The following is a 144,179-nucleotide window of genomic DNA, read 5'->3' on the forward strand; positions in this document are numbered from 1 at the left end:
CAACTTACACCATCATTTTGAAGAGTAACCACCATGCTTTTAACATGCTGCACTTTATACTTTAGCTTGACCTTAAAACATACATGTGGGTTTAGCCTCCCAATGGTTTGACTCAATGCAAGGGTGAGCAGAAATGTCTATGCTTTAATTTAAAAACCCAGCATCCCCTATACTGCCTTTACAAATTTTGATTTATTGATAATACTTTCATCTTGAAAATATAGAAATAAACAGATTATACCATACTGGAAAGTTGAACAAGAATATTGGGGAAAATGCTGATGACTGTAGATTAAACAAAACCATCTAAAAATAAAGCAGAAATTGCAATGTGCGCAGTTCCTTCTATTTGTTTTCATTTCTCTTTCCCCTGCCTTATCAATTTGCAGTTGGCCATTAATAAACACTTCAACATTGACAGGATTCTGCTAATTTTTGAGCAGTATTTCACTAATGTGCAAGTCTGCAGTCTACGTGTGAGAAAACAAAACTAAACAACAACAGATATCAGTCCAATCTTATGTATCACCACTTACCAGGAAATATTTTGGTCACCAAAAGATGGGCCCATCAGGAAAGCGTTAATTCCACCTCTTGTAGTCAGAAGACGGGGTTTAGCCTTCTGCAGTCCTTGGGAGGAACTTCTCTTCAGCCACATGCTTTGACTTCAGCCAGCAACGTTTGCAAGCTCTTGCTGTTTTAATCAGAATGGCAGGAGGAGTGTAATAGTGCAGGAGCACAATTTCTACCCCTTTTGGGTGGGCTTGCAACATTGCAATGCCCATAAAAAAAGGATGGAGCTTGTTTTGCAATGCCACAATGCTGCTGACATCACTCTGCCCCTGCCTTGCCCCCACCCCCACCCCCTGCTACTAATTTCAGCCAATAATGTTCATTTTTCAGGTAAATACACAAAGACTTGCCAGGGGCTAAGATGAAATTTGTCAACCTGCATCCTAGAATAAATCAGTCTTAACAGTAGTTAACAGTAGTACTGTTAAGGAAGCAATTGGCACATTATTCCTTACTCTTCTGTATGGTCTTGGCTTCTGTCCATTACTATTGGGGGGAAGCTATTGGAATCATCTTTTTAGTGACCAGAAGGGAACGTCATAGTAAGTCCAACTACCAATCTCAGTCACTGTAGATAGAACTGACAGCGAAGGGAAATCCTACATTAATATTCCCAGGGAGGCCTAGCCAAAGTTAAAGCACCTTTTTGTACCAAGTGCTTGAACGTTGCATCCGCTGAGGCAAACTAGGATTTCTCCTGACACAGTTCCTAAAATAGCCCACTCAGGGAGTGGGCTGTGATGCTGGAAGGAAAAAGTTTATTGTTGGCTGAGTAAGCCAGTGTGATGCATTCCCTGGCTCACTAGTGGATAGCAAATCAGGTTACTCTTCTCCCCAGGACGTCTCTTTATGGGAGTCAAATAGGCCATTGGATCCATACTCCTTTAGTCTGCCACTGAAGAAGATACTTAGTGCCTTGTGCATATCTAATTTGTGCCAAATTCATTCCTGGGTTTGTACATAAATTTGAAAGTATAACTTCTTGCACTTGATGGAATTTTGAACTAATCTTAGGCATAAAGCAGGAATTTGGCCTCACTGCCGCCTTGTCTTGGTGGAGTAGGTATATCTCCTCTTCCTGGCTTAGGTCAGGGCCATCAGGATGGCTGTTTTCCAGGGGAGGCTGTTGATGGTCTCCACTGCCAAGTTTGAAAAGCCACCAGTCAGGAGATGCTTCTGCCCAATTTCCAAATGCAAAGTTGTAGCCATTCTGAGACTTGGTGTGGGATTGTACCCTAGCTAAAGATGCCTGAGCATTATGGTACCTTTGTCATATCTGCTAGGGCACAAACAACATCCTGACAGAGTTCTTTCCACATGGATGGAAGAATCAGCTGTGCATATTAGAGTGCAGGAGTGAACATCCCGTCTTTTTTACATTCCAGAGTAATTAAGTCAAAATAATGAAAAATACCCTTGTTGCAGCAAGAGGAACGAATAATCTGAAATATGCTAGATGAAATAAATTAATTTAAATAAATTAAATTATTCCAATTATGAAAACAATATACTGCTGAGGAGGCAGCCCCCCTCCCAAAAAAACAACATATGTATTGATCCCCCTCATATTGATCCACTGCTTTTATGGATCCTGCAGACAGTTCTGTAGTTTATCTGCATCGATAGGTGCTTGGACTAGGAATTGATCATTCTTACCAGTTTTTACTTTCATTAGAGCGTAAAGGCAGAACTCACATAAATCTGTGCAGGTACTTCTTACTACAGTTTATGTACAGTCACAACAAACTTGCAAATAAGCACACATGCATACATATTGTATTTCACCTTATTTTTAATATACTTACCTTTATCCATGATTACATTATGTATGCATATAAGTGCACACAAGGTGCTGGACTGGAGTTATTGATTTAAACATCCTGATTATATTACCATTACCTCCCCATGGAGTTGTTTATCTTAGTATTTGTTCTGTTTGGTTGGAGGATCCCTTTGTTTTGCACTGTGCTTGCTCTGGTCTCACAGCCAAGCTACCAAGGATGACATGATGAGGGGGTTTTGTTTTACAGCCAGCTTGTCAAAGAGCCTGATACTTATCTGGGCTGAAAGGGAGAGACTGACCCAAGGTTAGCCAGGTGGCTTTCATGCTTAAGAGAGGACATGAGCTTTGATCTCCCCACTCCGTCCAGCAGCTTAACTGTGCTGGCTCTCCACCCAACACTGCCTGCATGCCACCGCCCACCCCCATGCAGAGTATTTTTATTAAATAAAGATTCCATTCAAGGAGGCAAGTTTAGTTAAACCATTTATTTGAAGCAAAATAAATCAGACAGTTGAGATTACATAGAAATACAAATTTCAACCAAAGCTCTAAACTGTTTTCATTAAAAATGTAATTTCTTGCTTTATTAATTTAGATGTTCTTGGACTGATTTTGATCAGTTAGATTACATTTAGCAATCTGCAAATCAATTTCCATAAAAATCAGTAAAACAAAGATTTCTTAAAAGGTGCAAATATTTTCTGAATGTTTTCCTACCATCCATTGTAAATGGCCCCTAAATATAAGCTTATTACATAAAGCTTTCTTTATGATAAAAATACAAATTCTATTTGTTTAAAAAAGCCATTAATATGGCTACTAAACATCCTCATTGTACAAACTGCAAAATACTATTTGATGAAATTATCGATGTCTCTCTATGATACAGAGCCTATTCTACTCATTAGTGATCTCATATATATCTATACTGACAGGCTCATAGGCCAAGATCCAAAGAGTCATTTGTGGTAGTTTGCAGTGGCAGCCTTCGATTTTCTGTCATTCCCAATGGCTCTCTTTCTCCTCACCCCACCCACCACCCCAAGATGCTCATGAAACAATGGAGCCTAATGGGATGGGATTTGATATGATGGGAGGATATGTAGCCAGAAGGGAAGTGGGAAATCATATTCTTTTCCATACATGTGCAGAAGCACTGTACAAATGTATACCATTCTCTCTGGATTCAGGGCACAGATATAGATATACATGCAAATACTAAAGAAGAACCAAATAATAAAGGAGGACTTAACACAACGCAGAATATAGTAAAGACTCGGTAAGGCTATACAGCTAAGCAGCTGCCTAATTCTAAGCATGTGAAGAATTCCAGGTTGCGTAGGCATCTGCTTAAGTATCTTGTGAGACTGGAACAAAACTTTAAAAGTTAATACCATTGCATACATGTTTTCTTTTTATGTTGTGTATATGTATGTAAACCTTGCAATATAACATCAAAAATTATTGTTTTGCAAACCAAGTACCAGAACATTAGAGTTTTTTTCCCTTAAAGATAAAGTGAGCAAAACAATTTCTCATGTTTCTTTCCCATTTCTCCTGAGCAAGCACTTCTCTTTCTCTTTCTTCATTTAAAAAAAGCATTTTCCCCATTCTTCTTTACAGTGAAAGGCTCCTTACAGGAAAGAAAAACTTTCCCAGAAAGGTAATTTTTTTGTACACATTGAGCAAACTTTTGGCAAAAATGAAAAAAAAAAATGAACAAGCAACTTAATTTACAAATACAAAGAAATGCACAATCAAAATTTCATGTATTGCTATGCAGAGACAGAGTAATAGATTTGCTCAGTAATTAGCTTCCTTGCCGAAGTTACAAACAATAATCCTCTAACCTGTCTTCACCAAGAACTTACCTTAAATTCTTTTATCTCTATTTCTTCTCATGTTATTCATTTGTAATTTTTTGCATTAGGAAGCAAAATGAGATTGGTTTATCCATTTTTCACCCTTATATTCCAAGCAGTTTGCACAGACTTATCGGGTGATCGCCCAAGGCAGCTGAAAGGGCCAAACCTCCTCAATCCAAATAATACAATTCCATGAATGGCCTCAGGCCAATTTCCAGGCAGTTAACATCCTAAAAAGAGACTTTCTAAATTCTTAGGAGGTGTGATTTCAAGATATGTATGGGTTTAGTTTCTGAAAGCCATCACTAATGTAACTGAATCCTTGCAATTAGAGTGAGATGTGCCATTTACACAGCAATTTAACATGCACCACAAGCAGTGCCCTAAGCATGCACACTTTTAATTAACTTTCACTGAACTCAAAAGGATTTTCAAATAAGCTTTGTTGAGAAATACCATGTTGGACCCCCAATTCTAAAAATACTGCAGAGCATTGGGCATGTTCCTATGTACACGGGGGTGGGGGGAGTTTTCAAAATAGTTAATTATTTGTTATATGATTGATACTGAAAAATGCAGTTCTTGCGTATAAATTTCCAAGTACCCTCTGGAATGTGAAAAATCTAATCAAAGGTTTATAAGTCTTTAGGGACTGCTTTTTAAATTACAAAATAATCGAAAATAACTGGTATATTAATATTTGGCATAGTTTCAGATTAAATATTGCAGTTGTAAAAATATTAATCTAGATAATAGTCATTCCATTTAGTAGACACATCTTAAACACAATGCGTCTGAAGAGCACAGAGGTTGCCTTTAACATATACTTCTAAGTCAGAAATGCTGCGTACTCACAAAATTAACCTGAATTGGGGGCCCTGCAGTTTATTAGAAATCTAGCTTGATTTGTGGCCCTTAATAATAATTTATTAGGATGCTATGCTATATAAGTGCAGAATACACTATGGTTTTCAGTCTCACTGTAATTTTTTACAGGAGTGTGTAAATATTGACACATTTGTCTGGAATTTAGAAACCAATTGAGGGGATTTTATTTTAAAAGTTGTTCTTTTCAATCATAATTCCAAAGGCTTGTTTGCTATCAGAAAGTGGTATGCAAGAAAGTTTAAAAAGACTTTTCACAGGTTATGATGGATTGCCATGCTGTGCAAGTCACTTGCCAAAAGATATAAAGAATGGCTTGCAAAATACGGAAGACAAAAAACAAACAGCAGTGTGATTTCATTTTGGCTTTCTACACACGAGTAAATTTTCATTTTACAGGAATAATACTGCAACTTATCTGGAGTTTTAAAGAAGCAAATCTCACAGAAGATAACATGTTGAAAACATTTTTGGCACATCAATAATATTTGTAATACATTTTAAATTTTTGTAAAAAGAAATAAAGAAAGATAATATATTTTTAAAATGTCTATTCCTGGCATCAGCACTTGCTGTCTAGAGGATCAAGGCAAAACACTGTGCCTTCCAAAGTCAGTCCCATTTTGAACCCCTCCTGGAACAGAGGAAGAACAAAGAATAAAATAAGATGCTGTATCTCAGTCTTAAAAATATATAATCTCATGTAATTTCAGACCTAAAAACATTTGCACCATTCTAACTTACATATACCTTTCTTCTGGATATTGGGTAGATGATTACTTATTGCCCACACTTTGCACAATGCCTCTGGAGAGAAAGGAGTGTCCCTCCAGATACACTCAGACTTGTATCACTTGTCACTTCTTAATCAAGCCAGGCTAGATTACTCCAAAGCTTTTAGGAAATTGAGATCCACCTGTATAACAGGCCATATTGCAGCAAAATAGGCAGATCTTCAACTACAAGGCAGAGACTTTATATTATCTGCCATAGTAGCTGGTAGCCTTCTTTATTTTGCTCTTTGTTGCTAATCATATCCTAATGCACCATTCTCCAGTCTGGGATGGGTTGGATGACAATTCTCGAAATGTTTACCCAACATGTTTAATGACTAATATAACAGGGAATGATGAATCATCTATCTCACTATGCATTTTCCATTCCTATTAATCCATACTAAGAGGCAAAGGTACATGGGTAATGCTCCTACATCACATGCTGTGTGTGTAATGGACACCACTTACAATAGAAGGGAAACTCCTTTTGGATTAACTAGTTTGGCCCTAAGCCATGTATTTATCCAAATTCTGAACACGGATATGTGGAAAAAAATAGTGTATTTCTTTACAGGCATCTATTGACATAAAAGACAAAAAAATGGCAGAAGTCCCAAATAATATATATGTGTGCATATGACACACACAAAACTTCAAAGGGGTGCTTTTGAATGAAGCAAGTTTTCAAAGCTGTATTGCTTCATTTTGGCCCTTCCACACTGATGAGTTGAAGTCCACCCATCTCTTAATCAGCAGAATACTATGATTGCATAAAATCTATCCCCACTGCCAGTTACTATCCTGCCTCTTTTCTAATTCACTGTATGCAACTGACATCATGGATACATCCCCACTTTCCAATTATAGGTTGAGCTATGCATTCTTTGAAAATACTTGGAAGAAATGCTTGCAGGAGTAAAACACCTCTCTAATTTTCAATTAACCTGTTCTTCTTTTTTCAGACTTCCATATGAATCTGAAGAAAAAGGCACATCTAACAATGTGCCTTTTTAACAATGGACTTTGGGCAGCATCAAAACTAAAAAAAAAACCAGCCAGAAAAACAGATAAAAACATGAAACCAAATGTACAGCCAAGACTAAAATAATCTTACAGACAACAAAGATCAAACAAGACTGGGGCCCTAGACAAACAATAATCCATCAACCCCAGGCCTGGGACCAATGCCAGGTTTTCAGAGCTTTCCAGAATCCTAGGAGAGGGGGCAGCATCCTTATCTCTGAGGGGATGCTGTTCTAGACGGTGGGGGCTATGACAGAGAAGGCCCACTTCCTTGGTCCCACAAGATGACAATGTTTAATAGAGGGGACCTGGAGTGCACGTACTCTGCTGGAACATACTGGGCAGGCAGAAATAATTGAAGAGAAGAGGTTCCTCAGATATCCAGGCCCAATGCCCTAATATGTCAAAGTATCCTGCAGTAGAATTAGCCAAGCAGTTTCTTGCAAGATAAATTTCAAGATGAGAAGTGATTCAGTGAAGATGCTTCAGGAACAATTCATTTATGTCAATTTTTTTTTAATATCCATGAAGGAAAAAGGCATCCTGGAGAGGCCATATTTTAAAATGCTGCCCTGTTCTTTTACAACTGAAATACTACCCAGAGCTGAAGAATGCAGGGGTATTCTTTTCATGAGGGAAGGGAGAGAGCAAAGAATATATCCTTTGACTTAATCCTACAAATATAGTTACATTTGGGTATCGGCATATATAGTATATTTCCCAGGAAAGAACTGGGAAAGATACTATATGCCTTCTGAAAAGTGATATTATATTGGGAAGTACAAAACTTACATTATAGATGAGATTTACTGTACATATACGCAGTGGCTCTTTACTCAGGTAAATTTCATATATATTTTAAAGTTACTGTAGGTCTCAAGAAGCTAATCATTTATTCAGTCAAGGAAAAAGTTAATACTGTAAAAAGGGAGCAAGACATTTCCCAATTTTGCTCTCAATGATTTAATGAGAGGACCCAAAATTTAACATATACATGAGAAACATTTAATCGGATTCAGGTAAGAACTTAGATACCAGTTCACATATTAGAGATGCCATAATTAAAACATAATGTATAACATGATGTAACTTATAGAAATGAATTGAAACGTATGGAGAAAATAATATACCAACCATCGCTGACGCTGCATACCCATGAAAGCACAAAGAAGGAATATTAGAATTATTGCTAGTAATATCAATAAAATGTACAGATGCATAATATACATTTAACAGATAATTAAATTTAGTACTAGAAAATATGTAAGGAATATTTTATTGTGTCTTTATTATATTCCTTCTATCATAAAACCACTATAAAATATATGTAGGTAATATCAATAAAAATGTACAGATGTATAATATATATTTAACAGATAATTATATTTAGTACTAGAAAATATGCAAGGAATATTTTATTGTGCGTTTTTATTATAGTCCTTCTTTTATAAAAGTACTATAAAATATCTGTAGGTAAAACATAGATAGGCTTTCTTTTTGTAAGAGTTTCTTTCTGCCTTAAATCTACCACGTTTTCCCTAGCATTCACATCTGACATTTACGTAATTGTTTAATCACGTATATCCAAATATTTTGTTTAATAATCTCTTCTGAATTCATACTGTGTCAAAAAATTGCTCAGAGAGGGTATTTTATTCTTTATACATGGAATAATATTAGGGGGATTAAAATTAACAGCAATGTTTCTGTTACGTTATTACCCACACATTTCACCCTAGCAGCTAGTGATTTTCTTCACTTCAGTTGTTTGTGAACATTAGTGAAGGACAGTAGCATAACAAAATGCATGAGTAACTAGAAAATAAAGCGATACCATTCTCATGAAAAGAGATGAGCAAGGGTGTCATGAGTAAGGATGGCGAGCAAGGGGCTCCCATCCAGACTGTCAAGCGCATGCGTAGCACTGAGGAATTGGTCAGCCATTCAAAGAGACACAGATCGGGACCGCCTTAACCTTTGGGGTTTATATGTCTGGGTTTTCCCATGCTTCTTCAGTTTGTTAGGATTCCTGTTAAGTACTAGCAATAAATATTAGAGACCAGTTCCTTGTCTCAGCATGTTTCCTGGCTGTTAGGACAAAGGGGTCTTGTCAGAACTGAAGTAACTCACAGGTACCCTCAATACTGTAATTATTTAGGACCAGAATAAATTGGAGTAAGGATCAAAGTAAAATGGGTGTGGTAAACTAAAAAATCCAGCTGATTACCATAGTTTCTCTTGTACTTGATTAGTGGGTTAAGAAAACCCATTTGGGGTTAAACCTGGCATAGAACCAAGCAAGAGGGGTAATGATGACCTGGCACATTGGGAGGAAGGAAAGACAGAAAAGGACAATTTATGCATTTTCTGCATGTTCACAATCAAATCTGGCTAGGGACTTGGGAACATTGTTTTGGATGTTATGAGTTTCAAAGGTCCCTCGCAGAAGAGGTGCAGTATATGGAAGAGGAAAATATATCTGTAGTTAGACACTGATGCATTTTATGGTGAGTGCATTATTCCCTGATGAACTTACAAGAATCGCAATCAGTTGTCTTCAAAAACACACAATTTGTGTCATCTCCATGACACAACTTGGTGCTTCTCCACAAGCACAAAGTGATTTTAGGCACATTTCCTTAGGAATGTCTTTTATAAGCTTCTTTAGTTTTTAAATAAGAAAGCGTAAAAACTGCAAGTGGGTGCAGAGAAAGTACCTTACAGATATTAAGCAGCTCTCTGGCAATTGAAGTAGCTTCTTTATCTTGTTTTGCCAAGCAACACTTACCACTGAGCATGAACGACCCACTATAGGATTATATGTCTCTCTTAAAAACCCAGTATTTCATGGAAACAACTTTTTTGTTTTTTGCAGTGGTAAACATTTGAAATCACCTGCATCTCATCCAGTTTGGACTGAATATCTGGAGGGAACTCTCCTGCTCCACAACTAAATGGGTCAAAAGGCTCTGCTCCAAAAAGGTCTCTCTCTAGAAAAAAATAAAACACGAAGAGTCAACAGAAGATGACGGGTGGAGCAGATATAAACTCACATCCTAAAAGAACTGGTAAAATGCACCAAAGAACCCAGCCTTGCACCTACTGCTATGTTGTATTCTAAAAGGGCGAACTACAGAGGGCTCTACAGAGCGTGTGATTTTAGAGCACTGCATTTTATCCTGGGACTGATTTAGTTTTCATTTGCTTGTTTTCACCTGAAATACATATCCAGGATGGAACACTAGTAAGCTGTTCTAGCAAGCAATTTCCCACTGGCTAGCTTGTTGGTTTGGGTAATGACTATACAGTAGGTATACATTTCTTTAGGTTATGTCAAGTCATCCCAGAACTTACTGATTTCTGCAGATCTGCTGGGCACTGGTGGGGGCTGTGTGCCATTGCGTGTAGGAGTTGATGGCTTAGGGGATATGGGAGAAAACGGAACCATATCGAAGATGTCGGTGGAAGGAGATTTTGGGGTCACACTGCCTGCCTACAATAAGGAAAATAAATTAGGATAACATGTCATAATATTAAACAAACAAACAGTACTGAATTTGCATGCAGGAAAGAAAAGGCTACATTATCCAATAAAGCCACTTGCCAAACAGAGAGCTGAGACTGAAGAAATAGCATTTGCAGCCCACGGTTTATGAAACACGCTGAACCCTTTGCACAAACAACTATTAAAACATTTCACCTTTTGAACTTGTCCTAGATATCCTGAATTAAATGAGATTTAAATATAAAAGAGCGGGAAGAAGAGTATAAACATTTAGTACAAAAGTATAAACTTTTGAATTAAGAGAGAGATGCTGTTTACTGGGACAACAGATTATAAATCAGGATGAATGGACAAGAGATTGAAATCCAGAGGTATCTTCTTTTATTTACTCCATATTCTATAATAATAGCATTAATATTTTGCCAACCTGAGGGAATGATTATTCTAAATGCTGGGAAAGGGTTTTGAAATAATAATAATAATAATAATAATAATAATAATAATAATAATAAATTAAATTTATATGCCACCCGACTCCCACTGACTCTGGACAGTCACTGTAATCTGGAGCCTTACGTATTAATGGCAGTGCAAATATGAATCCATTTATTTATGCTTAATGCTCCAAAGATTACATTACTAAATAAAACCTAAGGGCCTCTTTAGGTTCAGCTAAATAATGTTTTTCTGCAATATCCCTCTCTCTGATTAAGATTAATAATTAACATTTGGCATTTATTTTCACCCTTACTCTCAAAGAAAAAACAGCATACTCAGTAATGATGAACCCAAAGCAAGAGAGAAATGTCTAGCAGAGAATTGAAGCCCATGGAGAACTAAGAAACAAAATAGCCAAAAATCTTTTTTTTAAAAAAAATGCTTTGCAAAGCAGTCTCATATTCAGTCATGAATTTCATAATAGGAGAAGACTTACAGGATCTATATTGATTTCCTATATAATAATGGAACACATAGATGCATGCAACTTTCCAGTTATAATTTGGGGATGCTGATATACTATATTTTGATTAGTAGTTAAGTGTATTCAGGATTTTTCTTGTGGGTCCAACATATTAACATACAGATCTCTGGATTTCATCCAGGGGTGCTTCTCTGGTGTGTAAGGAGTCCTTTCATTTCTGGAAAATTTGTGATTATAGTGGAGGCTGCCTCTGGTGAAAGACACTGGATTGATGGATTTTCATTAATCCCCCTTCTGCCCTTCAACTCCTGTGTCTCCTTTTATGTTATTCAGATAATCAACTGCTATTTTGGGAGGGAGGAGCAGGGAGAAAATTACTCCCTTAGAGAGACACTTTTACTCATAGAAAGACATCTTTGCATATAGCATCCAGCTACTTTATGCCACTTAAAAAGGCTGGTTAAATCCACCATGGAGAATACTCTATAAATTCTACAGCCCTCAGTACCAATGTGTTTCTGGAATAATATTTTTGTGCTAGCATAAACATAACATTCCATCATTTCCTATCACCATCATGGATAACTGATGGTTAGTCACAGGCAGCAAAAGGAACTTGGCTTTTCTACAAGAGATGAAAGCATCTGCACACAGTAAGAAGAGGAAAAAACAATGCTTCTTAACATCCTTGTGATATATTGGAAGGAAACACATTTTTTTTCTAGTTTTTGTAGATTTGCATAACTATTTCCTTAAACATCACCATCTTATTCATTAGATCATTAGCTAGTTTTGGTTGCCATTTAGAAATGCAGTTTTGGATCATTAATATTTTGATTCTACAGAGGCATTCCCCCCCCCCAAAAAAAACCCCCATTATATTCCCATCACTCACTAATATACAGTGAAGTCATTTGATGTGGCATCTGTAATGTAGGTGTTCAAACATTGTGGACTTCTAGACAAAAGTGTCTCTGATATCACTGGTTAGATGTTAGAAGCATAACCCCATATTCCTCCAGCTTTGTTGTACCCTAAGACTGGCACTGAACTTGTAGGGCATAGGGACACCCTGTAGGGTCCAAATACTATTTGAAGGCATTAACTGGATTGGCTGTTGAGGTACAATTTTCAAGGACTTTCCTTGACTTGTCCTTAGTTGGTTTCAGCAATCATCAGTTTTTCTATTGCCTGAACCATCTGATATTATGAACAAAAATCTACATCCACCAATCTAACTCTCTTTTCACTGGATACAATTATTAAGCCACTGCCTTCCATACACACTTGAATCTTGTGAAAAGATTCAGATTCATTAGGGAGCATACTAGTTAACATTTACTATGTAAATTGTAAAAATTGTATATTTTACAAGATATGCTTCAATTTTTCAGTATCTTCTAAACTCATTAGAGAAACTGAGTAATTCTTGGTAGGCAATCTAGCAAAGCTAGCAAGGAAAACTGATTTGCTTTCTACATAATAGATAAGCATTGTCTGTTAGCGCCACCAAAACAAGCCTAGAGTAAACACACTATTGTGTGTGTGTGTCTGTGTGCACATGTACCTCAGTACATGTACACAAGCACAAACCATTCCAAATAAGAAATTTGCTCCTTTTTTCTCAAAACTAATATTAGGCCAATGAAAGCTATATGTATGGCCTAATCTATTACTTTTCAATATCTTTTTCTTTCCTCCAGAAAAGCAACTTTCTGAAAGATGGCCAAGTCTCATCCAAATTAATCTTCATATCCCTTTGGGCTGATAAAATTTTAAATAAGCTTTTCCTAATCCACTTATAATTTTTGGATACTGTACATATCCAATATATGAAATTTCAGCTGGATCTTTTAAGCCAAGGGTAAACCTTAGCATTATATCATCCAAAGCAGCAGTAGTAACTAGTATAAATTAATTTTACTTGCCGTTTTATTTATGTTTATTAAAAAGGACAATCTAAACTGTATTTTAAAAGGCAGAGTCCTTTTATCCTACTGTTAGATATAATAAATACACAGGAAATTATGCAGAACTGAAATCTTTCCTAATGAAAACCATCAGAACTTAAATATGCCTATTTCTGCCTGCATTCCTCTTAACAGCCAGGATCCAGAATGATTTAAGGCACATTTTAGATTGCATTTTCTCCAGCAGAATTACCCTTCCGTGTAACACAAAGGCTGGTTTCAGTTTCAGTTAAAGCTGTTAAACTGAAATCACAATGGGATTTAAATAAATCATGACAAAAATGTAATCTGAATCCCTTAGTCTTACAGTCAGAAGGAGCTAAGATTTAGTTGAGATGCCTTATATTGTCCTCTGCCCCTGAAGACAAACTCCACGTTAGTGGGCTTTTTTAGTAAACGTTCCAAGGGTGAGCTGGAATCAGCCTTGTAGCCACTGGCTCCAAAGCTACTCCAGTCCGCTGGTCTAGGGTTTTATCTATATTATCCTAGATGTGGTATTGGAAAATAAGAACAAAGATCTTGTTTGTTCAAAGAATTTTTTAAAAAATCTCTAGGCATTCACTTGGGAAACACCTTTGGTACTGGCTATTGTAATTTGTTTCAAAGAGATCCCTCTGATTTCTGAACTAATATCAAGATATGCTAAGAAAAATACAAAATTATGATTAAAAACCTGCACAAGAAATGAATAAAAATCACTTTAAGATTTTTACAAAGTACAAAAATTAGTAGTATCTGGCCCATATGCCATAATAAAGGTTTATTATTAACTAGTAGTATCAAAATCTCTTAACTTTTTTTTTCCCATAGCAAATAACTATGCTTCATTCTTTTGTTTCCCTTTAGGTGTTTGTATCCCTAGCTATCTTTAGTAAAAGGCGAAATATTTATACTATCTAAGCTATTCCCTTAACTATATTAATACTAAAATGTATTGGTCTTTCACCCAGGAAATATGCACTATCCAAATGATGACAAGCATTTTTATTAAATAAAATCAGGCATAAAAAGCCACAATGTTTGCCAAGGATAGCCAACTGCTAATTGCAAATGAAAGCTAAAGGTTCTCACAGCCCATTTTTACAAGTATTTAAGTTTGTTGCAGCTCATATGTGGAATAAATGACAGGCATTCATTTTACACAGAGATAAAATGAACTTCACTAATATAAAGGATTCGTATCTCTTACTGACTTTCCAGAAAAACATATGCTTATCATATTGGGTTCTTCAGGGGTTTAGATTGGATACCCACTTTTAGATTGAGTATCTATGGACAGGGCTCATATTGAGGTTTATATTGTGAAAAATACTTCTTGGGGGGGGCAGTATATAAACATATAATTCTCTTCCACATTATCAGAGACAAAGGCCTGAGATATTAAACACAAACATTTAGAAGTAACTTGCCTTAAATTCTGTGAGCTTTATTTCTACATCTGAGCATTTAGGGTTGAAGTGTAATAATTACATTTACTCCTACAATATAATAAACCAAGCCAAATAATATACAGTAGCACAGCCTTAATCAGTAAACATTTTAAGAACAGAACATTTTTACAGTATTATTTTAGGCCTAAGATGTAGGATGGCTTGAATTCTCAAAATGTTCATATTTTTCCTGAGTATATGTAAAGTATCTGGTATGCCCTTTAACCACTGTGCAAAAGGTAGCACTTTGATACAATTCAAATACAAAAAAATATTTTGCAAAAGACTGTACAGCAGGATTACATGAGGTCTTGGGATGCTGTGTTCATGGGCTGGCTTTGGAAGACCATTTTTGGAAGGTGGTAGTGTAAATAGTTGAGATGACTGTCTGGAGTCAGGAGAACTCACAGGAGTGAGCGTAATGGAAGAAATATCTAAGCAAGGAGAATCGTCACTGTTATACCAGAAAAGGGTAGAAGGTCTTTGAAACAAGTGGCGTTCATAATCAGACTGTATGTGCAGCAGCTGTAAAGGAATCACAGAAAGAGAAAAATATTCTAAGGAATGAAAGTAGAAAGAAAAGGGAAAGGGGGAAGGTTCATGTTTTTAAAAAACTCATCTTTAATCCTGTCAGAACAAAAAGTAATCATCATTTCCTGTGCAGGAGGGCAAATTTCCTTAGTCTATACAATAAGTAATGCAGTTTTGGTAAAAGCAAGTTTAATGTTTGCTTCTTAAAAAGTCGTAGCAATCAAATGATTTTTTTCCCCAGAGGTGCTTGTGTTGATAAAAACAATTCTATGTATGAAATATGCTTGCAAGTTCCCATATCAGCACTTTTAGTACATGTTATAGATAAAGATGGTTGGGTGGTTAAAGCACAGCTCAGTATTTTGAGTATTTAGCACAAGCATTTCTCTCTCAGACATACATACAAAATTAGCTTCTTACAAGAGTAAGGTGTATAAAATTGTCTTGATTCAGATGGATGGATGGATGGATGGATGGATGGATGGATGGATAGATATAAAAGCTACATATTAAAATGTATTTTAATGGTGGAATGGCATTTGTTCTGAATAGATGATTACATGTAATAATAGGAATCAATACAGGAAAATGTATCTGATAGGAGCAGAGAAGTTCACAACAATGGAAAATTAGCTTTTGCTTACATTAATGTAGTAAAAGCTGATCTAAGACAGTGCCACATTCTATCTGTCCCTTGAAGGGGAGGAGATGGGGCTGGTGGGGTGGCAAACAGTGGTTGACAGACTACAGAGGGACATTGTATAAACATACAATACTTGCTCAAAGACTTCAAAGAGGCTGTACCCATTTATTCAAAAGGGTAGCCTCAAATTTAAATATCTGAGAATATATATGGCTCTGCCATCTTTGTGCTGCAGTGGGCAATCAACTCTTGTGTATGGCTTCATTCTAATAAAGATTCTACTCTAGCCAAATCAACGTCTGCCATAGGGGAGAATATATGTAGCTCAGGGTTGGGTTCTTAGTGTTCTTTGAGTTTGCTTCTCTTCCTGCAGATATTTCATTACTAGGCTAAGTAACATAACAGCACATGGGAGCCAGCAAACTCCAATCCTCCATGCACTGTTGTCACCTAGCCTGATAATGAAATATCTGCAAGAAGAGAAGCAAGCTCAGAGAACACCAAGAACCCCCCAAGATATGCCTGTCTGACTGATGAAAGTCTAGCTGAATAGCTATGACAAGCCATGGAGTGTCAGGAGCTCTGTGATGTACCACTGAACCCAGGTCAGGAAGCCTATCACCTTGATTACCTGCTCCTACTGTCCTTGTTAAGGGAGGAGAGCCATGCTAATCACTAACCATCAATTAAGAGATCAATGCCTTTCTCCAGAAAAACAAAAATGGCCATTCAGTTGGCCCTACAGCTGGGACAGAATCAATCACAGCATTCAGACCAACTTTCAGTGCTTGTGTGTGTATGTGTGTGTCTCAGGCTGACTTTGCCAGTGCACTGAAGGTGCATTGCACCCATCACAGTCATCTGAGTATCCCCTTCTCTGCCAGATACAACAAAATCCAAGCAAATTTACTACTTTGTTCAGTCAGTGTGAACCAAACATCTTCAGTTGATTTCTTCACTAAGTGGGATTTATAATTAGCATAATGGACAACTCCATTTCCAATTCAGAACAGCTCAGATATGGACAAATACGCAAATATTTTCACGTGTCTGAGAGCTGAGTATTCAGGCAAGCAAGTGACTGCCAACTGGAGGATTCACAAGCTAGGCCAAGGTGTTTGGTGCAGGAATATATTGCTTTCAGCTCAGGATATGGGAAGCAATGAAAGAGGCTTCAACAATTAGTTCAAAGGGACTCTCAGATGAAATACAAGATGAGCTCATTGTCAATGCACCCCACAGACTTTGCCTGTATTAATTCATCTTGAGTTTGCTGGAAGGCCTGAGGTATTGCAGCAGAGTATGGGTTGGAAGGGAAGATGCCAATATTCTCTTCCTTTCCTTCTCACATATGAACTCACACATCAGTAGCTGAATTAGTGCAGCTGGGAACCAACAGGGCTTTGCAAAACACAATATGGCCCAGAGGCTGGATCAACCAGAGTGCAAATTCATCTTTCTTTCTTTCTTTCTTTCTTTCTTTCTTTCTTTCTTTCTTTCTTTCTTTCTTTCTTTCTTTCTTTCTTTCTTTCCTTTCTTCAAACTTCTATTACCACCCATCTCCCCCAAGAAAGGGGGCCTCTGGGCAGTTTACAGTAAACAGTCATTCCTGTTTAGGATAAGACTCAAAGTAACGCTGGGGCACAACTGTAGTCCTTGGTTGACTCTAATGTCACAGGACGTTTTGCTGAATTCTCTATTGAAGACAAAAGGTCCAACCTCATGGGACTAGTGATGGCCAGCTTTTATATAATTCTTTTTTTAAAATACATTTTATTAAAATTTTAAAAAATAAGGTAAAAACCAACGAACACTAACACAGAATGAAGAATACAAAGAGAGAAAAAGAGAGAGAGAAAGACAAAAGTGCAGAACAAAAGAGAGAGAGAAAAAGAAATAGAAAGAAGCAGCTTCCAATTTCCTTTGCAGCAAATACAATTACAAAGTTATCTCTTATTCTATGGTTACAAAAAAAGCTCATTTTTTCCTATTATCTATTTTTTTCTATTCATCGATATCACAAATCGTAATAGCACTCTTTTCTGTTTCATGCAAAAAAGACTATAAGGGGTTTCCAGTCAGCCATTAATGTAGATGTTGTATTTTCTCTAACCAAGGAAGTCAATTTAGCCATCTGTGCAAGTTTCATCATCTTCACCAACCATTCCCCTATTGTGGGCAGTGTTGAACCTTTCCATTTTTGAGCATATAATAACCTTGCTACAGTTTTTATATGTATAAGAACAATATAATTCAACAGTAGCAACCAACTGGAGTCTCTGAAATTAAATACTCTGTGGAGTCCTTGGTGCTCTCTGAGCTTGGTGCTCAGAGAACACCAAGGTCTCAACAGTTCAACCCTGAGCTACATATATTCTCTTCTATTGGAACTAAATAGTCTTCCCATTACATGTTGCAATAGTTCTGGGAATAGACTGGCTACAGAATTACAAGCCATATATTCAATGGGACCATAATAACATCACTATAAACTCTCCAGGAGGCTCATAGCTTAATAGTCTCAACCCTCTCCCCCCAATTCAATATCTCTCAGGAGGTACACCTTCAATTTATTGCATCCAGTTTAGATAAATTTTGTGTCATGAGCACTGATGGTGAGCAGGAGGGGGCCCTTATCCAGGGGGGAAAACGCATGCGTAGTAGCGAGAATTTGAGCTGTCATTCAAAGAGACACAGAACAGACCGGCCTTGACTTTTGGGGGTTATCTGTATGGGTTTTCTCACACTTCTTCCGTTTGTTAGGATTTTCTGTCTAATGTAGCAGTAATAAAACACTAGAGACCTATTCCTCGTCTCAGCGCGGTTCCTGCTTGTTAGGACATTTTGGGTGGCTTACATTAAATATGCAAACCATGCTGATGTGTTTGTAAAGGCACAGACCCTAGCCCTTCACTAGTTCTAAGATTTCACAATCTTATTTTCTGAACTCAGGTTCCAGAGCCACTACTGTTAAATACAGAATTAGTCTGCCTAAAGGGACTAATTAATGAGAATTAGTCTGCCTAAAGGAACTAATTCTAAGTCTGCTTAAAGGGACTAATGAATGAGAACTTTATTAGCACTTCCTCATCCACAATCAGTCCTCCCTATATTTTTTGGTAAAACAAAATATACAGTACAGCATTATTGCTTCCCATTTCCCCAATTATTAGGATCAATACCTTCTTCCATTTATTTCTAAGCTCTTTATGATTGCAGAAGACATGACTTATTTATCTATCTATCTTGCTTAAGGGCAGAAGTGTTGCATCTGTGCTGTGGCAGCTGGGCATTTTGGAGAAATATTGATCTCCTTTACTGTCACTTTTGTAGCCTTGCAATAAAACCTATATCAAGACTAATGTTTCTTCATGCAATACTTATTGTGGTGCCAAGCTTCATATCTGCAATTCTGTTTTGTTGCACTTTGTCCTTTTCCCATAGGCGATTTGGAAGTTTTGGATTTTATAACTGACACACTATGTCTCAAAGGTCTGGACACCACTCTAATGTTAATGGATCTCTTTTAAAGATTGCCCACATCATTCCCAGTCATGGACTCCCCCAGTTCCCTTGTCTATTCATTCAACATGTTCTGCAATCACAGTTTCTGCAATTATCTGATCTCTGACAGACTCCATAATTCAGGACACACTTTTGAAAAGCTCTTTTTCAGCTACTGGATGGTAAGCTCCACCTGTCCTCTAACCATCATCTACAGTTGGAGAAGATGACCAAGAGGATAAAGGCCATCTTTGAGGAATACCCACAGTGCCATGTAAACTACCATCAAGACAATTGGCCTGACCACTTAACTGTGCTGAGTTTGATTATGCCTCTGCTTACCACCTATGGCTATCAGAACACCTATTGCTGAACATCTTCTGATCCTCCCCATTCCATAAGCTCTTATTTTCTATAGGAATTTCAGACCACTCAGCATCTCCATAAGGATCAACTGGATAGTGCTGACATCTCTTATTAGCACTCTGCTGTGGTGGATTTCAGTAATGCTGCTGGTTCTCAGGAAGGAGGGAGCACATTCCAAGGAGGAGGACAAGATAAGAGGAGACACAGTCCAGGAAGCGAATGTGGGAAAGCTAAAGAGGTTCAGAATAGCCCTGCCCTAGAGCCTTCCCAGGTTATTTCCCCTTAGGGTAGCTAGAGTTGCTTTAGTCTGGCAAGTTTCTGTCTGTACGGCATTGGCAAATAAAGAACCAAAGTTTGGCTGAACTGATTCTCTGAAGTTCTTGGGCTGCACCTGACATTTGCTGACTGTCACAATCTGAATGGCACCCCTTCCACTGTTGGAGGTCAACCCCTCATTTGTTCTTCAACAAACACCTTCCCTTGTACCCTCCTTGTCAAATGAACACTATTGCATTAGTTGCAGTGTTCAGACCTCTTTGATCTTTGTTGGGCCATTTAGCTGCTAATACCTTTGTTCTCCTGTTTGTCTAGTTAGGACATACTTGCCCCTTGAGAAGCAAACAACTGGTGGGAGTGAAAGTCCTCATCGTATCAGAAATCAAATAATCTTTATCATAAATTGACAAATTTAACAACAATCTAACTTCTACCGCAACCACCTACCAAAATCCATATCATTGATGCATTGATGCTAAGACGGGAAGAAACGCTTCTGCTCTGGTCAGCTCTGAGATGTCTACTTGCTGACTGAGAGTTCTTGTTTTATAACTTAACTAAAATGCTTCATTATTTTCAATACCATGCAAGTCTTCAAGAGACTTTCTGCATAAACACATTATGCAAATTATATCAAACATGGTTCCTTGGTATATCAAGGTAGTGTTCTATGAAATAATAGAAGTGATGACTCTCTTGTGGTAATAAATCTTGTATAATTTCCAGAGCAGGAGAAGGCATCATTTTGGTGGATGTGTTAAATTACCTCAAGAAAGGTCAAGGGCTGGACCTGGAGAATGTCATTTTCAGCATAAACTCCCTGTCTCTGGAATAGTATGTCCCAAGTAAGTTCAGGTGTGCCACCACCCTTACTATCCTTTAGGAAATGGTAAAGATAGTCCTTTTGCAGTCCTCTTTATTATCAGCTTAATTTATTATGAATTGTTTTTATAGATGTTTTTATAGATATTCTTAGTTTTATATATTATAAGCTCTATTACAGTAGAGTCATATGAGTAGGCAACATACAAATGTTGGTAAATGAATAAATATAGACTTGTCCCTTTGCACCACAGAGCAGGAATTGTGTCTAAGCAAGTGCTGTATTTAAAGGGAGAGAGGATCTTGTTTCTCTAGTTCTGGAAGGTTTTAAACAGAGTTTTGAGTAGGCACAGCTCAGAACTCAACCACTTAAAGAAGCACAGTTTCTTGTAAGAGGTCATTTTTGTTCCACAATCTTGATTCACAATGCAACTTACTTCCTCAAATCTCATATTCTGAAGGTTTTGAAGTAAGATTATTGCAACGTTATAAAGGCAGTAAGTCAAACCTTCAGATAACACTATTATAAATTTCTATAAAAAAAGAAAACAATTGAACTCAAGTGCATATTTTTATCTTAGAGAAGAACATTATACTTGAAGGACACTGGGAATAAGTATATGATGCTTATCTCAAAGAATAATATTCTATTTGATTAGAATAAAATACTGCAAACAGTTCAGGTATGGGAGACTGAAGACAGCTGTTTGGAAATATTGCAGGTCACTCATTAAGTAAATACGAACAACTAAACTACAACTCTTGTAGTACATCTTTAATTTCTTGCTGAAGCAATTGTTTATATGAAGTATTAAAATATTGTCAAGGTGATAACATTTCTACAATTTTTGCCTTCTAATCTTGTAAAGCCGCAAAATATAATCACACAATGACTTTGTTAATCATTCCAGTCTTAAGTTATCTCACTTGATAATATAAAACCAAGGAAGCAATTGAAAATAAAGAAAGGGTAGACATCTGATTCATATGACAAAGCGCTAACTATAACAAATGCCACAAATTTTCAAGATGACGTATTTGAATTTCAATTTTCTGAACCACAGCTGTCTGAAGATTGTTCACAAGAATCTTTACTTCAGTGGAACTTATTCAAAAGTATAGCTACAGTCTTCCAATATCTGTGTTATCAAAACGGTGTCAGTGCTTAGTAATCAATAGATAGACTTTCTCCTTAACCTGGCCCTTTCAATGATGCATTCATTGCTGATATAATTAAGTCCATCAACCTTTCTCTCCCTTTCTCTCCTCTTTTTCCAGCATTATGAACTTCTCGAGGGAACTGGGTCTTTGCATAATGTGTCCAAAATATGGTATTTTGAGCCCAGTCTTTTGGGCCTTGGGTGAAAACTCTGAATTGATCCATTGGCTGTTTTCCTGGCTATTCATGGTATTCTCAAGAGTCTTCTCTAACACCAACGTTCAAAAGTGTTAATACTTTTTTTATCCTGCTTCTTCAAAGTCCAACCTTTTCATCCCTAGAATATCACAGAGAAGTTTACTGTGTGCACAGTTCTAATCTTGTAGATGTGTCATAGCATCTGAATATGTATTCCAGACCTTTCACTGCTATCCTATAAAGTGCTAGTTTGTCAGATACCTCACACCCAGCACATATGATGTATGGTAGAGCTGAAATAGTGTGAAAAAAGTTGAAAATACATTGTCCTACGCACAAAAGAAATCCAATCAATATTTTGTTTGCAGTTACATTTCTTTAGAGAGAAGCTGCCTCCTAACATATATTCTGATTCTCATACGTCAACACAGACATTCAGGCACTATTCGTTATGAGTTTCTGTGTAATTCTGATCATAGTACTACTGGATTTTAAAACTTTCATTCATGTTTATTGTAAGTAACAAAGATGCATTTGGCTATATGGCATCACTGAGAATTAATGCTCGTGAATAAAAATTGTCCTCACTCTGAATCAGGTTATTTGCCCTTTATTTCGAAAAAAACACTATTTCACCTCTCCTTTAAGTTTTCGTTTTGACTGGAAACATCATTTGCAACAGTTTTGCAGTTACAGCAAAGTGTCACTTATTGTGCCCAGTTCTCCGCTGAAATATAAAAGCACTTTCAGCTGCACTTCAGTATCCTTCTTGGACTTATTAATGCCCATTTTTTCTCTACTTAATTCATCTGAAATAAGACTCTCAATTATCAACAGGTTAATTTGAATTGCTGCATCATTAACAATTAATAATTACAAGCACCAAGAGCTAAATACCCCCTTTTTCATGACAGATATTTATTCATAATTCCTTCTGTTCCCTTTATAAGACATGTTTTATAAAACAACCCACTGTGGATACGTGTAATATCAGAACTTTTGTGCATCAGAAATGTCTTGTACCATAGCAATGTATCATTTGTAATGAGAATATTCAAACCTTCCTCTTATTGCTTATTGGGGAAAGCTTCACCTATCTTTTACTTTCTTAGGACATGTGCCAAGGATTAGGGAAAGCTGCAAGCATTAGGGCAGGGATGTATTTTAAAATTGTGGAACTGTGTGAAGTAGCTATAATTGGTGTGTGTCTATCCCTACAGCAACTTCTAAAACAACTTTTACAGTGAGGGATTTGCTATGAGAGCCCCTTTAAACAGTACACTGACAGCAAATAGCCTGGGCTGATCATTAGTTCAGATGCTGATCGAAAAGTAATTATAAAAAGGAAATAGATTTGGTAAAGCTTTGTAGTTATCTATGTGGAAAAAAAATTATGCTTACTGGGCTACAAGGCCACCATATGAGACAAAGAGGTGTGTGTATCTGTGCATAGGTGTGTGTTTGTGAGACAGAGTAAGAATACAGGCAATAGGAAGGAAATGGTTAATAGCATATTCACATTGATTGTGTGCCTCAAGGGAAGCACTGTATTACATAGACAATTTTCTTATAATTGCTTTGCTTTCCATATGTAGCAGCAAGATTAATGATGCTATTGAAAAAGTCACTGTAAGTATCCACACTTAAAAATGTCCAAGTATGATTAATACATAGTTTAAAAACCTTATTTTAAAAGTTAACCAAAGAAAAAGTTAAAAGTAGGTGTTTTATTTTTAATGTAGAATTTGAAGCACAGAGAGCTTTCTTGCACTGATATGTTTTGAATTGACTGATGCTTCCAGTTAAATATTTTTCACCAGCTTTGAGTGAGATACAAATATCCTAGCCAGTATTATTAAAGAGAAGTGGGAAATAAAATAACTTCCCTGTAGTTAGAATGATTCTGTCAATAGTACAACCGATGTTTTCTAGATTGGACAGTATGGCTAACACTATATAGTATAATATATTCTTGAATAGTTCATACTGTTCCTCAGGCTGAAATTTACCAGAAGCACTGCTGGCAGCCATGTAGGGATCTTTGCGATGGAGGTACAGATGGAAAAACTTGCAAGAGAGGATTGGAATGTCATCACTACTGATCAGGTATGGAAATGATTGAATCCTGGTTGCTTGTAACTATATATTACTCTTTTATAGTCTTCTTAACATCTGTTCTAAGTAGATGAATATCTGGCTTTAAGATTTAAATTTAATCAACTTTTAGAATTCCTATAAAGCATGACTTTACTCATCTTATTTAAGATTTTAGGCATCCTTTGTTAGTGCAGCACTGAACTCTTCCCAAAAGCATGTCACACATCATGATATTGCCAGGTCTCTGAATATATCTGTCACCTTAATTCTTTCCTTACATGAAAAAAAATCTGTACCGAAATAAAGCTTTCCCCCCCTCTAATGCTGAGTTCAATATTAGTATCCACAATTTTTATTGGAACCTCCTGCACTTTGAAAGTAGATTGTCTATCTCTGTGAGCTTTGAAGTTACCTGGTTATTGAGTATTTCTTTATTTTTACTGTTAAAAGAACTGCCTTAAGATGGTTCCTTTTCTGAAAATTATCTTAGTAATCATATAAAATATATCAATCTACAAACAGGAGATGGAATAAAAGTACCAAAAAGATTCAGGAGATCATGTAGGGAAATGCAGATTAAAAATTATGAAGCAAAAATGTATTAAATAATTCAATGATTATGCTACAGTAATAGAAACATGACTGTGACATCATTTCATTCAATAACCTTTTCCTTCCTTGTCACAAATAGTGACAACATTGTTACTGACTGGTTTATATCTAAAGTTGTTCTTCCACTGGTTAAATGAAAGTTCTGACAAATCTAATTCCACCTTCACATTTTTGTGCCCTTCCTCATTGTTCCGGAACATTAGGGGACTCTATGAAGAAGATGGGGGACAGGGAAGAGATAGAAGGGAAATCCCAACTGCACAAATGGGAGTTTAAGTCCCCTCACATAATATTGAAGCAAGTTCACTCCTTGCTAATTGGTAGGTGAAATGTTTCAAGGATGTTTCCTTTATTAACTAAAAAATACAATATGTCATGAGTAAGGATGGCGAGCAGGGGGCTCCCATCCAGACTGTCAAGCGCATGCGTAGCACTGATGAATTGTTCAGCCATTCAAAGAGACACAGATCGGGACCGCCTTAACCCTTGGGGGTTATATGTCTGGGTTTTCCCATGCTTCTTCAGTTTGTTAGGATTCCTGTTAAGTACTAGCAATAAATATTAGAGGCCAGTTCCTTGTCTCAGTGTGTTTCCTGGTTGTTAGGACACAATATATGGTTTACAGTTTTAGTTACCAGTTGATAATGACTGAGCTAAGGATAATCTGATTGACACTAATAGGCATGAAATATGTAAATGGCAAAGTACTAATTGTATGCATTTTTCAAATGGAGAACTGAAGTGTGTGTGTGTGTGTATTTCATGTTTTACATCCATGAAAGTATTATTGCATGAGGGATACAGTTCAACAAATTACGGAGGAAAACCACTGATGATTAAAATACAGCTTCAGTAAGAACAGAAACATAAAAGTAACATAACTATTGGATGAGAAATCTACTTTAAGTAGTGCTAAAATTAATGTATATAAATCATATTTTCTTTGTCCATAACAGGTATCTATTTTATTACTTATTAAAACAGCAAAGAGTCCAATGGAGTTAGGAAAGAAAACAATTTTATTAATAATAAATGTAATGCACTTAATATATATAAGTAACTAAGCAACTGTGTTTGTGAGTGAATTTCAGGAAAGTTACAGTAGGTAGACATTATCAAGAGCTAATTATCTAGCAGTTTTAATTTGGGGGAGGGCAAGAATATATTATAGAACTTTGGGGTTCAGAGATCGTATCACTTTCCTCTTAAATTCTGATGCTAATGTAGTCTCTGTACTTTACTTAAAATTAGGGAATAATTGTGAACAATTTTTTCCTCTTTTTATCTTTTACTTTGAGGAAATCTGCCACTGGAAACAGATGCTAAGGCTAAAGTCTGATGGATTATGAAATAGATCAAGGTTTGTTTGGGAGAACTAAATTAGCTTGGATTCTCAAAGAATAAAGAATAAAGCTAATGCTTAGGTGTGATGCTTAGGACTTTTAAGAGTATGATCTGCTTGTGTGCACTGAATAGTAAAAGCAAAGAAAAAATAACACTTATTTTGGAACTGTGTTACAATCTCAGAGTTATTTAAATATTATATTCATTGAATGTTAAGTCAATTAGAAAAATGCTTTACAGTTATTATGAAGCAATGCAGCAAAGTAAATGTTAACAGACTTGCTAATAACATAACAATTACTCTAAAATAGAAATAAAAATAAAAAAAATCATATTGATAGAATAAAATAAGGTAAATACAAAATTATTAGCATAAAATTACAGAGTACAGGAATTAAAATGCAAGAGAATCCTATAAAATTACAATTAATTTTATAATGAATAATCTAAATGCCATAAATAACTATAAAAGCACATAAGTAGTATCAGAATTTATAAAACACTATGAGAATGTAAAGCTATGCTAACTTATATTAAATCTAATACATTGCTGAGCCCTTCTAGGGGTTGTTGGGATTAAGACAATTATGGGCCAACTAATTATAACAAAGAAATAGTAAAATGAAACATAAAATGGTATGTGTATATGTAAAAGGAAAAGAGAAAAAATATTTCTATTTCAGAGTAATTGTTTTGTTATTAGTTCTATGCAGGTCTATGACTGAAATAAAACTGAAACTGAAAATTGAAACAGGCTTGCTAGGAGAAACATTTTTGATCAGTGTACTTACTGGCAATGTGTGGACTTGGGTTATTCTTAACTGGTTCTCCAAATCTTGTACCTTGTTTTTTAGCTCCTGATTTTCTGTTTCTAATTCATTAATCTGAAAAATATGCATGTATTAGAGAAGTCTAAGAAATACTGTCAACGTGGGGGAAATTCATACACTATCAGAACTACACTGAATAAGCCTAGAAAAATGAATCATCATGGAACAAAGCATTTATCATTATTAAATAGAGAAGTGTACAGAAGCAAGATGTGGTTCTAGTATTGCCATCATCATCATTGAAAGGATTCCAAAATTTGTATTGTATCTGTATGATGGAATAAAAAACCTGCAATATTAATTTGCATTGATTAAATGGAAATGTGTGTTTCTAAGTTAGCTACGAATGGGTAACAGAATTGTTTCCACAATAGAGCCTGTTATCACAAATGAAGCATTGCATCCAGTTATATTACACATTATACTATTCACCAATGGCTTCCCATATAACCAGTTTGTTCACAAAATAGGTAAATAAATATGTTGAGCAAAACCTAACAAACTCCCTCATTTTTTATCTTACTGGCATTCCTTTGCTGCTGGACCCCTCAGACAGAAATACATATTTCCCATATATATATATTTTTATTAAAGTTCCCTAGTCCTCTGGGACAGATTTAGAAAAACACAGAAGGCTTTCGGCAGGAAGGAGAAAGATTGAAGCACATCTTCCTCCATTGCTCCATTGACTTGAAAAAACTTCCATCAGCAGAGGGACATGAGTTAGATACAATCCATTCTGTGTACAAGTTTCGATTTAACCCATATTATTGTTATTTTATGCAAATACTGTAGATTATTCCCCCGTTGAATAGCCCTTCCCAACTGCCCTGATAACAATTAATTAGATTTCTCATTCTAATTTGCTAACATTTGTTTAGATTTTAATGAAACTATACTGCACACTGAAGCACCACAGTAGTTTTCTCATTTCCATTTTTGTTTTGATTTCTGCCAAGTTACTGTGTTCTCCATTTCTGGTTTGTGGTTTTTCTCAGAGACAGCTTTACTTCTACAGCCATAAAACTTTAAATTTCACTTCTGTAATTCTGTTGAATTCATTTAAATAACTCAAATATAACTTAGTTACTTTGAATGATATGTATTCCAGTAATAAATCTCCCATAAAATGGACCAAGATTTTTACTCCATATATGGAATAGCAGTTACAGTGTTTTTAAAAGCCAATATATGGCATTGGTTGAACTGAGACAGATTATGGAACTTACTCTTTTCTGTAATCCAGCAATCTGTTTTCGTGTTTCAACGTCCTTTCCTCCTGATTCTAGAAATTTTCTGTAAGCAAGGTCAAATGCTTGGCCAATAGTTAAAGTTATCTCTTCTGCCTTGAAATAAAACAAGTATTACCATTAGCATGTAACTTTATGTTGCAAAGAATAAAAGGTCATTCAATATTTATAATATCAAGAAAACTGTTAATGCAAAAAAAATCACAACAGGTTGAAAAATCTACATGCCATAGAAACCATGTAATCTGAAAATGAAAATAGAAGGAAGAACAAATAAATTATTACATAATTCCACTGAAGAGGCTTGATGTACTGAAATCAGGCCCAGCCATGAGTGGATTTCTCACTTTAAATTAGAAATGCACGAGGAATATATTTCTAAGAGAATAGAAACATGTTTTTGTATGATTTACTGAGAATCATAATTGCTGCATTTTGGTTATTTTGCACAATGTGGTTCGAAGTGGAGGAAAACAATACAATACAATACAAAATGGAATACAAAACACAAGTTATAATATATCAACTTGTTTAAAACGTAATTATGGAGAAGTCTCCTGTATTGAAAAGAATAGCAGAGCATGCCAGAGAGCACATGACCTTCATGCTGTTTCAAGTACAGATGAAAAAACGTCCAGATGGAGCAAAGATTTGGCCATAACTATTTTTAAGCCTGTACTAAATATAGTATAAGTAATCACCCTATCAGAACATTACAACTGGTTAGCTCTATGTTCATTCCAAATAGCTAAGAGTCTAGGAATTAACACAGAATCTAATTTGTGTGCGTGTTTGCACTGTGTTTCCTGACAAGTGAGCACAATCAACTTTAAGTTATGTATCACTTTCATTCAATGCAGAATTGGACCTCTTAGCAATAATACTGGGCTGATTCTATTATATTCAAACGTACCTATGTGAACTATATTGGCAGAGTACAACAAAAACGGAAAGTAAAGAGAAAAGAAGTTTTAACCAAAGAGAAAAATCAGCACTGTTACTTTAGTCACTATTTTGCAAAATAAGAACTCCCACAAAAAAGGCAGGGAAGTGAGGCAATGTTTCAGTATAAAAGAACATCAGACTTAACCACTTTTAGAATATATGTGTACTTACACATTTTTCACTATCAAAGACATAACACAAGTGTTTATTTGATTCAGAATCTTTGCATATGAACGTGAATATTCTTTTGTCAGTTTTGTCATCAGCACAAAATGATATCCTGTGAAGCTGGCAGTTGTGCTGGACTTCCTGCAAATAAAAAATGTGCAATTACCTTTCTGGAATTACATTCTGACTGCTGAACATTATTTATTCAAGACTCCCAGGGTGAAGCAAAGTCCTCTTAATAGAACAACAATACTTCATGAAAGAACACAATACGATTTATTCTTGTAGTCCTCAATACTGATTGTAATACTGCACTTATAGTACACAGTGGTGTCTGCACAGGGAGTCAAATGGTCAGCCTGATGAAAACAGGGTTGTGCTGTAACAACTCTGCTTTTGCCCTTTTACTGAAAACAGCAGAAGCTGTGGATGCCAATGTTACTACAGCTGCATTGTTAGATATAATTGCAAAGGTAATCTAGGTCTAATTTTCAGTTTCACAAGACAAGGAAACAAAAACGCAAGATATTCCATTACAGATACTTGGAAAGCTTCAGCTCCATTCACAGGATTCTCTTGCTGGATGGCACTAAAGTTCCTGTGTCAATAGGTTACTGCTGTACATCACATTTTCCTAATTGACATAATTATTTACTGTAAAATATTAATTATGTCATCCCAGTTTAACCATTTACAAAGTAATTAAAGTAAGTGTTTTGGTCATCCCTTGAGAAGAATATGGGACCGCTTGTTACTAAAGCCTTCTAAAGAGCATTGACAATAGCAGCATTTCAGGTAGTGGTTTCCATGTTCACTGTCTGCTTTCAGATGTTGGGCTCCACCTGCTATTAACCACTATTGTTTTCCCACAATAAATAGTTACTGACATTGTTATTAATTTCTTAAAGTTCAAGAATCTAGCTTTTTTGTGTGTGTGAACACAAGAAAGTGTTCTACTAGGTATCATATTTATCATTGTCATAACAAAGTAAACTTTGCTGCCTCCTTCCTTCTAGTGATCATATAAGATAATCCTTTTCTGACATTTTTAACTAAGTGCTTTTCAGTGCCATCTGAATAAACTATATGGAGTAGGGGTGCAATGCAATTACATAAAAAAAAGAAAAGAAAAAGTCCAGGCTGGCTAAACCCAATTCATTTTGCCGTATTTCTAGTGAATATCACAATTACTCATGCTGATTTCATAACTGATCCAGTTTTACAATCAGTCCAGAAAACTTGCTAGAACTTCAGCTAATTGTGCCATAGCACTATTCATCCATCTTAAGGGTCATGTTCACCATTCCAATGTTGCCGGTACATTGTAACGTTTAGCATGTCATTTGGCTGATGCATGTTTCGTCTGGGAGGGGAGGAGGATTCCATCTCGTGGGATTGTTATATGTTAGTAGCTGGATTGGAATGTGTTTGGGTTATCTCGTGTGTTCAAGGTTCCTTTCCCAGGACATCAGCAGAAATGGTTACCAGCACCTGGGGGGGGGGGGAGTTTGCAACGGCAGGCGAGGGGAGGGATTACGTTTGAGCCGAGGGTTTTTAGTTTGTATTTGGCACGCTTTTACTCATTCTCAGCTTTCTCTGTATTTGCATACTATTCTTTAATAAATCAGATATCATTAAGTCCCTGCTTGTGAGTCTGAGTCTATTAGAGTAGGCAATCATTACATTACGTTTGTCAACAAAATTGGATTTGTTGCAGCGCAAAGCTGGAGGACTGCATTGTTACAGAGGTACAGATGGAACCAGCACATTTATATTCAGAAACAAGTGCTCTTATTTTCAGTGTAAACCATTAATTACAGAGCTAATAAAGTATTGAGGAAAGTTCACTCCAGGAAAGAATAAAAAGAATACATAGTAATAAAGGTGTTAGTTATCACCTTTAAAGAAATAGGGTGGAATAGGGCCTGGCTATCTGAGGGACTCTTACATCCAGGTCTCATCCCATTTCTGCCTGTCCAGTAAGGTCAACCACAGTGGGTGTGGCCTGGGTCCTGTTGATTAACAGTGACATCTTACAGACCCAGGAAGTGCACCTTCCCTTTTGCAGTACCTGCTGTCTGGGACAACATCCCTCCAGAGGTTCACACAGCTCCCACCTAACGATATTTAGGAAATCATTAAAAGCTTGGTTGCTCTTCCAGACCTTTGGATAGGCTGGTTGTGGAGTCCTCATTAAGTTTGGTTTTGATTATATTGCTCTTCTGGTCAGCTATGACCTTTTCTAAATGTAATAAAATAAACTGGTTTTACTTTTCTGGGAGTGGCACATAGAAAAGGATGATGAATTCATGTGATTGCCCACAGGATAAGATATGTACATCAGCTGAGGCACTAAGATACTCTTTACTGAGAATAGGAACTGTGAGTTATCAGGTGCATTGCTGTTTCTGGGAGAACAGCAATTCACCTGATAATTCACAGTTCCTATTCTCAGTAAAGGAACTGTGAGGAAAGGAAGGGGTTATGAAATGGGTAACACTGATTTGATATGGCAGTAAAAACAAGGTTTCTAGGTTTGGATATTCTGCATGTTAGGAATTACTGGCCTGCTGAAAAAAAAACTAGAAAGAATATGAACAGCTACAACCACAATTACAACTAAGATTTAGGTTAGATAACAGGAAGACATGTTTCTGGTATAGAGCAGTGAAACACTAGAGATAGTCTACTGAGGAATTTTGGGATGTAGATTAGACTTTAAGCAGATTTGATCCTTGATTGTATATCGCGCATTAGGCTACCTACTGTGATGTCATTTTTAGAGTACCCAGTCCTTTGATAAGGATACATTTGGGTAAGGTAGGCAAGATTCCCCACTATTCACAATAAAGAATAGAAGAGTGTGGGAATTCATTGTTTTTTAAGTCTTCTCCTTTCATCAGCCAAGACCCCCAAGACAAAATAAAACATATCCACCCAGATGATGCTGAAATAGTATCTCCTTGTAACTACAGATATCAAAGAAGTTGCATAGATGAAAATTATTTTACACCCAGAACTTGAGATATAATCTATTCTCTATCTCAGAAGGATCCCAGTCTGGATATACACCATTTCTATTAACTCCACTCCTGAGTACATGGAGGAATGGGCAGAGACAATACATGTATATTCACCAGTGCGTACCTACTGCACTCTCCAAGGGTTCTGGTCACATCTTAAGACTTATTGAAACAGCACTGGTACTCTAGCTATTACAAACCTTTCAGTTTCATATTGGAAAATAAATCCTTCAAAGATTAAACAAAAAATAAGATCTCCTCCTCCTCCGCATTCCTGTTCTTTAACACATTAGGCTAAAAATATGACATGGGAGGGATCAGAAGCTGTGTTGTTTCTATTCATGGGCTTCATCATTATTTATATCACCAAGCTTTCTATTTCTTTAATAAATATAAAAGTTATTCTATGATCCATGGAAGACAACCGAAAGTATCAGAATCAATGGGTAAAAAATAGAAGGAAATAGGTTCAAGCTAGACATTGCAAAAAACTTCCTGACTGTACAAGCTATTGGCCAATGAAACAGGTTGCCAAATGAAGTGGTGACTTCTTTTTACTAGAGGTCTTCAAAGAAAGATTGGATGATTCTGCATTCTGGTACAGAATGCAGCGGCACAGGCAGCTATGTGTGCTCCAAGAACTGCACATGTCACACCTATACTCCGCAAGCTGCGCTGGCTGCCAGTTTGCTTCTGGGTCCAATTCAAGGTGCTGATGATGACCTTTAAAGCCCTACATGGCAAGGGACCAGTTTTTTTGAGGGACTGCCTCTCCCAAATGACATCTATCCATCCCATCAGGTCTGGCAGAAGGGGCATGTTGTGTGATATGTTGGCCAGAGCTTCATTTGGTGGGATCCAGAAAGAGAGCCTTTTCTGCTGTGGCACCCACCCTCTGGAACACCATTCCCCCAGGGTGAGATTGGCCCCAACTCTTCCAGCCTTCCGGAAGATCCTCCGAACGTGGATGTGCCATCAGGCTTGGGAAACCCAAGGAAGTATGGAGCCCGTTAAATGGTTATATTATATATAGTTAGAATGCACTCTCTTCTTTCTTTGTATTATTGTATTTTAAATGTAGCTTTTAATTTTTTTTATTGTTCTTAATAGTAGAAGATTATGATTTTACTTGTGTTTTAACTATGAATTCTGCCCAGAGTTGCATGCAAGTGGGATGGGCGGCTATATAAATTTAATAAGTAAATAAATAAATAAATAATCAATCAATCAATCAATCAATCACTCAGGGGTGCTCTAGCAGATCTTCCCCTGGACAAGGGGTTGAATTAGATACCTTATAAGTTCCTTCCAAATGTATGATTTTATGATCAAGGGTTTAAGTAAAACAGTTCCAATTCTAAATTATATTTTACGCTAAGATGTCTAAGCACTGCACTTGAACTTGAAATAAGCAGAATCCAACATTTTTTGTATTTTCAACTCAATTACACAATGTTGTATAGTTATTCATTTCCTGAGAGAAGCAAAAATGGTTTCAAATCAGGTATTTGACCTTCTACTATTTCTGTTTTTTTTTCTTTTTTAACTCAGAACAAATAACAAGCTACTGGATGAGAATAAAATAGATACAGTTATGTGACCACTTTCGGGCACGTGTTGTCTTGCCTTGGTCAGAATTGTAAGGGGTAAAGTGAAATAAGAAGAGTCTTACCTTTGTTTTTGGATCTAGAATCTTTACTCCATATATTGAAATTTGTAACTCAACTTTTGGTGTTTTTTGGCCTTCAGATTTCTTAATATGTCTTGCAAACTAAAAATCAGAGAAAAATAATCATTTAAGAATATTTTAAGTTTTTGCCTGTTTTAAGTTCTTATAGCACTATCAATTACCAGTTTCCCCTGCACTGCAATTTGCCAGAGTTTAAAATATTTTAATTGTTATTTTTTACTTATGATTCAACTTCTGTTCTGCCTTTCTGTTCATTCCAACACTTAGTTGAAAGTACTTAGTTTCTTTCAAGTATTTCTCTAGCGAAGGCCTAGGAAACAGGGTTTGGTTGCCAATGTCTCTTTCTTTCAGCCACAACTCCTGGGATTAGTAGCTCATCAGCTGACTACCTCTTTGGAGAATTTTCACTCTGCAAACCTATGGTGGCCATTGCCAACATGACATTTGTGGTCAGAAATGAATTTATGGGTGTATCTTAACAGGAAAGACTGGAACTACTGCAAAACACTGACCTCTGAGTTCAATCCTACCAGATGCTCCAGAACGACAGCATGGCTATCAAAACTACCAAGGGGTCTCAAAAGAACTAATAGGGTTGCATTCTCTCCATATAGTTTCTTGTGCATTTTATCTACCAAGGAAATCAGTTTCAGTACTTTGTGTGTGTGTGCCTTCAAGTCAGCCTTGCCTCCTACTGACCACATAGACAAGTTTTCTTGGCAACATTTTCAGAAGTTATTTGCTATTGCTTTTTTCCTGGAGCTGAGAGTGAGTGACTCAGTTGGCTTCCATGCCTAAGGCAGGATTCAAACCTAGGTCTTCCCGTTAACCACTAAACCAAACTGACTGTCCTTCAGTACTCTATTTCAGACAAACTCTGACTGAAATGGTTCCAGAAAAGCAGTTTCATGAAGATGCACTGGGAGATGTGAGGCCACAATTTTCTCAATCACCTTATCCAAGAATGGAACATTTGAGACTGGGCTCTCATTTCCTTCTGGGTACAAGGGGGGCTTTTTCAATAAAGGTCTTATAACTACCTCCTTTAAACATGCAGGTACATATCTGGTGCTCAGGGAGGCATTAATTACTTCATTGAACCACGTGCCCCATCACACCTGGCCAAATTAATTAGTAATGGCAAAAGTTGAGTGAGCAAGCAGCAGCTTTCATCTCTTCATGTATCCTGTCCATATCTTTTAAATCTACAAATTGAGAAGAATCTGTATGCACTTGACAAGTGGTTCACAAATTTTAAAAATCTCCTTGACCTGCTCCAACAATAGAGTTCAAATCAAGGTGAACCTGATTGTCTGCAAAGAATTATAAAAATTGCTTACTGAGAGACCTGGAGCTCTCTGACTTCCTCTCCCAGCATCTGGGTGGAGGAGATGCTGAACACTTCTGAACAGTTCATAAGCCTCTTCTTTGCAGTTGCAATGGAAGTAAAGAAGTAAGCCATCTTTGCTGTACCTACTGCTGCAGAGTACCATTTCAAATGGGCCTAAAAGAGTGTTCCATTTTATTTACGGTGTGATTTGTCATGAAAGGTCCTCTGCTTGCACTCCAATCCTCTCCTAAACAAGATGCCAAATGAGATTTGGTAGAAAGAAAATATCACTTGGGAGTGATAATACCAACTGCCCAGGCTATCTCCGAATCTCCTAGATCAGCCAGTGCTTCAATAATACTGGCAAAGGTTGAGGCAGGAAAATTTCCAACCAAATTTGGAAAACCATACAGGTCTATAAGGTGTCTATATTGGACCCTTTTAACTGGTTCCCCACGCTTTTCCTGACATATTTGTCAGACAGTGAGATCCCTTAAGCTTTTTTCAACCATTCTAGATGCTTTGGGAGGACTGACTTACATTTATGGAATCTGTTTCATCTAGTATTCTCCAGGCCATAAACCCAATTTACTTAGGCAAGCAATTAAGACTTCCTTTCTAAGACATACATTTCCTTTTTAAACAGCTAGGGATATCATCTGGAACTGAACAACTATCTTTATGTTGTTACTTGGAATATCTAGTTTTTAATTACTGTTTTACATTCAATGTTTTTTTTGCTGTTTTTCTCCCTTGAGAATCTGTTCAAAATGAAAAGCCTGTTATATATTCTTTAGCCTATTACACATTCTTTGAAAAATGCACAGAAACAGAAACAATTAAAAAGAAACTGGGCCATGAAATTGCTTTCTTTTTCTTTCTTTTTAACTTAAAATTCAGTGTGTCATTAGCAATACCAATAAAACGGATCCTGCAGCTCTGGTAAATGCTTTATGCCTCCGGTTTTGAAACATTTCAGTATAAATAAACTAAACTGGTTGTCACTACAGGTCATTCTGAATACTCTCGGCACTTACCAAACTTTTTTTTTTTTTTGGCTAAACCTGGAGACCCATATTTGGCAGAGACAGAGCCTATCCTTTCACCAAAAGGATAAGGCAAAAGCTTAATACAATGACACCAAGGACAATGGAATGCAGGGCTATGCAAAGAATGAAGGTGGGGAGGCTGCCATCTTGTGGTCCACAGGCCCATGAGCTTCAGGCTTCCTCTTGCCCTACACCTTGCCCCATACCTTCAATCTTTTAAAAAACAAGCAAAACTGGCAGATGCTAGCCCTCTACACAGAGCAGTGTGGAAGGAAGGAGAGAGAGCAAGTGAGGGAGGACCCGCTACTGCCACAACAGACCTCCTACTCTGCTGCTGTTCCTCAGTCAGTGCTGCTACTACCAGCCCTTCTTCCTCCTCCCCTTCAGCAGGAAGGGACTTTTGTAGTGACTGAGGTGGTGAGGAGAAGTTCTTTGAGGGCTTAGGCCCATTGGTTTGGCAGTGGGGAGGAAAAAGTAGCCATGTGTCCCTCCATCCCCCTTTTCCCCATCACCATCAACAGATGCAGCACGGGGGAGGGGCTCACCACTAGACTCTCTCACCATTGCAGATGGCATCCAAAAGATATGACTTGGGGCTCACAAAGTATTACTTCTGCTACTGTAATGGTATGTGGGAATGACCTTGGGAGACAGGTAGAAGAGCCACAAACTAGACAACAGTCTGATAAAGGAAATCAGAGTCCACGGAAGGAATGGGGGCGTGGCAAACATCTCAGAAGGGACCCTCCATAGTTTCTTGGACTGTAAAGGTAAGGGGGGAGAGATGCATTCTGAGACTCACAAGATTGATGTCAGAGGTGGTCCAGACAAGAAGCACGCCCGGAAGTACTAGCTCTACTTTACTGTAAGGTTACATTAACTGAATCTTGCAAGTCTCAAAGTTGCAGCATGAATCACATTGCATAACTCACATTGCAAGTTTCTGTTGTAGAAAATGTTTCCCAAAATTTAACAAGATACAGAAATGTTCTAAGGTCATACAGTATATGTTACAACATCCTATATTAATCACCAACAAGGGAAAGTTGATGTTACAACTGAAGCCAAATTATTATTGCTGGTCTTGTTCCATTGTTTCCAATTATCTTTTGAAGTTGGTTTATTTTCCAAGCCTTTCAGTTAAGTGGTGGAAAGTAGAATATGCAGAAATATTACTGCTGCCTTTGATACTGCAAAGAGAAAGGAAATCATTTGGAAAGGGGAGGGAAAACAACGTATCACTAGGCTTCTTGTTCTGAGAATTGTCTCTGAATGACAGGAGAATAGAAAACAGAAAGGAATTAGAAGCAATCAAGTCTTCTGCAGATGTGGACCTCTGGTGGGGACAAGGGAAACTGAACAGCTATGCCCATGGGCTCAGTGGGCAGAACTGGCAACACAGTAGTGTTTTGGGGCTCAGGCAGGTTTTTCCTGAAGCCCAGGAGTGTTTTTTCCAGATAAGGAAAACAACTGGAATCACCCCATCTGTCCTCTGGATGGCTGCTTGCAGCCATATCACAAACAGCATTCACACTTGACTGGTAAGAGTTTAGCTGGGAGGCTGGGACATCACCATTTCCAAGCCATGCTGTAGCCTTAAAGGGACACTAAGATCGGCCACCCCATTTCTAAATCACCCAATTTATATTTCTTTTAAGTACATGTACCCTAAGAGAGGCTTTCTACAGCAAGGAGAAGCGGGTTCTCTTGGTGCTTATTGTTATTTTGGGGGTTATTATTTTTTAAAATCTTTTTAAGCTTTGGACTTTGTTTTCCATCCAAATATTAAGGAGGACTGAGAGTAAATAATCGTCTCCCTGTTATTATTTCTGTACTTAATTTGAAGATATTAGCATTTTCCTACACGCTGAATCGGCTGTTTTGAACTTTCAGTTTCATACTTCTACTATGAGGAACTGTCTGCATATCTCACTTTCATTTGTGTAAACACATTCCAGAATTCTTTCATATTTTCGATTTTCACTAGTTAAGCTCCTAGGGGGCACCATAATCTACTGCTTGAGACATGGAGGAGTTTAAGCAGTCTTTCTCTGACTTTCCCCGAGATTTTAAACAAATTCTTTCTGATTCCTGTCAAGTTTTTATGCAAGGCATTCAGGACATTGTGGAAAATGTGAGGTCTAAAATGTGTCATCTGGCTGGGGATGTTGAGGAGGGAACTGAGGGGTTTAACAGCAACAAAAATGTTTCTTCTAAGAGTGAGATCAGGACTTCTACTGAAATGCTGGATGAAGATCAGATAGTTGACTTGGAGAAATTTAAGGGAGAGACCGAGTTGCAAGCCACAAGTGAAATGATCTTCTGGTGGAATGCCATGGAAAAGAAGGGGTTATTATGTATGGGAGGTCTCCTGAAGAGAAGTCAGAGTTTTTGAGGGGGGCAGTTGGGCTGTTTGATTTTTCAAAGAAAAAAACTCTGTGCATATTATGTGGATATGTAAATGCTCTGGTTTATTTAGAAGAGGGATAAGGGTTTAAGAATGTTTATCTGGATTGCTTTTAGGGTTTGGCTGATTTCATTTATCTTTAATGATTTGGATTAAGATTATTAAGGTATAATTAAAAATAATAAACATTTGGTTCTGGGTTTAATATGATTATTAAAATTGTATTATCAAGTATAATGGCAATTTATATGTTTTTAGTTTGATTTTTACTATAGTAGACAGGAATGTATAGAATAGTAGTGGGAAGGAAGTAATTAAATAAAATGTTATCTTTGGGGGGGAAGTTGATTAGGAGGTGTATGTATGTATTTGTATGTATGTATGTGTGTGTGTGTATGTGTATGTGTGTATCTATCTATCTATCTTTTAATATAAGGGGAGGGAGCAACTGTATTTAGTGATTTTTATAATGTGCCAATGGAATGATTTATAGAAATAATGTGATTTTGGTTTAATATAGAGTAAGGGATTGAGTATGGGAAATTGTTGTATATCCTTGCTGTTAAAAGTCAGAAGTCACCTCTTTTTGTAATTTTGAAAATTTTCTCTTGTGTTTCTACACTTTTTTAGTTTTTTCTTTTTTTTCTTTGTAGTTTTTTTGTTTTTCTGTAGCTATTATCTTTGCTTAAACTTAATAAGATTCTTATTAAAAAGTCTTCTTGAAAGGTTCTGAACTTCAGTTCTCAACAGTCTCAGACAGGTGATGGAAGCTGTGGTATAAAACATCTGGAGAACACCAGTTTGTCTATACCTGTGCCAGTTTCAAAATGCATTCCTTTAATTGGGCTCCATCTGTTGGCTATACTGTACCATATGCCATTCTGTACCTTTCCAAACATTAAAACTTATCACCTACAGCCAAACAATCTGTCTGATTTGTGGCTGGGGTTGACTTCAGTGGGAAATATTTTAAGAAACCAATTTTAGATATCCTGTTTTAGATATTTAATATTTTAAATTATGGAAAATATTACTTTGGAAAGATGGAGTACTTTGGAAACGTTTATGGGACCAGTACACTGAATATCCGTGGCCCCTCTGATTTTTATGATTTATACTCTGTTTAATACCAGTACAGAAACAACAGGAAGCATTCCAAGTAAAATCAAATATTCCAGCTGGAGTCTGGTTGATCATGCAACAAGACTTTTCAAGGGTCTAAAAAATGGCTGGTCCAATATAATAATTGAAGTACTGATTACTTTGAGATAAATTAAAATTTGGAAAAGAAATTATGAGAATTAATTTTTTTTCAGACTCTTTTTGCTGTGGAACACCAGCCCCACCTGCTGGTACAAATGAAATTGCACAGTGCAATGTGTTTTATGCATAGGCATATTATGAATGAGGGAAGCATCACATTTTTTATATATTTAACTTGAGGCAGTGTCTTCCATTTTCGTAACAACCTTTTATAGTGCAGAAAAAAATGCCGTGTGCATTTACAAAAGCCTTCCAAACCAAGATTAATATATAAAGTAACTGCTAGCCAAAAAGGAGCCACTACAGCACATGACTACATGGTCAGCACCAGTGCTGTGTTTCGGAAGTCGGTATCTCCAACAGTTAGCTGAATCTACATTTATCTAACAGATACGAAATAACAGGTTTGCTGGATTATCTAATACTTTTACATCTATAAAAAGTGACTTAAGAATGTCAAAATAATTTTCCACTGTTGGGGATAGGTTAGATATTCTAATCTCCTATTCCACGCCTGCCTATATTCCTGAATGCCTAGGTTGAATACTAACATAGCATAATTTAACAAGCACTTACAAACAACAGTTTTAGGGTTATTCTGTGGTGAGTCTGTTAAAATTTCTCTAAATAAAGGTGGTTCTGAGGCACTTAGGTTGAAGGCTCATATCTTCAGCAGAAGTTGTTTTACCTATAAACATTTCCACTGTTGCTTATGCCAGATGAGATTCATGCTGCAGCTCCTCCAAAGGCAAACGTTCACTATTTGATCCTATCGATTGATCAGTTCGCCCTCCACATTCCATCCATCCACTCTCTCCCCCAAGATGGGTGTTTTGCTATGTTCTGTCTCAGACCATAAAGACCAGCGCAGCTGTCCAGGCCTCCCTCTCTGATGGCTCATCTAGAGGGAGGAGGAATTCGATACTTTCCCAAATAATTGGACCCTAAGGGCCCACCGTTTATAAGAGGTGTCTGATAACACCGATGCCAAGGTAGCCAAGAGGATGTTTCCCGTGACAAAGCTCTTTGACCCGAGACAGAAGATACACCTCGTTAAATCTGGAAGATTAAAACCTCCTTCTCTAACTGGCAGCAGGATCTTCCCAACAAAGGAAAGAACTTCTGAGACCCCGGAGATGTTAAATTTATTTTCAGAAAACGTACTTTAGAAAGATATAGAGGATTATTAGTATACCTAGGCTGTAAATTATCAACAGCAAAGCTTTCATTTTTAAAAGTAAGTGACTTTTTATAGCTTAGAAGATGGACGGTGAGATGTTCCTTGAGCATTTGAATAGCAGATTCAAAATACATTATTTTTGCCCAGACTTTTTCCCACTGCTACAAGGGGGAAAAGGGTTTCTTACAAGGAAAAAAAATGGTTATAAAGATCACAGGACTCTGCAATTAGATCTGCAGCTCAAATACTGCTTTTCAGCATGGTACTCATCATTGGATCCCTATATCACTTGGCAGCAAGAGGCAGAAACAGTAGGTGAGATATAGCAGCTGGAAAGGCAAAACATGAATCCCATTTATAGCTGCCCTAGCTGGTGTCTGGGATCAAAATACGTAATCCCTTCCAAGAATACAGAATATATGTTCCCTTCCCCTTCTTGAATTTTGCCCACGTCATTAATGTACAGCCATATTAGAGGAGCTAAATAAATGCAACTTTATTCACAAAAGTAGTGATTGTATATGTGACTTTCAAAGCCTACATTGCAGGCTTGAGATGGGGAAACTCCAAATTGGGAGAATATTGAGATTTCAATCACCATTCTTGCTATAGTCCTAACCGAGACTGAATCCCTTGATATTTCTATTGGAAGGGAAAACTCCCATTTGATCCCATTTGCTACAATGAATTTTGCTTTGTTAGTAGGCTTTCCTGTATGCTGGGGTAGAGGGAATAAATAAAATTAGATATTTGGCCATTCTGTAATTTAAATATGAAGGGTTGTGAATATATCTAAGCTATTATAAAGTATAATGCTGATATATTGTAAATGAGCATGAAGTACTTCAGTTACAAACACACATTTAGAACCAATCAGACATTTCTTCCAAACATAAACGTATTTTAAAGATTTCCCTACCTTAAGTTTTCTCACAGCATCTCTGACAACCTCTGTACCTTTGGGCTGCTCCACTTCTGTACTGCCAAGAAACTGAAACATTATAATTTGTGAGAAAAAGTTTTAAGTCTTTGAAATAACTAACCAGTATTTTAAATGCCAATAATTTATTTCTATATAATTTTAAATCATAATGACTAACTAACATTTGGGTTTAAACTGAAATATTTTACCTAACTAGACATTTTTCTTTCATTTTATATGACTTTGACTGCTACTGCATGATGTCTACTTTCATAATTGTTTTCCTCTGGCATACCAATCTTGGAGACATCCTAACTTTTAGTGATGAAAAATTTCAGCCAGAAATGACCGGCCATAATATTTACAAAAACATTTCAGACTCTGCCTACAATTTGGTCTCTTTCTAATATTATCAACTTGCATAGGATCACAACAGTAACAGACCAGTTTGAAATGATGTACTAGTATACAATTTAGGGCAAAACTTCATAATAAAGTATGGCGTTATGCCAGAATTTATTACATTTATTCTGGAACAAACATTCAGGGTTAAGGTAAAATGCAAACAATACTCAGTGTTATATTTGCCATCATAGTGGCTTATAGTAATGCTGACTTGTAGAAATGTAAATATTTCACTTAAGCAATTGTTATTCATTTCAGAGAATAAGGAAAGAACTGCTGCATTCAATTGATCAATGAGGGGCCATGCTGAAGTATTGGTGAACCACTCATGAAAGAATTTTGCAGTAAATGCAAAAAGGATTATGTGATATGCTTTGGCATAAACTCAAGGCTATATACACCCACTTGTCTTTCACACTGCTAATCTTTTTCAGCTCTGTAGACTAGATGGCAATAAAGGTGAGATGGCCATAATATAATGTGCTGTCTTTTTATGCCTCTGAATTTGCACAAAGGTTAGTAAACACTATCACAGATCTTTCTCTTGATACAAATGATGATCAAAAAGAATGATGCTTAGACTGTACTCTACTACGGACATTATGCATTTTCTACAGGAAGAAGTGTTGTGATTACAGCCATAGCATTCTTCTTTTACATCATACATATGGAACTTAGCTCATGTATGCCCCCCCCCCAAAAAAAAACTTTAGCCAAAATCTCTTGGGTAACTAGGGTCCCAGAGTAGTTTCTTCTTCCATGAAATGAGAACAATGAGGTCCTTCTTGCTTCAGTGAAAGATTGTTCCGCACTACTTGCACAGAAAAAAAGACTGCAACAGAAATTCCTCTACCTTTTTCTGCATGGAGAAAGTACCTTGAACTGTGAAGTTTGGCTCAGAGAGCATAAGGCATCAGGGACGGATGGGCTTCCTCTCATTGATGTCTGCCCATTGTCACCTGGCCACTGGGAGTATAGCCCTTACTGAAAACTGCTTGCAAACTAATTCACACTTCATTACTGGCCCTATGGGCAATACTGAACCTATAACATGCTTATAGTAAGTAAGTGAATAAGTTTATTGCTGTAACCATAGGGATAGACATAGGAATGCCATATAAAATAACAATAAAACAACAGTAACAATAAAATAACAATAAAACATCAGTAACAATAAAATAACAATAAAACAATAAAATGGCGAAATCATAAAACAGAGTAATAGAAGAAGTATTAGATGTGCAGCAAAATAAAGCCAAAGCTACAACTAAGAACTTAAGTATTTCTTTCTAAGTTTAAATGACAGCAGAGCAAACGTAGCAACATACGCTTATGATATAACTCCCACACCTTCCATTGTTAAGCAACTTCATAAAATTGTGAGAAAACATGTTATGTTGGTTGATCTAGGAGAGCTTTATTGTTATGTATAAAAGTTGCTAAGCGATCTTGAAAAATTAAGAAGGCATGGATTGGTTATACCTGAATGTTATACTTGAATGTGAAATGTCCAGTGAATGCCAAGGCTGTGGGCTAGACAGGGAAGTGAAAAAAAAAACATCCTGGGACAAAGCAAAACACTTAAATATTGTTGCAAAGAAAACTAGATTCAGTACTAAAAATATCAGTGAAGAAGAATGATCAACAATATCTTGACAAACAGTTCTCTCTTGACAAATAGATCATTAATTTTGAAATATTTACTGCCCACATATCATCACTGACATTCCTTACCACATTTACTTCCAAAACTATTTGTTAAAAAGGAATGTTAGGTTGCCTCATCATTCTTAGCTCCTTCACATGTTGAAAGGTAAGTTTCTACTAGTACTCTTCACTTCCTGCAGGCCCTTGTCCCTAAATCTGTTCAAGTGGATAGATAGAAATCCTGACTAGATTGCCTATTCTTCAGGATTGAACCTGTGAGTTTGTATTGTGATGATTTAACTACTGAACTAATAATTAAGCAAATCTGCAAGTACAGAAAATATCATTTCTGTGCTCAGAAGTCCTTGAGCTACTTGCTTCAAGTTAACAGATTCTGTGGTGTAGTTACAACGGACTTAAGCAGGAGGGAGTAAGTTTTGCTGAGCTGTAACTTCCAGCATCTTCTCTTTACCATTAGTCAGGCTAAGTAGGACTGAGGAGAACAGCAGCAGTTTCTGGAAAGCTACAGGCACCCCTGCTCTATAACTGTCTACCCCAATATATCCGGTACTCAGAACTTTTATCTGGAAAAAGGTTCTCTCTCTCTCTTCTTGTTAGTTAGCAATAAACCACTGTTTAACAATAAAAGCTTTAACTAAAACAAAACTGTTAACAAGTAGCAACAAACCTGTATAGTACATTATTAAATTGCCACCAATAAATAATGCAATGTGTAGCTCAGGAAGGAAATGGTATAAAAGTAGGTTTTCAAATTGTTTAAAATTGATCAGAAAAGGAGCCATAGTTTAAAAATAATAAACTAGCCTCCCATAATAAAACCACATTAAACAAGTAATCTGGATATTGAGCCAGATTTTCAGTTGTTTCTTCAAATTGAAAAACATGTTTCCTGGAAAATAATGTAATCAGATACTGTATGTTTACTTTTAATGCATCCAACACCATTATGTCCAGATAGTGGACAAAATAATTATCCTTAAAACCTTTGAAAAAACATTAGCATTGAGGCTATTAAGAAGTTCCAAGGGCGAAACACAACATGTTACATTTATTTTAATAATAATTTAGAAAGCGTATATTAAGATCTTCAGCAAAGGATCGTTACCTTGTCGTGGTGCTGGAGCTTGAGCACCTCAATGATGCCATGAGCTAAACCGTGAAGGGCCACCCAAGATGGGAAGGTCATGACAGAGAGGTCAGACTAAATGCGATCCCTGGGGAAGGTAATGGCAACCCACCCCAGTATTCTTGCCATGAAAACTAAATGGATCAGTACAATCAGAGATATGTCGGTATACCATCGGAAGATGAGACCCCCAGGTCGGAAGATGGTCAAAATGCTACTGGGGAGGAACAGAGGATGAGTTCAACTAGCCCCAGACGTGATGACGCAGCTAGCTCAAAGCCGAAAGGACGGCTAGCAGCCGACGGTGCTGGTGGTGAACGGCGAATCCGATGTTCTAAGGATCAACACACCATTGGAACCTGGAATGTAAGATCTATGAGCCAGGGCAAATTGGATGTGGTTATTGGTGAGATGTCAAGATTAAAGATAGACATTTTGTGCGTCAGTGAACTGAAATGGACTGGAATGGGCCACTTCACATCAAATGACCACCAGATCTACTACTGTGGACAAGAGGACCACAGAAGAAATGGAGTAGCCTTCATAATTAATAGTAAAGTGGCTAAAGCAGTGCTTGGATACAATCCAAAAAACGACAGAATGATCTCATTCGAATTCAGGGCAAGCCATCTAACATCACAGTGATCCAAATATATGCCCCAACCACAAATGCTGAAGAAGCTGAAGTAGAGCAGTTCTATGAGGATCTGCAGCACCTACTGGACAATACGCCTAAAAGATATGTTATTTTCATCACAGAAGACTGGAATGCTAAGGTGGGCAGTCAAATGACACCTGGAATTACAGGTAAGTATGGCCTGGGAGAACAAAATGAAGCAGGACATAGACTGATAGAATTTTGCCAAGACAATTCACTCTGCATAACAAACACTCTCTTCCAACAACCTAAGAGACGGCTTTATACATGGACTTCACCAGATGGACAACACCGAAATCAGATTGACTACATCCTTTGCAGCCAAAGGTGGCGGACATCTGTACAGTCGGTAAAAACAAGACCTGGAGCTGACTGTAGTTCAGATCACGAACTTCTTCTTGCACAATTTAGGATCAGACTAAAGAGATTAGGGAAGACCCACAGATCAGCTAGATATGAGCTCACTAATATTCCTAAGGAATATGCAGTGGAGGTGAAGAATAGATTTAAGGGACTGGACTTAGTAGATAGGGTCCCGGAAGAACTCTGGACAGAAGTTGGCAGCATTGTTCAGGAGGCGGCAACAAAATACATCCCAAAGAAAGAGAAAACCAAGAAGGCAAAATGGCTGTCTGCTGAGACACTAGAAGTAGCCGAAGAAAGAAGGAAAGCAAAAGGCAACAGTGATAGGGGGAGATATGCCCAATTAAATGCAAAATTCCAGAGGTTAGCCAGAAGAGATAAGGAATTATTTTTAAACAAGCAATGCGCGGAAGTGGAAGAAGACAATAGAATAGGAAGGACAAGAGACCTCTTCCAGAAAATTAGAAACTTCGGAGGTAAATTCCAGGCCAAAATGGGTATGATCAAAAACAAAGATGGCAAGGACCTAACAGAAGAAGAAGAGATCAAGAAAAGGTGGCAAGAATATACAGAAGACCTGTATAGGAAGGATAACAATATCGGGGATAGCTTTGACGGTGTGGTCAGTGAGCTAGAGCCAGACATCCTGAAGAGTGAGGTTGAGTGGGCCTTAAGAAGCATTGCTAATAAGAAGGCAGCAGGAGACGACAGCATCCCAGCTGAACTGTTCAAAATTTTACAAGGTGATGCTGTCAAGGTAATGCATGCTATATGCCAGCAAATTTGGAAAACACAAGAATGGCCATCAGATTGGAAAAAATCAACTTATATCCCCATACCAAAAAAGGGAAACACTAAAGAATGTTCAAACTATCGAACAGTGGCACTCATTTCACATGCCAGTAAGGTAATGCTCAAGATCCTTCAAGGTAGACTTTAGCAGTTCATGGAGCGAGAATTGCCAGATGTACAAGCTGGCCTTAGAAAAGGCAGAGGAACTAGAGACCAAATTGCCAATATCCGCTGGATAATGGAAACGGCCAGGGAGTTTCAGAAAAAACATCTATTTCTGTTTTATTGACTATTCTAAAGCCTTTGACTGTGTGGACCATAACAAATTGTGGCAAGTTCTTAGTGGTATGGGGACACCAAGTCATCCTGTATGCCTCCTGAAGAATCTGTATAACGACCAAGTAGCAACAGTAAGAACAGACCATGGAACAACGGACTGGTTTAAGATTGGGAAAGGAGTACGGCAGGGCTGTATACTCTCACCCTACCTATTCAACTTGTATGCAGAACACATCATGCGACAAGCTGGGCTTGAGGAATCCAAGGCTGGAGTTAAAATCTCTGGAAGAAACATTAACAATCTCAGATATGCAGATGATACCACTTTGATGGCTGAAAGTGAAGAGGAACTGAGGAGCCTTATGATGAAGGTGAAAGAAGAAAGTGCACAAGCTGGTTTGCAGCTAAACCTCAAAAAAACCAAGATTATGGCAACCAGCTTGATTGATAACTGGCAAATAGAGGGAGAAAATGTAGAAGCAGTGAAAGACTTTGTATTCCTAGGTGCAAAGATTACTGCAGATGCTGACTGCAGTCAGGAAATCAGAAGACGCTTAATCCTTGGGAGAAGAGCAATGACAAATCTCGGTAAAATAGTTAAGAGCAGAGACATCACACTGACAACAAAGGTCCGCTTAGTTAAAGCAATGGTGTTCCCTGTAGTAACATATGGCTGCGAGAGCTGGACCATAAGGAAGGCTGAGAGAAGGAAGATCGATGCTTTTGAACTGTGGTGTTGGAGGAAAATTCTGAGAGTGCCTTGGACTGCAAGAAGATCAAACCAGTCCATCCTCCAGGAAATAAAGCCAGACTGCTCACTTGAGGGAATGATATTAAAGGCCAAACTGAAATACTTTGGCCACACAATGAGAAGACAGGACACCCTGGATAAGATGCTGATGCTAGGGAGAGTGGAGGGCAAAAGGAAGAGGGGCCGACCAAGGGCAAGGTGGATGGATGATATTCTAGAGGTGACGGACTCGTCCCTGGGGGAGCTGGGGGTGTTGACGACCGGCAGAAAGCTCTGGCGTGGGCTGGTCCATGAAGTCACGAAGAGTCGGAAGCGACTAAACGAATAAACAACAAAATATTAAGATCACCCCCAAGAGGTCGTGATACCTGAGCTCATTTATCATGTTAGCACTATAGTGAGTTGTAGGATAAAAATGAAATTACTCAATGACATTTACAATCATTATGGTTTTGCTCTGACTTTTTTCATTCCAGTCTTCAGACACTGGAATCATTTTATTGCACTGTCATAGTACTCTGAAAGCATAAAGTAGAAGGAGCTTCTCTCTTAACAAATAGATCGTTTAGAGCTACAGTGATGTATACACAGACTAGTGGCCTTGGAACAAAGTTAGAGAACGTGTGGCAAATACATACATAGTCTGAACTGACAATTGTGTCTGCATTTCCCCATCACTGTTTTTATCCTTTATTCAGGGCAGATCTTGCTGAGCAAATAGGCTTAGGCAAGAACTCACATAAATGATTATTCATAACATTGTAGCTTTCCCTGTTCATACTAACAACTGAAGAACTAGATTAAATCCACTTATGATGGAATTAACTTCATTTGAAAATGATTTTGAAAAATTAAACCAAATATCTAAGACATGTAAATCTTTCTCTTCCAGTAGGGAGCAGCATAGGATTTGTTATTAAACAGATTTTTTTTTTTTTAATTTATTCCTGTCATACAAGATTTTTTTTAAAATTTCATGCATGACTTTTAATACCTTTGAATCATTGACTGCTAGTAAATGTTTGCAGTTCCATAGAATAATTACTGTGAATTCAAATGATTGAAATAGTATCCTCAGTTTGCAGATTAGGCATATAAGTATACACCATCTATGTGAACAGTGGAGCTAAAAAGCTAGAAATTACAAATACTGTGATGCAACTGCATAGTTAAGGCAAAAATATCTCCTGATTCCACTCAGACAGATAAGAAAGCTGTTTGAATCTTACTCAGGGAAAGTAATATTAAAGATGAATAAACACGCTCTCTCTTCACTACAGAAAATAAGAGATTACTTTATGGCTGAAAAAGAAGCTGAATACCTCAATCTTACAATATTAAAATAATGCATATGGTACTAAAGAAATGACTCATTGTTGGAAACCAGTCCTGGAATCTGAAACGGAGCCTTTTAATATGCACTGTATGCATGTATTCATTTCAACCAATAGGCAGTTACTTATATTTTAAGGTATAGTATAGAAATCTTCAATCTGTAACAACAGAGCAGTGCATGCATGCATGCATACATGCCTAGCCATCATATTATTCTCTTCTGGGGCAAGCAACATTATGAACAGTTCAGAAAAGGAGTGAGAAATAGTAAGCCAAAGAAATCAAACTGTGAGATAAGAAAAAGAAAAGGTAACATAACCAAAACTAGCTTCCCACTCACTATACCTCTCCATCCTTACACACCATCCTTGCGTTCACATATATCATATGCCACTTCATACATTCGTTTTTGTTCTTTCCACATATCTCTTTTTGAGGATCACATCAACTCCACCCAGCCACGATTTTCCAATCATTTTTCATCATATATTTGTCTGTCATTTGATCATCATTCATTCCTCCTATATAACCAAACTACATCCATGTACCTCTTTCGTATTAGTCTCATTTTTTGTATTCAGTCCCCATTCATTCTTAACCCTATTGCTCTTCCTCCCCGTCCTCGTTTTACCACACTTCTTAAGGAACCCTTTCTTACAGATTTCAACTTTTTTTAATGAGTTTTTTTTTAATGTTAGGAGAGGTTACATCTTTCTTAGCAAAGAATCCAAACTAATTATACACACCCATGTACAAACACATTTTTAGGCATTTTACATTCTAGTGAGATACATGAGCACTCTTAAGATTAGCTATGGTTTTTCTTGATTGATATGAGGATTAAAGCAGTACCTCTATATACCTTAGAACCATATCCAATATCTGTATTTATCATCACTTCAACTGCAATTCCTTTATATTCACCTATCAAACTGGCATGGCATAAGATGGAATCCACAGTAATGTTTCAGCGGCCAAGTCCTGAATTCAGCTCTTGCTTCCAAACAGTTTCCAGAAGTAACCATTCTTAGAAGTTCACAACCAAGGCAAGGGAAAGATCCCTTGTTAGCGGTTCTAAGGATCTGGAAAGGCTATTTGCCTATTGCTATTTTTCACTAATAGATGTAACCTATGCTATCAAGAAATATTAAACCAACCTTTTCCCAGTGACATTTATATTGATTGGTTAATGATCATATTTATTCATTGCTAGATATATATATTTGGAAAAAAAATTATATGCTTATGTTTTTTTTAGATTTCTTTTTATCCTGCCTTTATTATTTTTATAAATAAGTCACAGTGGTGAACATACCTAACACTCCTTCCTCCTCCTATTTTCCCCACAATAACAACCCTGTGAGGTGAGTTGGGCTGAGAGAGAGTGACTGGCCCAGGGTCACCAAACCAGTTTTCATCCTAAGGCAGGACTGGAACTCTATACCAAGGATAACTTTGAATGTCATATTCAAATTCTCATACAAAGGTGAAACTCTTTATAGCGAAGTACTAATGGATGAATGAATGGATACCCACTGCATTCTACAGAGCCTTATTTCTGGACAGACACAAGGAAAATGTTCTAAAGCTTGCTCTATATACTCCATTAACCATAGACTTAATTACTGTCTATGGTACTATCTATTGAAAAATCTTGAAAATCCATGCTCTTTACTCTGTTTACCAATAGCCGCCTGCCATTTCAATGCCAACCATAAACTTTTTCTAGAATCTGAATGACCAGAAGTTAATACATTTGGTAAATCAGGTTGAAATTCCAGCTGCGCTTTTCGAACAAGAAATAACTTCTGTACTTACAGATCTCACAGTCCCAAGGAATGCAGAAAAGTATATGGGAAAAGTATATTTCTCATTAATAGTTGTCTCTTGATTTTCCCAAGGTTGGCACTGCTTTTAATTGATACAATTATCAACTAAATGAATGCTGATGAAGTTACATATTTCCCACCTCCTTAATATTTTTCACATTGTTTGTCCATCACCTTTTACCATGCTACTTGTAAAAATTATCTAAATTTGCATTTGTCTGGCATCTTTAGCCCAAAGCATACTAATGTATCTAGTTCATACACAGTTTGTTAAAATACCTGTAAGTGCAGATTATATAATCTCAAGTGAGAAAAAGCAAACATGTGGTTTGAGAAGAATCCTCAAATTACTACTGCCTGTGAGGACATTAATTTTGCTTTATTTCATATGCACTAATATCTCTGATTTAGTTCCATTTTCACAAGAACCAAAAAACTTTAACAGACTAGATCAAGTCATCCAAACAATGGATTCAGAGAACCATAGACTTAATTACTGTACAAATAATTACAGTCAGTGTATAAAATTTAATGTAGCTCTGGATAAAAAACATTTTCCATCTGATCTAGTCTGGTAATACAGGAAAATTAATAATGAAGGACAATACTGTGTATCAGGAAATATAACTGACATGAGAATATTATAGGAGGTGAAGTATGTTAGACTATGATGGCAAAAAATCAGGAGTCTGGTAGCACCTTTTCCAACAAAATTTTATTAAAAGTCATACATTTTCATGAGCTGCAACTCACTTCATCAGATCCATCTCTCTTGGTTTCACATCCCTGTAATGCCACAAATCTGCATGATTATATTTTAAATACGATATTGGGCTTTGGTTCTTTATGTACAAGTATTTTAAAACATTATTTATTAACTGAGTTTTACCCCAACTTAGAAAAAGAGAAATTTTCTTCAGGACATCACAAAGCCTCATTGGAATTTCAGTATATTTTTGTCTTTAAATGGACAGGAAGTATGTGAGTAATGGCAGTTTTTTTGTCTATTTTTTTGACAGTGGAAATGGATGGATCACAAGATATTTGCTCTAAAGCTACTGGATATATTATGACAATTTGCTGGGAGCGACCTTTGTGCCAATGATTTCTGTACAATTAATTAAAAACTAATTTATTAAAAGCATCATTGAAAAGTGCCAGTAACATAGGGCTGCAGGGTATTCTCTCTACTAATCAGCAGAAAAGGTGCCTGCAACAGTCTGTGTGTTCAATTTGGCATATCAGTTATATTAACATGATTGCACTATTTTCTGAGCCAATCACTTACTGCTGATTCCATAAGGAGTCTGTATTGATTCCTGTACAACATGCTTCTTAATTTATGATGCAACTAAGCTCATTGCCCTCAACTGAGGAATTCATAGTGTTATTACCTTAATTTAAAAGCACCTCAGACCACAATTTAGTCTCATAGAACTTTTATGTTTTGGTTTCAGATTACACTTTTAATTTTCTTAGGTATCATTTGATTCTTAATTTTTCCCATTCTTCTGCCAGATCACCTTATTGTTCACACTGTGAGGTAAACCTCTCCCTCTCTCCCCCTCCCTCCCCATGCCCTTGAGTCAGTTTTTGACTCCTGGTCACTGCCTGGACTAGTCCCTGCAGTTTTCTTGGCAAGATTTCAGAAGTGGTTTGCCATTTCCTCCTTCCTAGGGCTGAGAGATAATGACTGGCCCAAAGTCATCCAGCTGGCTTCGTGCCTAAGGCAGAACTAGAACTCACAGTCTCCTGGCTTTTAGTCTGGTGCTAACCAGACTAAACCACTAAACCCTAACCACTACACCAAACTGGCTCTTAATAGATTTGCCACACTATTATTTAGCAGAGTTGTGTTATCTGATAGTCTTAGCTTACTGACGTTTGTATAAATGCAAGAAATTTAAATCTTTTTCTTTAACATTATATCAAAACTCAGTTGTCAAATCAACTTTTGCTATGATTTTCAATAAATTAATGTGGCATTTGAAAACTGATAAACTAAACGGTCCCACTGTCTATGCAAAGGTTTCTTGCAAAGTACCCAAGCACCTTCCCTTAAGACAAATACATTATATTCCTCTTATTCTATTTTCTATGGCAGAGGAAATAATTTTATTTCTCCTGTATTCCTTTCAAGTTAGGAGACTTTCTGAAACCTTAACATATAACCAAAATATAAAACAATAGAATCTTAGAGATAGAAGGAACTTAAGAGGTCAAGTCCAACCCTCTGCACACTGCAGGATTCACTATACCATCCCTAAAAGATGACTATCCAGCCTCTGTTTGAAAACCTCCAGTGAAGGACAAGAAATCACTCCATGTGGTAACCTATTCCACTAATAGACAGGTCTTACTGTCAAGAGGCTGTTACTAATGTCTAATCTGTATCTACAGTACATCCTTGAAGTTTAATCCCATTAATTCTAGTCTTACTCTCTGGAGCAAAGGAAAGTAAGTCTGAACCCTCTACAATGTGATTGCCCTTCAGATATTTGAAGACAGCTATCATGTCCTCTCAACCTTCTCTTCTGCAACCTAAACGTATCTAGGGCTTTTCATTATTCTGTGTAGGACTTGGTTTCCAGTCCTTTCCCCATCATGGTAGTCCTGCTCTGGACTTGCCCCACTTTATCAATGTCATTTTTGAACTGGGGTGTACAGAACTGAACACAATGCTCAAAGTGAGGCCTGACCAAGGCAGAGTAGAGTGAGAGAGTTACTTCCATGATCTGGACCCTATGCTTCTCAACATGCCATTGGCCTTCTTTGCAGCTGCATTACACTGTTGGGATATGTAGCGTTTGTGATCTACTAGTACACCCAAGTTTTTCTAATGTGCTGCTCTTGAGGCAGATTTTCCCCATACCTTAAAGGGTAGTTAAAAATACCCTTTAAAGTGTACTCGTTATAATTACCCTTTAAGTACAATCCTTGAACTAACTGTGGATCCACCTACCAGTTGAGTTGTCAAACTGATATTTGATGATTTTATGAGAGACTTTGGCAAAAGCCTTGTTGAAGTCAAATTATACTATATCCATAACGTTTATCCAACAATTCAGGCTAGTAACTCTACCATAAAAGGACATCAAGATAATCTGGCATGACATGTTCACCATAAATGCTTGCTGGTTCCTGTTAATTCGTATTTAAGTGCTCACTGACATGCTGTCTGATAATCTGCTCAAGGACCTTGCCCAGTACCGAGGTCAAGCTCACAAACCTATAGTTTTCCAGGTCCTGCTTCTTCCCCTTTTTTGAAAATACATAGCTCTCCTCCAGTCTTCAGGGTTTTACCTGTTCTCCAGGACTTCTCAAAGAGTATAGAAAGTGGATCTGCAATTACCTCTGCTAGTTCCTTCCATACCATAGAGTGTAATTCATCTGGCCCTGCAGACTTCAACAAATTTAGATTAGCTAGGAATTTCCTCACTTGTTCTTGGCCAATCTGAAGCTTCAGTTCACTCCCCACTCCCCCTGTGGCACAGTGAGGGCTAACCAAGAATTTGTTTGCCTTCTGAGAGAGAACAGATTCAAAATAGGAATTGAGAAGGTCTGCCTTCTCATCTTCCTCCTTAACCATTTCACCATTCTCTCTCTGCACTAGACCTATGGTCTCTGACTTTCCTTTTGCTTCTGACATACCTAAACACCTTTTCTTGTTGTTTCTGCTCTCCCTTGCTAGGCTAACCTCATACTGGGCTGTAGCTTTTCTCATGCTAAAGCTGCAGTTTTTGCCAACTGCTTTATAAATGATTCTAGTATGAGCAGAAATGTCTGGTGCATCTGAACACAGTTATTAAGGTAAGTTCTAAGGTATCACGGCTCGGATAGATAAAGCTGCTATTGAAGTTTTAAGGGATTTTAATAATTAGATAAGGATTTTTTTTTCCTTGTAACATGTACAAAAATGTTTGTTCTTTTTCCAACTTTCTTTAAGAAAACAAAAACAAAATAAAAGCTCCAGGTTACAAAAAATAAATAACTGAAAACACAATCCTGTAAACATCAACTCAGAAATTCCACTGAGTTAAGGCATATCTGTATAAAACAGATTGGTCTAGTGGTTAAGGCACCAGGCTAGAAACCAGGAGACTGGGAGTTCTAGTCCCACCTTAGGCAGGAATGCCGGCTGGGTGACCTTGGGCCAGTCCCTCTCTCTCAGCCCAACTCACCTCACAGGGTGGTTGTTGTGGGGAAAATAGGAGGAGGAAGGAATATTAGGTATGTTCCCCACCTTGAGTTATTTATAAAAATAATATAGGTGGGATAGAAAATAAACAAACAAACAAACAATCTTTCCCTAATTTGTTGAGCTCTCAGGGTCTAAGTTACAAGGTTCTTTTCTGAAGATGAAAAGGAAGACATACAGTAGTAATGATGGTGGTCTAAGTAATTGACGAGAAAAGCAAAGTATATGGTCTTCCTACACCAGCAGACTTGCCACGGGAGAAGAACTATCTTGTTTTATGTATGAATTCAGCCCTGAATGGACTTTAAAATATATTCCATTATTCTAAAAAAACGTGTTTATGAAAACCCCCAAACATCTGTTCAGCAAGGCCACTCTCTTGTATCTATGTACATTAACATTGCAAAGCAGGACATGCACTCTCTCTCACACACGTATACTGTGGGTAAGAAGAGGATACTGGGAAACTTAAGAGGAAAAAAATGAACCCATCCATAATTAAAATTATTAGCTTGAAAATGAACTGGGCTAGCATCAATATTTTATACTGAATATTCAAAAGCACTCTTATAATATCACAGATCCTAGGTGAGACACATTTCATGATGTCATCTACATAAATATGCTTCTTCAACTATTAAGTTTCCAGTGAGCAAAGGGAATCATTGAATCTAAAGAACAAGTGAAGAGAAAATGTCCTGATTAAATATGATTTCAGCTTCAGGGACGATCCATGCAATAATAATTTAAGGAGTTATACAGTATATCATAGTATCACCAGAGCCATGATATAGCTCCTAGGAAATTGTTATTAGTTTGGCTAAAATGAGAGCACAACCAGGCTCAAAAGATGACAAAGCAGCATTAAAGCTTTCAGGAAACAGCAACTGTATACACTTATGACATACTGTATCTTATGTATCTCCCTTCTTCCTGTGAGAGTTGTATGGTTTATAAATGTAAACTATATAGTTTGCTGTATAGTACATTTTTGACAACGCAGATAGGAATACATAAATGTTTTGGCTGAGATCAAGTGTAGTATATTTAAAATCTGATAGTAAGAATTGATCTTGCTCATGATAGGTAGCTATATCAATACGTATATATTTTAATTTTTTATCTGCCAAGTATAAAACAGGCTCTAACAATATGCATCATTGGTATTAGTTTCCTAGGTACAGATAGTCTTTGTTTAGCGATCACAATTGGAACCGGCAACTCAGTCATTAAGTGAAGCAGTCACTATGTGAAACCGTGACTGTGCCATTATGATCTTACTTCAGCTTTCCTTTGCTTTACAGACCTGTGAAAGTCATTGTCATGGGTTCTTTTTATACCCACAGGTTGATTGTTCCAGACTCAAATGGTTTCCCCAAAAAGTACTGCACTCTGCACTGCTGAGAGTTTTTATATCTCCCCTTTATAGGTTGGAGATGTGTGTTTATTATAAACAAGCTATGTACAGTAGAAAAGTGTCTCCTATATAACTGTGTGACTAACTAATATTTAACAGTCCTAGCTTATTACTAACTAGCCTATTTTACTAATAGAATTACGCTATACAACATTCTTCTATCCTTATCTAACTATATTCTACACAACTATTTCTATTCTATACTAATGCACATTTACTCTGCTTATTCTTATTTTGCTACTTCTACTACTAGCTTACCACTACAATAGCTAGGGTGGAGAACTTGTGTTATTGGGCAGTTTGCACACACTTGCCCCTTGTTCCACACGTTTGCAGCAGGACTTTGCTTCGTCGTATTGTTTCCTCAGGACCTCCAACGTCTCTGTGGGGGAAAATAAACACTCCTCCATCCCTTCAGCTGCTGCCTTTATCTTTCCGGCTGCCTGCAAGATCTCCAAACACACCGTAGCTGCGAACTGTCCTGCTTCCTCTCGCCTCCGCCTCCCCCGACTGTTACAAACGAAGGCTTTTATCAGCCACTCCGCCATCCTGATGCTGAGAGGAGGCTTGAAATAGGAGGAAGGGAGGGAGGCAGTCACAGTGCCTGTGATAACCCTCACAGCCTGCTCTCCCACAGTCATAAATGTGAGGATTGGTTGCAAAGTTACTTTTTCATTGCCGTTGTAACTGCAAATGGTCGCTAAATGAGGCAGTTGCTAAAGGAGGACTACCTGTATAAGTACAACACTCAACGAACATGCAATAGAATGTTAGGTTACAGTGGATAAAAATATCACTTAATTAAAAACATGTCATGTAAGCAATTTATACATTAAAGATTAATTGGATTTATTTCAGAACTATCTCTTGTGAGAGTTGTTGAGAACTGTAAACCTGTTATGTACAGTCACTTAGGTACTGATAGTAATACATTTTGAACTCATCCCTCTCAACCTAGCTGAGACAAGGACAAGAACATCAGAATCAGAAATAGATTGTCTAACAAAGATTACTGAACAATCCCCCAATACTACGTTCAATTCCAGACCCAATTCCTGTCTTTGGGTAACTGCTTTTTAAATTTTGTTTCTTCCTGGAACATTATTATGCTTGAAACACATTGTTGAATGGCAGTACAATTGATTTTGAATTAAGGTTTCCATTAGCTCTTTCCTGAACCTTTAAGGAGCAATGATTTTACAGCACGATTTTATAGCATAGAATGTAGCATAGAACAGCAAACACCATTCTTTATTTTGTACCAGACTACTGCAAAATACAGATGAGGCAACAATATGGTTTATTTTGTAGAGTTATGCAACTATGTTGCAACAATATGGATTATTTTGTGGAGTTATTAACTCCTAGATATCAGCATATATACCAAAGCAGGGGAACAACTCAAAGCAACTGTAAGGTAGCCAACCCAAAGGATGCAAGTGGCAATGGAGTTTTTCAGAAAATCTGGACATAAAAAGGGTCCTTACTAAAACAGAAGAATGACCATAAAAGCTGAACCTAATCAACAAGTTTGCAGTGGTAGGATGATTTTTCTTGTGTCCTTTTTTGCGTCAGCAACTACCACCGAAATAGAGACCAGGGAACTAAAAAAAAAACAATGAGTGGTATCAATAGTAACTTTATTGTACTATGGACACACACAGAGATATGGACACACACACACCATCAATAATCCAAGCATCTCCCAGAAATACCAGCATAACTAATATTGTAATATTAAGGCTGATGACCTACTGTCCCCCAGATGGTTCCACAAGTTGTGGAATCAGTGGAGAACTGAATATCCACACAACAGGTAAATGAATAAACTATCCAATTTGCCCTACGAGTGAAAGCCCAGACTCCGGCAAACACATGTATACATGGATTTAGTCAATCTTGATTCCTACTGTTTTAGTATGTAGATTACTATCTAGAACCAATCATCTGCAGTAATGATTGCGTTGCATTGTATGACAGTTGTTTCTCTTGCTTGCTTTAAGAAGCACACTCTTGAAGCCACTGCTTTAGTTCCAGGTTCAGGACTTCTTAAATCCATTATATTACTAGTTTACTACATTATTTACATAATATGTTAAGATACTGGACCAGAAACTCATGAAGACCATGAATTCTAGTCCTTTCTTAGGCATGAAAGTTGGCTGGGTGACTTGGGCCAGTCACTCTTTTTCAGCCCAATGTTTCTCAACCTCAGAAGCTTTAAGGTTTATGGACTTCAGCTATCAGAATTCCCCAGCTAGCACCTCATAGGGTTGCTGTGGGGAAAATAGGAAGAGGGAGCATTATGTATGCCATCTTGAGTTGTACAAAATAAGGTAGGATATAAATCTATAAATAAAGAAGTAAGTAAGTTACTGGGAGGGCTGAGGATGAAGTACAGATCTGCTGCAGTTTGGGTAATTTGAGACATATGTTTATTCACCTAAAAGTGAGTTAATAGCCCTAATCATACAGCTCCAGTCCAAAAATTGTCATTCTAGAGCTTCATCAGGCTATGACTGGCATTTTATTACTTGTGCCAAAATGAGCAAATCAAAAGCAAAAAGCAAAACAAACAAACAAACAAACTTTGTCATGCTTGTTTGCTGATTTGCAAAAAATCCTTTGCTGGGGAGGGGAGGAAGCATTGGAGTCAGTAATGGACCATTCTCTTCACCCAAGCTGTCCCAATCAAAACGTGTGAGGCAAATGGGAAGATCATGGACACAGGGCCTTTCAGGGACTAATTAAGCAGCACAGAAGGCCATCCAGAAATATTGAGGATGTACAGAGGAAGTTCTCCTCTTGGTAAGTGCAAAGTTTACTGGTGGTTTTGAGAACACTATGGAAGCTGCCTGAGCAAATGGCTACTATGGTCAAAAGAGACACCTATGACAGACCTCACTGGACTTGTAAGGTTTGTGCTTGGAAACTCCAGGGTTGCTATTGCCACGATGAATGGCCAGAAAAATATGAAGATGGAGCCAACCAAATGGCCAGCACTCTAAAAATAGTTTGGAGGAGGCCCTGCTCAATCATGTGATGGAAGGAGCTTGCTGAATTTCAGCTTTGAGCCTCTGAACAGCGTTCCATTAGATATAGCTTGAGCAGCCACCTGCCTGAGCTGAAGTATTAAAAACAGGGCTATGATTACAGTGTATCAGCCGAGTTCTGAAGCACTTTCTCGGTTAAATAAAGGAAGAGAGGAACTCAGGTCTAAGGGGAGATGGGGCTTTGTTTTAGCAGCTCACATGGAGAATCCTCCTAAACAGAATGCACTCTTTTATCTGAACCAAGCTCCAGATTCAGGAATGAGTTAGAACTAGACTTATTTGGCACTGCATGAGCTAACATCAGGAGTCTTGGATTTGGCCCCCAAAGTGAATTGGGCTCTCTCTGCACAGCCCTAGATATGATGCATCAGGGGTTCTCTAATTGTGGGTAGCAACACCTCAGGGAGTTGCAATCAACTTACAGGGAAAAACTGATCAGATTTATGCAGGTAAAGCTCACTCCCACTCTCCTTGCACTTGCCCACAACAGACTTGTGCAAACAAAGCAGAGAGCAAAATGAAAAGAGTGAGTTTTGAAAGATGGGGCAAACCCATGGATGTTGGCATACAATACGTCAGCTGTTTATCAACACCAGCATTTTCATTTTCATTTTCATTATCTCTTTATCTTTCTTTCTCTCTCTCTCTCTCCCTCCCTTCCCCCATGAGGGAGGCATAAACATTCATTTATCATTTTAGGCAGGCTGTCATATTGCAAAGTTTGAGAAGCCCTGCTGTATATACAAAGATAGTATGCTATTAAAAAGAATGATATATTAGCTTTTGTGAAGCAAAATAACAGCCAAACACACTATTGATTTTAATGGGAGAGAGAAGCAGATGGTTAATGGTATTTAATTGACTGGCTTGTGTCTTAAAGTTAAACCCAATGTAATGAAGTAAAAAATGTATCTCTGCACTGCAGTTCACAACCCATATAATTCACTGTAATAGTTGATGTTAGTGGATTTCAGCCACATTATGCCAACTGAACATCAGACTCTTAGTTACCATACTGTGGAGGAATAGAAAATAATTCCCAAATGTGGGAGAGAGGAGGAATGAGCTTTATGAGCAACATCTTTTATTTTCTTTTTTCTTTTTAATTCATATGAGTGGAACCTGAAAAGCTTCTTCAGAGTAAAATACTGGGCTGTTATAAAATGTCATAAAGTCATATTTCCTGTAATAATATTCAATTTCAATGCTGGCTAATCAGTCAAAAGAAATTAAACAGCATGCTTTTAGTCAAAGTCTTACCTACCTTACTAAAGTAGTTTCGTACTGAAATACTAAAAGTAGTGAAATATTATTTCAGAATTCACAATATAGGTTAGAAATTTGAGCAGTATTTGAACTAATCCGCATGGAATGTGAAAGCTCTTTAGAAACTCCACTCATGATGATCTTTTCTTTGCAGTTCTTACTACTGAAAAAAAAGGGGGGGTGGAAAGATTCCCGCAAGAGTTCTGTCTCACTTTGATCTTTAATGGAGCAAAGAATAGTTTTAGGAGGATTTCTTTAATTAGGAGAAAAAGTACAATGGAAAGAATCCAATGTCTTCTTCATGGCATCCACCTTCTCCTAAACCAAGAGTGCAAAAGATTTGACTTCTGGGTTGTATGCAGCATGGTGGGCAGGGTGTGACCTTAGTGGTTTTCATCCTCCCGTGTTTTCTTTTCCTGCAGCTACCTATGGATTTTCCAGTTGCTCTCCATTGTGTTTCTTCTCAGTGAAGGGGAGGAAGAAGCAAGCAAAAAAAACAAAACAGGGAACCACGTATAGAATTGTCATTTGCTGCTCTCACTGTCACTGCACTTTCCAGTGACTCTGTCATCTTTCTGCCTGTGGTGCCTTTCTTCCTCCTTTCTCTCTCTCTACTGCAGTGTTTACTTAACAGTTTGCTTTAAGTCTTGTCTCCACCTGCTTTGGACAATATGATCCTTAACCTGCCATGTAATGGGACTATAGCCCTCAAGCCAATGAAAGTTATGCAGTATCGCTCAAAGCAGTTTACTCGGTCAAAACATTACTTTTCATTTGCTCCAAAGACTCTGAAGTATTTGTGTTTGTGTGGTGTGCCTTCAAGTCAGTTTTTGATTCCTGGTGACTGCCTGGACTAGTCCTTGTAATTTTCTTGGCAAGGTTTTTTCCAGAACTGGTTTGCCCTTGCCTGCTTCCCAAGGCTGAGAGACAGTGACCTCAAGAGGTCACCCAGCTGGCTTCGTGCCTAAAGTGGGACTAGAAGTCATAGTCTCCTGGTTTCTAGCCTGATGCCCTAACCACTACCCCAAACTGGCTCTCTTGAAGTATTCAAATCCTCTTTTAATGTGGCTATCCCTCTATAAATCAAAAGATAGCTGCTCAAATAGATGAACCCCCCAAATATTCAACCTTTGCTTGGTCCCTGAAGTGGAGTGAGGGAATTTGGAAAAGATTTCCATTTATCTATGGCAGAATTGATGGGTTTGTTCCTATGTTCTGATTCTGGACCTCAGCGAGATCTGGTCCTGGTCTGTTTGTGGAAAACATGTTGTAAAGAGTGGAGCTACAACCAATTCACCAAAAGGAAAAAAAAATATATGCCATGAGTAATTTCCAGAAAATGTCATTGTGAGGAAGGAACATCCTGGATTCAGAGACAAACACAGAATCAGAATGGTTCTTGCAACTGTTGAATGTCCAACCACAGTATCTTAGAATGTGGAGAAGTCTTGGTGGTTAATACCATACATTCATATTTTCTCACTTCATTATCACTTACGAGGGTATGTTGCATTTACTATCTAATCTAGCCTACTAAAAATTCTATTTTATAAAAAGTACTATAATCATTTATATTTCCATCTCATTCTGTTTCATTATACATACCTCAGAAGAAGCACAAGATTGAGGAGACTTTATGCAAAGGAAACAATTATTTGCATAAAGACCCCTCAATCTGTCTGTCAAAAACACCTGGATCTTATCCCCCATAGGAAGGATTATCACTGAAAATTTCTCAAAATTCTGTCCTCAGTGCACTGATTCTACAAATGTTTGCACATGTCCAGGTTGAAATCCAGTTTTCTCTTAAATTTCATGCTGTATTTAGTGAAAAACAAGAAAACAAGTTTTAACTATTCTGCACCCCCATCCCCTGTGTAAAACCAAGTTCCTTTTCTTTCTTAATCTTACTCTAAAGCTGGTTATCATCTCTGGGTTTTGTAGCCCATCTTCAAAGTGACCTGACCAAAATGAGCTATTTCTGGTGTCCCAGCCTGGGGCCCTGAACCAGCTTAAACTGTTTCTTGCACACCAGTAATAATTATTTTATGTAGTAATGCATTCAAACATTTACTGCTGTCTCTTATGTTTGAAATGGTACAACCACTCAATGGATAATTTTAAAAAAATCTTCTCAATCAATTAAGCTTTATGACTACATTTTACTTTGGCAGCAAAACATCCAATAAATGCCCATTGTATATCAACATTGTACTTACGATCCAATCTCCCTTTCACCATAGTATACTATGCCTATCTGTGCATAAATAATTGCAGCTATATTTCTAAATTCCAAGTCCAGATGTTGTTTGCCTGTAACTAATTTTCTATAAAATGTAGACTTGTATTCTTTTCAAAAACTCAAGAACAATATTAGTATAATAGGTTGATTAAAATCAGGACCTAACCAATTATTTTGGGGCTCAGTATAAATTTATAATATGTACTTCCCAGAAACATATCATGATTACATATGAAACATGCAGTTTCATAAATCATGAATGTTAGTTCTGTATTTCTTCAGCAAAGGATTGTTACCTTGTCATGGTGCTGGAGCTTGAGAACCTCAATGACGCCATGAGCTAAACCGTGAAGGGCCACCTGAGACGGGAAGGTCATGACAGGGAGGTCAGACTAAATGCGATCCCTGGGGAAGGTAATGGCAACCCACCCCAGTATTCTTGCTGTAAAAACTAAATGGATCAGTACAACCAGAGATATGTCGGTATACCATCGGAAGATGAGACTCCCAGGTTGGAAGATGGTCAAAATGCTACTGGGGAGGAACAGAGGATGAGTTCAACTAGCCCCAGACGTGATGACGCAGCTAGGTCAAAGCTGAAAGGATGGCTAGCGGCCGATGGTGCTGGTGGTGAACAGTGAATCTGATGTTCTAAGGATCAACACACCATTGGAACCTGGAATGTAAGACCTATGAGCCAGGGCAAATTGGATGTGGTTATTGGTGAGATGTCAAGATTAAAGATAGACATTTTGGGTGTCAGTGAATTGAAATGGACTGGAATGGGCCACTTCACATCAGATGACCATCATGTTTACTACTGTGGACAAGAGGACCACAGAAGAAATGTAGTAGCCTTCATAATTAATAGTAAAGTGGCTAAAGCAGTGCTTGGATACAATCCAAAAAACGATAGAATAATCTCAATTCGAATTCAGGGCAAGCCATCTAACATCACAGTGATCAAAATATACGTCCCAACCACAGATGCTGAAAAAGCTGAAGTAGACCAGTTCTATGAGGATCTGCACACATACTGGACAATATGTCTAAAAGAGACGTTATTTTCATCATAGGAGACTGGAATGCTAAAGGGGGCAGTCAAATGACACCTGGAATTACAGGTAAGCATGGCCTGGGAGAACAAAACGAAGCAGGACATAGGCTGATAGAATTTTGCCAAGACAACTCACTCTGCAAAACAAACACTCTCTTCCAACAACCTAAGAGACGGCTTTATATATGGACTTCACCAGATGGACAATGCCGAAATCAGATTGACTATATCCTTTGCAGCCAAAGGTGGCGGACATCTGTACAGTTGATAAAAATGAAACCTGGAGCTGACTGTAGTTCAGATCACGAACTTCTTATTGCACAATTTAGGATCAGACTAAAGAGATTAGGGAAGACCCACAGATCAGCTAGATATGAGCTCACTAATATTCCTAAGGAATATGCGGTGGAGGTGAAGAATAGATTTAAGGGACTGGATTTAGTAGATAGGATCCCGGAAGAACTATGGACAGAAGTTCGCAACATTGTTCAGGAGGCGGCAACAAAATACATCCCAAAGAAAGAGAAAACCAAGAAGGCAAAATGGCTGTCTGCTGAGACACTAGAAGTAGCCCAAGAAAGAAGGAAAGCAAAAGGCAACAGTGATAGGGGGAGATATACCCAAATAAATGCAAAATTCCAGAGGTTAGCTAGAAGAGACAAGGAATTATTTTTAAACAAGCAATGTGTGGAAGTGGAAGAAGACAATAGAATAGGAAGAACAAGAGACCTCTTCCAGAAAATTAGAAACATTGGAGGTAAATTCCAGGCAAAAATGGGTATGATCAAAAACAAAGATGGCAAGGACCTAACAAAAGAAGGAGAGATCAAGAAAAGGTGGCAAGAATATACAGAAGACCTGTATAGGAAGGATAACAATATCGGGGATAGCTTTGACGGTGTGGTCAGTGAGCTAGAGCCTGACATCCTGAAGAGTGAGGTTGAATGGGCCTTAAGAAGCTAATAACAAGGCAGCAGGAGACGACGGCATCCCAGCTGAACTGTTCAAAATCTTGCAAGATGATGCTGTCAAGGTAATGCATGCTATATGCCAGCAAATTTGGAAAACACAAGAATGGCCATCAGATTGGAAAAAATCAACTTATATCCCCATACCAAAAAAGGGAAACACTAAAGAATGCTCAAACTATAGAACAGTAGCACTTATTTCACATGCCAGTAAGGTAATGCTCAAGATCCTGCAAGGTAGACTTCAGCAATTCATGGAGCAAGAATTGCCAGATGTACAAGCTGGGTTTAGAAAAGGCAGAGGAACTAGAGACCAAATTGCCAATATCCGCTGGATAATGGAAACAGCCAGGGAGTTTCAGAAAAAACATCTATTTCTGTTTTATTGACTATTCTAAAGCCTTTGACTGTGTGGACCATAACAAATTGTGGCAAGTCCTTAGCGGTATGGGATACCGAGTCATCTTGACTGCCTCCTGAGGAATCTGTATAATGACCAAGTAGCAACGGTAAGAACAGACCACAGAACAACGGACTGGTTTAAGATTGGAAAAAGAGTATGGCAGGGTTGTATACTCTCACCCTACCTATTCAACTTGTATGCAGAACACATCATGCGACATGCTGGGCTTGAGGAATCCAAGGCTGGGGTTAAAATCTCTGGAAGAAACATTAACAATCTCAGATATGCAGATGATACCACTTTGATGGCTGAAAGTGAAGAGGAACTGAGGAGCCTTATGATGAAGGTGAAAGAAGAAAGTGCAAAAGCTGGCTTGCAGCTAAACCTCAAAAAAACCAAGATTATGGCAACCAGCTTGATTGATAACTGGGAAATAGAGGGAGAAAATGTAGAAGCAGTGAAAGACTTTGTATTTCTAGGTGCGAAGATTACTGCAGATGCTGACTGCATTCAGGAAATCAGAAGACGCTTAATCCTTGGGAGAAGAGCAATGACAAATCTCAATAGAATAGTTAAGAGCAGAGACATCACACTGACAACAAAGGTCTGCATAGTTAAAGCAATGGTGTTCCCCGTAGTAACATATGGCTGCAAGAGCTGGACCATAAGGAAGGCTGAGAGAAGGAAGATAGATGCTTTTGAACTAGGTGTTGGAGGAAAATTCTGAGAGTGCCTTGGACTGCAAGAAGATCAAACCAGTCCATCCTCCAGGAAATAAAGCCAGACTGCTCACTTGAGGGAATGATATTAAAGGCCAAACTGAAATACTTTGGCCACATAATGAGAAGACAGGACACCCTGGAGAAGATGCTGATGCTAGGGAGAGTGGAAGGCAAAAGGAAGAGGGGCCGACCAAGGGCAAGGTGGATGGATGATATTCTAGAGGTGACGGACTCATCCCTGGGGGAGCTGGGGGTGTTGACGACCGACAGGAAGCTCTGGCGTGGGCTGGTCCATGAAGTCACAAAGAGTCGGAAGCGACTAAATGAATAAACAAAAGTTCTGTATTTAATTTGGACACTGTGTTTCTATATTTCTGAAGTTATACCTGAGATTCCTATGATCCTGAAATTAATTATTGTACAGTGCTTTATCAGTTATTCTTCTCTCCTGAATAGACATAGTGAATTTAGGGACTGGTCATTTTGAAAAGGCATGTTATACATGAAATCAAATATCTTCCTCTGTTTTATGAACTAAAAGTTCTAGTTTAACTTCTCTTGGAGCTAGAGAAGTGTTGCACCCAGTGCATGATCCAGCCACCCATGGTAAAATAGTTGCTTATTTTGCTGTAATACTATTTCTGATTGTTTTCAGCAAATCCCACAAAATCTGAACTTTAAAAATATAATTAAAAATGAAAAATTGTCTACATCCTCCCTCCTACCCTGCTTCCACCGTAATAGCACTTGAACTTGAATTGCTGATTTCCTATTCCAGATTTACAGGTCCAGGAAAAATATACCTTTCAAAAATAAAGAACAATTTTATAATAGATTTTTTTCAAAAATTAACAGGATTTGAAGAAGGGGAAATACTTGTTTTGGGAGATATGAATGGAGTTATGGATTTGAATCTAGATAAATCAATACACCAAAAAAATGATGGGAATTTTCAGCAAAAGCTGTTTCAATATATGGAGGGCACTTGGATATTACAAAATCCAACAGAGAGAGACTCTACTTTTTTTTTTCAGCAAAACATCAGTCACACTCCAGAATAGACATGTGCTAGGCTCCTAAGACCTTAACACCATCTTTTAAAGAAGTATAAATTTTCCCAAGGACAGACACAGATCACAATCCAATTTTAATAACATGGAGCTCCAATGAAAAACTACCCTTCAGATGAAAAGTGAATGAAAGGCAATTACTCAGTGACACAGTTTTACAAAAATGTAAAGAAGAATTGAAATTTTTATTCAATACAAATAAGACACCAGGAATTTCCCATGCCACTGTCTGGGAAACAAGTAAAGCATATGAGGGGCCTTCTAATTAAACTAGCAAAACAAGAAAAGAAAATAGAATAAATGAAAAGAACAACAGGATGTCAAAATAAGAGAATTAGAACAAAAACACAAAACCAACCCACATAAACAATTGATTAAAAAATTGCAAGAAAATAAACAGCAATTAAATCCATTAGAAACAGAAGAACAAAATAAAATTAGCTAAACAGAAAAACTTTGAATATGCAAATAAACCAGAAAAAGTATTAGCCTACCAACTTAGAAAAAGGAAATACAAATTGTTAATTGTAGCAATTAAATTGTAACAATCAAATTGTTACATTCAAGATCAGAAATAATAAAAGAATTGGCAGTGTCAGCTAATAAAGAATTTAATGATCAACACAGGCAAATGCTACCTATAATTTTCCAAGAAACAAAAAAAGTAATAAACCAAATTAAATTGGGAAAAGCACCAGATCCATGAGGACTGATAGCTCAATATTACAAAGAATTTGAAGAAGAATTATTAGAACAATTGACAAACATAAAAAAAGAAGATGAAACAAAGGCAATACCACTAACATATATACATATATAACTTTGATTTATAAAGAAAGGTATGACCCAGAGAAACCACAGTCATATAGACCAGTGTTTCTTCAAGTGTTGTCCTAGGAACCCTGGGAGTTCCTCAAGACCCTCTCAGGGGTCCACTAAATCAAAATTATTTGCTACCCCATGTTGAAGAATAATGCAATATTAAAATCCATTTAGACAATCATGAGAAACTCTGGTAAGAGCTATCTTACGTTTCCCATATTCTTTTATTGCTTAAAAGAAAGAAGATGCCAGAAGAAGAGAAAAAAGAAACAGTTCTGGTTCACCTGCACTTTGTTTCTCTTCTTTTACCATATGACCCCAACAAATTACCCCTGAAATAACCGAGCCTTCAGTAACAAAAACAACAACGATCTGATTTAGACAATTGCTAGCCATCAGGTTCATAGAAACAAGGGAAGCAGACACACACCTCACCTTTGCATTGTAGGGAATATAGTGCTTTGATAAAGCCTCAGGGGTATGCATCCACGTTTTATCTGCGAAAGGAAAAAAAATACAGATAATGAAGACTTACGTACTAAGCACAGACAGACAAGGAAAATGCGTACGGTAGGTGTCTGCATCCATATATATGAAACTGAAAGAATACCTGTTAGATACTCTATAATTTTCTCACCTGCCCTCACAGAAAGCTCCCAGAGATTTCCACAGACTATTCAGTCTTCAGTTTCCATGTATGCACCACAATATCTAACTCCTGAAATACTCGTTCAGATGACTGGTATTAATTTAAAAGAAGAACAGGTTAGCTAATGCTGGTTAAACAAGGCACATCCCCAAGCCCTGCAGCTTCTACATAAACAAACCTGTCATTTCCTATATCCAACTGATGCTCTTTGGGCCCAACTGATAGAATGGAGAACAAGGGCTTTGTTATTATGAAAAGGAAGTGAGGATTGCCCTTATTACCTACCCCGTATCTCCAGCCTCAGTGACTAACTCTTATCCCTGCTCAGTCAGAATTCTGGAAAATGCTATCTGGCTTCTTATGACCAAGAGGGACGAAGATTTCCAAACAACAGAAGATATTTAGTTGTGTCCAACCACTAGCATACGTTTACTCAGGTAACAAATAGTTCAGCGGTTTGCATCTCTCTCTAATATGGATATATCTCCCCTCTGCTAGTGGATATAATTGCATGTACACTATTAATGGTGCAACTTTAAGATCTCTAAACAAAATAGCTTCGTCTTGTGAGTAAACATGCAAAAGGTTTTTTTACATAAGCTACCTTGACAGATATGTCAAAAAGGTCTTTTTTTGGCAGTAAATTTAGCAGGTGAGCACTGCAGATATTTCACTCCCCTCTTTAAATCTGAGGTTGTCCCAAAATAAAAACTAAGGGGAAAAAAAAGAAAAGAAAAACACAGTCTTGTTGTACACTGCCCAGAGTCCCTTGTTTGTGAGCTAAGTGGCTATATAAGTTTGATAATAAATAAAATTTTAAAAAAAAGATCACTTATAGCATAGCTGATGATGGCTGACTGTAACTGATTTTAGTGATTTTTTTAAAAAATTACAATTACAATAAAAATTAATACAAACTAAAAAAAATAAAAGAATAAAAATATAGGTGCAGAAGAGAAAAGAGAAAGAACAATAGAAAAGAAAGAAAAACAATATACTAAAGAAAAAGGGAAGAAATATATAAAGAAATGACTTCCCCCTTCATCACAAGCATAAACAATTTTGATAAATCTTGTCTTAAAATACAACAAAAGGTCTTGTCTTCCCAAATCCCATCCTTATCTACTGTATAAACAAATCCATAAAGTGTAATGAATGCCTCTCTCAATAAAGTACTCAGACTCAAATGCAAAGTTTAAGTTCTGATTTTATTAAGGATAGAGTGCAAATACAAGGAAAGCTGAGAATAAGAAAAACGCGCCTAAAATCAAACTAAATAGCCCCATTACCAGCAGAGTCCAACCGCCCCCCCTTCAATCGTCTCAAATTCACATTCCCAGGTGCTCCTAACGAGTTCTGCTGATCAACAGGCAAAAAGACCTTGACAGGAAAAGATAACCCAAACACATTCCTGCTTAGCACAAAGAGATATAGCTTTCGGTGCAAGGTTTATCAGCAGCTGCCTCCCAGCTAGGAACGCACATCAGCGCTCTGGCATGCGAACCGTTACGATGTACAACCACATTGAAACGATGAACATGACATACCACCTCCCCCAGAAAACAAAGCAGAAGGCTTGGAAGGGTAATTAACATGAAAACGGTGCACTAAATCAGGAGCAGCGACATCCCAAGCAGGGACCCACTTGGGGTGGGGGAAATGTTTCCAGTTAACTAGATACTGCAGGGTGCCCCGAAGCTTGCGAGAGTCCAGAATTTCCTTGACCTCGAAGTGCTGCTGTCCATCAGTCATGACAGGAGCAGGAGGGGGAGGTTGTGGATGCCAGAGAGTGGAGTCATGAACAGGCTTAAGTAAACTGCAATGAAAAACAGGGTGCAAACGATTCAAATTATGTGGTAAATCCAAGCAAACAGTAACAGGATTTATAACGGCAGTGATAGGAAAGGGACCAATAAACTTAGGAGCAAGTTTCTTGGACGGTTGAGGAGATTTGATGAATTTGGTGGAAAGATACACAAGGTCCCTGACCTGAAAAACGCGCTGCCTGGCGCGGTGCTTGTCAGCATGGAGCTTGTAGGAAGCCTGAGCATCACTGAGAGCTTGCTTGATGACCGACCATGAATCAGAAAGCCGATCACTCCAGTCACAGGCAGACACGGCAGGGGAGGGGGGTTGTGGAAACTCGGGAATGGGAACAAAGTCCCGTCCTGAAACCACCCGAAAAGGGGTTTGGCCAGTACTTTGATGAACAGCATTGTTATATGCCACCTCAGCGAAAGGCACCAAGTCCACCCAGTTGTCCTGATGATAGTTAATGTAGGACCTAAGAAACTGCTCAAGGGCGGCATTAAGGACCTCAGTAGATTCGTCAGTCTGGGGATGCGAAGAGGTGGACAATGCTTGTTCAGTACCAATTAGCTTCAAAAAAGCCTTCCAGAACTTAGAAGTAAATTGTGTACCTCTGTCGGTCACCAAACGGGAGGGGCATCTGTGGGGCCGGTAGACGGGCACAAGGAAGAGCCGTGCCAGTTGTTGTGCAGAGGGAACGAACACACAGGGAATGAAATGGGCTTGCTTCGAGAAGTAATCTTTAACCACCCAAATGACAGTCTTCCTTTGACTCGGGGGCAAATTGACAATGAAGTCCATAGAAATCTCATCCCATGGGCAAGAGGGGTTAGCAGCCAGTTGCAGCAGACCCTGAGGTTTGCCTGGTTGTCGTTTAGACATGGCACAAACAGGACAAGAAGCAACATAGTCTTTATCATCACATCGCAGGGTCGGCCACCAAAACTGCCGCCAAATCAAATGCAGGGTCTTGAGAAAGCCAAAGTGACCAGCCAGTTTACTGTCATGGGAATGGGAGAGCACAGCAGCCTGCTGAGAGTCAGGGACGTACAAACGGTCCCCCAACCAAGCTAGGTCTTGCTCAAAAGAGATCTTGTTCCTATTCGCTAAGAGACAGGGATCAGATTTCAAAGCTGAGACAAAATCAGCGCGCAACCGACCAGGCATCTGGGGTTGCCTGTGCCCAGAAGGGCTGCCAGTTTGAGGCGGTTGTGGCCCAGGGCTTGAGGGGGAGGGTGGCTGTGCATGGGTCCTGCTTCGAGTGACAGCGACCAAACCCAACTGAGGCTCTGTGAGCATGGTGTCGATTACATCGGATACCGGCCCAGAATCCTAGGGTAGACGAGACAGAGCATCAGCCAAAAAGTTCTTCTTCCTGGGGATAAACTTGAGCTGGAAATCGAATCGGCTAAAAAATTGAGCCCAGTGGATTTGCTTAGGGCTGAGAGGCCGGGGAGTGTGGAGTGCCGCGAGGTTTCTGTGATCCGTCCAAACCTCGAAAAGGCACTTAGCCCCCTCCAAAATGTGGCACCAAGCCTCCAAGGCAGCCTTTACTGCAAAAGCCCCTTTTCCCAAACATACCAGCGATGCTCAGTTTCAGAAAACTTACGGGAAAGATAAGCGCAAGGCTTCAAGAGCCCTCCAGAATCTTTTTGAAGCAAAATTGCCCCAATAGAAAAGTCTGAGGCATCAACCTGGACAACGAAGGGTTGTTCAGGGTCGGGGTGGGACAAAATTGGCTCAGCGGTAAAAAGGGTTTTCAATTTATCAAAAGCAGTTTGACAGGCAGGAGACCAGTTGAGCACCGCCCCTGGGTTTTTCACCTTGCGTGTCTCCCCAAGCCCCTTCGTGCGCAATAAATCGGTGAGGGGCAACACAATTTCCACGAACCCCTGGACGAAACTATGGTAAAAGTTGGCGGACCCCAAAAAACTTTGAAGTTACCGCCAGGTTCGGGGGCGCTCCCAACTGAGAACGGCCCGAACTTTTGCAGGATCCATCTCAATACCTTTGTCAGAGACTCTGTACCCTAGATAATCCAGCTGAGTTTTATGAAATTCACATTTAGGGAGTTTGGCATACAGTTTAGCCTTCCTGAGCTTGGTCAATACTTGTTTTAAGAGCCGTTCGTGCTCTTTTTCAGTCTCCGTATAAATGAGAGCATCATCCAAGTAGACCAAAACCCCCTTGAACAAATGATCATGTAACACTTCATTTATCAATTGCATGAAAACACCCGGGGCCCCTGCCAAATCGAAAGGGAGGACTTTATATTGAAAAGAGCCCAAGGGACAGTTAAAAGCCATTTTCCATTCATCCCCCTCCCGAATGCGAATGTGGAAGTACGCTTCGCGGAGGTCTAGCTTGGAAAAGATTTTACTGGTTGACAAATGGGCTAACATGTCCTTCATAAGAGGCAAAGGGTACTTGTTGGAAATTGAGACCAAATTCAAGCCGCGATAGTCCATACAAAGTCTAAGGGTGCCATCCTTCTTTTCACGGAAAAGGACGGGACCCCAACCGGCGAGTTAGCCGGTTCGATGAAACCCCTTGCAAGGTTCTTGTCAATGAAGTCGTGTAACGTGGCCAGTTCCTTTTGGGTCATTGCATAGATTTTTGGCTTGGGCAATTGAGTGTCTGGAAGCAGTTCTATGACACAGTCAGTCTTGCGATGGGGGTGAAATTGGTCCGCCTCCACCTCCCCGAACACATCAGTAAAGTCCTGGTATCAGGCAGGCAGACTGTCCATGGACAGACCAGACAGCTGGAGATCGACAATTTCAGCCCGTCCCACCCCCACAGTCATGGACTTTTTGGGCACTGGAGCCTGGTAAAACCCGTCCTCAAACGTAACAGTACAGTGTGCCCAGTTGATGTATGGGTTGCGTTTAGCTAGCCAGGGAATTCCCAGGACCACCAGCAGGTTTCCCACTGGTGCTACAATAAATTTAAGAATTTCCCTGTGGCTACCCATATGCATTGCCACTGGGCCAGTGAACTGGGTGGCTGGCCCCCCTCCCACTGTAGATCCATCCAATTGTGTAAAAACCAATGGCTGCTGGAGGGGAAAGCAAGGCAGCTCCAATGCGGCCACCAGGTCAGGGTGGATCAGATATCTGGAGCACCCCGAGTCGATCAAAGCCCAGACTTCTGCAGTTCTGGTACGGGAGCCCAACTTGACCTTTACAGCTAAAATGGGGCAGTCAGCACTCACCAGGTCGTCCTCGTGCCCATCCTCCACCACCTGCCCAGCGGTGCTGTTTAAGACAGGTGGAAGTCGTTTCCCACCGGTTGGTCGGAGGCTGTTAGCACATCTCCTGTGAGGTAGACATCCTCCTCCTCCGCTGCCGAAGCCTTGGCCCCAGTCAGCCGACGGGGGGGGGGGGGGTTAGGTGTCTTCCGCGGTACCTTCGATGGGCATTCTGCAGTCTTGCCCTTCTGGCAGTCTGCAGCCTGGTGACCTGCTTTGCCGCATTTGATGCATTGCCCACGGGCATATCTGTGTTACTTTTCGTCGTCCCACGCTGCTGCGGCTCCCTGTCGTGGTCCCTTCCCTACGGAGGGAGGTTTGTCGTGTCATCTGGCCTGCATGTAGGTACGCTGGGCATGTTCAGCCTTACCGGCAAGACAGATCCAATCATGTAGTGAGTCCGGATCATCTCTGCCCAGCGCCCACTTCAGAACCTCTCGGTTGAGCCCATCTTTAAATCTGTCTACTAAAGTCACTTCAGACCACTCAGGTACCTTTCTGGCCAGGACTTTGTATTCTAGGGCATAGTCAGCAACTGACGTTTGGCCCTGAATGAGCTCTTTCAGAGCCTCCTTGGCTCTAGCCTTAGCAAGGGATCCTCAAAATATCGCCTTAAGGTGGTCAAAAAATTGTCAAAAGAGCCAAGTGCAGGGGCTTTTGCCTCAGTTAACTGTACATACCAGTCGGCTGCCCTGCCCTTCAGCTTCGTGGCTATTGCCGTGATTTTAGCCTTTTCCAACGTAAAGCAATGTTCGAATTGCTCCATGTAGCTTGCGGCATTGGTGAGGAAGAAGGATAACTTTGTAGGGTCACCATCAAATTTAACAGGAAAGTCCTTAGTGACCCCTCTGGCTGGCATGGGCCTGGCCGCAGGATGAACAGGCGTCCCCCCTGATGCTGGTGCTGGACCCCGCTGTGGCGAGGATGGGTCCTGCAGCCGTCCGTGGCTCCTGGGTACCTGCAGCGGGGGAGGGGGATGTTGGATGGTTGATTGGCACCTGGACTCCCATCACCTCTCATCTGGCCCCCCATTGCTAGCGAAATCCATCTCAGCATGTATTCTATAGATTCTATTTTCACCTCTATCACCCTTATCCGTTCGGGCGTGATTGCTTCATCCAGTTGCGGAGCCTCTGGCTGTCGTCCTGCCGCCACTGTTGTAGACTCCACTTCAGGAGTCAGGGGGTAACGGAGTCTCCAAGAGGTGTGAGACATCCCTGGCCTGGGGTCCCCCATCGTATCCCACATCATCTCCGGAGGAGGGGAGCCAGTTGTTACGGGCTGTTCCATTTCCCCCCCCTCCACCGATCCCAACTCCGGGCTGGAGCTGGAATCTCTCGGGTAGTGTGTGAGGTGGGATGGGAGGGGGCTCGGGTCCCGGCTTGGGAATGCTGACTCGAGGAGCTGTCTGGTCGCCTCTCCGAACCCTGTGGACTCCTGTCTCGATTCTGCCATCGCTAACTTCTTCTTTTGCAAGAAAATTTATTGGTAGAGACTAGCGAGGGATTTTAAAATTAATCTCAGCTTTATGTAATGAATGCCTCTCCCAATAAAGTACTCAGACTCAAATGCAAAGTTTAAGTTCAGATTTTATTAAGGATAGAGTGCAAACACAAGGAAAGCTGGGAATAAGAAAAGCACGCCTAAAATCAAACTAAATAGCCCCGTTACCAGCAGAGTCCCACCCCCCCTTCAATCGTCTCAAATTCACATTTCCAGGTGCTCCTAACAAGTTCTGCTGATCAACAGGCAAAAAGACCTTGACAGGAAAAGATAACCCAAACACATTCCTGCTTTGCACAAAGAGATATAGCTTTCGGTGCAAGGTTTATCAGCAGCTGCCTCCCAGCAGCTGCCTCCCAGTGAGTCAGCGCTCTGGCATGTGAACCGTTACGATGTACAAACACATTGAAACGATGAACATGACATAAAACCTCGTCATTTCAGTCCTGATGAAAGCAAAAGTCCATTAAGGGTTATCAGAGATAACAACATGTCTATTTTAACCTTGATCCAATAAACCAATTTTATATTCTTTCCTTTTACTTCTAACAATCCTGATCTTTAGTCCCTTCAAATAATGTCATAGAGCTTGTTTTCTTTTTATTTTTTCTTTGTCCTTTCTCACAAAATCCTTCAAAGCTGTAACAAACCTCTTTTGTAAATCCAATATAGGAAAATTATCCAGGTCACTCTCTTGGTTTGTTATTTGTATATCCCTTTTAATTATAAAGACATCAGCTGTTTTCTTTTGTATGTCCAGTGTAGCATCTTTTTCCATGTCATTCTTGTAGCCTATCATTTTTGAATCCACTTCCAAAACAGTCTCAATCTTGTCAGGTAAAACTTGTTCCTCTTCTATAACATCATTTAAACACAGTCTATCTATAGAGACAGACACTCTTAAAATTAACTTCTGGGTCCATTGTTCAAAAATATCCTTCAATATGTACTTGTGAATGATCTCAAGTCCTCTCCTTGTCTGGAGAGAAAGTACTGAAGAGCTGGTCTACTCACTGGCTCTTCATTCTGCCATGGTCATCCAGCTCCACTTTTCACTGAGCTGTCTTCAGTCCACAATTTCTTCCTTGGAAGTCCTGTAACTGATTTGTCTTAATTGAAAAAAAGTAGCCAATTTGCAGTCTGGCTATGATGTTAATTTCTTTTTGACAGAGTTTCTCAAAGTATAAATAACTGGGGACTGGGTTTTTTTAAATGAAAAAAAAGTGAAAAAACTCACATTTTATTTAAAGTTATAATTTATGAGACACTTATTATGGATGCTCTTTATAACAATTAAATAAGAAGGGAAGTAATGGGAAGGGTGATGCTGTTTTGCATCACATAATAGCTTTATGACAGGATGAAGAAGAAAGCTTTATCCTCAAATCCAGCTTACTGTTCAATCTATTTCTATACTGTTTTTTGAAGTCAAGAAATATGTTCTCATGACAAGCATTAGGAATTTGACAGCTTGTTCAGATAAATGAGAATTCTAATTTCTATAACTCAACCAAAAACTAATCAAAAACAGTTTGTCAAAATGTTCATTTAAGGCAGAATCACAGGAAAATCCAATTAATGAGTCCATTCCTGATGAATTCAATTGTAGTATTTCTTCATTTTTGTGACAACAGGTTCTTAATCTATATTTACTGCTGTCTATTAGAGGAAATATTCATTTCAGTTAATGTTACTTTTTACATTGCTGCTTTGTCTTTTTCATAATCTTTAAAATATTAGTTATTTTTAGTCTTTTCAAAATGCCTACTATGACAGCTGTTAAATCTTACAGTGTAATAAGAACTATTCATGTTCACTTCCTAATTCCTTTCATAAGGAAGTAAAACATCTGGAGTTTAAAGGCCATTTTATATAATGTATAAACTTCACTAATTTTTGAAGACTGGAATTCCAAAGTGAGGAAAGCATTTTCACAGCCTATTTGATTTTATTGAAGAAATTTCTAACAAGATAAAAATACAAATAAAAATACAAATGTTAGAAAAGAAACAAAGAAAATAAATAGTGAATAAGTAAGAAAATAGAGATAGAGATAGAAATTATTATAAAGAAGCGGCTTCCGATCTTTCTGACAGTGGTTATAAATGCATTTATATTTTGCCCCTTCTCTCTAAAGTTACATCATCATTTCCTTCTTTTCATAAACTACCATTTCTAATCTTCAAACCCATAAATCACAAGTTCATTTTCCTCTTTTTTCAGCAATGAGTCCACAAGGGGTTTCCAGGCACTGATAAATGTAGTTATTGATCTTTCTCTAATCAAACAAGTTAAGTTTGCCATCTCTGCTAGTTCTGTCATCTTCACCAACCATTCTTCTGTTGTGGGTATTTCAGTGTTTTTTCTATTTTTGCGCATATAATAGTCTTGCAGCAGTAATCATATATAAATGGATGGATGATCTCTGGCGGGAGCAGGATGGATGGAGTGCATCCATCCTTGGTCCCCTTGACCTCTCAGCGGCTTTCGATACCATCAACCATGGTATCCTTTTGGGGCGGCTCAGGGAGTTGGGGGTGAGCGGCGTAGTGTTGCACTGGTTCACCTCCTTCCTCCAGGGCCACTCCCAGTCGGTGTTAATAGGGGAGGAGAGATCGGGCACATGGCCCCTTCTTTGTGGGGTGCTGCAGGGATCAGTACACTCCCCTCTCCTTTTTAACATCTACATGAAACCTCTGGGTGAGTTCATCCGTCTCTATGGGATGAGGTATCATCAATATGCTGATGATGCTCAACTATATATCTCCATCCTGGGGGAAGGAAGTGATGCTGTGACTGCCCTCTCTCAGTGCCTGGGGGTTGTGGGGGTCTGGAAGGGGAACAACAGACTTCTGCTGAACCTTGGTAAGACGGAGTGGCTGTGAGTTAATGGCCCCTCAGCTCCTAGGAATTTTCCATCTTTAGTTCTGGATGGGGTTGCACTGCCCCAGACAGACCCAGTGCATAACTTGGGGGTCCTCCTGGACTCACGACTCCTGCTCGAAGAGCAGGTGGCAGTCATGGCCAGGAGGGCCTTTGGGCAACTTCGTATTGTGCACCAGTTACACCCCATCCTGGAGTGAGAGTCCCTTTGAACGGGCACTCATGCCCTGGTCATCTCCCATATAGACTACTGTAATGAGCTCTACATGGGGCTACCCTTGAAGAGTATCCGGAAGCTACAGCTGGTCCAAAATGCAGCCGCGTGGGCAGTTTTTGGTGCCTCAAGATCAGCACATATTATTCCTTTGCTCCGTGAGCTGCATTGGGTGCCAGTTTGCTTCTGGGTCCAATTCAAGGTGTTGGTTATCACCTTTAAAGCCCTACATGGCACGGGTCCAGGTTACCGAAGGGACCGTCTCATCCCCGTTACATCAACCCGTCCCACCCGGTCCTGCAGAGAGGGCATTTTATGGACCCCGTCTGCAAGAGAATTCCATCTGGTGGGGTCCAGGAGGTGGGCCTTCTCTGCAGCAGCTCCCACCCTTTGGAACATCCTTCCCCCAGAAGTGAGGTTGGCCTCCTCTCTTCTGGACTTCAGGAAATGGCTGAAGACCTGGTTTTCTCACCACGCCTGGAGTGGGGAGAGGAAGAACTATTCTTGGGGCTGGTTGGTTCCCTAGTCCTGCCGGAACTGGTTCTGGTCCCCTTTGGGTGGAATTAGATCTGCCATCACTTGGATTTTATTATATTTTATATGTATATGTATTGATATTATTCTGATTTTACTGTATTTTATACTGTTTTATTGTGAACCACCCAGGGTCCCCCGAGTGAGGGAGATGGGCAGTAAGCTCCTCACGTTGTCCATACTTCCAGCATAAATTTGAAGTGCTTTTATACATTCTAGACAATTTCTCTGGTGACCTTTCAATCCTTTTAACCACATATTTTCCCACTGTTCCATCAATACTGTATATTGTGTCCAAAGTTCTTAGCCCATTTTATCATACGGTCTTTCACTTGTACTTCTTCTGTTTCAAATTTCAATAAAATTTTACACATTTTAGCAATAAATTGTTCATCATTTGCACATAGTTCAGCTTCAAATTCTGTCTTCTTCTGCTCAGTTCCAAATGTCCTATTACCTGCCTTAAATCTTTCTCTTAGCTGTGCATACGGAAACCACTGAAAACTAAATCCCTCTGTAGCCAGTTGCCCTCTTGATTTCATCTTATATTCTCCATGTTCCTGTTCTAACAACTCTAGAGACTATTGAGCTTTTCAAGATTGTACCATGGATGTTTTAGATTCTATTTATTCTGTGTAAGCTGCTGAGAGTTTTTTGTATGTGGCAGGATAGACATATATTTAATAAAATAAATAATATTTACAGCAGTCCTGTACAGATGATATCAAGATAACAAAATGGGAACATACAGCTATGGCTAGAGCTTACGATAATTTATTGTCAAATTATCAGAATAATTATTATGAAGAAATCCATCACCATGAGTAATGCTGTTACCTTAAGATGTTTAACTAAAGATTATGCAAAGGAATTCTACAGCAGGTATAATCAAAGTAATAGATGAATGGATTTAAATGAAAGTTAGACAATAGGGCTCCATTATCTATTTGTCTTAAAATTAGTTTTAACAGGGTTTCAAGGTTCACTGTTTATTTGTTTACTGTGTGATGCAGCTTTTGAAAATAGAATCACCTCTGGAAATTAACATTATGAGAGCTTTTACCACTGAGACTGCATTCCAGCTCTCCATGAAATTTCAAATTGACAGAGAACTCAGCACACAAACAAGAAAGGCAATTTCAATAGCAGTTAAACAGGCATTTTGATGCCATGTTAAGCTACACAGACATAATCCAAGTATATATAAATCTCCATTTTAAGATAAATCTTTCAAAGACAGAAAATTAAGCCTATACTTCAGTACTTAAGTAATTAATGGCTGCATTATATCATTCAAGCATTTTCATGAATAAATTCTTTAAACATGAATTGACAAGTTATGTGAACATTTAACATTAAAGTCAAAAAAGACCATGAGATGACACTGTCTGCCCTTAATAAAGAGGGGATTTGCTGTTTGTGGGTTAGATCTTGTCTTGTTTTCCAATGGAATACATTCCTATTCTAGCACTAAATCTTCTTCCGTGGCACAATTGTACTTTGTAAAATCTTCTCTCTAGAAATGTAATGTCAGGAAGTTTAGTGGTCAGTCTCAGTGATGGATGACTGCATCTTACAGAGCCAAGTCTAAATAATTGGCCTCCTACTTTATTTATTCATTTATTCCTGGTTAGCCACCCAGAGTCATATGCTTGAGATGGGCGGCCGCATAAATTGAATGAATGAATGAATGAATGAATGAATGAAATAAATAAATAATACATTATCTCCAGGAGTTACCAGAGCCAAGGCAATCAGGACATGCAAATGAAACATTTATGAGTGTAATCCAATCTTTCTTTTAGTATTATTATTATTCTGAGTTTTAAAATTTTGCTTAAATACAAGTTGTCAAAGAGATTCAAATCAACTTGAATTTAGAGATTTGGTTGTTTAGTTTTGATAGCCTACTTTGCTTTATACAGATGAGCTTCATTGTTTGATCAATGAATCAAACTGTTAAGGTAGTTTGTGATGTGTTATTTCTTAAGTGTGTGTGTGTGGGGGGGTGCTTTCCTGACTCTTGAAAATATACCATTATACATACTTTTTTACTATTACCAAATTTTTGAGTTCTTCATTTAGTGTACTCTCTCCTTCTTGGGTTCTTTTGGATATTCACACAACACCTTTATTTCATAGGATGATTTCTGGTGAAGTATAATAGATTATCTCCTAAGATTACTATACTAGTTCAAAAATTGTGGTACGCTATATCTGGAAAATTGCACTTCGATTTTTTTTTTTGTCTCAGATCTAAATCCAGATCTAAATGTGTTTTATCATTTCCTATGTTAAAAGATAAATATCATTTGTCTGTTGCTGCCTACTGGCAGTATTGTACTGACCACCACAACATACAGTATACTGACATCTGAATTTAGAAAAGCAATGTTATTAGTTTCAGAAACACTAAATCTTGTGATTTAGTGATCACTAAATCTTTAGACAAGAAAGCCCACAACTCTTGATAAATAACATTTATTGAGAAATTAACTTGATATACAAATTTTTGAAGACTGAATGGAACAAACAATTGTAGATCTGCATTTTGTCTGAACAACAGAAAAATATCTTAACTTCTATATCAAAAATTTCAACAGATCTTAGCCTATGGCTCATTCAACAACAACAATATAATGTATTTTGGACACTGGACTTCATTATTTTGGATAAAAATTCATAAATCACTGTGTTGCTGGAGATGAAATGAAAATAATGCTTCATTAAACGTCTTTTTGTCATGTCTTAAAACTGTTATATTCTGAGAAGGAGTCATTACTTTTATTAAATTAACTTTGAGACAAGGTTTACTATTTTTGGATGTCCACATTCTTTTGAACTATTATCCTGTATATGGAAATTGTCAGCCGAACAATGCCACTCTTAGATCTAAGAGATTTGTCCTCAAACAATGGAAAGATAGAAGTGGATTAAAGATCTCACGTTATGTGCAACTTACGAATGAGTTGCACACAAATACAGATTATGTATAGACAATTATAGTGAAGTGTGCTATTTTTATTGATACTACTGTATAATATTTCATATGCATATATGTAAATGTATGAGAAACTCTTGCATGTGTATGCATGAACTGTGCCTAATTCTCCAATATTTGCACAGTCCTAATACAAATATGCCCTGTCTCATATTATAAAGGAATAATAATAATAAAAATAATAATAATAATATAAAGGAAGCAAAATCTTACAGTTTATTTGCAAAAAAAAAAAAGAAGAAGTTTATCTATGCTTCCTTAAGAGTATCCGGCTGGGTGACCTTGGGCCAGTCCCTCTCTCTCAGCCCAACCCACCTCATAGGGTTGTTGTTGTGGGGAAAATAGGAGGAGGAAGGAGCATTAGGTATGTTCACCGACTGGAGTTACTTATAGAGTAAAAAAGGCAGGACTAAAAAATCAAATAAATAACTGCTAATTTTAGCAGGGATTCCAATGGCATAAATAAAAGGTACTAAATTTTTAACAGAGGTTTATAAAAGAATATAACTTATAATAAGAATCTAATGCATAAAATTGGCCCCACACAGACACAGTTTAAAAGTAGTTCAGTGGTTCTTTTTTTCCAGTAATTTTATTGAAGATTTAGTTACGCAGTCAAACTAATACAACTACATATACAGAAATACATTTTTAAAAAATGAAGAAAAAATTAAAAAATTAAAACGTGCAGAAAAAGAAAAAAAGAAAGAAAAAAGGGAAGAAAAGATAGAAGAAGAAACTTCCTCCTTCATCCCCAGCAAGTATAATAAACATTAACAACTTATCACTATCTCTTAAAATACAACCAAACACTTGTTCATTCTAAACCTCATCCCATTCTCTATAAGCCCATCTCTAAATCCTCATCTCTCCATATTAATCAGAAAAAGTCCAGTAAGAAATTAAGAACATAAGCATTACAAACTACTGTATATCTATTACACCCAATTTGAATCCTTCCTTTTACAGTTAGTCCTCGACTTACGACCATTCATTTAGCAGCCACTCGAAGTTATGATGGCACTGAAAACAGTGACTTATGACTGGTCCTCACACTTATGACTGTCACAGCATCCCTGTGGTCATGTGATCAAAATTCAGGTACTTGGAAACTGCATGTATTTACGACAGTTGTAGCATCCTGGGGTTACATGATCGCCATTTGCGACCTTCTCAGCTGGCTTCTGACAAGCAAGTCAACGGGGGATGCCAGATTCACTTAATGACCATGTGATTCACTTAACACCTACAGTGATTCACTTGATGACCGTAGCAAAAAAGTTTGTAAAATCAGGCATGACTCACCTAATGACCGCCTCACTTAGCAATGGAAGTTCCAGTCCCAATTGTGGCTGTAAGTTGAGGATTACCTCTATATGTACAGCATATCTCCATTTCTATTTAAACAAATTCCCCCCATTTCTTCTCTTCAAATAGTCAAAGTCCAATCCCAGTAAAAAATAAATAAACATTACCAAAAATAACCATCATCATCCAGTCCCAATCAAAAAACCATTAAACATCACCAGAAATAGCAACCCATTGTTTTATCCAATTTTGTATTCTTTCTTCTTTCTCCCAACAATCTTTAAATTCCATGAAGAAAGTTCTAACATCTGCTTTCTCATACTCCCTTTGTCTCTTCTCTCAAAGTTCTTGTCATCTTTGTCAGGACCCTTTTGTAATTCTAGTGTGGCAACTCCAGCAAATCCCTTTTGTGAATCCATATAAAAAAAAATCCATATTGCTCTTATTTATTATTTGTATATCTTCTTAAAATTTTAAATCAGCCAATTTCATTTGTTAATCCATTATTTCCATCTCTTTCTGGTAAGCTGCAATTTTTAAATCCACCTGTAAGTCAATTTCAGTTTTATTCAATGGGGCTTGTTCCTCTTTAATAACACCTTCTGATTCTACTATAAAGTTAAATAAGTCAAAAACTTCCTGCACCTATTCATCAAACATTTATTTTAAGGTAGCCATCAGTTGCTCTCTAATGTCCAACCTTCAAAGTTGTCTTATTGGTTTCAATGTATAAACAAACGAACGAACAATTTTTTTCCCCACGAGAACGGATCCTTTTAATTAACTTCAAAGTCTTTCTTTAATTCAAATCCATATGAACTCTTCATCCATTTAAAACTTTCTAAAATCAACACTGTAATCACCAGTGATTCCAAAAATTCTTAGAAAACTTTTCTATAAGAATTTTATTGTTTAAAGCAAAGATTAAAAACTACAAAAAAGCAAAAAAAAAAAAAACTACAAAAAACAGAAAATGAAAAAAAAAGTTTTTTAAAGAAATTACAAGATGTCTTCTGACTTTCAGAAAGAATATGCAGCAATTTCCATAATTAATCTCTTACTCTAGATCTAACCAAAATAATATTATTTCTATAAATCATTCCATAAACACATTATAAAAATCACTAAAGACAATTGCTCTTTCCCCTTATATATTAAGAAAAATAAACAAAAATATAAACTTCTAAATCAACTTCCCCCCCAAAAGGAACCCATTATTTAAATATTTCCTTCCTACCACTGTTCTATATATTTATGGCCACTATAATAAAAATCAAATTATGAAAATATTTAAATTATCTACTTTTATACTTAATAGTGCTGTAGCAATCTTAACACTATGAAACCTAAAACCAAACACTTATTCTTATACCTTATAAATCTTAAAAAATCAAGCAAACTTTAAATCATTAAAGAAAAATGGAATCATACAAGCCTTAATATCAGTCCAAATACATATTCTTAATTTCTTATCCTACATCAAAATATACCAGAGCATTTACTTGTCTCCATCTTACACCTAAAGCATTTTTCATAATAAAATTAAAATTAAAAAATCCAACTTCTGCCCTTAAAAAAAAATCAAATTTCTCAGTAGAAAACCTCCCACCCAACATAGCTTCCTTCTCAAAATAATCCTTCAGGAAAGCAGCTTGGACAGTATCTTGCAAGTTAAACTTTAACTCCTTCTTCACCAAAGTATGTTGGTCGCCATTTCTTCAAAGAGGCCATTCTCCCTGTCAGGAGAAAAATCCCCCTCTCGATTAACTTGGTCATCCCTGTGCAGAACTTCTTCAGCCAGTTGACACATTTTAGCACTAATATTTCCTACAATATTCCAAATACCTTGCATATTGACTTGGTGAGAGACATAGAAAATCTCTTTGAAATCAGAACAAAGCCCAGAATGAAGCTCTGCAAAGATTTCCTTAAGATCATCCATGCTATAGGCAGTAGATTATGGTGCCCTCTAGATACTTAATGCAGATCGAAGCTAATGAGTTAATGAAAGGCTTGCGAGGTTATTAAATGAAATTACCAAAGAAAAAATGTACTAGCCAACAACTACAGAGAGTGAACAGAAAAATGAAAAGTCAAAACAGCAAATGCAATGTGTAGGAAAAAGTTAAGTCCTTCAAATTAAATACAAAAATAGTAACGGGGAGATGATAAATTATTCTCAGTCCACCTTAAAAAAAACAGGAAATAAGCCAAAGACTAAACAAAAGGTTTTTTAAAGTTAATCCAGAAATAACGATAGGCACCAAGAGAATCCACTTTTTCTTGTTGTAGAAAGCCTCTCTTGGGGTAAGAAAACTTAAAAATATAAATTGGGTGATTTAGAAGTGGGGGGGCTCGACCTAATGTCCGTTAAGGCTACAAACGTGGGCTGGACATGATGGCTTCCCCAGCCTCCCATCGTCTCTTACCAGGTCTTTGCTGTTTGCAATTCTCAGGCTGCAAGACAACGTTTTGGAGGACAAAATGGGATAATTCTGAGCTTTTTCTTGACTCATGAAAAAGCTCTGGGGTTCAGGTAAAAGCCTGAGCCTGAAAAACCCCCACATTGTCAGATCTGTCTGCAGAGCTCTCAGACAAGGCTGTTCAGTCAGCCATGTTCCCCACAGGAAGTCCCTTACAAAACTTTAAACTCATAATTTTCTTTCTTAATGGATTGAAGGAAAACTCACCCAGGGAATACAACCAGACTTGCAGGTCTGAAGGTTTTCGATCTTTAAGAAGCAGTTAAAAAAAAAAAGTAAACTCCAAAGTGATTAAAAAGATGAGGTTTGGTTGAACCTTGAGTCCATAAAAGGCTACATTAATGGCTCTGAGCTCAGTGGAATCCCATGACTCCCAGCTGTTTGTAAGAGTCTGTAAAAATGTCAGTTTCTGCCATCTACTCACACACTCACACACACAAAAAACAGCTGTCTGGAGTACATATGGGTAATCTCAAAATCAAATTCTCTCCTTGCTCTGGAGAGAATTTTGAGCAGTCCAGATCCAGCATCCAGTTGCCTTTTCAGCCATAATGTTTCCTACTGTCCGCAAAATGTCAGTTTGCCATTATGTGACTGCGGTGGGCTTACAACCTCACTTCTGCTGAGGTCATTAAGTGAGACATGACTTACAATTTTACTGCCGGCTTCTCCATTGACATTAGTTGTTGGAAGCTGGCTGTGAAGTGCACAAATCTCGATCATGTGACTGTGCAGATGCTGCAATTGTCCTAAGTGCAAGGACCGGTCATAATGTTACTTAGAATGCCATCATAACTTAGAATGGTCATTAAATAGGGCAGTCATTAAGCGAGGACTACCTATATATCAGTCAGAGTACAACAGAGGGGAAGTTAGAGACTAAATATTTATCTGTAATGTTTTTAGTAGTTTTTCTTCTTTCTACCTTTTTTGTTTCGGTATTGTACCAAAATACAAAATAGTGGAGACTTTGGCACTCAGCTCAGAGATTCAAAAAGATCTCTATGTATTCTGGTGTTTAATGGTTAATTTTCTGTCAACAATATATTGAGCATTAATTGTATAACCTCTGTAACTTCTTTCTCCACTTACCGATATTATATCTCTGATCATTTTTTCCCTTTGCTTGTTTGTTTTCTATATTTTTCTTTTAAAAATGATTAATTATAGACTGAATAAAAAATACAATTGAACAATTGCTTTTGCAAAAAGTGGAAGAAAACATTCAACTTCCTAATGGTTATCCTAAGGCTTAGTGAAAATCTCTTCAAGAACATCAAATTCCCCAAACGGTTTATTATTCCTTTTTTTTTTCCTGGTTTACTTACAAATAGTCTTAAAGCACTGAAGCAGACTGTAGCCACAGCATTTTTCATAACAAGTATTTTAATGGTGGTATCAACAAAGAACTATAACTTGATGCATTTTATAAAAGTAGGGACTCAATGTATGCATGGGCAACTTCACCAATTAAAAATAATTTGCAAGGAAGTACTTTCAGTGAGTATTCCCAGCAATACATTTACTCTAGAGAGACCCATTCTCATTCTTTTGCCAAGACTCTAAAAGCCTTATCTTCCTTGTGCAGATATCTGCTTCCTTTACAGAAGGCTAGCTTTTGTAAATGGATTTATGTGGCAGCTTATTAAAATGACAAAATGCTGTTAATTTAGGTATTGGCAACTGCATATTGGAGTCCTTGCTCATCTGGTGTATTTAGTGCTACAGTCAGACTTTTAAAGAAGTCTGCAAGTGTAACAAACTCTCAAAGACTCAAAAGCTTGCATTGGCAAAATTAAATATGGGGTGATGGACAAATTCATACATAAAAATACCTACTTATGAGATCCAAATAAATTTCTTTTCTTTACTCATATGATTAGTCATGTAAATTACCTTCTATGTGGAATGTGAAGCATATTATAAAACTATATATTTATCATAGCTGACATTGTTAAGCTTGTTAGATGTTTATCATACCTATGAAACATATAAATTTTGAGATTTCAGAATCTCTGGATCAGGCAGAGCCTTCAGTAGCTACACAAAGTCTTCAGGATTGAACAGCTTAGAAACAAAGGAGAGGAGAGGAGAGGAGAGGAGAGGAGAGGAGAGGAGGGCTGTACCCCAGTGATCTCTCAGATAACTTAGCATCACACTGAAATAATGATATCCTTGCTTGGAAAGTCTATGAGATTAAAGCTGACAGGGAAAGTCAGACAAACAAGTCAGAGACCAAGAGAAGATTACAAGAAGAAAAAGGTCACAAGGCAAAAGAAGGTGCATTAGCATCCATAGCACATCATCACAATGTACATCAGATTCAGCCAAATCCTGAATCTTGAACTCCCTCTGTTTCAAAAGATCTGTGGATTTTCCATGGCAATACTGGATTTACTCCAAATATCCCTAAACCTTCCAAAAATATTTCATGCAGCAAAACAGTGGCTGAGTTCACACATAATGCCAAGCCAGGACTTTTTAACTATAGTTGGTGGAATGAGCCACAGTGATTTGCATATAATACTAAATCACAACAGCTGGTTGACCCAGAACAATATGGGAGAAACAAAGAAACCATATTATAGCTTAACATGATATATGAACCCCACTATTGTCTTGCCTCTGAAAGTCAACTAGATTCAAGATTCCTTGTCTTCGTCTTTCCACAGATGAAAAAATTGGCAAGGTAGAGGATGGGCAAGAGGGAGTCAGAGAAGAATAAGTTCAAAATGTTGCCAACAACTTTAATTATACTTCATGTATAAGATTACCTAGTATTTGGATTCATCTATCATGAATACATTTTTTTTAAATGGTCAGTACAATTGTGTACCATCTCCTTCAACTCTTCTTCTCCAACAAGGTCAAACAGTATTTGGGGCTTTCTTTTTAAACAGAGTGCTACACAATGCCTTTTGGTACCTCGTTCCCATAACTGAATTATCAGGAAGGCATGGATAAAAACGGTCTTCCCTTCCCCCAAACACACTTCAATATGGTTTAGGAGAGAGAACATTCCAGTGCCAGTGCCATCATCAGGAAGGCTCGCCACCATAGAGAAAGCCGACAAGATGGCATTCAGCAGCTCTCCATAAGAAGATGCAGGATCTTCCCTGATGATATCAGTGACCAACAAGATCTAAATGCAAAAAGGCAATTGGACAAGTATCCAAGTCTCAAGTTGTTTAGGGTTTTATATGTCATAACCAAACTCTTGAATTGGCAGAGTACCTGATGGGGAACCAGAGCAATTGCTTCAACATAGATACAGCATGTGCGTGGCCAGGTTCCCCTTCAACAGCCTGCCACATTCCGTATCAGCTGCACCTTCCAGATCAGTTTTAGGGGTAGCTCAACACAGAGCATGTTGAAGTCCTCTAAAAGTGAGGTTACCGACCAGGAAAGGTTGCAGTCCAGGAAAAGTTACAGTTGGAATAACAAATGTAGCTGGCTATAGGTACTTGTAATCACATTACAACCCCATTTGGAACCCCATGAGAGTGGTAATTCTAGGAGCACTCTAAAACATATCTGTTAATTTTGCAGGAATGCTACTCATTTAGAACAAGTAAACTCCCCAATTCCTGAACCCAGAAAACATCCAGCCACACGGTTCCCATCCTGTTGGTATTGCTTCAGTTTATTGGCCGTCATCCTTCCCATTACTGCATCCAGACACTAGTTCAGGACATGCAGAACCTCTCTGAATCAGAAGTTATGGAGCAGAGCTGAGTGTTATCTGCAGGTTGATTACAGCTAGCTCCAAATTCCCTGATAACTGCCCCCAGTGGTTTCTATAAGTGTTAAATAGCCTTGAGGATGAAATATCTGCCATGGTGTAGAGGCACCGACACCCAATAATATTTTCCAATATCATCCCTGCAAGAACCACTACAACACAGTGCCCTTTATCCATAAGTCAAGAAACAGTCCAGGAAGTCCACTAACTGTCACCACTCTTGTCAAAAGCTACTTGAGAGATCATGTAGAGCGAATAGAGCTACACTCCCTGTATCTCTTTCCCACAGGAAGTCCCAAAGCTGAGTCTGAACCCAGAGTGAAAACACATTTCCTTTAACAGTTCCTCTATAAATCAATGTAGAATCATTCACATTTTATTTATGAATGGGAACACATATCCCATCCCCACTCTTAATGTTTCAGACTGAGCATGAAAATCTATAGGTAATTTCTGCTCATATTCACTATTTTCACAGTTGGGAATTGTGGAGCAGAAACTCCTGTTTTATCAGCAAAAGTCCCTCTTTGAATGAGGGACTTCTACTCAGTCCACAATACTTACGCTTTTCCACGTACTCTCTTCAGGCATTAGTTTAGGCATCATGGCTTAGGGCCTACAAGACCACCTCTTTCCAGTTGTTTCTGCCTGTTCACTGTTGGATGCAACATCCTGTCCACCAAATTGTTTCTTTAATGAAGCAAAATAGAGGCAGAATCACCTGGTGCCCTACTTTCCATCTCTATTCTGCTGCTTTTATGTACATAAAGAGGTTAAAACTAGAATAACCAAAGGGCTGGGACTGTCCATGCTAAGTACTCACAGTATAGTATTGTTTCCAGTACTTAAGAATAGACTTTGCATTGTTTTGTTTGTTTTTAAATCGTATGGCATAGCAGTTCAGTGTTCGTGCTACTTTTCATGCTGGGAAATCCTTGTGAGGTCCAACAGCCAGATGTGTGGCCTATTTAGGCGTGGCAAGTCACATTGCCCGGGGTGCACCACGAGGAGGCTAGTCTACATTGCACCAAGTTGGGCTGAGAGAGAGTGACTGGCCCAAGGTCACCCAGCCAGCTTTCATGCCTAAGGCAGGACTAGAACTCACAGACTCCTGGTTTCTAGTCCAGAACCTTAACCGCTAGACCAAACTGGCTCTCACTTTGCATTGTTATAAAGGACTATCAAGTCATGTTAAAAGGAAAGCACAGTGAATGTTCTGGAACTTATGCAAGCTAGAATAAGAAGAGTAGCAGGATGCATGCATAATAATATTCCTGCAAAATGGCATAGAAGATTTGATCACAGAGATGAGTCTGTCATTAAGAAAGCATAGTATGAGGACTTAGCTTTTGGATTGAATCTTTCTCCTTGTAAGACATGAAGGAAGTCAAAGTCTACTAATTCTTTGGTAAAATTGGATCTTGACCTTCTTTATGTATTAGAGCAATATTTGCTGCTTTCCAAGATTCTGGAATCATTTCTTTTTGCAAAACAGAGTTCATTACTGTTTGTAGGGGCAGTAGCAGTAAATCTTCAAAATATTTGTAACACAATGCAGGTAATCCATCAGGCCTGGTGCTTTTCATGATTTGCTATTTTTATTGCTTTTATTATTTCTCTTACTGTTATTGGTCCATTCAACATCTGTTTTTGTTGTTCCACTATTTTATGCAGTTTTGACTTCTCTAAATATTCATCTATATTCTCCTTTTGAGCCTCCTCATCTTTATATAATTTTGTATAATATTTTTTCAAAACATCTTTTGCATTTCCTTATTTTCTGTTGTACTATCTTTTCCCTTCTGCAACTTTAATATATTTTTCCCTCTCTCTTTCCTCAGTTTGTATGCTAACCACGTCCCTGGTTTATTTGCTGATTCAATTTTTTTGTTTGTTTTACAAAACTCATTTTTATTTGTACTTCTTTAACCATCAGCATAGAAAATAGCTGTTATAAAGGTTTAATTTGTTTTAAAATATTTTATTTCCTGGTGATTTTTAAAGTTCATTTTCTTCCCTTTGTATCTCAACTTGTTTTCCTTTCTGACTGCTGTTTTAATCCTACTTACTACTCTCTGTAAGCTATCTGGAATAGCCTAAAAACTTGAGCAAATAAATAAGTTAATTACTCTTGAATAGGCTTTTTATCTTTGTAGACTTTTCTCCCTGGAAGGGAAATGTTCTTTTAAGAATTCAAGTTCCAGTGCCTATTGGTCCCCAACAGTGATCAGGTACATCAAATCTTTCTAGTCTGTACTTCTGAAAATAGGCAATTTTATTACCAGCCTATACAAATGCAATTATATTCCATAACTTTCTCTAAAGACATTTGATATAATTCCTCACTACTCACATTAAATTGTAGTCACCCTCCCCTATTTTCACAAGTTCCTGTCATTAACAATCACAGTGCTGTGTACTTTTTCAAATTTCTATCATTTAAAGTAGAAGATTACTTTATTATTGGACCTGTAACTTAACTGTTCTTTTCCACTTAGTTCTGATCTTGCATGGGATTGCAGTTTTTCAGGCTATGCAACTTCTAATAGGTCAATACATCCAGCCATATTTAATGTTGCTGCGTATAACTCCTATATTATAAAATCCAGTCATATGAGCACAACTGCTGCCCACCTAAAAAGTTGCTTTCTTCACAATGTTAACATACTCAGCTCCTCTTTTTTGAAAAGTTGTCTCACAGCCCCCAACATCCCACTAAACCCAAAAGCATTATTAATTAATGTAAGTCAAGTCCATTATGAATGCATATGTCTTTTAGCTAATGTAGCAGTTCTGAACATTCAAAATGCATTTTTGAATGCCATAAGCTTTAGAAATAGCTCTGCAAAATTAATAACCTAACCGGATGAAGGCAGTCCTTCCTCCCGTATTGTTGCTAGGCAGGCAGGGGAAAAAAGGGAGAGTGGGTTGCTTCACTCTGGCTCATGGGCTGGGTTGTTTGCTGGATTCCAAGCTCTGCATGTCTGCATGCTGCCATTGCAATGTTCCCAATTTTATTTTATGGCAAATCTAGCCTTTTCAAGACAAAACAAATGCTAACAATACTAATATTTACAAAGGAGATGAACACCATGGTTGTCTCCTTTTTTCCCAGCACCTCAAGATATGTTGCCACAACTGCAGTTCCTGCTATTGTAACATTTATTTAGCTATCCAATGAAGGGGAAAAATATTGCTAACTATGAATTGTTTGTTTTTGTAGGTGTTTTATTTTGGCAGAAGCTATAAAGAAAGCTAACTGCTTTGGTACTGTTTTCCTCATTCTTTTTTCTTCAGAAATAACATCATTGGCTGTACCTCTGAAATCCATGTGCAAATTATATTAACTGAGCAAATAAAGGACAGAATTGATATGATATATAGCCCACAAATCTATGTTGAGAAGTATTGTGTTGAACAGGGCTCCCAACATGGCAACTTTGGGCTCTCTGTTCCATCTGATTTTACTCTTTAAAGATTCTTTCAATTCAATACAATAAATGGGAACTTGGTATGCTGTATTTCCAGGAATGTCTCTGGAACCCACCTAGGCTGCAGGGTATTCTTTAAAAGATATGCAATGGGCTATGCACCTTGTTTGTTTGGAAGCATGCCCACTTACCCCCACAGAAGACATAGGGGAACTGGAGCAGGAAGCAATTTATATCTCATCTTTATTTGGTACGACTCAAGTTGCCTTCTAGTAAATGAGTATTTTATGAGTGGCCAAGCTCACCAGGGCAGCAGTCATTTTGTTACAATGTCCATGGCCTTTGAGGTATGTCTTTCAGCCCCCAGAGGCTGGGGATTCCTAGTTCAGAACATCTAAACATCCTAGCAACTGGCTCTTAATCTTAAACTGCCTTTTAAACTTTATTTTAAAAAGCCAGCAGCACTTTTCAAGCTATGATTACAATGTATATCTTACACATTAGTTGAAGCAATTTATTGGTTATTCATTTCACTTTATTAAATCATGAAATTCATGCAAGTAAACAGAATTATATTCTTATTTGAGATATGAAAATGAGTATTCTCACTGTAATCTGTTATTAAAAATCAATCACTGTACCTATAAACATAAACTTAACCTGCTTAGAGGTTGAGAATACTAAAATACCAGTTCAGAATTATGTCTTATTTCTTAAATGTGGCATATTTGCCTTTGCTCAATTTTTGCTGTTTATCTGTACCTCTATATGCAATTATCTTTATTATATGTACATTTACCTCATACTCTCAGGCAGATAAATATTTCCTAAAGACGTTTGGATTTGGTTTATTAGTCTCCTCCCTCTTTACACTTGCTTTTGCAATAAAATGAAATACCAGGATAATAGTGCTGTAACAGCCACTAAATGAATACCTAGCACACTGCAGATTTAAATTTGGAATAGGATACTTGATCTTTTAAAATTTTAACATACAATTTAGGCTTGTAATACAGAACAGCATCTAAAAAGTCATCCTCACTAGAGCTAACTTTTAAAAATATTTGTTTTGGTTAGCTTATAAGGAATTTATGACTGAATTTATTTGTTTTTCTTGTCTTCTTCCCATTCTTTTTCTTTTATATTGAATCTATGTATGCCCATGGGGAAAAAAGCCATAGCTAAGGCTTTTTTAATGCACTATCTAAAGGAAATCAGACATAATAATAACCATGCATTTGTAAATTTATCATCATCTTCATCCTAGATACTGAAGAATGTGCTTTATCATTCCCCCCACACCACCACCACCGAACAACTTCCAAAGAAACCTGCAAGTATTATAGGAAAAAGAGAGCCAGTTTCATCTAATGAATAATGTTCTGGAATAGGAGTGTGGAAACCAGAGTTTCAGTCCTGGCTTAAGCGGTTATAAAAACTGAATAAAGGAATGAATGAATGAATGAATGAATGAATGAATGAATGAATGAATGGCAGCTGGATGATTTCTGCTAGTCACTCTCTCTTGGGAGTGCCTAGAAAAAAGACAATGGCAAACTACTTCTAAAAGTGTTGTCCTAAAAATAACCTCCAAAGAAAGCCACAACTGATTGACATAATTTCCCCAGGACTGTCATCAGGAGCTGCTTCTTTGAATTTTTGCAAGACTATTTTATTTATTTATTTATTATTAGATTTTTCATCCCGCCTTTATTATTTTTATAAATAGCTCAAGGCAGGGAACATACCCAGTACTCCTTCCTCCTATTTTCCCACAACAGCAACCCTGTGGAGGGGGGGGGGGGGGGGGGGGGGGGGGGGGTGTGAGGTGAGTTGGGCTGAGAGAGAGGGACTGGTCCAAGGTGACCCAGCCGACTTTCATGCCTAAGGTGGGACTAGGACTCAAGGCCTCTTGGTTTCTAGCCTGTTGCCTTAACCACTAGACCAAATTGGCTTTCTTATAGTTATATAAGAGATTATAGTTGTCTCATTTTGCAAGACACATTACACTCCTCTAAAATGGAAGCAAACACTTTCAAACTACTCTTCACAGCCCCACCAGAGGAATGGAGAAGTGCATGAGCAAAAAGATTACTCCTGCTCATTTTTGAAACATTAAGCATGAAACCAGTAATTCAGACCAGCACCAAACCATAATTCGGTGTTTCTTGCACAAACCTCCCCTGCTAGCTGAGGATGATAGGCATTTGCCTGCATTTTCAACTACTGATTACTGTGATTCATTATTCTATCTCAGTGGAAAAATTCTACTTAGTTTAACTGTATTCTGTCTCATCCTGGCTTGTTTCAGTGAACCAGGAGTGTTTGCAGGGTTTGGTCAATAAAATCAAGATGGTGGCCATGACACACATAAAAAACAGGTAGAGCTTTGATTGCACCATCATGGTTGCCTTCTTGTCTTTTTTTGACCATGCTGGGTAGACAGCACTGCAGGAAACCATAGTAAGAACTGATGATAGTTTCCACCATAACAAAAGAAAAAGGAATATGTAAGCAAGACTAAAGCAACATTTGTGTTATTTCAAAATATTATTTGAATATATAGTTTCAAACCTCAACATCAAAAGCTTCAATCAGGCCTTTGTCCTAGTACTTTAGTTAAATGTGATATGCACTGTAGTAGGTGGGAGGCTCATTCAAAGTATATGGTAAATATAGCAAGATGGGCTAGATGTATTTTGAACACACACTGCCATTTATATAAGAAAAGAGTTCCTCATTCCAGCTTTGTAATAGTTTTTTTAAAAGAAAACCAAGGATTTTTTCCCCAGCAGTCCACATGCAACTCTATGAAAATACATATATGTACAATCCCTAAGTCTGTTATTACACAGAAATGAGAAAAACAAATGTAACCATTGGACACATGGTTACACGCTTAATGTTATGCATGAGTTAACCCCCAAATTAGATATCAGCTCTGCATCATATTACACAGTGTTGCCATGTAAACAACAGCACTGATCTTAGAGAAATGTTGTAAGACAAAAGACTGAAATGGGAAATATTGTTAAGGCCACATTATTAGTTTCACACATAGGCTTTGTTTACCATTATTGTTTAAATATAATGTGCTTTGTTTCTCAAATGGTAATTATAGTATGGTAAAAATGATGAAAATACTAGTAGTAATGATGATTAAAATATGATAATGTATGATAATACAGATGATAGTAATAATGCAAGAATAATAATAAAGCTCAGGGCAACAATAATAATGGTTGTAATAATGATGCTTATGAAAACGATACTGGTAATGACAATAGTGAATATTACTCATCCTGTTTTTTACCACTGTTATTTTTTATATCCCCTATTTTCATCCAGTCCAAACTGTTTATCAAGTATGGCTTCCACTGTAATTCTGAATTCTGAGTGAGGACCTTGAATTGAAAAGAGGTTGCCAGCTCTTGGTTTACAGCAGACAATTATTTACTGCTGAGCAAGCCACTATGGCTTGCTGAATGAACTGTGATTGAACAAACCATGTCATAACAGAATATGTGAATTAAATCAATTCTTCACCAGGAAAGGAACATTAAGAGCAGGCTGATATAGGCCTCCTGGAGTGAATCAGCCACCAAAAATTGCACCAGCAACTACACTCGAAGGGCCATTATGAGGCATCTGCCTGGGTGAAGCTGCCAGCTGTTTCCTTCCCCTTTCCTTCCACAACAGTTAGTTGACCTTAAAAAAAGAAGGGTCTTGTTGCTAGCTCTTAGGGACAGTTGGGGGCTCTGCTGTTTGTTGCCATCTAGCCACCCATACCTGTGGCCAAACTGGACCACCCTCCCTGAGGCCAAGCACTTTCAACAGGAACTTCAAGCAGCACACTGGCTCCTCAAGCAACAGTTGGATATTGCCAAAGTTTCCTACAAATATACCACTGACCATTATCACCTGGAAGGTTCTCCCACAGCTGTTGGGGATTGCATACTGCTTTCTACCAAGGTCCTACTTTCAGAAATTTTTCAGTTTCGGACTTCCGGGTGAGCTAGCATGTCAGATACTCAGAGACTGCCTGGACAAGTCCTTGCAGTTTTCTTGACAAGGTTTTTCAGAAGTGGTTTGCCCTTGCCTGCTTCCTGGGGCTGAGAGAGAGGGACTGGCCCAAGGTCACCCAGCTGGCTTTGTTCCTAAGGCAAGACTAGAACTCATAGTCTCCCAGTTTCTAACTACTACACCAAATTGATTCTCTTTAAGTCTGTTAGAGATCTTCAAAACAACAAGTTTGCAAAGCTACCTGATGAATTTACGTTCATTCCAGAATAAAATAAAAATTAATTATAAACGTAAGAATTCAAAGAATTTGAAATAAACAGCAAAAAAGCTAAATAAAACTTTAACTCAAGAAAGTTTTAAATGAATTAAGGGATCAGACAAATTTGGAATACTAGGACTTTTGGTATAATATTTTGGAAATAATTATATAAATAAACAGCACCTTTGTGGGAACTAAATTTTTTAGTTTACCTTAAGTTGTGACAGAAATTTGAGACATTATGATTTCAGAAATTGGACACTAGAGGGGACTAAAGATTTGAGGCATAAAAGAAAAAAGAAAAGAGAGAAGGCTTGCCTTTTGTCTTTGGTCAGCATTGAAACAAAATGACAGAAAATGCTATGACATTTAAAATACTCCAGGAGATATCTGAAGAATGGGGAGAGAACCTAGCAGCTATAATGTCAGCAGTGATGTCTCCTTCTGTGGATAGACTATGTACAAAAAATGTTAAAGAAGAAATGAGATATGTGAAAGAGAATACCCTGGAAGATCTGCAGGATAAAGTGCTGAAACAAACCTCATCTGATGCAGAAATATTAGAATATAAAGAAATTGTTGAAATACTGGAAAAAAAAATGTGGATTATAAGACAGAGATGAGAATTAAAGTGGAAAAACAAATGACAAGCCAAGAACCTGGATACTGGCTAGTTACTAGATTTACAAGAGGTTTGCTAAAGGCTCAAATAAGCTTTTGAGATGGGGGGGAAAAAAACTGAAGAGAAATGAAATCCTACAACAACATCTGAATGAATTAAAGATCAAGATTACTAAAAGGAAAAGGAAGGAGTACAAAGTTGGTTTGTGTGACCAAGATTAAACTAAGATATGTTTTCGATAAAATTCTGGGAACCCTTATGGACTTTTTGCTGACACCAGGACTGAAATGTTAATGATTTATGGATTTGCATATGGATAAGGGATGCGTTATGGGAAGAAGAGATGCTTGCATGTAACCTTATAGGACGTGAGGAATTACTAAATTTGTTTGTACTTGTGATGAAGATTGGAAGTCACTTCTTTCTCTTTTTCTTCTTTTTCCTTTTTCTTTTTCTCTTGCTCTTTCTATTCTCTCTTTATTTTTCTTTTCCTTTCTGAGTTTAATTTGTATTCTTTTATTAGTTTTTTTTTTAAAAAATCAAGAAAAAATATTTTTTAAAAATTCAATTTCAAAGCAGCTCATCCATTTCAGTGTGCCAGTCTTATGTGGGTAACTATATCTCTTTGAGCGTCAGTATCTAAGATTCTTTGTGCAGCAGTCTTTGCTGTCCAGAGACATTTGGACAAGAAACAGTGAGGCTGCAACTCCTAATATAATTGGTAAGTTGTACAATCCAAGATGTCTAAAGTCTCTAATTGACATTTAGTCTGTTCTATCAGACACAATTTTGAGAGTCTATCACTTTCCATAGGATTAATTCTCTATCAATAATTATATTTCTTAATTTTTGACAAAGAACATAAAGAAGCAAATAAATGAACAATTTCCCCAACTCAGCTCTAAGTACAGCAGCTGGGGTCCTTTTATCCATACCCAAGATACTCCTCAAATACTGAAATTGTGTTTGATGTAATAATAATATGTCTTTTAAGCCCCATACATTAGTTCCATATAAGAATGTAGGAGTAACTTTAGTTTTATACAGTTAATTATTGGGACTAAAGAACCGGATAACAATAATTTACTAATGTTAATAACAAATTCATATGCATCCTCATTCTGAGTAAGTGTCAGGCTCTGCCTGCTACCCAATAAAACGCAGACGCTAATTTGAAGGTTAGGTTCTGACTTTATTTGAGTATAGGATGCATGCCTATTGAAAAGCTGAGAGTGAATGGAGCGCGCCGGGACGGGATTTAAATAGCCCGCGCCGGTCAGCGCTCCACCCTCCTTGCTCTGAGTGAGCCCCGAGTGTCCTGTTGCCGGTGGGTGAGGGGTCGCGGGGCCCCTGCTGGTGCCCCGGGTTGCGGGGCTCCAGCCGGTGATGAGTTTAAGCCGGGCGATAATATCCGTGATTGTTTTGACAGCTTCGGGCGTGCCTCGTGCTCGGGCGTTGTCAGTTTCTCTCTTTGCAACCTTGTATCTTTCTATCGGCTTTCCGGCTGGAGTCGTTACCTTGTTGCCGGTGTCTGTTGCTTTTTATTGTTAGTCAGTTGCTTATCCTTTAATCCCTTGGCCCCTTTTCCTTGTATTGTTATGTGAGCCGTTGCGCTGACACAATCATCGCAACGGTGCTCATGACAGTAAGCTCCTTTAATGATAAGGAAGCCAAGACCTAGTTTCAGAGATTATCCTTAAATAAGGAAAAGTGTTAACTTGCTTTTATATCTCAACATCTAATAGCCATCTGAGACTGTGATATCTTTTTCCAAAGATCATGATCTTTGACTTTGATTTATTAATAAAATAATTATCATGATAGCAGGAGCCAAGACTTCTCAACAACCTAAGCAACTTGTGATTATGATAATAAAATCATATTATCAGCATACAGCAAAGTATTTCAGGATCCTTCACTGACATATAGATTAAATAACAACAGTGCAAGTATGCACCTCATCTTACTCCTTTGTAAGTATTGGTCCTACTTGTCATGGACCTATTGACCCCAGACTGCACTCTCAAGGAGGTATTTGTCTAAAGGCTTTGATCAGTGCAATATGGTCTGGGTTCCATATTGAACACAGTCAATTTCCTCCATAGTATTTCTCAATTAGCTGTGTCAAACACTGCACTAAAGACTACAAAGACAGCAAACAATTGCCTTCCTTTGCTGACATACTTAGCAGTTAAATGGTTCAAGAGAAAGCAGTTATTGATTGTAGATCAACCCTGTTGAAAACCAGATTGTTCTTCTGCTAGAATTCATTTTTCAATCAACCAGCTCTCAACTATGCTTGAGAAACTTGGCATATATATTTAGTCATGATATCTATTAGACTAATGAGCCTACAATTGCTAGAATCCTTTTTTATTCCCCTTTTTATTTAGAGGAACTACATTTGCCATCTTCCATTCAACTGGGATATGGCAGATATTATTTCTGTGTGTGAATGACTCCACCAAGAAAGGGACACACCAGTCAGAGCATTTTTTAAATAGCTCAGGTGGTAGAAAATCCTTGCCAGGGGCTTCATTGTTCTTCAGACCTTTTATAACAGATTTCATCTCAGTTTCTGAAACTGGTGGCCTGTGGTGTATAGCTTTTGTAGATGGTAAATCACTATTTAGTTACTGTTTCTTGCTAGGTTCCAAAAGAGTGAACAAATGATGATAATAATTTTCTCAATCCTCAGCTGACTGCTACAAGAATTTAAACCTTGTCTTCATTATAAATTGGGTTTGTATTTGATACACAGCAGCCACTGGAATCCTTTTGTAATTGCTTTAGTAGCTTTCCTATAATAAATCTATTTATAAGAGCTCTATGTCCTTGAAACACATATTCCCATTCTAACTTGTTGAGAGAAGCCTGAGTCTTCAGACCAGAATACCTAATGGATTGTTTTCATCTTTACAGATTTGGTCAATCAGTGAGAGTATCTTATGCATGCTGAGAACTCCAGAATGCCATCCACAGGGAGGTGGATCAAAATGCCCTGGAAGGCTCACTTCTTCAGCCACCCATCTGGAAGATTTCTATTTTTTTCCAGGCTTTGTCTGTGTGAAAGTTGGATGAATGGTTTTTCTTCTGTTTTTCCTTTCCTTTACCCTGCCTCATTAATATAAATGGTTGTTATGTAATTTTAGTGTATATTTTATCTCTTATAAACCACTGCAGTTGCATAGGAAAAATAATTAAATAGCAACTCACTAAGGCATTTTATCATAATGCTCTGGCCAACTGTCATTTCAAGTTGTGTCACTTTGAACTTTCTTTTCAGTGCTGCCTCTTTTCACTATTCTAGTATCAAGAAGCTTCCTCAAGAAGCCATCGCTGGACCCTACTGTTCTGGACAATTTTCGTCCAGTCTCCCACCTCCCCTTTCTGGGGAAGGTGGTTGAGAAAGTGGTGGCTTTGCAGCTCCAAAGGGTCCTGGATGAAACAGATTATCTAGACCCCTTTCAGTCAGGTTTCAGGCCCGGTTATGGGACGGAAACAGCATTGGTCGCACTTATGGATGATCTCTGGCGGGAGTGGGATGGAGGCAGTACGTCCATCCTTGCTCTCCTTGATCTCTCAGCGGCCTTCAATACCATTGACCATGGTATCCTTTTGGGACAGCTCAGGGAGTTGGGGGTGGGTGGCGTAGTCTTACGCTGGTTCACCTCCTTCCTCCAGGGCCAATCCCAGTCAGTGTTGATAGGGGAGGAGAGATCGGCCTCACAGCCCCTTCTTTGTGGGGTGCCACAGGGATCAGTACTCTCCCCTCTCCTTTTTAACATCTACATGAAACCGCTGGGTGAGATCATCACCATGGGATGAGGTATCATCATTATGCTGATGATACTCAATTGTATATCTCCATCCTGGGTGAAGTAAGTGATGCCGTGACCACCCTCTCCGAGTGTCTGGGGGTTGTGGGGGCCTGGATGGGGAACAACAGGCTTCAACTGAACCCTGGTAAGACAGAGTGGCTGTGGGTTAATGGTTCTTCTGTATCCAGGACATTAACATCTCTGGTTCTGGATGGGGTTGCACTGCCCCAGACAGACCCGGTGCATACCTTGGGGGTCCTCCTGGACTCACAGCTCCTGCTCGAAGAGCAGGTGGCAGCCGTGGCCAGGAGAGCCTTTGTGCAGCTACGTGCTGTGCACCAGTTACGCCCCTTCCTGGACCTCGAGACCCTTCGAACAGTCATTCATGCCCTTGTTATCTCTCAGATAGACTATTGCAATACCCTCTACATGGGGCTACCCTTGAAAAGTATCCGGAAGCTTCAGCTGGTCCAGAATGCAGCTGCGCGAGCTGTTTTTGATGCCCCCAGAAGGGCACATGTAACACCACTGCTGCGCGAGCTGCATTGGGTACCAGTTTGCTTCTGGGTCCAATTCAAGGTGTTGGTCATCACCTTTAAAGCCCTACATGGCATGGGACCAGGTTACCTGAGGGACCGCCTCTTCCCCATTACATCAACCCGTCCCACCTGATTGTGCAGAGAGGGCATGCTACGGACCCCATCTGTAAAAGAATTTCATCTGGCGGGGTCCAGGAAGTGGGCCTTCTCCACAGTAGCTCCTGCCCTGTGGAACATGCTACCCCCGGAGGTGAGATTGGCCCCTTCACTCCTGGCCTTTCGGTGGAGTCTGAAGACCTGGTTCTGCCGCCTCGCTTGGGGTGGAGAGGGGAATAGAGCTACATGGGGATGGTTGTTATAGACCACTCCTCCCACACTTGGACTGTTTTAGATGTTTCATCACTTGGATTTTTTATTCTTTATTTTTATTTATAGTATTTTTATAGTATTTTATTTTTTGTATTATTCTGATGGTTTTAATCACTTGTTGTAAACCGCCCAGAGGCCTCCAACAATGGGCGGGGATAAATTAGATAAATAAATAAATAAATAAAATCAATCAATCACGCAATTCAAACTGCTTACCTTTTTTTCTGCTAAAAGCACGATTCATGATGAGAAATCATCCACTGTGCATGTGATTTAAACTAAAAAACAAAACAAAACAATATATATATATATATACACACACACACACACACATAAATTTTGGTTAAAAAGTGACATTGATTTCACAATTATTTATTTGCAAATACTATTAGATTCATGTTACATACAGTGAAAAATATCTCTAAAAACAGAATTGATTAACAAACAGATATATTCTGCAATGTAGTTGGAATGGCAGTCTAAAAACAGTTCTAAATGCGTTCATCCAACGAAGACTCATGAATCTCTATTAGATTTATCCTACTTGAAGACTAAAATGCCAAGTATATATTAGTAGCATTTCATGTCACCTTATAGAGGTTGATTGGATAGAAAGTGAATTCCTTAGATTTAAGACAATATCAACACTTTGAGTAGCTTTTAGCACATTTGGACTGGAGGTTTCAGTACCCTTAGAAACCCAGTTTTTAGGGCTGGTTTTTGTTTGGCTTCTTTTGTTTCTGCTTTAAGTCATGATCCAGCAAATGAATTTCTCTGGAGTTTTGCCACCATGTTCACTGATCAACTCTGATTACGTAGGTTTTATTTGCAAATGAACCTTCAGATTAAACTTTGCTGGGTTCTTTACTAATATTTCTAATACTGCAAGTATTGTACCCAAATTAATATGAATTGCTATATAGAAAGCAAACAACTAATCTGCTTAAAACATTTAGCAGTCACAATAAAAATACTAACAACCAATTCTAGATACTGTATCCAAATAATTTAGCATCGATTTCTCTTTTCTCTAATTTTTATTTATATTTCAAACTTAAAGGACAAATAATGATAATTATACATTTAACAGAAGCCTGATTCTAAATAATTTAGTAATTGTTGTCCATGTTTGCTATATCAGATATGATGATTTTAATACAAACTACTATTAATGTAAAATAATGACTACCAATCAGGACCCTCAAACATGATTACCCTCTATATACAGTACACAGACTGCACTATTTAGATTTATTCTCTCTTTTATAATCTATAGCAAGTAACAGCAGTTAGCACATCAACATGAAAAAAACAGAAAGGTCATCCTCATTTAGCGACTGCCTCATTTAGTGATCATTCGCAGTTATGACAGTGATTAAAAAGTAACTTTATGACCAATCCTTGCATTTATGACCTCCGCAGATTCGTAAAGCAAAGGAAAGCTGAAGTAAGATCATAAGCACGGTCACAGTTTTGCTTAGTAACTACTTCACTTAATAACCAAGTTGCCAATCCCAATTGTGGTCGCTAAACAAGGACTACCTGTATATTCTAATAGCCTTCAGTTTAACTAGAAATTAAATAAATTGTACTTACTTGTCATTTATCAATATAAATCTTCTAGAATACTTAAGATTCTTTTTTAATTTAATTTTTAATTTACGTTACTAAATTGCATTTTAATTATGTTAAGTAAAATTTGATGTAATTGGAGCTTCTTAGCCTAAACTACAACGTCTAAGCTTGACCTGTCTAAGGAATGTAACATCTTAGTTAAAAACAGACCCATGAAATCATCTGACTGGGCATCCAATCTGTGTTCATTTAAAGTAAGTATAAAATTTATCGTATATCTCCAAAGCAATACATTTACTCATTTGTTTATAAAATACGAATTTTCTTGATGCAGAAAATGATGTACATATTAAACAGCATATTTTCAATATGATTTCAGATAACATATAATATAAATGACACAAATGTAATGACTGAGTGGTGGAACTCCCCAAAGCATGACACCCACAGGGCATCTCCTAGTTTATGCTCCAGAAGGAACTGGAAGAAGAGATATTTGGGAGGAATAAGGATCAGAACAGGTCTAAGAGAGTCTTAGCCTAGGCAAAACCTCCATCTGTCAGGGAGACAGGATTAGGGATATGTATAGTGCCAAGGTAAGCAGGTACTGACTGATTAAACTGTAGAATCAAATAATTCATTCATAAACCAAGGTGAATTGATTTAAGTCAAGTTCTTTATTTAAATATTAACCAAATGACTATTTTCTCCTATATCTTCCTGGCACTCTACTTAGTTATGTTATTTCAGAGACAAGCAAGTAAATGGGGAAAAAAAAGCCCAAAGAGAAAGGAAGAGTTTAATGGTGGCAGCAAGACAAATATAACCTACTGTATACAGCTCTCCTACAGTTCATGGTATTTCACTTAATTTAAAAAAATAAAAAAGATATCCACAGCCAGAAGGGTACATAACAATGATTCTAAGATAGATTATATATAATTGTGCATGCAATTTATTTATTTATTTTATTTTTCAAATTTCTATTACTGCCCAACTCTCCCAAAAGGGGGACTCTGGGCGGTTTACAGTAAAAATTCTCTTCCACTCTGCTGCAAATTGCTATGCTTATACCATAGTATGACTTGAAAAAGAAAAGGAGATCTTTTCAGAAATAAAGTTTCATCTTTTCAACCCAATTCACATTTTTTAAAACATCCTTGTTTCTATTTTGATACAATAAGCTTGTGACTGTGATGGCCCCAGATCATGAGAGTGTCTGCCTTTGCTTGTATCACACCTCCTCCCTAAGAAAGAAGGAAACCTGGCAGCTAGGATGAAGTAGATCTTTCTGGCTCATCTTCACTGCTGGGAAATCTTTCTGCAGAACAAGCTGCACCTGGCTCTTGGTGATTCTTAGAGCAACATAATCTACAATGTTTATATTATTAATAGTTTCACAGGTTCCAGAAATGGACAGCTTGATTTAGTAGGAGCTGTTTAGTAGGAAAGGCAACAGAGCATTCCAAGTAATGGCAAGACCAGAAAAAAAAAGAAGGTGTCACAGGACCATAGTTTGCCTTCTATCTGGACACTAAACTGGTACTAATACAACTGGTACAAACACTATTGGCAGAAGATTTAAACTGTTTCAGAGGATTGCTCTTGCCTCTAAAAAGCACTGTCCCCTGACTTTAGCTCCCTTTATTTTCTGACGGTGGGGCACAAGGCATAAGTTTGCTCAATCGTCTAATAGGTCAGGCCATATTAGATTGCAGCAGGAAGTTCTGTATTTACCCAGATGCCAAGTCTACACTTAGGGATGACCTTAAAATTTGATTGATTGATTTGACTGATTGATTTGATTGACTGATTGATTTGATTTACATGACTTCCCAACATGGCAAAGTGATTCTGCACAGCTTACAGCTGGTTAGGAGCATAAAAAAAAAGAACAATGAAACTAAAATCAAAACATAACAAATACCTAGAACTGAAAAATGGAATAACTGAACAAAAAAAAAATAAAAGGATAACCAACTGCAACCATTATATAGATGATTTATAAAATGTTCAGTCTGGATGGGTTCATCCGCTTTCAATGCAATCTATCACTGTATCTGTGAAAGCCTACCCACTATGATTAAGTTGAATAATATTTATTTACTGAATCTGTTACCTATCTGGAGACCTTAACAGAGTTTTTTTTTTAAACCTACTGTAGAAACCTTAGAGCACACAAACTATAGCACAGTAATAATGGTTTGCCCATGATTATGGAGATTCCCTTGAAATAGGAAGGAAGCCTGATTATTATTTTTCGTACTATGCAGACAAATCATCCCATTCAAATGGTGGGTAGATACTGAAGAACAGCTTACACCAAACCCTGCGGAACTCAAATGGGAGGGTAGAAGGAAGGGAATAGCTATAGGGATGAGATAAAGGGGGGCAGGCAGCTACCACTACTTATGCTCAGTAAGATACCAGAAAAGGAGAGGCAGACAGAGGAGGCTGAGCCGTGTTTGAAAAAGATGCTCAAGAAATACTGTTTTCCAAATTTCACTGATGGAACCAAAGGTGGTATTAATGCTCAAAAAGGAGCTGTGAGGATATCGAAGAAGGCCTTAGTGAGGAAAACAGAAATGAGGACAGAGAAGAAATGAAGAATTGTGTGGTGGAAGAAAAGGCTAACAGATTCTTACTGAAAAAAAGAGTAAAATATCCTTGGTATCTAAATAATGTAATTTTATTTAGAGGCCCAATTTTGAGTTGTGAACTAAATCACATCTGCTTGACTGATGTAATTTAATTACTGAATTCCTTATTTCTAGTGTGGGAACTTGATGAATACTAATTTGGACAGCATCTAATCTCTTTTGGTATATAACATACTACAAATCACTGAAGAAAAAGCCTTGATTCAAGCTCTAACATCCAAAATATATCTACTCCTCAGCAAGACTCAGGCCTAATACCACTCAGTATACAACAGCACATGCAGTAGTAGTTGGAGAGGCCCTGGGAGGTGAACACCTACCCCTTTCCCATGCCTCTTCTCTTGTCCAATATCTCACTTTAAGACAGTGATTCTCAACCAGAAAGTGACAGATATTCCTTCATGTGCACCACAGAAGTCTGATTTTAAACATTTGCAACTGAAAGGCATGTGGACCCATGAGGAATAGCAAACCTTCAATCGGATACCAGAGAAGTTATCCGGAACTGCACATTGTGATCTGCCCCAAATGTCATAATGAATAAGAGACAAATTTGAAGAGGTGGATAACAACAACAACAACAACAACAACCTGGATCCAGATGGAACTTGATAACTTGGACTGGAAAACAAGAAAACTAATGATGATATACCATGCTCTACACCTAAAAAGAAATACTGGTTGGCTGTATTTGCCAAGAGCTAGAGCGGGCAGAGGACTCCCACAGGTGAAACAAACTGTGGAGGAAGAAAAACATGGCTTGAATGACTATATTAAGAAAAGCAAAGGACCCTTGCTGAAGGAAGTCAATCAAGGAAAGCTCTTGAAAACAACAAAGGTGAAGGCTGGGTATAGAAAAGAAACAATCCAAAACCGGATTGTTAATTGGAAGAACAAGCCAATGCATGGTCAATACTTGAAGGTTATAGAAGGAAAAGCCAATAAAAACCCCACATGGAGTTGGCTAAGATCAGGAGTGTTAAAGAAACTGAAGGCTTTATTTTAATGGCTCAAGAACAAGTTTTGCCAACTAATTGCATGAAGGCGAAAATTCAGCATGTAACAAACAACAGCAAATATCACCTTTGTGGTTGCAGCAAAATTTCACAAACTGACTACAAGCAGCATCATGGCCAAATTGCCAAAATTATTCACTGGAAATAATTACACCAAATACACCAAAATAGAAATACCCAGGATAATGGACCTCATCAACCTCTGCCTTACAACCTACTTTCAGTTTGATGGAGAAATATACCAGCAGATCAAAGGAACACCCATGGGATCACCTACTGTATTTCAGGATTTATAGCAGAGATTGTAATGCAGCATCTGGAAAGGATAGCACTCCCACACATACAACCCAAAGTATGGATCCAGTATGTAGATGACACTTTTGTCATAATACAAAAGAAACAACTGGAAGAAACCCACAAAACCATCAATAACATCTTTAATGGAATAAAATTCACAAGGGAGGAAGAAAACAACAACACACTACCATTCCTGGACATCCTCATCAGCAGAGGAAATGATGGCTAGCTAGAAACACAAGTCTACAGGAAAGCTACCCACACCAACCAAGTGCTCCACTACCAAAGTAGCAATCCAACCTCCCACAAGAGAAGCTGTGTAAGAACATTATTCAGACGAGCACTTACATACTGCAGGAACCCAGAACACCAGAAAAAAGAAAAAGATCATCTGTACAGCATCTTCCAACAAAATGGATACCCGCTCAACTTTATCAAAAAGTGCCTGACCACCCAACCCACTACAACCCAACCAATAGAAACTATGAAAAGGATAACACGGCCATACATCAGAAACATCTCAGATACCACCAACAGACTGTTACAACCGCATGGCATCACCATAGCACATAAACCAACTAAAACTCTTCAAAACATATTAAGTAACCCAAAAGACCCAACAGCCCAAGAAGAAAAAACAGGAGTTATTTACAACATACAATGCAAAGACTGTAACAGCCACTATGTAGGACAGACAGGCAGAAGACTAGCAGAATGCATCCACGAACACCAACTAGCAGTCAGAAGACACAATGAGAACTCCTTAATCTCACAACACATGGACAGACTCAACCATACTTTCAACTGGGAAACTGTGAGCATCCTAAACCAAACCAAATCCAAAAATGCCAGAGAATTCCTGGAAGCCTGGCACTCAGACAAAGCAGCCATCAACAGACACATAGAGGTAAACAACACTGACATACCATTCAAAAGAGACAACAGAAAAGCCAAAAGACCAGTATATTCCCTTGCCAGCAATCAACACCCAGATATGCAAAAATCAACACTAGGATTAACAGTCAAACAGCACAATACACCTTAATCAAGGAACTATTAACTCAGTCAATCAACCAAGCAGCAAACAACAGCCCAATCAAAGAACTCCCAAGGAGAGAACACCACCCCTACCAACACAAGCAGGGCAAGCCATGGTATATAAACCGAGAGCAAGGCCCACTCCCTCTTTGCACTGAAGATGTTGCCTAGTCTGGCAATGAAACGTCTGCAAGAAAACAACAAGGCTCAGAGAGCACCAAGGACTCCACATTCTTCAAATAATCCATTGCCAGCCAATTAAAATTAATCAATATTTAAATAGATTAACATTCTCAGAATTGGCTCCAGAAGATACCCAATTTATGGAATCTCCTTTTTCTATTTCTGAAATCTCTGAAGTTTTCAATACTATTCAAAATGGAAAAGCTCCTGGCCCTGATGGATTGTCAGGGGAATTTTATATAGAATTTAAAGAGATTTTAATAACTGCATTTGCATTTTTATGCATGCTTTGCACCAAGGCCACCCTTTATCAGACTCTTTGCTGCCATCTAATTATACGGTGTATGCAAGGTTTGAATTCAGTAACTTTGGGGAGGTGGATATGCCGTAGCAACACAGGTGACATTTATGGTCACCTCAGTCCTGCTGAGAAGTCCTCAGAGTGAGGCTTTTGGACCTCCTTGCTAGCCAAGATCTCTTACATGGAGGAATTCTTAGAGTGGTATTAGGCCAATTCAGTGCCCTATAAGTCCCAGTGGTTTCTTAAACAAAGGCATCAGAGTGAATGGCTGTTCTGAAGTGATATTGTTATTATTATACCTTAATCTATAGTTTCACTTGAAATTATAAGAGTTTGGCCAACTGCTTCTAACTGGTTTTGCATTAATCTGTCAATGTCATAATTAATATTGAAACATAATTGCTACTACTGCTACATTCACTGAATTATCCAAGTATATCCTCCCTAATCAACAAAATAAGGGGTTGTTTTTCCTCAATGTGCATAAGCCCTTGAATGAGCTCAAAATATATTCCAGAGAACTGAAGGATCCTCCAGAAAAGATGTTGGGGACATGTGGGAAACTGAGAAGATAGGTTCCATTGTACATGTGCACAATTTTAAATCCTGCCCCCAACTATCAACGTGAATTTCAAATTAAGCAGTGTATGTATGTGTGTGCAGTATATACACTTACATACACATACACCCCCTCCCCCCACACACAATTCAAATCAGCAAAGATTACAATTGTGGGGCAGCAACTGCTAAGTCACCTTCTTCATGGTGCTTGGCTCTGTGCTTATAAAGATACGTCCATGTTAATTCAATCTAACTTTCTGAGACTATGCTCCATGCTTTCCCTCAGTGGCAAATTCATTTTGGGGCTAAAACTAGGCTGAACCTTGGTAAGGCCAGAATGAGAATCTGGCTTAAATATGGCTGAAATAAGTCTGGTGCTGACAGTGGTGGATGTGTCCTTAGCTCAGCTATCCTGGCTGACAAATTCACATCCTCTTGGAAGTAAATAGTTGCTGATTTGGCATACTGTGGACTTCCACTTCATGCTCTGTTTATGATGGGATTGAAGAAAGCCATGGTTGAAGCTAAGGAAAAGATATTTGCCTCTGACCTACAAAATGACAGAGACAAATCCTCACATCACCACTGCATTGCTTTCAGTGACTTTTCTTATGCCATCCCCAGATCCCTCCGCAATACTCTCTGCCCCACATAGAAGGGCATTCACACTGCCAAGCTTTGACACCCCATCTCCAAAGATAATGGAGGGGAGATTGAGCAACATCTCTTTTGAAGAACACCTTTGTGTCTGTTCAGATGCAATGACTGAGGCTATCACACTTGTTCTCCTGAGTTGCCACTATGTATCATACTTAGCATTTAGAGTTAATCTTCCTCATCAACAGCAAATGCTGGCCTTAATCTGAAAACTTGCTCTTTCTGTTGACAGATCAATCCAGTGTAATCATTTCAAAAGTGAAAATTGCACCACTATAATCATAATTAAAAGACAATGGTTTTGATGTGAATGCCTCCAGACTCCAATTCTAATCTACCCTTATTGACCACTCATCATATGGATATATACTCACATGTATACACATACCGTCTTTTCTTTCTTCTTTCCCTTTTAAACTACATTCAATAATTTTCATATAATCTATATTAGCTTTTTTTAATGCCTTTTTTGGCCCCTGGCCTTACCAATACAGTAGAATATATGTTTAAATAAGATTACTCATTTAGTTGCAGTGTACTGATATACATTATGAACAATCCTTCTGAAATTAAATTACAGATGATATGGGGATATATGAATTGAAGATGGACATGAGAAGAAATATAAATCAGAAGACACTTATCTAGCCAGGTGTTGTCTGGTCAATCCAAGGGGTATGCATTTAGAGTTGTGTATATTGTAAAAATGATTAGGAAGAAATGTTTCTGTACTCTCAGAAGTGAGTTCAGCATCTCTCTGAAAGAGCTATGCTTTTTTTTCAGGTTCATGCAGTGAAAAGTCCTATTAGACCTTAAAATACTTAATACAGATGAAACTGGCAACTTGATGACAGATGGTTATGGAAAAAAGATTAAATTGTAAAGATGTAATTGATTAAATTACAAGTGTTAATTATATTAAAAGCATGATGTACTTTTTCACCTTTAGAGCTGTTGGAATTAATTGTTTCTATCAGTGTAAAATGAATCCATTGGTGTTCTGCAACTTTTAAAATCTCTGAAGAACAGAATTAATATAAATTTTATTTACAGTTCTTACATTAGAATGTCTCTTTATTTTAGAGCCTAACAGGGAACAAGTCTTGTCAGTGGCAGCCCCCACACTGTGGAACTTCTGGAGGTAGTCCCTATCTAGCTTGCTTTCAGAAAGTCAGTTAAGAACATTCTTATTTGCTATGCATTTGAAAGCAGAATATATTTTATATCTCACCTGAGCCTCTGGTTTGACATAGTCTATTAGTTTGAGTTTTATGTTGTTCATATTTCATTTCTTTTATTTTGTTGAATTCTAATTAAATTTATTGACTGTGATAGTTTGTTTTATAGACTATGTTATTTTATTGGATGTATGCCACTTAGACACCCTGGATATGGGCAGGGTATAAATCAGGTAAATAAATAACTCCAATATGCATATTTTTAATAAAACATTTTTACTTATTTGATCTTTACAGACTCAGCAGATCATTGCTGATGAGATGGAGGGAGGGAGGGAGGGAAAGAATGTGTACATTGAAGTTTTCTGACTTGCTATACATTTCATATGTCCACTGAAATTTTAGAAGACAATTAAGAATATTCCATTACTGGAGACCTGGTATTTTACACAATATGAAGTCTCTGCCAAGGGGAAACACTATGAGTGAAGAGCTATGTACAAAGGCTTCCTGTGGTTCAGTGTGAATTGCATCCAACTTCAAGGCTTGCTGTTGCATTAAATTTTAGGGAAAGGTTTTCAGAAGAATTTTTATTTATCTTTTTCTTTAAAAAGAATGGGAAAGAAAAAAAGCAGCAGGAGCCAGATGCCTTGAGTAAATATTCTGAAGTAAAGGTAAAATTGGATTATGTTACACCTTGATTAAAATCATTTGGAGAAACAATTAAATATGTCAAATTATACTGAACATATGTAGCAAAATTTGAAACGGGTAAATATGTTTTGATACAAACAGAGTCCATAATTAGGGTAGCCAAAAGAGAGTATTTTGCTCACAGTCTGAGTGTAATGATTGCCCTAGCCCAAATACTCAGACTCACAAGAGGCTGCTTTATGAATTCTGATTTATTAAGGAACTAAAGGCAAATACAGAGAAAGCTGAGAATGAGCAAAAGAACGCCAAATACAAACTTAAACCCTTGGTACAAACGTATCCCGCCTCCCTCGTAACAGCCCCGCCCGGCACAGGTGCTAGCAATTTAAGGAATGCCCGCCAAAATTGTGAAGTAAATTGTGTGCCTCTGTCCGAAATCAAACGTGAGGGACATCCGTGTAGCCTGTACACGTGTACAAGAAATAGGCGGGCCAACTGACGTGCCGACGGAATGGACACGCAAGGGATGAAGTGAGCTTGTTTTGAAAAATAGTCTTTGACCACCCAAATGACAGTTTTGCGTTGACTGGGTGGTAGCTCAACAATAAAGTCCATGGAGATTTCATCCCAGGGGCAAGCAGGAGCAGCCACCGGCTGCAACAGTCCCTGGGGTTTGCCCACCTTGCGTTTAGACATGGCACAAACAGTGCAGGAGGCAATGTAGTCTTTAACATCCTTACGTAATGTGGGCCACCAAAACTGTCTCCGAATCAGGTGCAAGGTTTTGACAAACCCGAAGTGACCTGCCAGTTTGTCATCGTGTGCACGTAGTAACACGTCTTTTCTGAGGCTTTCAGGGACATAGAGGCGATTAGATTTCCAAGCGAAGCCTCGGTCGAAAGTAACATTGTCTTTATTCGCAAGCAACCAAGTATCCGTTTTCAGTTCTTTTAGAAACTTTTGTTGCAACTGGGAGGGAATTGACAAAGCGTTCGGCTGGGCGGCGTCCGCAGTGGGAGGCTGCTGCGCGCGTGTTTGGCTACGCGTCACAGCCTGCATACCCAATTGGGGCGCTGTCCACAGGGTGCTGACCACTTCTGGCGCTGCCCCGGAGTCCTGAGGTTGCCTGGACAACGCATCAGCCAAGAAATTCCTTTTCCCCGGAATAAATTTCAACTGAAAATTGAAGCGGTTGAAAAATTGAGCCCACCGAACCTGTTTGGGGCTCAGTTTTCGAGGGGTACTAAGAGCCTCTAGGTTTTTGTGATCAGTCCATACTTCAAAGGGATGATTAGCCCCCTCTAACAGATGCCGCCAGGCTTCTAATGCGGCTTTCACTGCAAATGCCTCCTTTTCCCATACATGCCAACGTCTCTCAGTCTCAGAGAACTTGCGGGACAAGTAGGCACATGGCTTGAGGCACCCTGTTCCGTCTTGCTGCATCAACAATGCCCCAATGGAATAATCGGAGGCATCCGCCTGCACCACAAAAGGTTTTGAGGGATCAGGATGTTGTAAAATGGGCTCTTTGACAAAAGCTGCTTTTAGCCGCTCGAACGCCGTTTGACAAGCAGGCGTCCAGCGCAACAGCGCCCCTGGATTCTTTACTCTCCGAGTATCTCCCACACCCTTGGTCCGAAGCAGTTCGGTGAGTGGCAAGGCAATTTCAGCGAACCCCCTTATGAACAATCTGTAGTAGTTGCTGAACCCCAGGAAACTTTGAAGTTGCCTGCGGGTACGGGGGCTTTCCCAGTCCATGATAGCCTGCACCTTGGCAGGGTCCATTTCGATGCCTTTATCTGAAATTCTATATCCCAAGTAGTCAATTTGGGTCTGGTGAAATGCACATTTAGACAGTTTGGCATACAATTCTGCTGACCTGAGTTTACTCAGTACCCTTTTTACCAGAGCCACATGCTCTTCCATGGTTTCAGTATAAATCAGTACATCATCCAAATACACCAATACCCCTTTAAACAGATGTTCATGCAGTACTTCATTGATCAATTGCATAAATACCCCAGGGGCCCCAGCCAACCCAAAAGGTAACACTTTATATTGGAAGGCTCCCAACGGGCAATTGAATGCGGTTTTCCACTCATCCCCCTCCTTGATTCGTACACGATAGTATGCTTCTCTTAAATCAAGTTTAGAGAAGATCTTTCCCTTAGCCAGATGTGACAACATGTCTTTGATCAATGGCAAGGGATATTTGTTGGAAATTGAGACGGCATTTAATCCGCGGAAATCGGTACAAAGTCTCAATGTCCCATCCTTTTTTGGGCGAAATAGAACTGGCGCCCCCACCGGTGAGTTCGCCGGCTCGATGAATCCGCGCGCCAAATTTTTGTCCACAAACTCTCTCAACAAAGTCAACTCCTTTTGTGTCATGGAATAAATCTTTGGCTTGGGCAATTGGGTGTTAGGGAGCAGCTCGATGGCACAGTCCGTCTTTCTATGGGGAGGCAACTGGCCGGCTTCCTTTTCGCCGAACACATCAGCAAAAGTTCTGTAATCCGCCGGCAAGCCTTCCAGAGGAGGGGCCGGGCAATGCAGAGTCGCAGCTGCCGCAACCCCCACCATCTCCTCTGGGGCACCCTTCCCCTCAGTCGCTTGGTAGAACCCATCCCTAAACGTGATAGTCCGGTAAACCCAGTTGATTTGGGGGTTTTGCTGCACCAACCAGGGCACCCCCAACACCACCAAGGGACCACCTACTGGAGCCACGACGAAGGACAAATCTTCCCGATGGCTGCCCAGCTGCAAAGCTACCCGCCCTGTGAACTGGGTGACCGGTTTGCCCCCTGCCATGGACCCATCCAGCTGTGTAAAGGCGATGGGTCGCTGTAAAGGGAAAGTAGGTAGCTCCAAAGCCGCTACCACATCGGGGTGCATTAGACACCGGGAACACCCCGAATCAATCATGGCCCATACTTCTACAGTCTTGGTTTGGGAGCCCAACTTCAATTTCACCGTGAGAATGCGGTAACTACCACTCACCGATGAAGGCTCGCGCCCTTCTTCCACCACCTGCCCTGCGGCGCCCTTTAAAGCAGGTGGCTGGCGTTTCCCGCCGGCAGCAGGATTTCGGGCTCACCCTCCTCCTCGTAGAACATCGCATCGTCTCCCTCGGTTTCAGCCACCGCGGCTTTCTGCTTCCTCGGCAAGGCAGGGGACTTCGCCGGCGGTTTTCCAAGCCGTTCCTCTCCCTTTGCCTTCGGGCACGCCGCCACTCGATGCCCCTCTTTACCACATCTCAGACACAGGCCTTTCGCATACCGCTTCTCTCGCTCCTCATCCCAGGGTCGTTGTCCTGGTTTTCCCCCGGTGCTCGATGGGCGGCTGGGCTTCACCTCCCGCCCCGATTTGGCGGTCTTTCGATGGGCGAAGATCTCATGGGCATGTTCAGCCCTCCCCGCCAGCAGGATCCATTCGTACAGCGTATATGGGTCGTCCCTCCCCAAGGACCAGCGCAGCACCTCTGTATTCAGGCCATCCTTGAATAGCTCATAATGGTGGCTTGGAACCAGTCATCCACCTTCCCAGCCAGCGCTTTAAACTCCAAAGCATAATCCGCCACGGATCTGAACCCCTGCTTAAGTTCCTTCAGGGCTCGCTTTGCCCTCTCTTTCGCCAATGGATCCTCGAAGTGTTGTTTCAATGCCCAGAGGAACTCATCGAATTTTTCCAGTTCAGGCGCTTCCGACTGGCACATCTGGACATACCAGTCTGCCGCCTTCCCCTTCAGTTTGGTGGCAATGGTAATGATCTTTGCCTTTTCTGATTGGAAAAGCGACCCCCATTCCTCCATGTAGGCTTTAGCATTCGTCAAGAAAAATGAGAGTTTGGTCGGGTCCCCATCAAACTTGACTGGGAAGTCTCTCATCCCGCCTCCCGCCGGGCTGCGCCCCGCCGCCGGTGCTGCAGGGGTTTGTGCTTCCCTGGGTCGCGGCGGCGCGGGGGCCCGGGGCGGTCGCCCTGGCGATGCCGCGATTTCCATCTGGACCGACTGGTCCCCTTCACGTCTCCGCACTGGCCGTCGCCGCTCCGGGGACTGCCCATGGGACGAAGGGGTTGAATACCGTTGGCTTGACTCTTCCCGGACTTCCCGCAACGAGGTCACATCTAAGCTCAGCTGCTTCAGGATAGCTTCTAACGAGTCCATTTTTGACTCCAGCACTCGGATCCGATCCGGGGTGGGAGAGCCCTCCGTTGGCTGCACCTGCACCATGTTGGGGGATAATGGGTATCTCTGCCTCCAAGATGGGCCCCCCGCCACCGTGGCATCCCCTTGGGTCTCATCCCAGGTGACCAGCTCGCCCGGAGAATTTACGGTAGTCTCCGGGGCGGTTTTCAGACCCTCGGCTTCACCCTCCGACTCGGAGCTCGCCTCTTCTAGGATGGCAGACAGCTCCCCTCCCTGGGACGTTCGGTCAGGCCGCCTCACGGTCGAGTCCGGTTCCCCTTCTTCCATCCTCACGATGTCGGGTTCGGTCATCGCTGGCGCTCTCCCTCACAGGGTTAGACAACTTGTCTTTTCCTGGACAGGGGCCAGCGGAGTTAGGATCTTAGATTCTCAGCTTTATGTAATGATTGCCCTAGCCCAAATACTCAGACTCACAAGAGGCTGCTTTATGAATTCTGATTTATTAAGGAACTAAAGGCAAATACAGAGAAAGCTGAGAATGAGCAAAAGCGCGCCAAATACAAACTTAAACCCTTGGTACAAACGTATCCCGCCTCCCTCGTAACAGCCCCGCCCGGCACAGGTGCTAGCAATCGTCAGAGTTGCTAGCCTGGGAAAGTAACCTTGAACACAGTAGATAATGTAAATACATTCCAAAGCAAAGCCAAAAGATAACTACTCCCATCCTCCCGAGAAAGATGAAACACGCATCCAGCTAATGACATGCGAAACGTTACGATGTATCAAAGACATTGAAACGGCGAACATGACACTGAGGTAAATAAGAGTACTTTATCATATTTTCTTTAATTTAATACAGTTTGATTGGCACTTTACTAGTTTAGCACCAACATTTTCTAGTCTTGTAATAGTTCATTATTTCCATATATCTTGTCCTAACAGCCAGGAACCACGCTGAGACAAGGAACAGGTCTCTAGTGTTTTATTGTTGCTACATAACAGGGAAATCCTAACAAACTGAAGAAGCGTGGGAAAAACCCAGACATATAAACCCCAAAGGCTAAGGCGGGCCCGATCTGTGTCTTTTGGAATGGCTACCTAATTCCTCAGTGCTATGCATGCGCTTTACAGCCTGGATGGGAGCCCCCTGCTCGCCATCCTTACTCATGACATATCTTGTGAGGTGACAGAAGACTTACAGTATGGTCTTAAATTCTTGTGCAACTCCCTCAAACTAAAGTGGGATTATTTTTTTTCAAAACAGTAATTTAATAATGAAGGAGTATGAAAATGATGGTGTAGTGCTAATTGTTTTCTGGAAACAAAGAAAACATACAAGACAAGGTCTCACAAGTTGGGCTCAAAACTTCTTGAATTTCAAGCCTGTCTCCCAGATTTGAGTTTTCCATTCAAGGGGGAGTTACAATCTCAAAGTTAATCCATAGGATGGGAGCAGGGGTGGTTGCAGTGACAAGAGAAGAATTTAGAACCAGGCTTAAGATAACCCACTGAGTTACTCATTGTGGTAACTTCTTCAGTGCTTTGTTAAAGAAAAAATGAACAAATATCATGTGCAAAATCGTGTGAGGAAGAACAATAGAAAATAGAAGATCACAGTGTAGGAATCATTAAAAGACAATAGAATGCAAGATAATTATGAAATCTACTTCCAAGTTATTATAAGCTGAAAAGCAAAATATTAAACTGTTGCTATGGATCAAGCTGGAAGTGAGAAAATGGTAGCTACAAAGAATGTCGTAAAAGAAGAGTGAATGGTATTAAAAATAAAAATAATTTGGGATGAAACTGAAGTGAGAGAATTCTGGAGAGTATTTCAGAGATTTGTATGGGAAGAAGAATGATATCAAAGAGTAGAATTGAACAGAATACTATAAATGTTAGTATCCAAGAATGAATTGAGAAAAGAAAGTAATAAATGCTGTGAGAATGTCAGAAAAATTTAAGATTGCAGGTGTAGATTGTGTAACTCAAGAAAGGTGTGAATATGATGTGTTTTCCTTATAGAGCGGTGTTCCAATTTGTTTAATACTTGTTAAATATTGCATCTAAACTTGAAGACTGGAAGAATGCTTGTTCCCTAATGCAAAGGGATAGATAGCAAGAATGGATGTAAAACGCAAGGGGATTAGTTTGTAAAGTGTGACTGGGAAGATGTTTCAATGAATTCTGATTGAAAGGGGACAAAAGGGGACAATGACCAGAATTTGGGAAGTGTGCAGCAACTTTATTCCAAGTAGGAATAGAGCAGACCAGATTTTTTTTCTCTTCAGCATTAAAGAACATTAATTGAAAAAAGTGCATTTATTTAGAGAAAGGAAATAAGTTTGAATTATCAAATGTTTTGTATGAATACAGAGCTGAAATATGGTATAGAAGGAAGTGCAGTAAAGCATGTGCAAGAAAAAAAATTGATTGCTTAGCAAATAGTTCAACTTTGAGCAGGGAATAAGAAAACTATGTGGATGTCCTTCTAATTGCTTAATAGACTTATGGATAATTGTATATGGAGTACTTGTGGTAACGTTAGAAGGTGTGTTTGTTGGAAATGTGAATGTACATGCACTTTGTATACAAATGATGCTGTGTTGTTGGTTAAGAACCCACAGTGTTTGAAGCAAATATTAGACTATATGATACCATGGAACCGAAAATTAACGTATCAGTGATCAAAGTAGTTGTGTTTGGCAGAGAAAAGGATGCAGGCAATAAGGAGGCTGTTGGCAAAGACCATGAGGAGGCTTAAGAGGCAGAAGGGAGAGAATTCCCTTAATTTGCAGTGAACCTTCCAGAGCTATTTAGGTGTTTCTCTAGGTTAGAACTCCCTCCTCATCCCTTAGTATTAAAGAATGTGACAGTGGAAAAAAGATCTTTCAGAATGTGTGGTTTAGGAAAATAAGGAATCATAAAGAGGGTTAACTCCAACTGTTATGTACTGTACTTCAAAATGAATTTGGCTTCACAAATGGGTAGTTTTGCCAACTGAAATGCCATAAATCATCAGTTTTCTATCCATCCTTCCATGATTTAATTTCGCTACAGCTTTGAGGATATTCAAGGCTATGTGGTTAGTAATTTGGATACTGTAACACAAACAAAAATGAAAACCAAATATGGAGAATCTATGCCCCTACAGATATTGAATGACTCCCAGCATCTTTCACAGTTAGCTAAATCGCTAAGGAAACTGGGAGATGTAGTTTAGCTAGATTTAGAAGACAGCTTCCTCTTCTCTATATTATACACATATACTCATCACACCACATTTAAAATTTCAAATTATGGCTTGATCTTATAAAACAAGCATCAAAGATGCAGCATCACAAAGAAGCATTTTCCAATCATCCTACATCTTCTTCTGCAAAAAGCAGTATTTTTCAGACAGTTTACAGATTCAGCTGTAAGTAACTGAGCAATATGCACATGTGCATCCATCAAAAAACCATGGTTTGAAATAGTTTTCTCTGAAAACAAGGGATTAACAAAAAGTCACAGTAATCAGTTGCAAACTTTCTCCATGTAATTATTTCCAATACACTGGTGTACTATAAATATTAACAAATGGTCAGCATGAAACACTTACCGTGATAAGCTCAGATTTATACCAAGGATCAAAATAGTTGTTTGTTTTCAGGATAAATCACTTTTTTGTCCACATATTTGACTTCATGCAATTGTTTCCTATTTTTCAGTTAATGATGAATATGCTGAAAAAAATAAATAGAAAAAAGTCACCCAGTAAGAAGGTGGGCCAGTCATCAACAGATGATCTTAAGAATTATTTAATTGCATTCAAAAGAACGAAAATATTGCAAGCTTCCAGCTTTTCAGGGGCAACTTACAACATATCACCACCTCTGGGAGAGTATTTACTACTCCACAGCTTCCTTGTTTAATACCTGATTTAATACTAACAGCACCAAATAACACTTTTCTGTATTACCACTTGTCTTGGTGCAGGACTGGGGAGCCAATGTTGGGATGGGAAGAGAATTTTCCAGGAGGATAAATAAGATTACAGGGTAGAAAGAAATCAGGCAGTAAGAATGTTAGGAGGTAGTATCATAAATGAGTTTTACAGCCCTGAGAGGTGAACTGAGCAATTATATGTGATTCTCTGATTATCTAAAGTAAAGAAGCAATATACCCGCCTGTTGTTAAAATAATTCCCACTTCTAAAATTTAAATGGCAACAGTAAATGGAAAAACCCCAAGGCATCTTGCTTGATAAATATATCAAGTGTCTGACATGCTAGTTTAATACACTGAATTTAAGAAAGATCTTATCAAACCTCAGATCAATTCTCTAGCTATTTGCATTTACAAGTCTAAGATCTTCTGTGAGAAAGATGCTAACCATGCATATCTGTTTTGACAGACCCAGAATTACATTATTTTATATTTTCATTAATACAAAAGGGGTTTGGAATTAAACTCGTTTTTAACTTAAATTCTATTTAAACGAAATATTGTGTGATTGATACAAGCAAAAAAATGGAAGAGATTTCCAGGGCATTATTCTGCTGGTTGTAAGTTTTATTTGCATCTTATTTCCTTGATAAAACAGTTTTCAAATTCTCATGGCTATATAAATATTTTTGAACCTAGTTAAAATACATATCCTCTTTTTAGTATTATGTGCGTTCAGCAATCTAATACCATCTAATATCAACACAAATTAATTACTTTTTAAAAACATTTTTAGAGTGAAGAAAAATCTCCTTTTCAATTATTTTTTCAACACTCCTTGAGAAAACATTTATTAATGTTATTATTAATAATATTCCTTTTTTAAGTGGTGAAATAAGATAATCTAAGATACAATCTTTCTATCTCATGCTCTCTGATTAGTCAGGATCATATATTTTTTTGGTTTTGTCCCCTACAATAAAAGAGTAGCAGCCAAGCCAGACCTATGTAAAAACACTGAAACATGAACCTGAAGAAAAAACACCATGGGAAAGAAGATGAGGATTAACTTTTCTAAAAGCTGTTTGCTTCAATTTTTTGCAAGTTGCACTTTTCATAAATCTATTTCATCACAATCCTAATGGTCTCATTATCTGAAGCTCTAACGTTTAGTACAATCTGGTGTTTGTACTTAAATCAGCAACAAGGAAATCACATAATTAGTTGCCATTAGGTATTAGATTACAAAACCAACAGACCTCCAAATTTGCATCATCCTTGATCACTGGCTATGCTGGCTGGGGTGATAGAAGTTACAGTCTGACTTTAGGCCTATTTTCAGCAGAAACATCTGTGGGTTATCCCAATGAATCACTTCTAGGAAATGAGGTGGATTGGCTCTATGAATTAGCAGTTCTGTGATAGTTTAACTCCTACATGCACATTTTTTACCAGAAAACTTCATAATGTAATTTTCCTTAACCCTAGTGACATATAAGGCATCAGTTTCCCTAGAATTACTTCTTGGCTATCATGTCATTTAATATACATCAACATTGTGCAGATCTTAAAGGGGTGTTTTGCTTTAACAAAAGTTAGCTGAAAAGGACCTGCAGAGGACCAGATCTCTACTCAGAGGACCAACTGTCCTCTCTCCAGTTGTACAGTTCTGTCAGTCACCTAGTACTCAGAGCGATGAAAAGCAATGAAGTGACTAGAGCCCATATAGCAACATATTTAAATACAATAAAAGATTTGTAACATCAATTTACAATTTTACTCTGTAGTAGCAATAGACATGTTAATATTTCAGGACATTTACCCATACCATCCAACAGAGCTACTATGTCAGGTAATGAAGGACTCTGGGCTGCAACTAGTAGCAGGCCACTGGGATCTATCTGCAGGTTAAGTCACTTGGACCTATACTACCCAGAGACCATTGTTTTGAAAAACTCAAAATAGCTGATGGCACTAGTGCAAAGTCTACTCAAGTTTTAACTGATACTTCGAACTTGGGTATCTTGAGGGTTGAAAGCCACCTTTTCTTCTCTGAAGCAGCCAAGGTTGTTTAGGATATGCAGTTCTTACTAAGAGTGGTATTGGCTAATAGGAAAAGCATATGCCTAAGTTTTATATTTCGAGTGCAATGCCTGATTATCACTCAGTGATAACCTTGCATTTTCATATATGTACGCCTAAAACCACATCTAGTTGTCTTAGTAAAATCTTCACAAGCATTGGATTGTCCAAACTAAAAAGGTAAGATGCTGATATTGAAATCCAAGTTTCACACCTCTGTATCCTCCATGACTACACAATAACACTCTTCTAGCACATAAAAGATGTAAAAGATTTACTGCTTAAAACACACTATACTCAAATGTACAAGTAGTTATTGTATTATATGAAAAAGGTAGTAGACATTATCTACTGTAAACATGATTGTAGCAGTGGCTGTGAAATCATGGAATGTAGGAATGGGTAGCTTATTTTTATAGTAATAAGGATGAAAGAGATTGCATAACTAATCAGAATATGAATGATAAACCAATTTATAAATATTGTGCAGTTGTTTTCCATAAGATTTTCTAAGCAACTTTTCCATATAACATTCTGACATACCACACATGCTCTTCATTAAAACCAACATCAGTGGATTATTAAAAAGGCTACAGGATGTAGTTTTAATCTTGGGTAAAGTAATCTGGCTGCTGATCAGGATTATAAATGCACTTCCTCTCTCTCTCTCTCTCTCTCTCTCTCTCTCTCAAACACACACTCACACACACACACACACACACAGAATAAATCTTTTCTCAATGATCCAACTGGAAAAAAAGATGAAAAGATAGTTCTATTAGCAATGTTATGTTCTTGTCCTTTATACAAGCATATAAGTACAACATGCAAAATGTTATACTCATTATTGCTTATGTTTACAGTTCTAAGAAGAATGGTAACTTCTTAACAGTGGACCTATATTACAGAAATTTACAAGGTGATATATTGTGCCATTCATGACCTCTGGGCTGTGGGAGTTAGTTTCCATAAAAGGTTGCATAATAAATGTTAACAGGGGATTCAATGTGCACATTTTACTTCTGTACACAGGAACTGAATGTCACTGATCAGAAATTTGCCATGAACACACACACAAGAACGAGCTCCAGTCAAAGACATTGCAGAAAAAGTAAAGAAAAGGCAAGTACTGCTAGATCCATATTGTATAATGATATATTTTACGTAATGTTTTGCTATTACAAAAACAAACTTCCACCCTCAAAAAAGACTGATACAAACAGAAGCAAATTTGATATTTACAAAAAAGTTCTCTAATAACCAGCGTTGGTGGATATTAATGGTTGTGCAAATATGTTCAGGGTAAATAGCCAGACATGAGTTTCATCAAAGGAAGGAAGTCACAAAGAAAATATTGAAAAGCACATTGCCCTTCTTTAAAATAAATAATTTACTAAAATGTTATTGTGTTTATATATACCAACATTTTTTGCTTTGTTCTTGTTTTTGCTAATTCATCTTCCCATATTTTGTTTTGGTGGGGGGGTAGGGAATGTCATTTAGCTTAGCATCCTTACTATCAGATTTTGCTATTTTATTTATTTTTCCCATCTCCATTAATATTATTGACAATTTGAGCACTAGTTGAGCTAAGCTGAGTCATTCATTGATTCCCTTTATTGTTTAGCCAAGAACTGCTTCATTTTCCTTCCAGTAGTCATCTTTCTAACTGAAATATGGGACAATATATTTTATTATTGCTGGAGTTAAGTGCCATTATTATAATAGAGGAGATTGCTTAATCATTGAGCAACGACATTTGGAAGATCATTGTATAAAGAGAAAAAGGCAGTACTTAACTCTTCTACCACAGGTATTTACCCCTTCAGTAAAAAACTACAGTACAGGTTTAAAAGCAATACAGTGTTATAGCAGAATATTACAGACTTTCCAGGTTTCAAGCACAATCCTCAACCTTTTTAGTTAAAAGGATGTTAGGGAGCCAGTCAGGAAGCTGAATTAGTTCAATCAATAACCTGATTCATATAGAACAACCAAAAGGAAAATAAACCACAAACCCATTAGATATATAAGATAATGGCACTATGAATCCCAATGAATAGGTTAAGCTTTTTTGTGTATGGAGGCAACTTGCTTGTTTCTTTAAACATAAGAAGAAACATTCCTCAGCTCCAGTTGGCTTACAATTTGCAATTTCTTCTAGTGTGTTATAATGTTTCTCATGACTCACTCACAGCTGCTGCTTGACCAGATACTGTGGCTAGGAGAGCCTTTGCACAATTACATCTGATGTGCCAATTGGGACCATTTCTGGATCAGGAGGCATTGTGCATGGTCATTCACACCCTTGTTACTTCATGACTGGACTACTGCAATTTGCTGTACCTGGAGCTGCACTTGAAGACCATCCAGAAGTTGAAATTGGTTCAACATGCAGTGGTCCAGCTAAGACGGGTGTGTTGAGATTTGCCCATGGAAGCCAGTAATTCAGCATGCAGGTTAATATACACCATCCTAACTTTCCAAAGACATGGATGTTTCTTTTTAAACTTCCCATATGAACATAGGTAAAATTATACATGGATGTACAAATATCCTTTTTCTCTACCATGACATTCAAGCTAAAGTTTATAACAGTAACAGTAACTGATTAAGTTTATTCCCAACTATGAATAGCACTCCACTGGGGAAAACAAGTATCTAAAATTGTCCTTATTTTCAAAGATTTGTGATTTGTTTTCTGAAAGAAAGGCGAAGTGATCTGAGATTGGATGAACAAACTTTTGTACAGATTTGGTGAAGACCTAGCAGCACTGGTGCTGCTTCAGCAAATGTTCTTTATAATATAATGCAATCCCACTACCAACTGGAGTTGGATGAATGTGCATATGGACTCCTACCATAACTGGTAAGGCATTTGGAGCAGTAGCAGTCATTTTCTATGAGCATGCGATTGAGGATTTAATTTTGCTCTTCTTCCCTTTCCAACCTGGATATCAGCATTTAAAATGACTGCATTTTAGGTGTCTAAAACAGAGGCAGAACTGCCAGCAAATTATGGTTTTATAGAAAAACAGGAACTCAAATAAAATTAATTTAACAAAATCAAGAGTAGAGAAATAGCTCTCTTTGTCTTGAAAGAGAATCTCAAAAACCAAAAACCAACTAAACAGATTTCCAGAATCTCTATAACCATTATCTAGAAGCAAGGTCAACTCACAAATATTACCCAGAGTTCAGATCTGAAATAAGGCAGCCAAATACAGAGAATCTTCTCTATGTTATAAAATAACGAAAAAAGACAGCAATAGCTGCTTTGTCAGAGTAAGTAGAACCAATGTCAAAAGGAAAAAAATCAAGTTTTCATAAAATGAAATGAAAAAGTATTTGCTATATTTTCTTTACGCTAGAAAGAAAACAAAACTGATCCATGTCTGTCTATTAAAAAATAAACTCTACTGATTTCAACTGGATATACAAGTATTCCCAAGTAAGCTTGAACAGACTGCAACTTTAATCTATAAATCATTACTGCAGACTTCAGGAAATATTACCTCTTATTCCGAAGTAATAGAACACTAGATAATAGAAGCCAATGAACCTTGAAAACAATAATCCTATCATTCAGCCAAAGCTCAATTTTATTTTATTTTTTATTCCAGGGAACAGACTATGAGGAACCAATAGAGCTGGGGAAAGGACATCAGTATAATGCTGGTGCTTGGCGATTTAAAATTTTATTTTCAGCCCTGAACAAAGCTGAAGTCTAAAAAATTGTATTTTAATCTAGGGATCTCTGAGTCTAGGGATTTAAGAAATTATTTTACAACCAAAGGAAAAATGCATACAGAATAAATAAATAAATAAAAATAGCCTACCAATTTTGCATCCCCATCTACCAAATTGTTTATTTAATGGTGCAGAATAGAGGATCATTTGGTGTCCTACTTTCTACCCCTATTCTGCTGCTGTTATGTACATAAAACACTTGAGGCTGGAATAACCAAAGGCCACTCGCTTTGGGACTGTCCATGGTGATTATCCAGTGTTGTTTCCAACAGCTCTGGAAAATTCTGTGTTTTTTTGATATGTGTATATATAGAGAGAGAGGTGATGAAAAAGCAACAAACTTGCTTTTGTTCATCTCTCTCTCTCTCTCTCTGCATTTGCTTGCCTTTTATCCCATCTTTGCCAGTTAACTGTTTTTTTTTTCATGTTTGCTGATAAACATCAAGCTACGTTTTTGCTAGCTGAACAGAGTGGTGTATGTGCTTGCTTTGATCTGAATATAGGGATTTATAGGGAGTGTTCTGGGTGCAAACTAAACTGAAAATTAACCACGGTAATTTTGCAACAGAAAGAGCTAATGATACTTACCAACAAGATCACATATCAATATATAATATGGGCAAGGCTCAAGAAGTAAAAGTTTAAAATCCACCCAAGGTGCCATTAAAAAATTAAGCACTGTCTTATTTGGAATCAACCGGTTCACTAATTATGCATTTGTGGATTTAGTTGTATTTCATTATATAATTTCATTATAGCATATTAGATATTTAGATAACTTTTTAAAGCTAGATACAATCTCTCTTAATAGGAACAAATGTACTTTTCTCCTTCCACATCTGCAGCATATTCAAATATATTGTAAGATATTCTTTTACAGTTCTGACAAGCATATAATACCATTTAAACAAATCTTGTATAAGTGTTATCTTGAAACTGAATACATTAATAAGGCTTTTATTGTCTAACATATGTATTTCCAGTCTGCAGCTGTCATTCTAGTAATAAATTCTGTCTTGCCGTTTTGTTCTAGGTCAGTTACCTTGGTGCCCCAGAAACATTTACTTTAACTTAAACCAAACTTTTTCCAGTCTTCTTGATAAACATTTTGACAGAGAGGCCAAAAATGGAGTGTGGGTCTTTCTATGTATTGGTTTATTTGTAGCATTCTATCTCATTTTTCAGAGCAATTATTGTCTCCTAAAAATTATTGTCTCCTAAAGTAAATCTACTAAAACAAAGAAATAGTCCCTCACCTCAGTTTCAAAAGACACGGCAAACAAGGAATAAGAAATAGAGGGAAGAAACAGAGAAGATGGGGAAACTTTCTTCAAGGCCATTAGGAAGTAATGAATGTTATGCTGCAAGTGATAGATGGGCAGCTGATACCATCTTCCTGAAGCTCTTGCATAAGCAACGATGTTCCTTTGGCCAATGCATGGGGACAGTGGGTGCTGTCCTTCAACTTCCCAGTCCCAGAGAAGGTAAGTGTTCCACCTGGTAGGCAAGGGCAAGGCAAACTCCCTAAAGCCATTCTGACTAGTATACTATAAGTAGCCATGTCAGTGCACCTCTTATCATCATGTTATTTGGGTGACTGGTGGTAACAGAATTGTGGGGTCTGATAAATAAGGCTAAAGTGTGCTACCCATCCATGTTTCAATCCTGGAGCAAAGGATTTATATTAAATATACAAAAGTATATTCCCTAAATAAAAAATTCCTGTATGGCCCATAAACAGTAAACTAAGTAAGTAAATAACGTAGAAATAGAAGAGAAAATGAATACATGATTGAGGGATACTGAGTAAGGGGAATGACAATTAAAAGAGATGATTTTATATGGATATTACTTACAGGATACAAAAACTACCCAATAGATTGTAAGCAATTATTATACGTCTGTTAATTGTGTGATTGAATTATAGGTCCCTGAGATATTCTTAAGCAGACTCTGAACTTTTTTTTTAAGCACTGGTCTCTAGCCTGGACCTCTCTGTCAATGTCACATTTATTAACATGAGTTTAAAATTTATTATTTATTTTCCTTAGTTATATTGTTTTATCCTTCACAGTTTAATAGATATTAGAAACTGGTTATTCTGTGGAGAACTGTTGGAAATTTAATGTCAACTACTTCTAGTGGCCAGATGCGTACATGTCACAAGGTTTCTAATTAAGATGAAGCAACCACAATTTCTATGATCATTCAGTGTTAGGGTAGAACTATTCATATGTTCTTCTGATTCTCGTTCCAAAGCAAGTTGTTAGGTTTAACCTATATCATGAAACCAAATAAATCCCTTCCGCTAATACTAAGATAGTTTTTGTTTCTTTTTGCTCTTAACTTGTTTACAAGGCTAGGAAGACCCAGCTACATCTAGGCGTGCTAACTGTACCTCTGATAGCCCTTTTCTAATTAATTATAACATCAAACTTGCATGGCACAAAAAGGCAGGCCCAGTTGCTGGAAGTCAGAGGAAATAAATTAACCTTTCAATGAAAAAGTAGAATAAAAGAAGTTGGGTGGGTGGGAAAGAGAACTCTGTGTTTTGCATTTAATCTTTAGCCTTTAAATATAGAACATTTCAACTATTTTTTTGTGCTATCTCTGTTTTTATTTTTATATATCACATACTCTTACCTACTTTGGGGGGGGGGCGGTACCTTCGTGTCAGTCTTGACTCCTGGCGACTACCTGGACAAGTCCCTGCTGTTCTTCTTGGTGAGGTTTTTCAGAAGTGGTTTGCCCTTGCCTCTTCCTTCCTAGGCTGAGAGTAAGTGAGTTTGTGCTTCAGGAGGGACTAGAACCCATGGTCTCCCGGTTTCTAGGCTGGTGCCTTACCCACTACCCCAAACTGGCCCTTAACTATTGCTATACCTTTTTAAAAACCATAATTTTAATATGTGATAAGCTGTTATTTGAAAAATGACATCTACATTTTAAAGCAATACATTTAGAAAATGTGAAAATCAACCCTCTAGCTGTTTTATTTCAGCATCTTTTGTTCTACTTAGCATTCGGTATGTTACAATATAACTATAATTAACCAAAATAATTCAGTAGAGGGAAAAGCATTGCATTTCATGGGCTTTTGCTGACAAATGAAAGTATAGAAGCAACAAATATAATAGGCTGTTTTTACACAAAGCAACATGTGAGAAAAGCTACCACAAGGACAATCATGTTCTTGCAAGATGCAGTTTTTAAGCACAAGCTTTTGTAAAGCAGAAAGTCCCACTCTGTCAGATGCATTAGGATTTAAGGGTAGATTAATTTAAAACTTGAAGTGGAAAGTTAAGACTGACTGCTATCTCTTTAACAAGGTCTGTTTGTTCAGATATCCCAGGATAGCTGCAGTAGCAATTGTTTGTTATTTCAGTAGTACCCTTATGTTGTGGAATGATTGGTGAGATGAATAGCTTCTTTATAAGCCATTCTCAAAATAAGTCCTTTGCACTGAAGCAGCATCAAAAGGATTCTGCTGTGATGGAAAAGCACTTGCTTATACTCCGAGCTAATGTTTTCTATGTGATGGTATCCTTAAGCATCAGGTAGATGGTGGCTGGGAGAGAAAGAGACAAAGAGGGAGACAGAGAGAAAGAAAGGATAGTCTTAAAGCTTATAAAAGTTTGCTTTAGTAAATGAAATAAATTTAGCTACATTGAGTTTTTAGGAGATTGAAAGATAAAAACTTATTGGAAGTAGGAAATCAACAGAATCCAGCCAATAGTTTTTGGCAGTGAGAAGGAAGAGATCTCAATACAATTTCCTCCAGGTTTCAGTGACTTTCTGTAACAGAGCCAACCATTCCAAAATCACATAGAAGAACAGGAATAAACAAATCTGACAAGAGGTTAGATAATTAAATTGTGCATTTCATTTCATGTAAACGTATAAACGTACAATGACTGTAGCTTGCCAAACTGAACAAGTCTTCCAACATACAATACAACTTAATTTTAACATTATCATATCTGATGATTATACTACACTAAGGTATTTACAGCCTCAAGGCTATGAACAACCATAGAATCAACATCCCAAAAAATATTTAGGGACCTTATCAATTTCTTAAGTCCCAGTTGCCAACTGTGAATGGGACTGGGTCTTTGGGGTTGGATGGAGTAAGACAAACAAGTTTGCTTCCCAGTGTATATTTTTTCACATCACTCAACAGCATATGCCAGGAAGCAGATGCTTTCAGGGAGATCTATGAATTGGACTGCCTGAGTTCCAAAGATGCCTTTAGGAGAAACCATACAGAATTTTGGAAGGACCTCTTATATGAGCCACCTCAAAACTAAAGAGGATAGAAATAAAGTATATCACTCTAGAGCTGTATTCATTAGTTTAATTAGAAACCTAGGCAGATGAATCTAGATGAAGTTACATTTTAGAAAAATCTCTAAATCATATTACTCATATATTTTAATGTCACCCATACAATTTGTGTGTTGAATTGTAATGGCCCACAGCATTGTCTAAAATAAAATAAATAATGTGTCGCTATATTTTATAGAGGAGCTAGTTTGGTGTCGTGGTTAAGGCACTGGGCTAGAAACCAGAAGACCATGAGCTCTAGTCCCACCTTATTTTTACTTATTAAGCCAGCGTGGGTGACCTTGGGCCAGTCACTCTCTCTCAACCCTATGAAGGAGGCAATGGCAAACCACTTCTGAAAAACCTTGCCAAGAAAACTGCAGGGACTTGTCCAGACTCTGAGAATCGGACACAATTGAATGGGGTGTGTGTGTATGTGTATATATACACACACAGAGAGAGTATATATAGTATATTCCAGCATACAGTGCAGAATCTGTACCTAGTATGGTACAGATTAAGGGGAGAAATCCTGCTGCTGCTGCTGCTGCTGCTGAACTCTCCATAAATATGACAGCATAGCAGCAATGTGGTGAATCCTCCCAATATTATACTGTTGGAACAGGGCTATAATCCAAAGTGTACATGGTATAATGATGTTCAAAAATTGTGCAGAGCTTGCTAATTTATTGTGACTGACCAATAAATATAATCACCTTGGTGATTCAAATAAAAATGTTATATATTAAACATATTTTAATAATAAGTAAGATATACAGAATCAGTGCATCTGCTTGTTGGCTTGCAGTAACTAAGCTTGCTAATTAAGAATATATATTATCAGGTTATGTAGTGAGTACAGCCCATTAACCATTTCTGGAGGGTAGGAAGAGATGGCATAATCCTCTAGTCTAGTCACTTCCACCTCACTGTGAATGTAACCTCCACCCATGTTTTCCTGCCCCATGTTGAAAGTAGTGTTTTCCAGCTTGTGCCATTGTCTGATTTGCCTGCTGCACTTTACTCCCTTCTAGACAAACCCCCCACAATTTGGTTGTACACAGTATCAGGAATGCACACTCACCTGAGTCAGGGCTCAGCACCCGACAGTTCTAACCTCTGCTGTAGTTGTTATTAACAGTAATGTTCTACTAGCATAGTAGTTTAATGTTTGCCTGACATGCAGAGGGTCACTAGTTCAAAACCCAGAAGGAGCACATACTTTTAATTACTAGGATTGTCTTGAGATATAGTCTCTGCTATTATAGGTAATATAATATATATTAAGATGCTATTAGGCAGCTTGGGAGGTGATGTGTGGTTGTGTCCAGGCGATTGTAAATACATCCTTGAGGGAGGGGGGTTTTCCAGCTGCCTATAAGGAGGCGCTGGTGCAACCCCTCCTCAATAAGCTATCGCTGGACCCTATTGTACGGGACAATTTTCGTTCAGTCTCCCACCTCCCCTTTTTGGGGAAAGTGGTTGAGAAAGTGGTGGCGTTGCAGCTCCAGAGGTTCCTGGATGAAAAAAAAAATCCGGACCCCTTTCAGTCAGGTTTCAGGCCTGGATATGGGATGGAAACAGTCTTGGTCACACTTATGGATGATCCCTGGTGGGAGCAGGATGGGGGCAGTGCATCCATCCTTGCTCTTCTTGACCTCTCAGTGGCTTTCAATACCATCGAACATGGTATCCTTTTGGAACGGCTCAGGGAGTTGGGGGTGGGCGGTGTAATTCTGCGCTGGTTCACCTCCTTCTTCCAGGGCCAGTCCCAATCGGTGGTGATAGGGAGTGAGAGATCTAACCCTCGGCCCCTCCTTTGTGGGGTGCCGCAGGGTTCAGTTCTCTCTCTGCTCGTCTTCAACATCTACATGAAACCACTGGGTGAGATCATCCCTCACCATGGGATGAAGTATCATCAATATGCTGATGATACTCATTTGTACATCTCCATCCCAGGTGAGGTAAGTGATGTTGTGACTGCCCTCTCTCGGTGCCTGGGGGCTGTGGGGGTCTGGATGGGGAACAACAGGCTTCAGCTGAACCCTGGTAAGACAGAGTGGATTAATGGCTCCTCTGTATCTGGGAAATTGACATCTTTAGTTCTGGATGGGGTTGCACTGCCCCAGACAGAACTTGGGGGTCCTCTTGGACTCATGACTCCTGCTTGAAGAGCAGGTGGCAGTCATAGGCAGAATGGCCTTTGCACAACTTTGCGCTGTGCGCCAGTTACTCCCTTTCCTGCATCAGGAAGCCCTCCAAACAATCACTCATGCCCTGGTCATCTCCCATATAGACTATTGTAATGTGCTCTACATGGGGCTACCCTTGAAGAGTATCCGGAAGCTACAGCTGGTCCAAAGTGCAGCTGCACAGGCAATTCTTGGTACCCCAGGATTGGCACATGTAACACGTTTGCTGCACGAGCTGCAGTGGGTACCAGTTTGCTTCCGGGTCCAATTCAAGGTGTTGGTTATCATCTTTGAAGCCCTACATGGCTTGGGTCCAGGTTACCTGTCTCATCCCCATTACATCAACCCATCCCACCCGGTCATGCAGAGAAAGCATATTAAGGACCCTGTCAGTTAAAGAACTCCGGTTGGCGGGGTCCAGGAAGCGGACCTTCTCTGCAGTGGCACCCACCCTTTGGAACATTCTGCCACTGGAGACCAGGCTAGTCCCATCTCTTTTGACCTTCCGGAAGTCCCTGAAGACCTGGCTCTACCGCTGTGCCTGAGGTGGGGAGGAGGATAGTCATTCCTGGGGATGGCTGGCACCTTAGTGCTCCCCACATATATACAAATGGAATTAGATCTTTTACTGCCATCTGGATTTTCTTTTTTTCTTTTTCTTTTTTACATTTATATTTTATATTTGTATTTGTATTTATATTTATATTCTACATACTATGGTTATTGTTTTTAACTTGTTAGCTTTATTGTAAACCACCCAGAGTCCCTTTTCTGGGGGAAGATGGGTGGTGGCAAAATTTGAAAAATAAATAAAAAAAATTTAAAAATTCAGACATTATTGCTGATGCACACTAGATAATTGAGAAAGCCAAAGAATACCAAAAAAGAAGTCAGCATATGTTTCACTGATTATAGGAAGGCCTTCAATTGTGTCAATCATGTCATGCTGTGGAATGCACTTAGAAGAATGGGAATCCCAGAACATCTCTGTCATGAGTAAGGATGGCGAGCAGGGGGCTCCCATCCAGACTGTTAAGCGCATGCGTAGCACTGAGGAATTGGGCAGCCATTCAAAGAGACACAGATCGGGACCGCCTTAACCTTTGGGGTTTATATGTCTGGGTTTTTCCCACGCTTCTTCAGTTTGTTAGGATTCCTGTTATGTACTAGCAATAAACATTAGAGACCAGTTCCTTGTCTCAGCGTGTTTCCTGGCTGTTAGGACAATCTCATTGTCCTATATGCTGATCAGGAAGCTACAGTATGGACAGAACACAGTAAAACAGACTGGCTTCAGGTTGGCAAAGGGGAGAGACAAGGCTGTATATTTTCTCCTTATTTATTCAACCTATGTGCTGAATATATATTAAGGGAAACTGGACTGGAAGAAGAGGGGCATGGTTTTAAAACTGGAAGAAGAAATATCAATAACCTGCGCTAGACTGATGACACTACTCTGATAGCCCAAAATGCAAAGGGTCTGAAAGCTATAGTACTAAAAATCAAGAAGTACTTTGAAAAAAAAATGGCACAAATATCAAATATAAAGAAGACCAAACTACTGACAACAGATACGACTACTAGTCTTAGAACTAATAATGAAGATACTGAAGTGGTAGATAGCTTCAACCTTTTAGGATCAATCATCAACAGTAAAGCCACAAGCAGTCAAGAAATATACCGCAAACTAGAACTTGGTAGAGCAGCCATGAAAACCTTGGAAAAGATATTCAGTTGCCATGATGTGTCTATTCCTACAAAGGTCAGAATTGTGCAAGCAGTAGTATTCCCTGTAAGGCTCTATGGGAGTGAAAGTTAGACTTTGAAGAAGTAGAAGAGTATTTATGCTTTTGAACTTTGGCATTGGAGAAGACTCCTGAGAACACCATGGACAGCCAAGAAAACAAATGGATCATCAAATAATCAACCCAGAATTCTCACTCGACACATAAATGACCAGGCTCAAATTATCCTACTTTGGATATATTATGCAAAAACCTAGCTCTCTGGAGAAGGCTTTAATGCTGGGAAAGGTAGAAGAGAAGATGAGGATGACCAGCAGCAAGGTGAATCAACACAGTTACAATGGCAATGAGTCCACCATTGGAAGACCTGAAGGACCAGGTTAGGGACAGATCACCATGGTGAAAATCTATTTATGTAATAGCTAAGAGTCATCCTTCATTTGCCAACTTGTTCCTCCTACTGCTGAGGCATACCCAGCCTGGCTTACCTCAAAGGGCTCATGCATAGGAGTCTGCCATATTATACTTGTCCCCTTGGACACATCCAGACTGAATTGGCATAGCATTATCTATCAGAGGCTACTTAGGAAAAGCATCTGAAAACTCTCAAACTTAATTACTTTTGTAATTTTGCTGGCTTCATTTGCTATTTGGAACACATTGCATCAGTCTTATAGTAAGAGTATAGTAATTAGTATAATAATATCCAATATCCTAAGAGTATAATATACATTGAGGGTCCAATGTATATTTCAGGTACTGATTTTTAAAACTTTAAATGAGGATGGGTGATGGACACTTGAAAATTCTTTTTCTGCTCTGTATTAGCCTATTCATATTTGAAGATTTTTCTCAGAAGTATTTATTTATTTATTTGATTTATTTGATTTCTATAGTTGCTCCATACCATCACACTGCAGTGGATGGCTATGTGGAATAAAGAATTTTCTACAATTATACTTACTCAGGGGAGCTACTTTCCTAGGAATTTAAGCCACTACTTTCTTAGGAATTTAAGCCAGAATTCCTGTATGGTATTTTTGAGAAGGCTGGCAACAGAATCATTGTATGAGGTTTTAAATAGTGTATGATTACGCTGATTTGGTATTGTACTACTCACTGCTATTAATATTTGTTTTCCTGTTTGGTGGATTGTTACTCATCTTCTTCAGATTCTATTGTAGTTACAGCTTCCATCTTATTATAAAGTTTGTGTCATTATGTAGATTTTGGGGCAGACAGAATTAAGAATATTTTAATAAATAAAACAAATAACCTTCCTGCTAAATATTCTGCAAACAAAACTACAATTTCAGATTTTGGGGTGGCAAAAGGAATAGCAGATCAAACATGATTCAAAAGTCAGCATGGGATATATTCAAGGGCAAAAAAATCAAATCAGCAGTTTATTTTAATAATGCTATCCTACGAGGAAAGCATCCTTAAGCTCAATAGGATTTGCTCCCAGATAAGCATGTACTGTATTGTAATTGCAATTGTAAAGATAAGACCATAATAAATAGCTTATTTATATTACATATAATAACATAGGTTAATATAATTAACACAGCTGCTGAGTTCAGCTTGATATCCTCCAAGCTACAAGTGTCAGCCTCTAAAAGATAAGTGGTGCCAACAAAAGAGTAAAGTGAATGGCATTGCCTCCCAGCCCAAATCCTGATTTTCTTTTAAGATCAGCTGTCTCTGAATTACACCTGCCAGGTACATACTGCCTGGTGAATGGAGGTTGTCCTTTCTAGTCTGGAAGATGTTATCAGCACCTGTAAGAAGGTTTTTAGGTGTGCTGATTCTTTCTATATTCCACAAAATAACTGTGTTGATCGTAAGTTCTCATACCTTCTGCTAGCTGTCTAAAATGGTTTCATAAAGTTTAGTCCGGCAAATGGTCAGTGACACTGAACCAAGTTTAGAATATTGGCTGCTTCATTATTAGAGTGATTCATTATTAGGGTGCGTATTGGGTTACAATTTGGAGGGTATCTTATTATCCTATTCTTTATATAATGTTTATGAAATTTGCATGCCTTCTCTTTGTATTTAACTTTGAATACTAAGTTTGCTTAGAAGTCATTATGGTATTTTTACTATCAGATGATTTTCCATAATGTTGTCTTGTTAAAGTATTAGATGATTAAGTCTGTTCTTATATATGACAGTTTTGGGCTTCTTTTAAAAAGAAATACAGAGCACAAACAAAGCAACTGGCACTGCAGAAGACACAAATTGGTAAGAAATCTAGTTACCTGACCCCATTGATTAAATAATATGACATTACTTGTGGTTATCATAGATGTTCATCCATTATTTCAGAAAGTGTGCCTACTGCTGAACAAATCAAAACTTCACAAGACTGTTAATAAACGTCAAAGCCACATACTTGCAAAGCCCACTGAACTGAACAGTAGCCAAGACAGTGCTGGAACGTGATGCAGAAATCCAGAAATAGTTGTTTAGAAACAGGTAGCTGTACTACAGGTAATGCTATACACTATACACTAATTCCTGGACTCATAAGTACGTATCTAATCCCACTGTACATTTTCCAAATGAATAAATGAAGTGAAATAAAATATGACTGCACCTCTTTGCATAGTCAACCCAACTCAAACTGAGTAATAGCTTCCTAGGCATTCAATAGGGCCTGGGCAGGTAAGAATCTTTATTGTATACAAGGATGAAGCTACTTTAAGCCATTAATAAAATGGAGATCCTTCTTTTATCTGAGGCAATTTACTTATTGTGCTTCTTTAGCCCACTTTTCCCATGGCTTAATTAACATTTTGCCTTGTACCTCTCGGCCTTGGAGCTGAGTGGCTGTTGATTTCTGGCAACGTTTCTGCAGTAAGAAACTTTAAATTCAAACGTAAGTCCCACACCATCTGTTTTTCCATTCCCCATCCCTTTACTTCCTCCCCTTTCATCCTCATCATATAGTTTTTTATTGATTAGCCATTAGGCCATATCAAAGTACAGGATATAAAACATAAAACAACAATAAGACCATATGTAAAAATAGAATAAAAGAAACAAATTAGATAAGAAAAGGAATAAAAATGCAAATCATATTTCTGAATCACCCCTATAGTTTACCCCAATAAGGCTCACATATGCAGATCTCAACTGAACTGTTTTATTGAAATAAAGGGTCAAATTATATGTAATTTTTGGATTCTGTCCACACATGAAATATGCTGTTTTAATATAAGGATCCCAATAGGTTATTCATCTAATGTGCAGTCCTAGATACTGACCTCTCTCTTCTTATACAATTGACATTCAAATAATATGTGTTTTATGTCTTCTATCACCAGGGCTGAAAACAGTCAGGCATATGGTGCGAGACCAAACAGCATTTCGTTTTGTTATACATAGGATCGCCATGAGTCGTAAATGACTCAATGGCAACTAACAACAACAATCACTGGGGCTCTGCAGATACAAGTTCATTATAGGGGACTTTGTTAAACCTTCCATATTTAACAATAGTGTCCAGCTGCTCAAATCTTGCTCAAGTAAATACCACCCTAAGATGTTTAGGCACTTCTGTGTTTAGATACTTAGCAGTTTGAAAGGTACATTTGTAGCAGCTCATCCATTTCAATGTGCTAAGGAGGCTATAATCTTTCTGTGCTTCTATACCCAAGTTTCCTTTCATCCTCACAGAAACCGGCCCTTCTTCCTCCAGATTTAAAAGGATAAAATGATTGGCACTTCCCTTCCACCATCCTCTGTCTCTGTCATTGTAGGCTCCTCCCTGAAACCTGAAATTTCAGAGCTCTCGCTTTAGGGTGGCACAGCCTCTTACAGTCTGGAGGCACAAAAGGCAGCAAGGAAATTGGCATTTGCACCTTCCTCAACTATATTTGTAACTCCTTCATCAGTCGTCCAACCTCAGGCCTTCCCCATGAAATCCCCCTCTTCCCCAGCATCAGAATTGCTGGCAGTTGCAGAAACTTGGTTGACTTGTCAGATGTTTGGGTTTGTGAGGGCATTACATGTGATTTCCGTAGCTTAGCATAACAGTAAGTTATTTTATGTATATCTTATATGTAAGGAATATTATAAGGAATGTAGCTTAAGAGATCACTACCGCACCTGCTCAACATGAACATATGAACAAGCTTCTGCTTACGACTAAGCCTCTGCACATAACTAATGATGTAAGCAAGGAGGAGACTACATAGTATATACTGAAACAGTGAAATCATTTTCTTTGTCTTTGATGCTCCATCATATGAATTAGATTACAATTCCCTGCAGTCCAGCTTGGGCCTTCAGTAACCATTTTAAGGGTTCCAAATCCAGGGGTTAGTCTTAACTATAATAGCTAGGTGGACAGATTAAATAGGTAGAAATTATTTGATTCAATGAGGTTACCAGAATCTATTCGAGCCTGTACTATAACTGCATTCTGTTACTAGTGCAGTTATAGTACAGGCTATGAGAGGAATGACTCAATACTAACATACAGCCCCTGTAAGAGCTAATTCACATATGGTCAAAGATAAACAGACTGATACCAGATCTGTCCATTATAAAAACAGGAAACAGTGCCTCCCATCCAAAAGAAAGAGTCATCTGGACAGTTGCATAAACCAGGAAGGAAAAAGAGACACAAGAATTTGGAAGTTTTGTTTCTTTATAAATTGGGGTCACTTTTGATACACACAGCAATTACTGGAAGTCTTTCATATGGCTTTATATTGTTTTCTACAATAAACTTACTTATCTGAGCTCTGCACATCTGTGAATTGAATAGCATTTCATGAGTTGCCTTAGTTTTCCTTTTGTTTCAACATCATGGTTTTCATACATGCCTTCCAGGACATGTTAATGCATTGCATCTCTCTCCTCCTTTAAATAGAAGAAATGAAAACTGCAGTGTTTTTTTAAAAACAAAATCAGTAATACTTTCCCCATGGCTAAAGCTTTGATTATGCCTAGTTGGATTTCCCTGCCGATTTTTAAAAAGTAATGCCTGTGACTTACTACAGTCTACTATTGAAGGATGCACTACCACCACCATTACCATCATTCTCCATTCAAAAACAATAAATAAATAGCGGTATTGTATTGTATTGTATTGTATTTATTGCTCACATTTATATGGCTGCCCATCTCACATGAGACAACTCTGGGCAGCATACAACAATGAGGTAAAAGCAACGAATAAATAAAAACAATCATTATAAAAGATATAATTATTAAAAAGATATTATTTTTATTAAAATTATTATTAAAAATATTACAAAATTATAAAATCATTGTAAAATATACCAACCCTGTGGAGAGAGCAAGAATGTCAGTCATAGTAGAGCCATCTAAGAATGTCTCTCATTCCCAAAGACACCCAGACCTGACAACACAACCACATGTTGAGGGACTTCCTAAACAATAGCAGGAAAGGAACAATCCTAATGTTGGGGGGAGAATGTTCCACAAGGAGGGAGCCACAGCTGACAAGGCCTGCCTCCTGGGACCCACTAAGTGCAAATCCCTGGCAGATGGAACTTGTAACATGCCTTCCATCCTAAATCGAATGGGATGGGCTGATGTAATTGGGGAAAGGCGGTCCCTCAGATATGCCAGCCTCACGTCATGAATGTTGGCAGAGTGCTAGAAAGCCTTTGGCCCAGGAGAGGTCAGAAAAGTCACACACCAGGCATTCCTATAAAACTAATTTTTATTTACAGAAAGCAAACATATTTAAAAGCTTCTGCATTCTTACAGGCTCTCAGTGAGAGCTGCTTAGCTCTCTACGTGCCTACACAGAAGGGAAACTGAAACTAAAAACAAGTCCAGTAAAGTTCTTCGGCCCAGGTGCAAAAATTAACTGAAAAAGGGGACAATTAAATTCAACCTCTTCACCCGGCCAAAATGATTAGTTACCATAGTAACCTTAATCTGTAATAGAAAATATTAACACTCACCTTTTTATACTACAGAATAAGATGCAAACCAATTTGCTTTGTTAACTCTTTGTGTCTTTCCATTCACAATATTTTAACATTATCTACCCTTTGGTTTAACAGAAAGCTACCATCCTTCTTCCTGTGTATTTCCAAACCTAGGTTGTTACAGTTCCAAGGCTTTTTAACGTGAAATGGCTTTTCATGCAGGCTTCAAAATCAAACCTTTGTTTTTTTTCTGTTGGTGTGAACAGCAGCAAATCATCAACATAAATGCACAGATACATACAGCCTTGTTTGTCTTTCTTCATATATACACATGGATCTGCTTTTCCTTTTTCAAAACCAAAATTCTGCAGTTTTTCATCTAATTTTTGGTTCCAGGATCAAGCAGCCTGTTTTAATCCATAGATTGATTTCTGCAGTTCACAGACCAGATTCTCCCCTTTTTCATAGCCAGGGGGTTGCTACATATATAATTTGTGGTCCAAATTATACAGAGAAATGCAGTTTGAATGTCGTAGTGGTGAACTGACATTCCTTTGAGTGCAGCAATTTTTAACAGTAATCTAATTGATTCACCTTTAGTAACTGATGCAAAAGTCTTGTCAAAGTCTAATCTTTCCTTTGAGTGAACTCTTTTGCAACCAACCTTGCTTTATATTTTTGGATTTTGCCATCAGCATCCCTTTTCAGTTTGAAAACCCACCTGCAACCTAGACAGCATTCATTGGGAGGTAGATTTACCAGTTTCCATGTTTTATTTTCTTTCAAGGATGCTAACTCCTGTTGCATGGCAGAATGCCAATTTTGTGCAATCTCAGGTGGTAAAGCATTCACTTGTTCTAAAGACTCAGGTTCTGTGAATATGTGAAAAGCCTTTACTGTTTCAGCCTGAAAATGTGATGGAGGAACGCCTTTATTACTCCTCTGAGATCTGCGAGGTAATACAGGGCTTAAATTTTGACTCCTATCATTTTCCTGAGAAGCATGTGTCTCAGCAGACAGACCTTCAGTTTGCTTTTCTGGTTTAATGTCCTCATCAGGCAAAAGATCACTATCAGCAAGTCCTTGCTGTTCTGTTGTAGTGGTCAGATTGACTGGAGAGCTAGAATTTAATCTCCCCCAGTTTTGTTCAGCAAAAGAAGCGCTTTTGCTAATTATTAACTTCTCTCCCATTATGAACCTGTAGCTCCTCTGGCTTTGTTCAAAGCCAACAAAAATGGCTTTCTTTGTTGTGGGGCCTCCTTTCCTTCTCTGTTGTTTTGGAATATGAACCCATGCAGTGCTACCAAACACTCTAAGATGGCTTACCTTTGGTTTCACACCATAAAACAAATGGAATGGAGTGTCCTGAATCACAGAGTTATACAATCTGTTTTGTACATAACAGGCAGTCGATATTGCCTCTCCCCAATACTTAAAAGATAAATGTGAATCTTTAAGCATGCATTCCATCGCATTTTGCAAGGTTCTGCCCTTTCTTTCAGCAACACCATTTTGCTGAGGGGTGTAAGGGTTAGAAAGAATTTGTTCTATCCCCTTTTCCGATAAGAACCTTTTGAATTTGTGAGAAAGGTACTCTCCTCCTCTATCACATTGGAGTGCAGATACAGGCCTAGGGAATTTTCTATTTGCCCATGTCACAAAACCTTTAAATTTCTCAAATGCCTCATCTCTATGTTTTAAGATGTAGATAAATGTGTATCTTGAGAAATCATCAATGATGGTCATTGCATATCTTCCTTTTCCAAGACATGGAGCAAAAGGTCCAATAATGTCAGAGTGTACAATTTCCAAAGGTCTAGTTGTAACTCTGTCACTGTGCTTACTCACAGGAGCTTTTAGTGTTTTGCATTCTTTGCAAACTACACAATCTAGGTATTTGTCACAGGGTTTTATCTTTAGGTCAGCACACAGCTGTGGCATTTGTGCTATATACTTGAAATTAGCATGACCAAATCTCCTGTGCATCAGGTGTACACATTGGTCATGATATGACATGTTGCCAACTGCAGCCTTGCAGCTTGGCTTCCTTGCATTTTGCACCATGTACATGGAGTCTTTTAATATACCAGTAGCACACAATTTTCCATTTTTACGTATCTCACAACCATTTTTCTTAAATGTTATGACATACCCTGTTGCAGCCAATTGTGCCACAGATAAAAGGTTTGATTGTAAATTTGGCACATACAACACACCTTTTACAGTTTCTCCTAAGCACGATAAATACAAGTCACCTTGTCCCATAATTTTGGTCACAGACCCATCAGCCAAAGATACATTTTGTCTGTCTGTTTTAGACAGTGACACAAAAGAGCTTTTACAATTACATAAATGGCAATTGGCCCCAGAATCTAACACCCATATATCAGAATTACCCTTCTCAGCAACCTTTGCAATTTGGGTTGTCTGAAGAGCCTTCTTCTGTGTTGCCCTTGTGTTCTTCTGCTCTGTCTTTCTACTCTTGGGTCTCATAGCACAGTCTCTTTGCAAATGTCCAGCTGAACCACAAGTGAAGCATCGCTGGCTGGCTAGCGCTGTGGCCTCAGCTTCCTTTCCTTTCTTTTCCCTTGTTTTCTGGTATTGCAGCTTTCCAGAAGAGATGGGGGGGGAATCTTTCCTCTCTCTTCTCCCATTCAGCGAGTAAGCGCTGTGTAACATACAATGGGGTGAGGTCTGCTTCAGGCATAGCCTCCAGGGTACAAATCAGCATGTCCCACATTTCATTCAGTGAGAACAGGAGGATATAGGA

The 144,179-nt window shown here is 38.3% G+C and overlaps 1 protein-coding gene across 3 annotated transcripts; it reads right to left on the reverse strand.

Moving 5' to 3' along the window:
- Nucleotides 1–2,826: 2,826 nt before the first annotated feature.
- Nucleotides 2,827–121,192, reverse strand: GULP1 (GULP PTB domain containing engulfment adaptor 1). 3 transcript variants are annotated; one of them, XM_063318083.1, is made up of 12 exons: nucleotides 121,074–121,192; nucleotides 103,422–103,483; nucleotides 69,201–69,262; nucleotides 42,339–42,410; nucleotides 34,173–34,271; nucleotides 29,481–29,618; nucleotides 28,344–28,460; nucleotides 27,076–27,168; nucleotides 15,036–15,257; nucleotides 10,260–10,398; nucleotides 9,801–9,895; nucleotides 2,827–5,740 (listed from the first exon to the last, which is right to left on the reverse strand). In XM_063318083.1, the coding sequence occupies exons 2-12, from the start codon at nucleotides 103,447–103,449 to the stop codon at nucleotides 5,669–5,671; spliced, it is 1,137 nt and encodes a 378-aa protein (XP_063174153.1). In that variant the 5' UTR covers nucleotides 103,450–103,483; nucleotides 121,074–121,192; the 3' UTR covers nucleotides 2,827–5,668. The 3 variants fall into 3 exon arrangements, with proteins under 3 accessions (XP_063174153.1, XP_063174154.1, XP_063174155.1); XM_063318084.1 differs by lacking the exon at nucleotides 103,422–103,483; XM_063318085.1 differs by lacking the exon at nucleotides 15,036–15,257.
- Nucleotides 121,193–144,179: the final 22,987 nt, after the last annotated feature.

The sequence above is a fragment of the Candoia aspera genome, chromosome 1 (genome assembly GCF_035149785.1).
Source record: "Candoia aspera isolate rCanAsp1 chromosome 1, rCanAsp1.hap2, whole genome shotgun sequence".
NCBI lineage: Eukaryota > Metazoa > Chordata > Lepidosauria > Squamata > Boidae > Candoia > Candoia aspera.

Bases quoted from the DNA above. Each gene is read 5' to 3' on its own strand.
- GULP1 (XM_063318083.1), bottom strand. From the start codon at position 103,449: ATGAATCGTGCTTTTAGCAGAAAAAAAG. The intron at 42,411-69,200 runs GTGAGGTGTGTG...ATAATGTTTCAG, and splicing joins ATATTCCCTACAATGCAAAG to TTTCTTGGCAGTACAGAAGT. The intron at 9,896-10,259 runs GTAAGTTCTGGG...ATTTTTTTCTAG, and splicing joins CAGCAGATCTGCAGAAATCA to AGAGAGACCTTTTTGGAGCA.